This window comes from Arachis ipaensis, chromosome B4 (assembly GCF_059453495.1).
Source record: "Arachis ipaensis isolate K30076 ecotype BB chromosome B4, ASM5945349v1, whole genome shotgun sequence".
In the NCBI taxonomy this organism is placed as follows: domain Eukaryota; kingdom Viridiplantae; phylum Streptophyta; class Magnoliopsida; order Fabales; family Fabaceae; genus Arachis; species Arachis ipaensis.
In genome coordinates this window covers 3,491,553-3,635,731 of record NC_142439.1, presented here as the reverse complement: position 1 = coordinate 3,635,731, position 144,179 = coordinate 3,491,553, and the positions used below count along the sequence as shown (strand labels likewise).

Genomic DNA, 144,179 nt, shown 5'->3' with positions numbered 1-144,179 from the left:
TAACGCAAGCAAAATCAATACTACTACCCGAATCAGGATAACTAGCATCACAATTAATAGTACTAATGGATGAGAATTCCAAAAACCATTTAGAATAGAGGAAATGGACATACATTGTAATTCAAAAATATTCCTAAGCTTCGTTTCTGAAACTAATACCAGATAAATCACTTTTTTCGAAGGCCAAGTCTTGTGGGGATTAAAGATGTCATTGTTCCTTACACGCTATATCCACCAAAGTCCCAAAAAGAACCTGAACTGATGCTCTCTGCTATGATACAAGAACCAGTTCTTCAAATTTAGAGAATGACAATAAATATTCAACCTATGTCATACAAGTTGAGCTTTTGGATAAATCCGAATACAATGTAAAACCGATTCCTGGCTAAAAAGACATCTTGGGTACCTATCCAATGATGACATCCCTCTTCTGAAGTGAAAACTTGCAATAGGAAGAGCCTCCTTAAGATACAGCCAAGCAAAAAAATTGTGCTTTTTCGGAACAAGCTGACGCCAAAACTAAAGCTAATTCTTCCGCTCCTCCCAACCAAACAGCTGCTTACACAACCACAAGTAATCATTGCGTGAGTCATAGACTTTGGCAGCAGATCCACACCAATACCAACCCATTTCCGGACCTGCTTGCACATTTGGATTGTAAGAAAGAATATTACCTTTCAAATTTTGAGATAAAGGGGAATAAAGAGTATCCAAATACCACCTACCAACCGACTAGATATCCTGTATCCGAAGGTTCGAATCAGAAATGTGAAAATAATCCATCTCATTAGATAAATTCCCTTCTCTCCTCCAGCTAAAAAACCAAAATTTTTTGTTCAAATCCCCAATACACCAAACAAATCCATCTTTCGACACTTTTCAAACCTTGCAAAGACTCCTTCAAATGGGAGAGCCCTTATTCTTAAGACAACTAAAACAGTCATATAGAGATGATCGGTATTTGGCATCTAACAATTGGATCCATAACTTGTTTGACTGTTGGAAAAAAGTCCAAACTACCTTCTCAAGAAGAGCAATATTCACACAATAAAGATCTCTAATCCCCAAATTTCCATATTTTTTTGGAGTAACCAGTACTTTCCAACTAATAAGATTCAATCCTCTTCTATCAACTTGTCCTTTTTAAAGAAAATTTATCATCATAGACTCCAATATACTAATGATTCCTTTAGAAAAAATAGAGACTTGCATCTGGTACGTGGTAATAGCGGTCGCAACGAATTAACTAAGTAGATAGAGTCTACCAGCCCAATTAAATAAACCCCATTTCCACCTTGTTAGTCTACCCCAATTCTTATCCAGGACACCATTAAAAGTTGAATGGGTCACCGTAGAATGGCTAAAGGTAACCCCAAGATACTTGTCCAAACTCTGAACAAAACTGATATAAAACACCCCAATAAAAACCTCTTTCCTTGTTGCAGAGATATTCTTGGAGCAAAGCGTTTTAGACTTCTCCACATTAATCTTCATCCCAAATACTTTGCAAAAAGTTTCTAAAACCAACATCACATTTTGCACTTGTCTCTTTGTAGCTTTATAGAATAAAAGCAAGTCATCCGCAAACATTAAGTGAGATATTCTTGGTCCTCCTCTAAAAACAACTGACTCTCACAAGCCCAAATCAATCTAATGACTAATAAAGCATGCCAATCTCTCTATACACAATACAAAAAGATAGGGTGATATAGGATATTCTTGTCTAAGACCCCGGCTAGGAGTAAAGACATTCAGACGATTTTCATTCCAAAAAAATAGATAAGGGGAAAGCAGTGACATAATTCATAATCAAATTAATTGTAGGACTGGAAAAACCAAAGCTTTTAAGGGTATGGGTTAAAAACTTCCCGTCAACTCTATCATAAGCTTTCTCCAGGTCAATCTTAAAAACCAATGTGCCTTTTTTGATTTAGTCTTTTTCATAAAGTAGAGGACCTCTTGAGCAATGATGTTGTTAGGAGTTCTTCGTCTCGGAATAAATCCTCTTTGAAGCGGGCCAACAATCTCTGCAAGATGATGACGGATCCTATTAATAAGGAATTTCGTGATAATCTTGTAAACTACATTGCACAGACTAATCGGTTTGAAATTTTTCATAGATACTGGCGATTCAATCTTTGAAATAAGAACCAGTAAAGTCTCCATCATTCTCGGATCAAGAGCAATATTGAAAAAAGCCTGATTAACTATCTTCCAAACATCATAACCAATAATCTTTCAATATTTCTTGAAAAAGAAAGCTTTAAACTCATCAAGACCTGAAACTTTAAAAGAGTTCATATAAAAGACAGCTATCGTGACTTTTTTTTATAACCGTAAAATCATTACAAACTTCTTCATTTAAAGAAGGATAATCAAAATAAATTAATTAAAAATAATAAAAATTTACTTTATTTAACATTAATTAATTATTATTATTTCTTTAACATTATTGTTATTTAAATAAACATCAAAAATTCTAATACCGTTTTATATATATAATAATTAGTTGGCCAATAATAAATCATTAAATAAAATTTTAATTCGCAAATATATTATCGAATGAGTGCACAACCAAAAATAGGAGCACGTGAAAATAAATGCAAAGAGTTGTTTGTTTAGTTTTACCCAGAATGAAGCTTGTGAGACAACGTGGGGCAAGTCCTCAATTAATGCAACGGAAATATTAGTGTGTTCTTTTATTTTCTATTTTTAAGTTCAAGATCCAAATTCTTTTGGGTGCTCTAAATATAATTAACCATAGTTGCTTGTGCACTTCCGGGATTATTTATTTATTATTACTTGCATAAAAGCAATTTCATTCTTAATATGACCAGCTATAATACAACAAAACAGCGTGTCGGTGTTTTATTTTGTTTTTATAGTATTGATTAATTTGCCTTTGATTTCGTTGCAAGAAAGAATGTACGAAATTCCAAGGCAAATTGGGTCATGCATTGACAAATCACATTACTATAATAATCAATCAATATAATTGATTCCGCGGCATATGAATTTTAATCTAGATGTGCATCACTATCATTCTTAAGATATTCAATAAGAATAATATTTAAGAGATAATAATTTAAAATTTATTTAATTTAATATTATGTATTTATTCTAGTTTAATGACCACAAACAAAAGATATAAAAGATAAATTATAGTTATTTTTATTGTCAAAATTTGTTCTATAAGCTAGCGTTTGTTTTGAGATACTGAGACAGAAACTGAGAGACTGAGATTGTTGGTTTAGAAATTGGTACTAAAATTTTTATCTCTGTTTTAAAAATTTCAGTATTTCAGTACCTCTAAAAAGTAGGAACACATGAGATTAAAATTTTTAGAGATGAAAACTGAAACTTTAATAACATTTTATACCTAAAATATCCTCATTTGAATTAATTAATTCTAATTTTACCCTTTATACAAATTAAATTAGAGTTTCATTCTTGTTTCAATTTCTGTCTCCTACTTTGCACCAAATATAATACTAAAATTTATTTCTTAGTCTCTGTCTCTTAATCCCAGTCTTTCCATCTCTGTCTCTCCACCAAACGTTACCTAACATTTTCGTTAAATAAATGGTTCAATTATATAGTTATACATATAGATTTAAAAATAAGAATATCTTAATTTAAACAAATAAAAAATAATAACAGAATACTAAATAATTAAATATACAAAACATGAAAGTGAAGGAAATAGACCATCCTAATAATTAATAAATCAGCGTACCCAAATCTTGACTTAAGTGCATATTACAACTAAGCGGCTTTGTGAGCTTTTTTGCAGATAATAATAATAATAATAATAATTATTCTCTTTTTTATTCTTTTTTTTCATTTAATTTTATTTTTTTTTACGCGTTTACAAGTCTTCGACTTCAACCCTGTCTGCTGCCAGAAACTTCCAAGGGACCATGCCTTTTGCTTTTACATTAACGGGCTAAGCCTTCCATACTATATTATTATTTTACAATTTTTATTTTAAAAATTATTTTTTTCATAGATTGATTCATTTATTGCTTTCAATTATTTTTAATATTCTATTAGATAAATAAATCTTGAATAAAATTTATTATAAAATAATTAAATCTTAAAAAATATCACTTTAACACAAATTAATTTTCTTCAACACAAATATCACTTTAATTGGATTCTTATATTATTGAATTTTGTAAATTAGATTATTGTATTGTTGCATAAAAAATATTAGAGTTAACAAATTATTATTTCTTTCTAAATTAAGAAAAAAACTCATATTTAAGGGTTAAATTTCAAACCTTAAACATCTTCTAATTTTTTAAATATTCTGTTATTTTTAATATTTTTGACACAAAAAAAATTTAATTATAAAATTTAAAATGATATAAACATTCAATTAAAAAAATTTTAAATTATAAAAATTTAATTATAAATTTAATCAAGTTTAGAAATTAATAAAATAATTTAATCTAATAATAATAATAATAAAATTGTTTATCAACAAAGGAAAAATCACAGAAATGAGTAATGTATCTTAAATGCCTTAAATAGCGACAGGTAAAATCCAACCTCTGAAAAGGAATACGATACGAAAAGTAGATTTTTATAATGTAGTATTTGGAGTTATTTGGAGCACACTGCTGGTGAAACTACTTATCACCTCTCATTCATTTCTATTTCTAATTGGCATATAAGTTTAATGTTTACTCCACTAACCATCAATTTATGCCATTTCCTTGTAGCAATGTAATTAATTTTTGCCCTATTGAGCTTACAACAATAGTATATACATTAATAGTCATTATATGTTTGTATATATTTATATATTATATTATATATTTTTAATATATATTTTATATTCTCATAATTATTCTATATAAATAATTAATTTAATAATTTTTTATGTGTATGTAATATTGTTGAACTTTATAATTATATATATCAGTAATAATAATATAAAATATATATTTTAAATATTTTAACTTGTTACAAAATATTTAATTTAAAATTTTTATATATGTCATGATTAATGATAAAATATTAAAAATAAATAAAACTCATTACTTTAATGATAAATATATTATTATTAAAATTACATAATATAAAATATATTTCATGATTAATGATAAAAATTAAAAATAAATAAAGATATTATAATAATAAATACATTTTATATTATTATTTTTACTAATATGATAATATTAATGATAATATAAAACATATATTACTACTAATGTAATAAATTTTAATTATTTTCAATATTTTTTTTATTAATCATGAAATATATAAAAAATTTAATTAAATATTTTTATAACAAGTTAAAATATTTAAAATAAATAAAAACTATTGCAATAATAATAAGTATATATTTTTTGTTATTTTTTTATTAAAATAATAAAATAATTATCACTAATGTACATATAAAAATAATTATTAAAAAGTATTTTAATCAAATAAACTATAATATATGTTATTTAACTCTGGAAAAAAAAGGAGAATATACGTTTTAGAAATAAGAGGGAAGAGAGTGTTATGTAGATATTTCATAGAAGAAGAGTGTATTATTTTTTCTATAATATAAAAATTCAATTACAAATTTTTTAATTAAAATTTAATAAAACTATAAAAATTAACACAATACTTAAGCCAAAAAAAATTATTCTTCTGCATTTTTAATTTCATAATATTTACTATAATAAAATTAGACATCCAAATTTTTTTAAACTAAATACTCAACTAAGTTATAGTGCGTTTATATATATATATATATATATATATATATATATATATATATATATATCATTTCTTCTTCTTTTATTATTTTTTATTCTCTTTTTTTTTATCCTTCTTCAATATCATGATTCGTCGTTGTCTTTTTCATTTTCTTCTTCTCCAATATATTAAAGGACATATATTGATTCATAACATAAAAAATTTTGATGCACAACACAATTTTTAAATGGCCACATGATCAAAAACATTGACACTTAATCAACAAAATACAACATAAAAATTTTAATACATAATACATAAAATTTGATATACAATATATAAATTTTTAAAAGACTACATATTTAAAATATTGACATCCAACTAAAAATATATATATAACATAAAAATTCTAGTGCATAGCAAAAAAATTTTTTACATACAGCACAGAAGTTTTTTATGTAAATACAAAAATATTTAAAAGACCACATATTTAAAACATTAACTTACCCAATCAACAAATTATATTCGTGACAAAAATTTATGTAATATACTGAAAAAATGCAAAAAAAAAAAAAATAATAATAATAATAACGCATGCATACGGTTTTTTTTGTTAGACTTGTATCAATTCTTCACTACAAAAACACTTATAGATATAATATCATTCTATTTACTATTTCAACATTTGATATATTTAAACACTTTTTAATTCAAATATATTGAATTATAAATATATCAAATTTTCACATTAACAAATATTGGAGGCACAAATGAAGCTTAGTAGTAGTAGAGGTATGCTAGGGTGGCACAATTATCATTGAAGGCATCTCCAAAAGCTGAAAGCAATGAGTAGTAAGTAATCTAGAAACAGATAAAGTAAGTCCCAATCATGAGCAAAAGGTAAACTAATTAAATACAGAAAGTAAATAAAACAACAACAACAACAAACAAAATTTAAAAAATAATCACAATAATAAAGGCAGGAAAAGGGAAAAGAGACAGAGTAAAAAAAAAAAAAAAAAAGAGTTCTTGATGTCACAATATATATAATTTGTTCAATTCAACAACAGTTTCTTTTCCTTTTACACAATTTCTTTCCTTGGAAATACAATATAAAAAAAAAAGAAAAAAAGAAAAGGGGGTGAGAGGTCTACAACCTTTGTTGGCAGACCCCACCCACCATTATTGCAACCTCCTTCTCCCAGCTCACAGATCTACACTTCCCACTTACCCCTCTCCCATTTCTTGCTTTTTCTCTCTTCTTTTTTTTTTCCCTATGCCAGATTCATATATATCTATAAATTCTACATTCCACCATCCCCATATGTGGACGTGGACCACAGCAATACTAATAATATTATTGATATTAATTATAATTAACAAAAAATAAATAACAGTTCAACAAAAAAAGAAACTAAATAAGATTAGTAGTAGTAGACGAGCACCGAAGAGAAAGAGAGAGAGCATGTGATGATGGTAACAATCAAGCGGAATCCTCGGGTTGCTCACTGGAGTTGGGAATTTCCTTTTTTACCCTCGGCTGGATCCCATAATAGCCAACGTACCACTTTACGAACTTCCTCAAACCAGAGGCGAGATCCGTGGTTGGCTTATACCCGAAATCCCTAAACGCCAGGCTGACGTTAGCGTGCGTGTATGGAACGTCGCCGTTTCGTGGCATCTTAATCACGTGCTTCTTCGCCTTCACATTCAACAGACTCTCCAATATCCCAACTAACTTCCCCACCGGCACCGGCGACGTGTTCCCCAAATTATAGATCCTCAGCTGCGCCGGTCCCCTCTTCTTCCCCCCGCTTCCGGTGCTCTTCTCCGCCGTATCCAGCGCCCCCACGCACCCCTTCACCACGTCATCGATGTACGTGAAATCACGCGCCACCTCCTTCCCGTCCTGCGTCTGGTAAACATCGATCCCCTTCCCTTGAAGAATGTCCTTCGTGAAAAAGAAGTACGCCATGTCTGGTCTCCCCCAAGGTCCGTACACCGTGAAGAATCTCAGCCCGGTGAGGGAAAGACCGTAGATATGGTTATAAGTGTGCGCTATTTCCTCTCCGGCTTTCTTCGTGGCGGCGTAGAGGCTCGCCGGTTGGTCGGTGCGGTGAAGCTCCGAGAAAGGGTTCTGTGTGTTGAGTCCGTACACGGAACTGGAAGAGGCCCACACAATTGACGGTTGAGGGTTCGCGGCTTTCGCTACTTCTAGAAGGTTGACGAAGCCGGCGATGTTGGATGCCACGTAGGATTGGGGGTTCTGCATGGCGTAACGGACGCCAGCCTGTGCGGCAAGGTGGAGAATGTGTGTGAATGGAACGACATCGAAGAGTTTCTTGAGCAACGGCGTGTCGTTTAGATCACCTTCGACGATGAAGATTTGGTGCTTTGAGAGGAGGTCTTGGCGTGCTCGCTTCAACGACGGATCGTAGTATGAGTTGAAGTTGTCGAGGCCGAGGACGCCGTCGCCGCGTTTCTTGAGTGCCAGGGAGCAGTGGGAACCCACGAAGCCTGCGGCGCCGGTGACCAGCACCGACATGCCGTTGGGGCGGCGTGGGGTGGAGGAGTGGCGGACTTGCTTCTCCCAGGATGCGCCTCCCACGCCTCCTCCGCCGAAAGCGGAGGAGAGGAAGCGGTGACGGTGGTGGTTGTTGTTGTTGTTGTTGTTACTAGAAGGAGATGAGTTGAGTGGAGGGTAGTTGAAGGTGAAGAGGAATACAAGGATAAGAGCTACGAGAATTGTTGCTCGGAAAAGAAGCTTGGAAGAAGCGTTGAGGAGTTTGGTGCTGTTTACTCTTCGGATGTAGCTGTTGTATCTTTCCAGCTTTATTGTTTTGCTTTTATCTGGAGGAGAAGCCATTCTTTCTTTCTTTCTTTCTTGATTATTGATGCTGTCACTACTGTGATTCTATTGTTCCAGCTATATATGTATATATGATTGTGTGCTCTTTTTGATGAAGAAGGGCTGCAACTACTCAAATAAGTGTGTATTGAGTTGTTTTTCTCTTTTCTATATGTTTTTCTTTTTTGGTGAGAGCTTTCGTGTGTGTTTTTTTGAGGTTGAGCCCTGAAGCTTCGAGGGTGTGTGAAGGATCAATATAAAGGAGAGGGAGGGAAGGAGAGAGAGGAGAAGTGAGAGTTTTCTTGGGTTGGTGTTGGTTGGAGACCACTTTCTTAATTTTATTTTATTTTATTTTTTATTTTAACTTTTAATTTAATTTTTTTATATTAAAAACTCTTGTCACATTGATGGAAAGTGATGGTGTTCATGTATTTAAAAAATATCGTTATGAAATATAATTTTTTGTTTTTTTTTTTTAATATAATGTATGAAAATATGTATTAAACTATTCTTTCGTTTTAGTCCATAACAACAATAAAAAAATTTCGTGACCCACAAATTCAGCCCAACAGAATACATAAATTCAATTACAATCTTAGTCTTTATTATCTTATCTTATCTTTATTTTATCTTTAGTTGTTCTTATCGTATCTTTATTTGTTTTTATCTTTCTTAAACCAATGCTCTATATATATTTAGTTTTAAATCTATCACCAATCAATAAAATTTTTTTCATTTTTTTTTATTCTTTCACAATTTTATCAATATATTTTATTGTTTCTAAGATTAAAATAAAAAACCTTTTAGTTAGAATTTGTTTGTATTTTGATTAATTTTCCATGTATTATCATTATTATTATTATTTATTGTCACCTCCTATCAAGCCTTTACAAGAAATTGTAGGCGAAGAATAATATTGGAGTGAGAGGAAGAAGAAAAATACAATAACAAATAAGAATGACTAATTTAGAGATTTTATAAAAGGATAGGAACGAAATTGGATCATAATATCAAATTTGAGGTCATATAGCTATTGTCTAATTTAGCATAACAAAAGAGTGTCACATCATTATTGTATTTACCGAGTCATGTTGAAAAGAGGTTCAATGACCACAATAGTATCTAAAATTCAATCTAAAAGATCATTATAGTACTATTAAAATTTAAGAGATCAAATTAAAAAAAATTAATATAAAAAATCACTATAAAAATTTAGTCCTTCTCAATTTTTTTAATTAAAATCTATTATATATATGTAATGTATTGAAGTCATTTAAAATTTGGTTAAAATTTTAAAAATATCCCTATTCACTTTTTTATACTAATAATGTGTGTGGTTAGGGGAATTATAAATAATTTTTAAGAATTTTAAGATAGAAATATCATATTTTCATGTTTGGTTCAAAATTTGAAAAGTTATTCCTAAACAAGTTTAATTTCAGACAATCAAAATACTATCATTTTAATTTCCACCTTTTTCCTGGATATATTTGATTTCCATAAAAATAGAATTTGAGTAACAAAGTAATACTTCAACCACATACCCATTAAGTGCATTCCTAAGATAACTACTCCTTATTATGCATCTAGTTTTTTTCATAATTGCTTTTGGTTCATTCTTTCATATAATATTTGTTTCCTTTTCTTTTTTTTTAACAAAGATAACTACTCCTTATTATGCATCTAGTTTTTTTCATAATTGCTTTTGGTTCATTCTTTCATATAATATTTGTTTCCTTTTCTTTTTTTTTAACAATGCATATATTGTTTAGAAAAATTTCATTTTTATTCTATTTCTATATATGTCTAATTCTAATTTCCCGCCATATATATTTTATTAAAATACATTATAATAATATTTTAATATTTTATTAATATTAAAATAATAAGAGTCAGCATAAATTATATATAAAAATATCAATTAAGAGATTTGGATATTTATATATATAACAATCTGTCATATGTATTTTTTGTAAGAATAAATTAGGATAACAAATCAAGCTGTTATATTAGAAAAAGATTTGTTGTGATTCGGTTCAGTAGGATGTATATATATAAAAGTTTGTATCAAAGACAAGACAGGTTGATTACCATTTCTTGTTATGGTATCAGAGCCTAACCTGAAAAACACATAGAATAGAGGACGACCTGAGAAATTATGGCGGCAGAGCCAGAGAAGACCATCGGAGACAAACCACACTTCTCAGGAGGAGACAAGAAGAAGACTCACTCGCCGTACGACTTCAACGCGAGTGATAACCCAGGAAACATAATCATGCAGGTGCAATTGCGTGGGCAAAATTATGACGAATGGGTGAGGGCTGTAAAGATTTCTCTTCGAGCTCAAAAAAAGTGGGGATTCATTGACGGAACTCACACAGAACCAGGAAAGGATGCACCTGAGCTTGAAGATTGTTGGACGGTCCAATCCATGATTGTTTCGTAGATTTTGAATACGATCGAGCCAAGCTTGCGGACCATTGTGACTTCTCTGTGGGAGGACATCAAAGAACGCTTCTCTATTGTGAATGGCCCTCGAATACAACAGTTGAAAGTAGATTTGACAAGGTGTAAGTAAGAAGGTGCGCCCATGGCTGTGTACTATGAGAAGCTGAAAATACTTTGGGATGAACTTGCAAACTGTGACCAGATTCCCAGATACACTTGTGGTGGGTGCAAGTATTCAATTGGCTCTCAACTTGTGAAGCGGAGCGAAGAAGAAAGGGTTCACCAATTTCTCACGGGCCTTGATGATGTCATCTATGCTACTGTGAGGTCGAGTATCGTTGCAACCGATCCCTTACCTTCGCTTAATCGCGTGTAAGCGATGTTAATTCAAGAGGAAAGGGTGAAGACAATCACCAAGTCGGCAGAAGAAAGGGGACTGGTTGTGGGACTTGCGGCGCATGTCGGCAACAAGGCTAGAGGGAGAGGTGAACATGGAAAAAGGTCGTGATGTGTTCCAAGTTCGGCAAAATTGGGTATGATGTGAAAGCGTGTTTTCAAATAGTGGGTTACCCAGAGTGGTGGGGTGACCGGCCAAGGCACGAAGGAAGAGGTGCTGGCAGAGGATCAGGAAGACAAGGGATGCGCAACTGAGGGGATCAAATGCATGCTAATGTGGCGTCTACTGGATGAAGTGGAAGTCGTGTGAACAACCTAGAAGAAAAAAATCTTGACATGACAGGTTTAACTAGTCTGAATCTGAGAAAATGACTGGTAAGAGAATTTGGGATTTGTGGATCATCAATAGTGGTGCTTCTATCCACATGATAGGTACCTTAAAAAATTTGTGTGAAAAAAAGGACCATTCCAGGATGCCCAGTGGGGCTGCCTGACGGTGAGTAAGTGTTTGCTTGCAAACAAGGAACTGTAGTTCTTGACAGAGGACTTCAGTTGAAAAATATCCTTTATATACCAAAATTAAAATGCAACTTGCTTTCTGTTCCACAATTGACTGATGAAGAAAACTGTGTTGTGCAATTCACTGACAAGTTGTGTATTATGCAAGGTCGCACTTCGAGGAAGATGATTGGAGCGGGTGAACAGAAGGATGGGCTCTATTAGTATCGTGGTGTGCACAAGGCTCAAGCAAGTCATGTCAAAGCTGAAAATCAATTTACTCTTTGGCATAAGAGATTGGGACATCCATCGTTTAAAATTGAGCAAATGATCCCCAATGTGAGTGACACATGTACTAGCGAAGAGGTGAATAAATTTTGTGAAATTTGTGAAAAATCCAAACAACCAAGAGATAAGTTTCCATTAAGTTATAGTCATGCTTCGAGTATTTTTTATTTGATTCATTGTGACTTGTGGGGGCCGTATAAAACTCCGTCGTCATGTGGAGCCTCATATTTCTTAACCATTGTGGATGATTGCTCACGGGCTGTTTGGATATATTTGTTAAAAGAAAAGGCGGAAGTGTCTGTTACGTTGAAAAATTTATTTGCTTTGGTTGAAAAACAATACAATAAATGCGTCAAAATGGTGCGATCCAATAATGGAACAGAATTCATGTGTTTAAAGCAGTACTTTATGCAATAAGGAGTGGTTCATCAAATTTCGTGTGTCGGAACTCCACAACAAAATGGAAGAGTTGAGCGCAAGCACAAGCATATTCTAAATGTTGTCCGGTCCTTGCGATTTCAAGGTAATCTCTCTATTGATTTTTGGGGAGAATGTGTTTTAACTGCCCGGCACCTAGTCAATCTCACACCGTCCACAGTGTTGAAAGGAAAATCCCATATGAAATTATTCATGGAAGAATTCCCAATTATGAACACTTGCGAGTGTTTGGTTCTTTGTGTTATGCTCACAATCAAAGTAGGAAAAATAACAAATTTGACAGTCGAAGAAGAAAATGTGTGTTTGTTGGGTATCCGTTTGGGGAAAAAGAATGGAAGCTTTTTGACTTGGAAAAGAAAGTTTTATTTGTCTCTCGTGATGTCCATTTCATTGAAGGTGTGTTTCCCTTCCGTGAAGCTGAAAGAGCAAACTCGCGAGTTGACCAAATTGGGCCCCAATGCTGGAACATGTTTTTGAATAGGATACTCCAATTGGGTCAATTTTCACTTCCCCAACAGCTGAGCCCATTCCTCCAAATCAAAATGAGACTCTAGATCATTCACCCACTGCACCTGACATCGAAGACAAGGGGGGACATGTCCTCCGAGACGACCTAGATGAGGACGTCGTCATCCCCTTCAAAACCATCGTCGAGGAAATGGTGCCGATCTCCGGTCTGCCACCAGCCACAATCGAAGCCGCCCTTGGCAGTGGACACCGCGTGAAAATGTCCTCCATCAAGTTGAGCGACTTTGTCACCACCGCCACTGTCCAAAAGAGCCCCTCCGACCAGAATCCGACTTCATCAACTTCCTCAAGTGTGTCATATCCTATGCAAAATTTTGTGAATTGCAACAATTTCTCTGACCAACACTGCATTTTTCTTGCTTCATTACTAGCCAAGCAAGAACCTCGGTACCTCTCCCAAGATGTCACAGATTCGCGATAGCGAGATGCCATGTCCAAAGAAATTCAAGCACTGGAAGTTAATAACCCGTGGAAGCTCACACCTCTTCCCCCAAGAAAGAAAGCTTATGGTTGTAAGTGGATTTATCGAATTAAATACAATTATGATGGGTCAGTCGAGCGATTCAAAGCATAGTTGGTCATCCTAGGTAATCATTAAGTGGAAGGACTAGATTACAATAAAACGTTCTCTTCGGTGGCAAAGATGGTGACCATTCGAACAACTCTTGCCGTTGCAGCAGCACAGGATTGGAAACTTCACCAAATGGATATCCATAACGCCTTTCTGCAAGGCGACCTTGATGAAGATGTGTACATGAAGCTCCCACCTGGGTTCCAAGTGTCTCAGCCAAGCTTAGTGTGTAAACTTCAAAAATCCATCTATGGCTTGCGACAAGCTCTGCGCTGTTGGTCTGCAAAATTATCCTCTGTCCTTACTCGATTTGGTTTTCAACAGTCACAAAAAGACCATTCCTTGTTCAATCTCTGTAAAAACGATGTCCACCTGGTTGTTTTGGTGTATGTTGATGACCTTGTGATTGTAGGAAATAATGGTGATGCAATTAACAAATTCAAATAATACTTGCACAAGTGCTTTCACATGAAAGACTTAGGGGACCTGAAATATTTCTTGGGGCTTGAAGTTGACCGATCTTCCAGTGAAATTTTTCTGTGCTAGCAGAAATACGTCTTGGACATCATCACTGAAGCAGGTTTGCTGGCTGCTAAGCCCGCAGCTACTCCGTGTGAGGAAAATCACCGGTCGGCATCCGCTAGTCCGCTACTGGCCTTGTTCTCTCTGATCCTAGCATGTATCGCCGCCTTGTTGGAAGACTCATATATTTGTACTTCACAAGACCTGACCTCGCCTACAGTGTTCATGTTTTGTCCCAGTTTATGCAGAACCCACGTACTGAACAGTGGCACGCCACTTTATGGGTTGTTTGGTATCTGAAAGGACATCCGGGGCAGGGCATACTTCTACCTAGAGAAAATGATTTGCAACTCTATGGCTTGTGTGATTCTGATTGAGCTGGCTATCCCTAACGCGCCGGTCTCTTACAGGGTGGTTCATCCAATTCGGTACCGTCCCTATCTCGTGAAAAACTCAGAAACAACAAACGGTCTCCACCTCTTTTGCTGAAGATGAGTACCGCTCAATGGCCAAGAAAACCAGGGAATTAATTTGGATAAAAGATATACTGTCCTTGCTTCACGTGTCTCATCCTGCTCTCATTCGCTTACACTGTGACAGTCAAGCGGTGCTCCACATTGCTAAAAATCCAATCTTATACGAACGTACCAAGCACATCGAAGTACACTGTCATTTTGTTCGGGATGAAATCGTACACAATCAACTCTTACCTTCTTATGTTCCTACTCATCTCCAATTAGCTGATATTTTCACCAAAGCCCTCGAGACGAAACAGTTTTGGAAGCTCTTAGTCAAGTTGGGCATTCAAGATTTACACACGCCAACTTGAGGGGGTAACAATGGTCAACATAAGTTATATATGAAAATGTCAATTAGGAGGTTTGGTTATTTATGTATATAGCAATCTGTCATATGTATTTCTGGTAAGAATAAATTAGGATAACAAATCAAGTTGTTATATTAGGAAAAGATTTGCTGTGATTCGGTTCAGTAGGGTGTATATATATGAAACTTTGTATCAAAGACAAGACAGGCCGATTATCATTTTTTATTATAAAATATAAATTAATTTTTTAAATATTTTTAATATTTTTATTTAATTATATAAAATATTTAAAAAAAATTAACAGTTAATAATATATATCATTTTTAAATTTATTTTAAGAATATATGTTAAAAATAAAATTGAACACATTAACATGTGATAGCATTTAAGTATGTTTAAGTGTGTTCGAAGAAATTTTTTTATTTTTTATTAAAATATAATTAGACATAAAAGACACGCGTGTCGGATAAGTGTCGATAAATATTATGTTTAAAATTTATCTGACACACAAACACAATAACTCGGCAAAGTGTTTATGGTTTATAGACATCAATATATCTTGAGTTTTCTCACCAAGACCCAAATCAGAAGATTGTTCAGCAAATGTTTTTATCAAAATTTGATTATCACGTTATGAAAATAGTTTAATTATACTAATATAAAAAACTTAATTATGCTACTTTGAAGCATTTGATTATAGTAGTGATTGATCATTTTATTTAAAAATATATTAAATAACATATATATAATGACTAATTTAATTGATAATTTATAATATTTATTGAATATTTGTTATTCTTACAAATGAGAAAGGAACGGATAAACAATGTAGTTAAAAATTTGTATGTTTTACTTTGTTAAAAAGGCTAAATTATTTCATTAATCAAAGGTATATAATAATTAGGGTTAACTACAATTTTGATCCTTAAAGTATAGGTTAAAAATATCTTTTTTCTTCACTAAAATACTCAATTTCTATTCTTCTTTTTCTTTCTTCTCCATCAATGGCAACAACAATAATAAAATTACCAACAACAAAACAACAACAATAAAATCAAAAATACAAAGTTCAGAGAATTGATTTTGTTTTTTCAGATATACAAAGCTCAGATAAATGTGATACTTTGCATTACAGCACCAGAAGATCAAAGAAATCAGAACACGAAAAAAAAATCAGAAGAACAAAACATAAAGAAACAGAAGAACAATGAAATCAGAAGCGCAGCAACAATAAGATCAAAGAAACAGAATCCGAATCAGAAGTATAATGAAATCAGAATCAGAAGTACAAAAACAATAAAAATCAGAATCAGAAGCAGAAGTAGAACGAATAAAAAACAGAACCCTAGAAGCACCGGCGGCAAGGAGTAGGGCAAGGACCAGCGTCGAGGAGCAGGGCGAGGATGCAAAACGGCGGCTAGGACCAGAAGCACCGGTGGTAGTGGCGGCAAGGGCGGAGCGCACCAAGTCACTATCCTCCACTGAGCCGCAATTCGTCGAAACCTCTCCTTCACTCTCAAGTCAACGCACATTCAAAAATTCGAGAAAATTCGGTCATTGAATAATCCAATCACTAAGCTTTAGCTTCAGATTCCTATGTTTCTTCTTTCGAATCCAATCCAGCAAATCAAAGCGATTCAACCATTCGAAACCGAGTTGAGAAGTAGTGAGTTAGGTTAATGGCGGACTCAGACAACGAGTCAGGAAGTGCACAGAACGCCGGGAACAATAACAGCGAGTTGTCGCTGCGGGAGCAGGACCGGTTCCTACCGATTGCGAACGTGAGCAAGATCATAAAGAAGGCACTCTCTCCCTCTGACTCTGATTCTCGACGGCGGCCCCAAACCTTGCCAGCGTCGTCCCCCCTTTCCCCCTTCGGGCCCTTCCCCTCTTCTTTCCTTCCCCTTCTTCTTCTTTCTTCCTCCCTCCCCCTCGCGTGATCCCCCTTCTTCCTTCTTATTTGTTCTGTTTTTCTTTTTTTTTTTAATTTATAATTTTTTTGATTAGGAGTAGTTTGGTAATAAAAATTAAAATTTTGAAAAAAAGGATAATTTTAAAACTAAGTTAAATCTTAAAAACGATTTTGTATTTAAAAAAGGTTAAAAACGACAAAATTTTTCGATATTTTTCAGAGACCAAAATCGTACTTAATCCTAATAATTATAAAAAATAATAAATATTTATGTTTTTCTCACTCTAAGATTGTGTACGTATATCTCAAATCTTATATTTTTATGAAAGCATAAATAATGCTATAATATTATTTAATATTTAATTCAAATATAATATTTTAAATTATTTAAATAAAATATAAAAAATTATTTTGTGTGTTAGATATATAAATAATTAAATTCATTAAATAATAATATATAACAAAGAATAATTTATTCTCAAAATTCTTAAGGATATGAAAGGCAATTACTACCCTAATTTACGACTGCTCTATTTTATTGATAATTTTCTAAAAAAGATTCCATCTACGACGAGTATTTTGAGATAGCTTTTATTATTCACGCTCAAATGTACATTGTTACATACTTAAGGCTGCATCTACTTATAAAAACAAAATAAGATAAAATATTAAAAATAAAATATAAAAAATAAAAATATAAATTTTAATATTTTTATATTTTATTTAATAATAAAATAAAATAAAATAAAACATAAAAAATTAATTTATCTTTTTAAAAAAAATATAATAATAAAAAATATAATTATAAAATATTAATAAAAATAATAAAAAATTAAAATAAATGATATCTTTTGTTAATATTTTTTGTATTTTTTATTAAAATATATGTAAAATATATTAATTTAATATTTTTAAATATAATATTTCTATTTATATTTCATCTATCGAATATAATTTTATATTTATGTATTTTTATTTTAATATTTCGTTCCTATAAATAAATACAGTCTGATAGTCTGTTTGAAACTGAGGTATAACTTGCTTTTACTGTCGAATTTGGGATATAGTGAACACATTTATCAAAAAAAAAAAAAAGAGGAAATCAAATACTAAAATTAAATCCTATATATGATAACATTTAAGAACATGAGTGCACCTCAATTGTCCAGCAAGAAGAAAATATTAAGCCATACTGCAGAAGTCTTTATTATTATTATTATTATTATTATTATTTGGCAATGCCAGCTAGCTATGGATCATAAAATGGTGATGGCCACCATGTGCATTACACGTGCTCAGATGTCAACCCTTAGGTCTAAATTCACACAACCAAGTTCAAGATCTCCACATAGGTAGCTACTCTTTTTTCTTATTTTCAACTTTCTTTTTTCTTTTTATTTATTTTACATTTTTAATTGGCAATAGTGTTAAATTGTTTGTTAGAAAAGCATTATACAATGGAGAGGTTTGGCCAGTTACCAAACCACATAGAATTTAAAAGAGAATGTAAATGGATAATGGTTTTTTTTTTTTTTTTTTTTTTATGAAGTGCGATCCATAATGACTAATGAGATTAATTAGTACCAAGATTTCATGTTCCATGCTGTAATAAACTACAACTGTAGCTGCAATATTGCTGCTGCAATATTAATTACCACAATGTATCTTGCAATAGCTATTAATTTTTCATATATTGTATTTAATTTAAAAAAAGAAAGAAAGCAAAAGATACTATATGATTCAGTTAATTATGAAAGCATCAATTTAGTTGACTTTTAAGTGACGAAAAAGATTATAGAAAAAGAGCCTGATTTTCTTAGTAATGTGGATGATTTATTGCGTGTATATTATAGTTTATTTTATGATGATTTATTAGAATATTGTTAGTTTTTAATATAATGATATGATAACATGCGTATTTTATTAGATGATATTGATGCTGATTTATACGGCGGTGGTAGTAGTGGTCTTTATGCTGCATTTCTTGATTTTTCTGCTCAAGAGGGTGGAAATGAAGATGAAGATGGCTCCACCAAAGCAAGTATGCAACAAGTTCTTACGGATTTTGATGATTGATAAATCATTAAATCTTCATGATATTTAGATATTTCTTTTCACTATTTAACTTTTGAGACTGTATTTTGATAAGATCATATGGATTCGGTTGACATTTCATGTAATGTTTTAAATTTAAAAGATATTTAAGATTTATATTAAATTATAATTATATTTTATGATGTTTATTTATAATTTTATTTATTATTTTATTTTGAAACGATTCTTTCGATTGAACTATCGGTTGAACCAGTTAGACTAATAAACTAATAAACCAATAATTAGAACGGTTTAATGATCGATTCAATTTTTCAAACCTTGGTTATTCCATATAAATTTTAATAAAGTGATCAATTTTTTCACAACAAAATAATAATTACATTTTTTTGTAACAGAATAATTAAACATTTTCGTTGCAATATAATTGAACTTTAATTTTCATGTACTAAAACAATAAGCTACCACTATATTTTTATATTTCTATTTCTATTTTGATTATAAATATAAATGTAATTTAATTATAAATGTGAATAAAATTTGATTATATTATTTATAAGATTTGATTATATGGATATATAATCATGTTTTATTATTATTCTATAATTAGTTGATTAGTCATAAGTGACTTTTTATATTTATATGAAATAATTATAGTTTTGAATTCAAAGAGATTGCAATTTGTCAACGAATTATAATTCAAATGACATAATTTCTCTATACTCATCTAGAAGTCGCGAATTCAAATTTCACTTTTAATTTTGAAAAAAAAAATTGCAATTTAAAAACTTCAGTCAGCACTCAAAGTGATTAATAGGGTTTCAAAGTCTTAATGTGGCTGAAGCCCTGATTTGCATACTCACATTATATTATAAAATATGGATATGGACAATGGACCAATAAAATTAAGTTATTTTATGAAATTGTGTGAGACCGTTGGCCACCGACAATAATATTAAAGTATAGATCGTTTTCATATTTGTCGATTGTCATTATTAATTAAGAATTTACAAATATTATAATAACAGTTACTAGTTACCAACTTTTATGTATGTTATGACATTTTGCGGTCATCACGTTAAACGAAACAATCAAAACCACAAATTAGACTAAAAAATAAAAGAAAATTGATGGCTTACTTATGTAATCTTCGAAATTCAATTCGATTTGAGTGTTGTGGCAAGTTTAGGCATTAATTAAGTTATGTTTTCTGAAGTACTTAGCTTAATCTGACTAGGAATTTTGATTACCTAATTAAAAAATGAGAACTGGCCTTGGTCGGCTGTCTAAATCATCGTTCATGGATTTATTCAAAAATTTGCATAAAACTAGATTTAATGCCAAAACTTTATATCTATGTTCGTTGATATACGTAAACCTTTGCCTCAACTAAAGTGATAGTACTAGTAGTATACAATATCGACAACTTTTAAATGTGATGCACAATATCAACATGATGCAGTGCATGTAGCATGTAGGTGATAATTACGATTTTGGTACTTAAGATATAAGTTTAAAATTTTTTTTTTCATCAATCTTTTTTTTCTTATAAAGTTATTTTTAAGATGTAAAATTAAATTTTAAAATCGTTATTTTTACTTAAATAATTAAAATGTGTTACATGACACTCTCTTATTAAAATTAAGGAAGATTATTTTTTTTCCGAAATTAACAAAATTCATTCCTATATTCTGTCATTTACTTTTCTTCTTTTTTTCTATTTCTCTCTATCCTTCTCACTATATATAATTTATATTTTATATTAAAAATTTGACAAATCAAAATGTGTTACCAGATATTTTTTATTACAATTAAAATAAAAAATTTTCTCTTAAAATTAACAAATTTTCTCTCTCATTCTTCTTCTTTATCTTTCTCTCTATTTTCTCTCATTTTCTATTTTTCTCTACCTTTCTATTCTATAAAAAATTAATAAAATAATATAATTCAAATAAAAAATATCATTATTATTATATACATTTTTTTAATTTTTTATTTAATTTTAAATTTTCACCACTTTTTTTTCTAATCTATATTTTTATTTCTCTTCTTTTAAATATTTATTATATATAATTTGGAGAGAATATTAATGTTGTGATTAAAAGTTAGAATCAAGATTCAATTATTTAAATAAAATTAATTTTGAGTTAATTTTGTAACTATCAGTATAAATTTTTTTATGCTAATATCTAATTATATTTTTATATACATAGAGAGAAAAATATTATTTTTAATAGCAAGCATAAAAATTTATTATTTTTATTTATGCAACAGACTTAACACGTAATCAAATGTAAAAGTATATAGGTTAAATTGTTTCAAATTTTAGATAATAAATATTAAAATTAATTATTAGTAAAAAATTAAACTCTTTCACATGAAAATAATAACTAAAAATTTTATTGTTTATTTTTTTATCTAAAAAGACACTGGTCTTCTTAATCAACAGAAACTTTTGTCTCCTATAATCTTTTTGTAAAAGTTATTTGATTTTATAAATTTTTTGAACCATAATCTATAATATCAGAATAAAACCAATATAATTTTAAAAGATTTATGTTCTTGTAATGTTATTACAAGTAAAAATACTAGTATACTTAAATTTTAAAGCACATTTTCTGAAAAATAGAATGACTTTAGAAAATTTTTAGAAGTGTATTCTGAGATATCTTAAGTTAAAATGTATTTTTAGATACAATATAAATAATAGGCTTTAAAACAAAGAGTTAAAAGGTTAAAAAAATTAAAATAAGCGATGTATATTGGTTCGACCTAAAATACCTTCGTCAAATCTTCAAGCAACATGTATATTTAGATATCTAAAATTTAAAGCATATTAATCATATTTTTAATAATTTAATTAATACATAAATAGTATCTTGTTAGACATTCCGTATTCATTTATATCAATCAAATTAAAAAAAAAAATTATTAAATACTAGCTACTAGTCTTATTTATATTTTGAGAATCTAGGCTTTACTTTGAATAATTAACTAATTAATTATTATTATTGTTATTTGTTTTTATAATCTCAATGGATCCGTCCATGATTACAATTATCAGTATCAGAAGCTAAGAAGGTATGAATTGAGATTCATGGTATGCTACTACATGTATAGAGTGAGGAGAACTTTCTTAAGGTATTATTATAAAATGGGACAAAATTTTCATTCAATGTCAAAGCTTCAATCTGATAAGTGTCACGATGGAAATTATATGGGTGTTGACAATAAAAAATAGAGTTTAGTTAAAAGTAAATGAAGCAAAATATAATATCTTTGTTAAAAAGAGGTGTGACGATTTTTCGATTGATGAATGCATAATGTGAGAGTGAAAAATAGAAGAAGGGTGAATAGATATAAAAATAAAAGAATTTTGGATATCTACTGGGAGAAATCGAACAGTTAGGACAAAGTGTTGGAAAAGAAAGACAATGATGTGGAGAGGAAAAAGAGAAAGAACAAAATAAATAAGATAAGCACTGTTTATTATATTATATGTCTATGATGCATGAATACTAACACGGATACGGGATACGATACAATATGAAATACACTGATACGCGAATTTTAAAATCTTACAAGACACGGGGACATGCATATATATAAAATATATAGTATTTTTTAGATAAATCGTAATGATATTTTGATATTTTATTGATATTAAAATATAAATTAATTTTTTAATTATTTTTAATATCTTATTTTAATTATATCAAGTATTTAAAATATTTTTTGTTTTAATAAATAATAATATATACTATATCTAAATTTATTTCAAGAATATATATTAAGAATAAGACTGGACATGCTGACACGTGATGGTATTTAGGTGTGTCCAAGCGTGTTTGGAGAAAAAATTTTATTTTTTATTAAGACACGGTTGGACACAGTAGACACGCGTGTCGGATGAGTGTTGGTGAGTGTCGTGTTCGAAATACTGCAACTCAGCGAAGCATCCGTGCTTCATCGTTATATGTTGATAATTTTGCCTTGAAGCAGCTTTGGAACCTTAGTGTACGACTCTTCCCAATCCCCATATATCTGTGCAATTGCCTTCTGTTTGGTCATCTACACCTTTCTGTAGGATGGTTTGAAATGATAGCTTGCTTGGACCGCACCTTGCAAAACCGGAATGCTTACAGAGGAGTTGGACTGAATCAATGGCAAGATGACCCTGCAGATCAGACTGCTATCTAACTGACGATAGTCTTGAGACATGGTAGGTGCTAGACAACTGTGCACTCCACCCACCCTCCAAACCTCCCTGAACACAACAAAACAGTATTACTTTAGCCATGTCGTACACCTACTTAATATATCGTAGAGAAGGACTGAAAAGCGCAAGTAAATTTAAGCTTACCAGTATCCGAGGTTCTGCCGAAGGGCCACACGGAGACTCCATTGACACCCACACTCAGCTTGATGGCACTGCACATGGTACTTTAACCGGTCTGATTCGATCACCCGGTACTCCACACTCCTCCAAATACTGTAGTTCTTCACACCCTGAAGTACTGCCTCTCGACTTCTAAACTTGTGGCCGATCCGAAACTCTACACCACCGTTTAGGTTATAATCCTCTTCACCCGTGTCAAAAAACGAAGTCCTCTCATGCATGGCATCCAGATCCAGACTGTGATAGTAAGATGGAACTGCCGAAAGCGCCTGAATTGGGTGAGGTGGAGGGAGGATATGGCGCGCCACAGTCTGAATAGGTATCTCCGATACACACTCATCCTCATCCCCACTATCGGACAAGTCGTTGTCCGCATTGTCCGCCACGTAATCCTCATCCGACTCCTCCTCGCCCTCCTTTGCCTCATCCACTGAAATGACGACATGAATGGGCGGTGGTGCGAGGGGTCGGTCGTCCTGTACATAGGTCGAGTGTACAAAACTCCCACCACCACTGTGTCCCACCTCCGCTGAAAGCTCCATTACCTGCTCCACCATGATCCTCCCATGGATGTCGAACATCAGTCGCACATGCTCGTCCCCTAGAAGTCGGAATAGTCAAAATCGGAAAACTCCGTTACCCATGGGTGCCAGCAACCGATACGCCACCCTTCTGATTTCCCTCGCTTGTGTACCACCAAGCTTGCTCAATATCAAACTCTTTAAATCCGACAACGTCTCCACACGTTGAGTGCGAAACAATATCGGATCCTCACACTCAAATGTCACCCCGTTGTTGCCATTTCTCATCCGACAATTGGGATAAACAAGCACAACTACGTATGGACTATTATTGCCCATTAATGCCTTGTGTTTGTGAGAAATATGAGACACAAAAAGGATAGGAAAAGTTTGTGAAGAATACTAAGGGTTACACATCCTTTTATAGCTGCTGGGATTGTCTTCTATATATCTCGTTTACACTGTACACGAGATGAACATTTCATGTATCTCGTTTACAGTGTAAACGAGATAGACATGGTTTGGCTGATCTGTCATATATCGTTTACACTGTAAATGAGATATGACTAGGTAATGCAAAACGGTAAATATTTTTAAAATTATTTATTTCGGTAATTATTACTTTTTTTATTTATTTAAATAAAAAATCCATTCAAGAAGTGTATAATTGGAATATGCTTCTATCCTCTTTCTTCTCTGTAAACGCCGATGTTACATCTGATTTTGGGGAAGAAGTCAAACGAGGTGCTGAAGCAAGTTTTAAAATTAGGAAACTTCACACTTCTATTAAAGGGGTGAACGACAAAGGATTGGAGTAAGGAGTGAGAACACAAGGTTTGGGTTCCCATAACTTACTGAGTTGTTTATTCTTCTCCTTCATAGTTTTCATTGAGTATCTCATTTTCTCAATTTAGTCTTTCTGTGTTTCAATGGTAAAAGGAAAAATGGTAAAGTTTGTAAGTAAAATTCTTTGAGTGAAAAAAAGATAGAGAGTTAGACTTGAAAAAAAAGTCTAAGTTTATTTTAGAAATTCTTTGTAAGTGTTTCTGTTTTGTTGTCATGATCTTGAGGAGATTCCCTTACAAGTTGGGTTAGCACTTTACAGTTGAAAGTTATGGTGAGTTCCTAGTCAAGTCTAGTTTGGGTTAGAAACTGAACTTGTCCTAGATAGAATTGGGTAGAATTTTAGGGATAATTAGTGAATGTATTTCTGTTGAAAGATAGTAAAATTCCATCATAGTTGTGAATTGTGATGGAGACTGAATGTAGGTTACATTGCACTGAGTAGCTGAATCAGGATACATCTATGTATCATTTCTCTTTCTGTTTTCTATTTTTGGTTCTACACTTTAGGAGACAAAACAAAAGTATCTCCTGATTATACTATCTAGCTACACTTAATTGTAACACTCTTTACACGTAATTCCATTTTGACTCCTACTGTATCAAGAGATAAGTCTAGAGTTTCTCCTATTTTCTACTCAAAGTGTCTCAATAGAATTCAAGTTCAAAAAGCAAAATAAAAGAAGGTTAAGATTCAACCCTCCATTCTCTTTGCCACTAATATCCATTAGTTAATTTTATAAAAAAAAATTTAAAAATAAATTATTCATTAGTATAAGAAATAAATAAGCATGACTTATAAAAACATAAGTGCTTGTTTGGGCACTATTAAATTGATAAAAAAAATATTTTTCATTAATTTTTTTATTTTTTACCGTATTTAGTAAATTTTTAATAGTAAAAGTAAAAGTACTAAAAAAATAAAAAAAAAATATTTTTTTAAAAAACTATAATTTACATATTTTTTTAAAAGATATTTTTTTTAAAAATATTTTTTACACAATAAATAAACAAAAAATATTTTTATATTAGTATATTTAAATATAATTAATAAATAAAATTTTTTTTTACATAAATTATTTAAATATAAAATTATTTTTATTTTTTTATAAAATTTAAAAAAAATATTTTCTTTTTGTAAGTTTACCCAAACAAACAAGTGTTAAGAATATTGCGCTCTTCTAATAATGTATATACATATGATGATGAGGGAGAACACGGCGCCATATGAGTGAACATGTGAGTAGAATTGATGCATGTTCGTATTCGCACCGACGGCAACAGCATCAGAATCAGCATGTGTCCATTCACTGGTTTTTTTGTAATTTCCATCACTTCCCTTCTCTCAACTGTTTCTTCCAAACTCAATATATATAGACACACACAAACATAGCCGCAAATAATGTTACACTTTCGATCTATTTGAAAGAAGAAGGATTCAACTAGCTAGTGTATATTATTCATTCATGCATGTCATCTGTCAAATAATTCTTTTCACTAATGTAACGGTAGAAATTCATATACAGTCAACTTTACGTGAAGAAGTCAAAAAAAAAAAAAACTTCATGTGAAGTTGATAATTAAAAGCCGTTAAAAACACATAACTTTTAATTCAGAAAAACTGCGTTTGTTTGCTCTACAACGAAGATATACATTAACAGGTATAATATGTGTTTGATCTTATATAATATATAAATTGGAAAAGTATGAGGAGTCAATAGAATTTTTGTACAATGTATACAATGGAGGTTTAGGGAGTATTAGAGATATAATCATTAGTGTTACCTTTTTCCATCAGCTGAAGCTTTTGGAATGAATAGTATCATGGCATGGTATTAGAACTCTAAATCCAAAAGGTCAAGAGTTCGATCCTGTGTAACCGGTGCATGCAATACTAGTTAACTATTGCATGCATAATTTACTCTAAAATGTGCAGTTTACGATTTCAAAAACTCATCACAACATAGCATCCCTGTTTAATTATTAACATTCCAACGGTTCTATTTAGTGGCACTTAACTAGATTTTCTGTCTTTTTTCAAAACTCTCTATGGTGGATAGTTCTTTTTAGTTGGACAGCTCTTAATAAGAGCACAAACATAAAGAGTTACAAAATATTTGAAGAGTCATTACTGAAAAAATGATCTGTTATGGTTCAAAGCCTTATCATTTGATTCATTGATTTTTTGTTGCCAGACTCTTTTTCAGCTATTTATTAAAATATCAAAACGAAATGAATACACTAAACTGACATGTCAAACCCAACAAAAAAAAATAGGTGGGATTAAGATTTTGAGCTCGTCAAATCCGCATCGCTAAATTCAAGAGGTTTGACGAGGTGGGACAAGCTATCCGTGGGACTAAATTTTATATTTTTTTTACAAAAGAAAAATGAATACTACAAAAAAAATATAAAATTTACAAATTAGAATTTTCAAACATATTTTGTCCTATTTTTTGTTTTATTTATTTATTTTCTATTTTTTTATTTATTTTGTTTTAATCTGCACTCATAAATATATATATATATAACATAGTTTGTTTCTTAAAACAAAGATAGTTTTATTGTTTTATATCACAAACTATTTTTATTTTTGTGTTGTAAATATTATTGTTGTTTCATATTTCTTTGTTCAAAATCGTCGAATTTACTGGTGGAATCCTTAACAAAATCCAATGATAATAATATTATTACCGTTGGACGAACTCTGATGGTATAAATATCATCGGTAAATGATTATTGACGAATTTTTGGTTTCCGTCGCTAATTACCATCAAATTATTCCGATAATAATTACTTACAGAATGGTTAGTTTGATTTGTCTTTACCATTGAAAAAATTCAACGGTAACATTGGCGACATTTTCATTATTTTTGCACCCTAATTACCGCCAAAAAATTTCCTCCAAAATTCCAACGGTAATATTATTCAAAAAATTAAATATGTTGTCGGATTTTTCCTACGCAAAATCTAATCGTAATATTTTTTTAATAAAAGAATTATTTTTTATTTAATATTTTTTAACTATGATTATAACCTGATTAAAACTAAATAAAGATTCATGAAAACGAATTTGTTTCATTAAAATAAAAAAATAATATATAACCCGAAATAACAATCGCTAATAACAGAATAAAGTAATACTATCAATGAAATAACAGATAATAATGTGAAACTATACAAAAGAAAACACTAAACTCTATGGGTTCTCATAATCATTGTCATCTTCCTCTTCCTGATGGTTTCGCTGCTGGTCCTAATGCGGCGACGCTGTAGTGGATGATGCAGTGTCTGGGATGGTGCAAATGTAGATGAGGAGGAGCCGCCTCCAGCACCACTGTCTTCCGCGCATATCTGCTCTTAGTAGGTAGCCATCTGCTCACACAAATTTACGTCCTGCGAATCTAAAGGGTTGGTGGCCAAGGTGGAGGAAGTTCTGAAGGTGGACTTTGCGCAGGTTTCTGATGAAGAATGACCTTACTCCAAAGATGTAGTTCTTTTGCGGTTCAGATGCAGTCTGGCACCACACAACATCAGGATCCACCACGAATTTTCTCGAGGGGTTGCCATTGTCTACGTTTGCTGAGATTGTTATGTTGCAGCTACCAAGTTATGGGTGTATAAATCCTAAAATATTCAATGTGAATGTCAATATAAGAGGTGATATGATATTATGTTCTTAAATTCTATAAAAAGTCGATTACTCACAAAAGAGTCCGCAGATCACTGATCAGCGAACCGCTCTTTGTTCTCCTTGAGCGTGTGGGTGTGCTTGAAGACCTCCAGCATCGAACAGGATGATGCAATAACTTTCTCTGCACATATTAGATAAACATATTAAAACAAGTGACAATTAATTAAAGAAACAAAATAAAAGTAGCTAAGCATATTTAAAAAACTTATACCATTTTAGCCTTTGTCTTCATAATCATGGCCGTACCTCGACGCCCTGTGAACCTTATTCATGGTCTGACGATGTTTGAAACCCTCATCTATCTCCCATTATAAATACATGGCCGCCTTCTTAATGTCGGGTTGAAGCCACTGCATCAGGTGGTTCCTCCTCATCGCACGTCCTCTAACATCTACTAAAAATACTTTGCCCTGCGGTGGTGGATGGTCTTCTTTATCATCTGGTTGTAGGCCTCATCCTACGTGAGTTTTTCCTACACAATGAAATGATAGATGGTTAAAAAAGTGACGTCATAAAATCATAAGTGAAATATAATTAATGTTAAATAACTAACTTACAGCTCACTTGTCAAACCATCTCTCTTTGACCTTAGGAGAACCTTCTTGTAATTGGGTTAAGGATAGTCATAGAAAATAACATTTATACACGCTCCTGTATACGAGCGTTATTAATTAGTGCAAACCTAAGATGGGATAATTTATACTTAATAAAAAACATACATTAAAAGAGAACTAAATATAAATAATATATACAAATTAATGAATTTTATTTTTTACCTAATCATATCATCGGACCAAATCAACATCTTAGTAACCTGCGGTACTGCGGGATCTGGTTGGGATACGCAGGAAGAAGCTGATATTGCTATAGAGTAGGCCATAGGAGGTGGCGTGGATGTCGGGATCTACTGAGGAGGTGGAGGCAATGAAGAGTCCACTCCGACTCAAATCGAGGTGAAACAATAGCTACAAGACCCCAATAAGTAGAGTTTGAGACTGTAATAAAAGGTTGGTCTCCTAAAACTTGTGCCTGCGACGTTGTAAGCGTAACGAATATAATCATTCCAACAGTATTGAGCGCATTTCTGGTAATGTCATTCTCATATCATGCATGATACAATGTCATTATTTTTGTTGCATTCATATTTACAAGTCGTGCACATTGCTCTATCTTGTATTTATTTCTAAACAATATATAAATCTGATAGCAAAAGTGTGTGAATCAATGAGAGGGTATTTCGGCTCAAGTTCTATTGGTTAGGCTATGTGTTATAAATATTTGGTTTATATCCTGAGATATGTTATATGCTTTTCTAAGAACATATGATATTATGTGGCTCAAATTTATGGATATGGAAGGTTTGGATGTGATCTGCTCAGATATGGAGTTATGGCGTACAAGACAAAAATGTGGGACAGCTTTTTCTGAGCTAAAGGGAGAACAACTCAGACCATACGAATTCTTTGGTCATGAAATTTTGCTTCACAAATCGCAATTTGCAGCTGATGGAATTTGAAATTTGAAACGTGGAATTCGGACCCTCCGTTTTTTTTGTTCTGGGTAATTTTTTTTTACGTTTTGAGGGACACAACTCGCAGGGTCCGAGTTCTGCTTCCTCTGATCCCACAAGGTGAAGCACCCCTCCTCCCCGTACGCGAGTCCAACACTTCCTTTACTTCCATATTCAAATTAAAAAGCTATATTATGTTGTTGCCGTGAAATATTTTCAATGTTGTTACTCTTAATCTTATATATTGGATATTATTTTTGAGAATAAATAAAATTATTAGATTTATATTTTATTTGTCATCATAAAAAAGGAAGAGACTATTGTTTGTTCTATATTTCAGTTTGAGTTTTGAGAATCAACAAATAATAAATATAAAAATCTTAAAATTTCATAAATTCACTTCTAGAAATTTGCTAAGTTTTTAAAGTACTAATTAAATAATATTTTTTAAATAAGTAATTGTAAATCAAATTTGAATAATATTTGAGAAGAGTATTTTTAATTCTCAAAGATATATCAGAATGTAAGTCTGAATTATGTATCAATCTCAAAAGAACACTCATCATATTCAACGAGCTAGAACGTGTTGAACAATAATGCAAGTTAGAATGTTTAAAATTTTATATTTTTATTTCATCTTATACTAGATTTACAAACAAAATATGAGATAGTTCCTGTGTTTAATATATGTGAAAACTAACTAGGAACTTTAGAATATTAAAAGTTAGGGGTGAGTACGGATCGGTTTGGTTCGGATTCAAGGTAAAATTAGAATCGAACTGATCAAAATATAATTGGTTCGATTTGGTTCGGTTTTGTATTTTTTTTGTGCATGTATCCGAACCAATCCAAACCGATTAAGAACGGATTGGTTCGGTTCGGGTAATTGGGTACTCGATGACTTTGAAATTCATAAAAAAAAAAAAATTTATCTTAAAAATTCAACAAGTACAATAAACATGTAATATTAATATAAATAATCTAAACATGTTAAACACTAAATACATTAAAAATTAAACTCATTAAAATCCAAACATATTAATAGTGAATAATCTCACTAAAAGCCACTAAAAGCCCCACACACACACACACACACACATATATATATATATATAATCGGGTTCACAAGTTGGTTCAGATTCTGCACCCCCAGAACCGATACTCGAACCAATCACTAACAAAGGTCATTGATTTGGTTCGAATGGGACCCGATTACCCGTTGATTCTAGAACCAATTTAATTAGTTCGATTCGAATTCGGACAGGTAATCGAAAACCCGCTACCCGTACTCACCCCTATTAAAAGTGTATCAATACATAACACTTATTTATTGTAATCTAGTCTATTAGTAATAATGGAAACCATCTTTCAATTTGGACAAAGAGTTATCCCTATTATATCCCTTCATATTTAAGGTTACTTTCAAGATTAATCCTGAGGGGGTGCGTGATAGAGGGTGGAATACTGTAACTACATACAATTGTTTTTGTTAAATATAATTTGTCTCTAACAAAAAACAAATGCAACTTAAAAAAATAATACTTCGATCAATGTAAAAATTTGACCTCTTGATAAATATGAGAAGATTATGTCATTTGAGTTGTAATTCGTTAGCATCAATGACCGAATGTTAAAAAAGAGTAAGCTCATCAACTCATCTTTAATTTATTAATAGCTGGTCCACTATTCATGCCATGTACCAAACCTTCATATCTAGCTCATTTTAATTAGGGCAACATATATAGAAAGTGTGGCTTGTTTTGATGGTACAAAGCATATTGAGAGGATAATAATTCGAAATTATTTTATTTAATTTAATATTTATAATTTATGTATGTAATATTTATAATTATATATTTATTATATTTTATATTATTCAATTATTTTAGCAATAATTAAGAGATATAAAATACAATAACTTTGATTTAATTTGTGCTGATTTTCTATTATCTCCTGTATTTTTTTTATTTTATAAAAGTTCGTTTCAAGCTTTGAGAATTATCTTGAAAGATAAATAATATTTAAGTGAAGTATTTTTTTATTTCTTTCTTAGTGAGCCAAACTTTTTTTCTTGCTTTTTTTTGTGTATGTTTCTTTTAGGATGCATGTCTTTCTTTTGTATTACTAAAATTAATTAAACTTATATAATTAAGTAGATCTACCTCCCCTTATGATTTATCTTCTAAATTTAAATTCACACCCTACTTGTTTTTGAACTACTTAGCTTACAATTAAATTAAAATAATTCGAATATCTGAATTTGTACGTAATAATTCTTTTGAATAAAACTTTCTTAAAGAAATTAAAAACATTATTTATTACATCCACCAAAAAATTGTCTCTCTGAGGAATAATTATAAATCATCCTCTCTTAATTAAGTGTTGAGTATTCAATCTTTGTCTTTGACATGAAAAATTAATACTCTAGACCATTATCTCATTTATCAAGATACCTATTAGGAATAACTAAAAAAAATTAGTTACCATAGTCAACGGTAAATACATTAGGCTGCGTTTGTTTCTGAGAATAAAATAGGATAAGATACTGATGGACAGAGATACAAAATTTTATGTTCTTATATTCTGTTTGGTGATAAACTATAACAAATTATGAAAATTCAATTTATTCTTATTTTTTTTCATTAAAAAAATTTGAAATGAAAAATGTAATAATAAAAAATTAACAAGAATAATGAAAGTAAAAATAAAAAATAAGTTGTGTCTATTGTTAGTGTCTCCGTGTCCTTCCTATCAGGATAGACACAAAATACACTAATTCGGTGTCTCTGGACACATTGTCTCTGTCCATGTCTTTTCTGTCAAACACGATTTTGTGTCTCTGTATTCCTGTCTCAGTGTCCTGTCTCTATAAATAAACGCAACCTTAGTTATAGAAAAAAAATTAAATGATTTAAATGTATAAACTAACAAGAAAGGGGAAAATTGAATTAAGTGGGGCTTTAATTTAAAAATTGGACCTAACTACATGGTGTCATTTTCCAATAGTGGAAAGTTAGATGCCATAACTAGGTAGGGGAAACGCATAAGAAGGTTCATAAGCCAAAAGCCACAAGCATGAAAGCATAGGGTACCTTACAAATTGCTTGGAGCATTCTGGTGTTTTCATTTGTGGGTTCACAATTTTGTGTTATCTCTGTCCCTTCTTTATTCTCTCTCACACACATCAATTTATACGTCTTCTCTCTCACATGCCAATTAATACAAATACAATCAAGTAGCTAGGCCACACAAATTACATAGAAATGGGTTCCCATTATTTACTAAGAATCCTGCTAGGGAGCCACTAAGGATCGAACTCTTGACCTTTCAGATCTAGAGTTTTAATACCATGTCATGATACCACTCATTTCAAAAACTTACACTGATGGAAAAAGATAACACTAATGGTTACATCTCTAATACTCCCTAAACCTCCATTATACGCATTGTACAAATATTCTATTAGCTTCCCATACTTTCTCATTTACTAATTCAAGATCACAAATATATATTCTATATAAATGTAAAAGAGAAAAAATAAATAAATCTTTAACTTTTTAATTCAAAAATACATGACTATTTGACTATTTAAAAATATAAAAATATTTCTAATTTTTTAAAATACGAAATATTTAAGTCTTTTCATTCAAAATATATAAATACAAATTAATCTTTTAAAAGGACTTAGATATCTCACATTTTAAAAGTAAAAGACGTTTTTTGTATTTTTAATTATTAATAAAAAATTATTTATTTTCGAGATAAAAAATCAGGATGTATTCATCGTTTTCTTAATATAAATAAAAAAAAAATATTAACTATTGTGGATGTTCGATCTCTTCTACTAGTGGAGTGATAGGTACGGCATTAAAAATAATGGTACACTGCAAGTTGAAGTGTTTAGGACATGATATCACGGATAGGCAAATTAATTAATATGGGGACGACTGCATTTGATTCATTATTCTTTTCATTTCAATTATTTAGTTAAGATAATGTGCAAAATTTTATTTGTTAAAATGTACTCTCACCCTTTATCCACATTAGATCGTTGAGATTTAGAAATATTTAAAAATCATTAGTAATATTTATATTGACACCATATACAATTTGTTATATACATTTTTTATCAACTTATATTGACACCATATATACACCATATAAAAATCGTTGATATATATTTTTTATTGTATATAAAAGATAAATTTGTTACTTTTTAATTTCTTATCAATTACTTGTAATGCTAAAAATAGAAGGTATAAAAGAGAAGTGTATACAAATAATTAAGGTGGTGCATATAAAAGTAAAAGATGTAGAAGAGAAGTTGATACAAATTAAGATATTGTGCGTATAATATTTCTCAAAACAATTTTTAATTATATTCAAAAAATATTTTATAAACAAAAAATCAGTTATTATATATTATCTTATATTTTTCTAACAAAATTATCAGATATTATATAATAATTAATAAATATTTTTACAATATAAAATAACCAGACAGTTTTTTTTTAATGAACACCAAATATATATTTGATAGCTAATTAACGGTTAATTTTTGTTATATTCATATATTATAGTTGATAGTTATTATATATATACCATTATCTCTTAATTTATAAGTATTTTCTGAATTTTTATTGAACTCGTATAAAACTATATATATCCTATACCTAAAATTAAATCGCTACCTATGAATGTTTTACATAAGATGAAAATTCATGTGCAGTCTCGGGTGAAGTTGATAACTGAGAGCCGTTAGATGAAAATTTAGTCAAATCATTCAACAATTCTCAATTATCATCAACTTCACATGAAATTGACTGCACCTGAGTTTTCATCTTTACCTAATTTAAACGTACCAAACCAAAAGAATATATATATATATATATATATAAAACAGAATCAAGGTATTATTATACCAATTTATTTGCAAGAAAGAAGCGAGATTCTAGGATAGTTATTGGTTACATTGATGAATGCCTATTTTATGGTTTTGATTTCATTATGCATTGCTTTGTTTTTGGAATAACTTAATCTTCACTCCCATGGCGGTTCAGATTTATAAACTATCAAATAAATTCAAAATAATATCATATTCAAATGAATGTGAATGACAAATCAATGATGCAAATTGCAAAGCTATTACTTCCATCACAAGTTACAAATATATATAGCATCAAACGTAACATGCAATGAATGATTATGTTCTAATAAAATCGTTAGTCATAAAAGGGAGAAAACATATAGGAAGAAAATATAGGTAGTTATTCTTAAATAAATTGAAAAAAAAATAATAATTTTAAAAATAAATTAAAACAAAATTAGATATTAAAATCAAATTTCTTTTTGGGAGGAGGGAAATTTAGTTGATCTCTCCTGATTAATTATTACATGCAAAATTATTGAATGGCCCCACCTGATTATATAAATATATTTTTTGGTGATTTTAGGTTTTAATATGGATTTGTATTTGTTTTTAATAGTGAACATTTTTATGATTAGAAAATTATATTCAACAAAATTAGTTTAATCTGATCTGGTTAATTTTAAAGTTCCAAATTGTATTAATAATTATTATTTAATATTATTTAAAAATTATAATTTAAAATCAAATTAAACACTATTTATTTAAACTCAATATAAGTATTTAAACTAAATATAGAATCAAAATATTGATTAAAATAATATAAAATGTTATGATTTGAATTTGTCCATTTATTTGGTTTGGAATAAAATTATTAAAGTTGAAGAAACGAATATCTAAAAAAATTATTTTTTTTTATGAAAAATAAAAGTCTCTATTCTTATATTAAGAAGATATTTTCATATTAAATACAACTTAAAATTCTATTAGTTTCATTGAAATATATAGTATTTAATTTTAAATTATAATTTAGTATATCTTAAATAATATTAAATACTTAAATTTTAATTTAATTTCTTAATTTCAAAATTAATTTAATTTAACTAATTAAACTACCTTTGTTAAAATTATTTCTACTAACTATAAAAGTGTTTCTAATAAAAAATCTCTCTCTCTCTCTCTCTCTCTCTCTATATATATATATATATATATATATATCACAACGCAGCTATATTTTAAAAAAGAACGTACAGTCAGGTGGAGTCCATTAAATTTTGGCCATAATTTAGGGAGATTCATCCAATTTTTCCTCTTCCAAAAAGAAAAGTTTATTTTGGTATTTAATTTGTTTACAAAGTATTTATTTTCTTATTTATTTAAGAAGAATTTTCAAGAAATATTTACATAATTTTTTTTGTTTGTATTATGCTAAAATTCTTTTTCTTTTTTTTGGTTAATAAAAAAATATTTAAATTTTTTGTTCATAAAAATTCTTGTTTTATAAATTTAAATTGATAAAAAGAGACATATCAATATTTGTACATTATGTATGTAACATAAAAGGATATATGTGAGTGTTTTCATAAAAAATATATTTATGACATAATAAAAATCAATCCAAAGTAACTTAAATTTACTTTATTTTATATTTATTAATTACTATTAAAATAAATTATTAATATTAGATAATACTTGTACAATAATAAACTTTACATAAATAAAATAATTGCCACCTTAGCATTAGTGTTCAATAATTACGTTGAACTTGCAGATGTAAATTTCGGTCAATATGGTAAGGAAAGCTGATAATAAAGATATGAATTTACATCTACATTACATTAATCAATTCATTAATGTAGTGATTATGACCCTATAAACTAAGATATTCTTTGAATACGACGAATACGAGAAATATCTTACTCTAATCTCTATTTAGAATTTAATTACTTTCTTAACACCACGGTATTTAGGAAATGAGTCATCATCCTTGTCTTCTTAACGGTCTATTAAGCTGTATTTATTTACAGATATAAGACATTGAAATAAAAATATAAAAATATAAAATTATATTTAACAATATAAATAAAAATATTAAATTAGTATATTTTATATTTATCTTAATAAAAAGGATATAGAAATACTAATAAAAGATATAATTTATTTTTTATTTTTTTATTATTCTTATTATTTTATAATTATATTTTTTATTATTATATTTTTTTCTTTTCAAATTTTTTGAATAAAAAAATAAAAATAAATAAAATTTTTATAATTTATTCTAGTTTATTACTAAATAAAATATAAAAATATTAATTTTTATATTTTTATTTTTTATGTTTTATTTACGATGTCTTATTTTATCTTATTCTCAAAATCAAACATAGTCTTATAATTTAAAATCGCATTATTATTCTACTAATCGTTAACATAGTTGTTAGCTTGTTGCACAAGCATTTCTTTTCTTTTATTTCTTTTCGCTTTTTACATAATTGTCTGCAGTGAAGGGTTAAAAAATTACGATATAGTCTCCAAATAAATATAAAAATTCAGGCCGTAATAATCTTGTTACAATAAAGTAATTTGTTAGAACTTTAATTATAGATTACATCAAGGTCATAATAAGAAATAATAACAAATGACAATAGCAATTTTAATGTGCATCACAAAAGTCAGAATAATAACACTCGCAATTATATCATATATATTTGTCACAATAAACTCGGTTTAAGGTAAATTCCATTAACAACATTTAAAAAGGATAATGATACCATAACGATTACAATACACGTTACAAATTAAAAGCCACAATACTCGCATTTGCAACAAAACCTAACCGCGACTAAAATCCCAACCAAAAATTATAAAAAGAAGAATAAAATTCATGTTATTTTACAAAAATACAATTTACTTTGTACGATTAAAAAAATGATAATTTTAGCTATTTTTATTATTTGTTCTTAACCATCATTTTTGTCTGACAACTACTCTATCAACTTTGATGTGATCTCTTAAAGGCAGGGGGTAAGCACGGGTAGCGGATACCCGTTTATCCGTCCGAACACGAATCGAACCAATTAAATTGGTTCTGAAACCAACGGGTAATCGGGTCCAATCTAAACCAAACCGATGGCTTTTATTAGTGATTGGTTCGGGTATCGATTTTGGGGGTGCGGAACCCGAACCAATCCACAAATCCGATCATATATTAATTAAATAAAAAATAAAAAAATATATATGGCTTTTTCATTAGACAATGATTATTCATTATTAATATGTTTGAATTTTAATGAGTTTAGTTTTTAATGTATTTGGTGTTTAACATGTTTGGATTATTTCCATTGATGTTACATGTTGATTGTACTTGTTGAATTTTTAAGATAAAAATTTGGTTTTTCTTTTTTATGAATTTTAAAGTCATCGGGTACCCAATTACCCGAACCGAACCAATCCATTCTTAATCGGTTTGGTTTGGTTCGAGTACATGTACAAAAAAATATAAATTCGAACCAAACCGAACCAATTACATTTTGATCAATTCGGTTCTAATTTTAACATAAACTCGAACCAAATCGACTCATGCTCACCCCTACTTAAAAGTAAGATCCTATGTGGCAGGTTAGATTATGATTAGATAAATAGTCTCTTTACTAAAAATTTAATTAGGATAAATACTTTCTCACAAAAATTTTGTGAAAAGACTATTTATCCTAATGATTAAATAACACATAAAATATAACTTGTCAGGTAAAATTTTGCTGTTAAAAAATAAAAACAAAGTTAACATCAAAATTTAATTATCTGACAAAAATAATAATTGTGAATTAAATTGTCATTTTTTAGATGCAAAAAGGCGAATTTTCGGGTGCAGTCGACTTCATGTGAAGTTGATAGTTGAGAGCTACTATTAGATTATTTGACCGATTTGACTAAATTTTCATCTAACGACTCTCAACTATCAACTTCACGTGAAGTCGACTGTACCTGAATTTTACATCACTGCTAAACCAATGTGAGTGGAATAGTTAATAATTAGTTACTGTCTTTTCTTTAATTTTGTGTGTGTAAATAAATTAAGATTATTTACTTTGGCTTTGTGAAAATCATTAAAGGCAAGATTGAAGAAGAAGATGCGTATTGTTGGGTGGGACCAAGAGCTTTGACTTTATTTAAGAAGCTTTAGAAGAAAGAGAGAGATATGTCTCCCCACAAAAAGAACACTCAAATTTATATCCACAAAAATAGAAGTCGACACGACATTGCATTCTTTTTAGTTGTAATAATGAAAACATACACTATTTGATTTTGGCTCTTTTGGTTAATTGGCATCCAATGGAAATTCACCATAACAAGTTTCAATGTAGCTTTGCCCTATTCATATGATTACAACATTATGTTTGTTTAGTTTTCTGCCATCTACATATCTTCTTCTTCTTAAGTAGTGTCAGAGTTTATTGTACTCTCTTCTAAGGTACATTTAGACAAACTTTACAAATCATGAATTTATTATGTGACATTATTTATGGTATATTTATTTTGATCTTAGGTAATTAATTGAATCATGCTGCTGATTTGAGAACTTTTCTTTTTTTAATATTGGAGTTTAATTGGCGTAACCCACGAAAAATGGCCAAAAATTCGTATTTAATCTCGTTGTGGAAGTCGAAGAGCTTTAACTCAGATGGCGTTTCACCCCCTCCCCACCACTAAAGTCTAGAGTTCAAACTCTAGAAAATGCATTTGAGAGAAAAAATGTGATAAATGTGTGAGGAGTGTGTGAGTGTGTTATGTACTTAGGTTTGGGAGTTGTCTAATTCACTGACCCAAAAAACGTCATCGCCGTTTTCTTTTTTGTCAATTAAAAAAATAATAATTATAAAAAATGTCACTGCCGTTTTATATATAAAAAATTATAAAAATTCTTTTAATACAAAATATTGACGCCGTTTTTTTTTTATTTACATAAAAATTACATCCACAAAACATCATCCACATTTTGTGCCTTTCAAAAAAATTGAGTCAAAATCATAGGAGGTTAAAACACAATAACCCTAAAATATCAATGCATATCACCAAATTGTTTATAATATAGAAAAAATGATTCGCTATTTGATTCTAACCAATCATTATTTTCATTCTTTGATTTAAATTTTTTTTGACGTAAATAGTTTTGTTCCTAGAAAATTATTTCTTTTAAAAGTAATAATAGTAATATATGATTTAATTATAAATAAAATAATTTATAATAAAATGAAATTATTCATTAATAATATTGTAGTGGAGGGAATAAAAGACATCAATTGTTAAATATAAATTAGAATAACAAAAAGTAGAAGAAAATTTAAAAATAAAAAACGAAACAAAACAACATGTCATTGAGTGAAACCATATCCAAGTTAATATAAAAACAAAAGCAATTAATTAAGAACCAAACCAAAAAGAGTAAATGTTAGCGTATAGCTACCTTTTGATCTGTTTATCCCATTTTTTAATGTTCCATATGGTTAGTTCCATTGTTCTATCTTTTATCCTTTTGCATGATTGAGAAGGAGATTCGTTGCCATGATAATTGGTACTTTTTTAGTCAATAATTTTGAAAAAAAAAAAACATGTACTTATTCATATATGTGAGAGTGCCTTTTTTATTTCATTTTATTTATTATTATTTTTCATTTCATTTCCAATTGCTACCACCTTAAGAAATGAGTTGTCGTTTTCCATGTTGTTAAATTTTTCCTTCTGGCTCTTGATAGCAACTTTTGCCTCTTATCTTTTCTAGTGTCGGCAGGAGCAGAAACTTCCTTTATATTATGCTAATAACAATAATTAATTGAATAAAGCAAATTATTTAGACAAAGCTTCCAATGTAATAATTATCATCTGTCCAAATGCATTAATATATCTACTTGTGTTTAAAAGTTTAAAATTTAGGACAAATATATTAAGTATATACTAAAAATTAGTTATTAAATTAGTTAATCGTATAAAATATATATTAAAATATAAAATATATATTAAAAATAAATTTAACAACATATGTATTTATACATAAATATATGATGATTGATTTAATAATTAATTTTTTATGTATATAAATAACGTTTTTTTTAGATTAATATGTTTACCTTGATATACATTATTCAATAAATATGAAAACAACTATAAGTCTATAACTCTCTATGAGAGCTACTTATATATAAGATTTACCTTTATATATATATATATATATATTTCTATGCAATATAATATAACACATTTGTTGTTTGTTTTTTATGCTTGTTTTAGTTATGTTAGATATTAGTATGCAATATAGATTCAATCTTAGTTGACATCTTATTGAATGCATATATGATTAAAATTCATCACAATTATTTGGACATCATTTTAGTCCACAACTGGGATTATTCGGTGATAACCGACCTGAAGTTTTAAGAAAATTGTATATCTTAGGCAAGGATTGAATTAACTCTGAACACTTATTTAAAAAATATGATCTGAATCATTTTCTTAATTAAACCACAATTATTTAAGCAAATGGATACATAATATAAATAAATTAATTAAGAGTATACATCACAAAAATATCTCCAAAAATCTTTGCTGTGGCAAAATATATCATCCAAAAAATTAAAAGCACAACAAAAATGTTTTTACATAAAGTTAGCTCGATTCTATTAACGAATACAATCAAAGTGATACGGACTTATTTTATGTTGAGACATTTTTATCGTGTTTTTAAATTTTTGAGAATATTTTGTTAGGAAATATATTTTTGGAGGATATTTTTTGTGGTTAACTCATAAATTATAAAATTAATAAAGAAAATATCTACGCTTCTTTTTCCTGAAACTGTTTAAGATTAGTGATGCAAAGAAGTCATGCATGCAATAATTAACCAAACTTTTCCTTGGAGATCATATCAACCATTCAATTTCGAAAAGCAAATTTGAGATAATTAAATTAAATTAAATTAAATTCTTTTCCCCAATAAAATAAAAAGAAAAAGAAAAACTAAGCCTCAACATATGAAGTGTTGTTATAACAACTTGTTCTATGAAACAAAACTTGTGCAATTCAAACCCTAAATCTTTATAAATGAATAAAAACTATGTCCCTTCCCTTGCCTATGATCATAATATAGTAAAAACCCTTAAGAGAGTTTCATGGTTACCATGTCCTTCTCAAAGGTATAATTAATGGTGAGAGAGCTGTAAACATCACGTGTTACAGTGATGGGAAATCATTTAATTTGAATTGAATGAGAAGTTCATTATTCACCAACTAATAATGGAGCTCACCCATGCCATGACCTTCAATCATGCATGCCTTTTCATATACATATATCACATCCTTGGGGAAATGATAAAAGAGAGAGTAAATCAAAGATTTATTGTTGTTAAAAGTTAAAACTACCCAATTAACTAACACACACTACTTTCCTGTTGGATGTTACATTAAATTGCATGTTGCATTAGTTATTGGGAAGTAATTAAGATAAGGATTACCCTTGGTCTCTAGTTTTCGAATGAGTTTAATTAGGAAGTCAATTTTTTTTTAACTAATGTAAGTCAAAATTTTTTTATTTTAAACTCTAAATTTTAAATAATAAATTTACAATTAAAAAATGGCTGATATTAATTACTTAAAAGTTGCCAGGTGGTAATATGGAATTGTGGTTGATCCTTTTTTGCTTCAAATGGGTTCTTCCGACAATATAAAATGTACTTTAAAAATTACTATACTTAAATATGTATGAATCTCTTAAAAAAGTGGTACATACCTAATGTAGAGGAATGTACAAGGTCATTATAACGGTGATTATAGCGACTACGATATTTTAAAAAGTATTGTTAAAATTAAAATAATATTTTTTATTATTAAATAATGTTTTCTATAAAGTGTTATTTAAAAAGTATTATCAGAATATAAAAAAATGTGACTTTAATTTTAATAATATTTACATAATTATTGTAGTCATTATAATATAATCATACTAAAATCTATGTATGTATAATTATTTATAGAATAATGTTATATATTCAAGTCTTTTTATTAACTAAGTCTAACTAAGTTAGTCTAATATAATAAAAATAAATTATGACTAATATTATTCTAAATTTTATTGTTTAACTTAGTTAGATTTAATTTATAAAAAAATTTAAATGTGTAAGATTACTCTTAAGAATTCGAATGGTGGAACAATGATAGTGTTGAAACCCACTAGGCACAAATAGTCTAATACAGTATGAATCTTTTCACTTAATTCTGAAAACAAATGCATAAATTAATCTCCTAAGTTCTAACAATTAAAAAAAATAGTGTACATCAATACTTATATGCTAAATGGCTAACGCGTTTTAAAATATATAAGATTCAATAAATGGTATCAACATAAGACTTGTTAGCTTGGCCTTGAATAGCTTGGATGACATAGTATCTTTCAACTGAGCAAGTAAATCCTAATACTTATTTAAATAGACTAATGATTTAATTAATAAACTAATTTAAATTGATTGTAAATGGACTAATAATTTAAATCAATAGACTAATTTAAATTGATTACTTGTCAAAAACTAATTCATCGCGGATTTGAATTCTATTTAAAGGTCTATCGCTAACTAATAAGCTACATACATAAGGCAAAATTCAAATTCACAACACTTACTTAAACTTAAACGAATGAATGAACTAACTATTTGACTAACTCAAACTAGTTACTTGTTAACTTTATTTATTGTTTATTAGAGTCAGCCTTAGAATATTAACAAGTTTTTTTTTGGTACAAAAACAATGTACAAGAATTATGGAAAGCCCAAATGAGTGAATGACAAATATTTTATTTCATAGCAAAGATTTTGATATTCAATTGATGCTAAGTTGCGAACCATTATAGCGGGAATTACATAGTTACTTTTAGAAGTTCTGGAAGCTTTTAATCCCCTATCACAAATATCATGGGACCAGGGTGTGATATTTTCAAAGATGTTTGATGCTTCATGTATGACAAATTATTGAACATTAATTGAGGAGTAATTTTCAACCAAAGTGATCATTTTCTTTCCATTTACACACGCCAAACCTAAAAACGAAAAGAGAAGAAAAAAGACATAATGTTTTAACCAAATAAATAAATGAATAAAATTTCAATTTTATTTTATATAGAAGCAGATCAAATTTATAAATTGACAAATCAATATTTATGCAAATTTATAATTATATAAGAGATTAATTTTAATTCACTAATATTGTGAAAGTCAATCATTTCTTAATAAACACTTTTTCTGACATAATAAGTAATTAATGTCGTTATAAAACTTTTGTATACTAGACAGGATAATAAAACTAAACCTATTAAACAATTAAATAAAATATATTTTATTTTTGTATTTTAAAACTTAAAAAATTTCAGCAGAGAAAAGGAAATATGTGTGATAAAGCCACTGTAAGTGATCCAATAGTGAGAAATTAGAATATAGGTAAGTACGTTCAAAATCTTCATTGCTGCCAATGTAACCAAAAATAAAAATAAAAAGATTTGCTGAATCAATTAGCAGTTTTAAGTCAATTTTTCATAATCTGACTCAAATAAATTATGATTTTAGTTCTAACTTCTAAGGAGTTTGATTTCTTGGGGCATTCACAATAATAAACAGACATTTAGTACACAATTACACATACATAAATATAAATATAAATACTGAAAAAGAATAGAAGAGATTTATGATTAGAATAAACGAAAGGAAATTCATTACACAGTTGGAGATATAGTCATTGTTGCGGTACATCTTCCACTTTGCCACTTTTGTCAGTACTTTCCACTTGGGCCTCTGGAAGATCTTTAATAGCCTGCAGAAGAATAAGTGTTCTAAGTACAAAGATTGAGATGGCCAAAAAGAAAAACAGTACAAAGATTGAGGCCATTATTTATTATTTGTTTTATTCACAACAAACATAGTTTGGAATTAAAACACATTTGTCATTTAAAAATGGATATTGCCATTCTTATTTTAATATAATTTTTTTCTACAAATTTATACAAACATACAATACAAAAAATTCAAGTGTCGAGTAATATTATTAAAAATAGGAGTAACATCATTTTCCAGGTCATTTATAAATTATAAATCCAATACAACATTTATTAAGCATTTTTAATTTTTATCATTCACACAAGGTTAATCCACAATGAAACATTTACACTATAAACTAGTTATAGAATAAAGAATATTTTAGTAAACTACTTTGTAACCAATTCTTGATTTTAGATTCTTTAATTAGATTGAAAACATCTAGACTGACAGATACTGTGCACAGTGCACCAGAGGAAGTAGTTTCCTAAAAAGATGAGGTTAAGAATGTTGTTGAGCGGTGTACTATCCAATCTGTACTATTGTTGTTAGTTGTTACCTGAAAGAGATGCCAGGAAGCAAATGCATCTGTGGCTGCATACTGTAATTGCTCCTTTGACAAAACAGGAGTCTCCCAATTCCCCAGTCTTATTTTGTTTGGCTTTTTAAGCTGCAAAATTTAACAAGGTTGTTATATATTCCCCCAACATTTTTCATCATTATCCTTTTCCTGAAAGTAGTACAAAGTAGAAACAACTATCTACCCCCCACCCCCTTTCTCACATTTTGCTCTCTCCTCTGGAGCAATGATTTATTTTTTCATAAAGAAAAATAATATAATTATTTTAAAAAGAACAATGTCCGAACATTCAAATGCAAATTAAATACTTGTGGCCATAACTATTCGTCGTAAAAGCAGGAATACAAATAACCTGGTCCTGATGAAGAGAAAATGAAAAAAAAATTGTCATAAGTATTGTATTCATTTTTGTCATTTGAATGTTTCCAAATTCCAACTTTCTACATATTCTCTTGCCGTTAAACTGCATTATGAAAATCCAACCAGACCCTAAATATATATTTAAAAAAAAAAATAATGAAAGATAGGGATTGGTGTGTGTTAGAACTAAAGAAGAGAACGACTTGGGGCTAGTTTAGACTTTGGATAAACAACTTAATTAAGTTCTACTGAAAAAAGAGCTTAAAATATAAAAACTTATATTAAAAGTAGTTTATAAATAAGTGATTTTGTATTTGGTCTTTTAGTCACAATAGTGTCTATTTTAAAATGAAAGTGATAAAAAGCTTTTTTATTATAGAACAAGTTATTTTTTAACTTCTCCATAGACACTTTAAATAACTTCTTAAAAAGTCACAAGTTAATTTAAAAGTTGTATCAAACATTCATGTTGTAACTTTTCATAAGTTAAAAAAAAAATCACTTATGAACCTATTCAGGCCGACCCTTAATGCTCCTAAGACACAATAACGTCTCCAATCAATCATTGTGTTTTTTAAATGCATGAAATAAACGGATTGAAAAAATAACTTCTATTAACTTTGGGTGATTCCTATCCTTATTTCTTTGTTTAGATTATTGAACAGATTTGTTTAGATTATTGAACAGATAGAGGTAAAAAAATTACCATTAAACTGCTACTCTTTAGTTAACATTACTTATGCATAAATAATACTTAGGAATATAGCAAAAGAATCAATTGGCATACGTAACATGTAATTTTGCATGGGTTTAATAATTGAGAGGAATGATTGCTTCTCTATGTGTGGCTAATTCAACCCAATGAAGCCACCACTTTTAAAAGGATTCTACCATGTGAACTTGTATTAACCATCCAGATTGACAAAAAGCGCAAAGTGCAAACTGTTTCTTTGAGGCATCAGGCATTAAGAAACTAAAACAAGATGCAAGAAAATCGGACTAAGAACAAACCTGTTTGGATAAAAGCTTTTCAGCCAAAGATGCAAGACCCCACTGATTTGGACTTCCGCCTAGCTTTCTATTAGCATGAAAAGAAAGATCTTCCAAACCTTTAACAGATATTTTATAGTCTCTAAAAACCTTCGCAGCATCTCCACGAATCCCAGCTCCAACCTTGCACATGTCAAACATTGTATTAATACCTAGTACGTATTATAGTTGTTTGCTGCTCATAGACAGAAAGGAAAAATAAAAGAGGTGAATTCCGGCTTAACAGAAAAACCTTCAAAATTAAAGGATCTTCAAGCAGGATCTGTAGATTTTTAGGGATTCCAGAATGAATTAGATGTAGAACATGACAATGGCTAGTGCCATGACATATCTGCATAACTGCTACTTTCCCAGGTGGAACACCTACAGACAAAGGAAACAAAGCTTTGAAAAAGAGGGGAAAATGGATAATCCTAAAAATCAAGAAGAAGAAACCAATCATGTTATTGAGTAAAGACCCAAACATTTGTCCAGAATGTGGACTTTCAATCCTCAATTCATGAGGCTTAACCTTTATTAGAAATAACACATGTGATTAACAGGTGTGCTATTGTAATGCGCAACTATTTGTGATTAATATGGCATTGGAAACATATAGACTCTTATGTAATAGCATATGGTATAGTATTTAAATTATACATGTCTTTACTCGCCATTGCAGAGTGTTGACAGGTACCTAAATTCCTAGCCCCTAAAAATTTCTTTCACAAGTTATTTCAGTTACCCTTTCTCTTGATTTTCCTACAAATTCAACCACCTTCGAGGCGCAAAATTCCTAGTGATTACAAACCAATGCCAGGTGATAGACTAGTTAAAGCATCTTAGATGATAAAAATTCCTGAACCAATACTAGTCAAATACAGGCAGGCAAAATGGGGAGGCAAAATATATCCGTTCACTGCTGTTCACATACTAAACCAGGGATTAGAAAAATCTAAACATCAGATACACAATCTATAGTATTGTGTTAATGCTGCAACTCGACTAAATGGCACCAGGTATATTACTAATTGAAAAAGGAGAAACAGCTGAACTAACCGCTTCTGAAGCTAGGTTTCCACTCAATGTCAAATCCAAGTGGAATTTGCACCATCTGTCTTTTCTTTTCTTCAAGAATTTTCAATAGCTTTTCTGCAGATTTCTCTACATCAGCAAACGTCCTACTATACATAATTTGGCCAGCAAACTTTATTACAGGCAACCGCATCCTTGAGTAGCCTGAGTGATAGTAGAAAAAAGCATAATAAGTTCAATTACAAAGCATCCAAAATCAAAATAATATAAGGCAGAGCAGAAGTGTTCATGGGGTTCACTTCAAAGTGAACCATATACAGAGATTCAAGCTTCCTGGAACTTGCTTAAGACAATTTAATTATTACAATCCTGGTAATAAGCTGGTTGAAGGAACCCAGGACTTAATTAATCAACATTGGAGATTCCAAAAGAAGACTTAGACTCTGACAGTAGCAAAGCCTTATCGGTTGCTCGTTTCAAGGTTTGTAATTTAATTCCTATGAATTTTGCCTTGATCAAACCTTGAAACAAACACCTCCTTAGAGGAAAACAAGAGAAATTCCACAGAAAATTATTAGATAAATGGGAATACATAATAAAGAATTGAAGACATATCGGGAGCTAATATGAATCGGATTGGAATCACACATCAATACATCATTCAGTGTTCTTACCTACTGTCATGGACAAATTGTGTTCATCGCTGCATACTCATATTTATTTTGTTATCCATTTCTTTGAACAAAAATCTAAGTTTATCGAACTCTGATAAATTATCATGGCAAAGTATGAAATAAAAGTAATCTTATTTGTTATGCCTGTGTACTGAACTACCAGCATTGTTCAGCTAAGGGACACAAAACCATAACGTGTTTCAGAATCTGTTAAAAGCAGAGAATAATAGGAAACCTAACCAAACAAAACTATTAGAAAATCAATTGAAACTGAAGCAACAGTCACCAATAGAAACAAACAATAGCGGATTAGCAAAAAAATGAAATGACAAACCCCGAATGGAGCGAACATTGAAACCTTCAAGCTCTGAAAATGGCAGAAAGGAATAATGAGATTCTAAAAGAAACATAATAGGACCTTGGCAAGGTGACAAGGAATGGGCATTAGGGTGCTGAAGAGCGACAAGTGATCTCGGCAATCGGCGGCGGCGGTGGCTCCGACGAGCAGAGTTATCGGGAGATGCGTCGTCGGCGTCGTCTTTAGCGGCGGAGGAATCGGAGAAAGGGCGCTTGTTGTTGTAAAAGCGGGATTCGATGGCTTCGATGGCGCGAAGGTCTTCCTCTGAGAAAGGCTCGTCTTGTTCCCAGTCGCACACGAACGATGAAAGTGGAGGCAAAACGACGCCGTTTTGGGGTTGATGTTGGAGATTCATGTCGTTCACATTCTCTCTCAATTGCTAATCTTTGAGATGGAGGGAATCTAGGCTATTTTGACTATTTTCAAGGACTGTGGTTCTTTTGAACTTTGGTTTTGGGGGGAGAGAAGAAAAGTTCAATTTTCACCGAGAAATTGTAATTTGAGGTGTCTAGACGAATATTAGGAACCACTAACTTTTTGTGATTTGTAATCATTAAATAGTCATTAATAATGATTTTAATGGTATAAGATTGGTGTGAGATTTCATATAATGGCTCACTTTTCTTTGTTGGTTACATGCTGGCCAAAATTTAACAAAGTTACTGGTTCCTAGATTTTTCCTTTATCAAAAAGTTCTATTTAATATATATTATAGAAGACCATTTATAAACTCAACCAACTTAAAGCATCAATAATATTAATAATATATATTGTCATAAAGTTACACATCGATAGAGATTTATCAATATAACTATATAAGAATAATGTAGATTGATTAAAATTTTTATTAAAATTCAATTAAATTTACATATATTTTACTCAAAATCAAGTATTATGATCAAGATAATTTTCACAATAAAGTGAAAACTAATGAACACATTATTTGATATATAGTAAAATTTTTCTATGTAATAACAATTTAATTTTTTATCTTTTTAAACTAAATTAATAATTCTATTTGATATCTTTGCATTAAATTAATAACCCTAATATTATAGGGTTATTATTAATGTATTAACCGTATTTTAATGTTTATTATTTATATATTTAAAAATTATATTTGAGAATTATTTATTTAGTTTCATAATAAATGATATTTTTAAATTTGAATAATTTATTAATTATTTTGTATTTATTATACCATATATTCAATAATTTATTGAAAATGAATATTAATATAATGAATAAAAAATTATTTAAAAAATATGGACAAATAAGTCTCTGTCTATTTTTTAATCTGACAGCATTTTTTGTTTAGAGTTGAGGAAGAAACAATCACAGAAACCGCATTGTGTCAGGAAATAAAGAATAAGAACCGAAGTGAATTGTTTTTTTCTTGAGGATCGCATTGTCATTCTAAAAAATGAATAGAGATCGAATTAATAGTTAACTCTAATAAGTATGGAGCTTTTTCATTTTCTCTCTTTTTACCTCAATGTTTCTCATTTTTTCTCTTTCTTCCTTAATGTTTCTCATTATTATTATTATTATTATTATTATTATTATTATTATTATTATTATTATTATTATTATTATTATTATTAAATAGTTTTTCAATTTTCAAGTAATTATCACCTTATTTATATGCATACATGGTCAACATTGGTTGTCAGAAACTAAGAATAGAAAGAATTAAAAAAATCCAAAATTTAGTATTTTATGAACATATTATAAGTTATTATTAACTTTCGACCTTGATCCAACCCTATAAATATGCGTGAGAAGTCCTCAATAGAAACCATTAAAAGAGAAAATATTTTATTTGTGACTTCAACCTAGCCTGTAATTTTAAATCCAAAAATTAGAAGACATGATGAAAATTGCAACAAAGATAACATTTGTGATGATTCTTCTTGCTTTAGTAGTCACCAATGGTAAGTATTTTTCTTTTTATCTAGTATTTTTTTTCTTTCAATATCTAAATTATTGTATTACCAAAGATCAATTAATCTTGTTTACAACCTCCCTTAGCATAATTTTTAATCACAATCTATTACTTAATTACAACTGATGAACAAATTAATCACAATTTATTACTAACAAATTTGAGATCCTGTATTATATATTTATATTATTACCAAACCCTCTAATCCTCTTGACCCCTTTCTAAAAAAAAAAAGCATAATATTTAAATAAGGTAGGTAGATTGAAAAGTTTGATTATTTTATTCTTGTCAACATTACGTCATTGACTATTCTCTTGATTAATTAACATTTAATTCTAATATATCAAAAGATATTTTACCTCATATATTTTTTCAGAAAAAATTTATCTCAACCAACAATTAATTATAACTGCATAAATAAATCATAATTGATTACCAACAAATTTGAGATCTGCATTATATTTTTACCAAATCCCTTAGTCATTTTGGTTCCTTTCAAAAAAAAAGGAAAAACTATTTAAGTAATCAAATTGAAATTTTTATGATTTTATTCTAGTGAACATTATTAAGTCATTCACTTTTCTTTTAATTAATTAAGATTGTAGTCTATCAAAAGATATTTTACCTATTATATTTTTTTTTTACCTAAAGAATGTTATAAATAAATCAAATCTACAGTAGTTATTATTATTATTATTATCAAATAATTTTTCAATTTTTAAGTAATTTTCACTTTATTTATATGCACACGTATTAATGAGAGAATATGGTCAACTTTGGTTGTTACAAACTAAGAATAGAAAGAATTAATTATAAAAGATCCAAAATTAAGTATTTTATGAATATATTATAAGTTATTATTAACTTTTGACATTAATCCAACTTTATAAATATGCATGAGAAGGCCTTGATGGAAGCCATCAAAAGGAAAAAAATATTTTGTTTGTGATTTTAACCTAGACTGTATTTTTAAATTAAAAAAATTTGAAGATATGGTAAAGATTACAACAAATATAATATTTGTATGGATCCTTCTCACTTTAGTACACTGTAAGAAAATTGGCAGATAACGGCGGTTATTTAATAACGATTTTATTAAACCGTTGCTAAATACAATTTGCCAGCAGTTTTTGTGGCCATTTTAAGAGACGCTACCAAATAGTCATATTTTGTAGCGGTTCTCGTAGCGATTTGAGGGGACGCTGCTAAATAATATCATTTTGCAACAGTTTTTTTGTAACCCCTACTAAATGTCCAGTTATTAAATACATTGATACTCGTTTTGCAGCGATTTTTTTTCAACTGCTGCAATATTTTTTTTAAGTTGAATTTTTTTTGTATAAACATTATTGCCTTCTTATAACTGTTCTAAACAATGATGTTTTTAATTAGAACAAAAATATTATACTTTTAGTTAAACTAACAATGTGATTTTTTTTTTCAAAAAACTATATAACGGGTTTTAATAAAATATTTATTTGAAACATTATCTATTAAAAATAATATTAATTTCTAATAAAAACTTTTTAAAACCAATCCAGGCACATTTAATTTTTTCTTCTTCCTCTATGTATGTGTTCATTAAAATATTGTAAATTGTTTATGATAATCAAATTATATTAGTAATGATTCTTTTTTTTAATCTCTTTGTAGGGTTTGGTCTCCCAAAAATATCAAGAAAGGTGGTGCCTCAAAGAGATTGTCGTAGTGATTGTGAAGATTTTATATTTCTTTGTCATCCGAAAATTGCTATGTGTGTGAATGGATCTTGTGTGTGTATAGGGTTAGACAATAACAATTCAAGCACAAAACAAGAACGCCACGATGACGTAGATGGTGAAAAATCAAAACTATTAGCCTAGTATATGCTTACCGTTATGAATTCGTATGTGCGGCTTGTGACCTATATACAGGGACGGACGCAGTAACAACAATGAGAGGACACTTTTTTTCATTGTGTTTTTATTTTTTTTGTTAAGTATAGTTATATATAACTGCTCTTATTTTAAATTTTAAATAATTCTATTATAAATAAATTAAATTTAATTAGCTAAAGTTTTAAATTTATTTTTTATTATTTTGACTATTATTTAATCTAATCAAATTTAATTTTTGTATTGTCACTCTTTTATTTCCTTAAAATTTCTTTTTATTTTTATATTTTCAACTTTTCTTTTTTATTTCTTATCTTGTGGTCATCTTCTCTTCATCAAAAAGTAAATTTTAAATTTTTTATTTTTTTATATAGCTCTCCATGATTCTATGTATCTTCCAATTTCATTGTTTCTCTTTTTAATATTTTCAATTACAAATTTTAATTCAAACAATTATAATTTAGGTATTAATTTAATATTTTTATTTTCTTCATGACTTTATATATTTTATTTTATTCTCAATTTATTTATCTTTATTACTTTTTTTTTTATGTTTTGTTCTATTATATGTACCTATGTTGCATATAAATTTTAAAATGAATTGATTAATTTACTAATTTAGAGTATATTTTTTATTTTTAGAAATAATAATAAAAAAATATTTTAATTACAATACATAATTAAATAGATGCATAAAATCTTTCATCTAATATTGTATCAAAATTAAATTAAAAAAATATAAAAAACTTAATTATTTTAAAAAGAAAGAAAGAAAAAAATTGTAAATTATGTTCTATTATTTTATATAAACATACTTTTCATATACATATTTAATTTTTCTAGTATTTATATATAATTATAGTTTCAAATTATAAATACTAGTGTATCATTAAGCGTTAATATGCCAATTTATTCAATCTTTTATTATTAAATGTGTATAAAAAAATTAGTTAGGATAATAAGTTATTTATAATTTAATTAAAATATTTTAAATTCAAGTTTTAGAAATAAAAAAATATTTTCTAGTAAATTATATATAATGAATAGTATTTTAAGAAAGAAAGTGTTTATTAACTCTTTTTAATTTTTATATCTTCATATAGTTAATAATATTTAACAAAATTTATTTTAGTATATATATTTTTTTTTCTACTCCTAAAATTTTTTGGGTCCGTCATTGCCTTATATGATATAAAATAAATAAAAATACTATATGTTTATTAAAAATTAGTCACCAAATCATGCATCATTAATTTGTGTATAAATATATGTGTTATTTAATTTATTTGTAATGTGTATTTTATACTAATAACTGATTTTTGTAACAAATTTTGGTATATACCTAATATAATAATAAAATAAAATATTTAATAATAAAATTTCTGAAATTTAATATGTTATTACCCTTGGATGTAAAATTTGTGGTGTCTTATATAATCATATATTAGGATGGTGTAACACCCTACCACACAGAGCCTCATGCTTAAGTTATAAGACAGAGGTAGCGAGGTATTACGATCTCTAAAAATAAAATTTAGTACATATAGTATTGTGAAGAATGTTTATAACTAGGAGCCTTTGAAAGAAAATGGGTAAATCAAAATCGCAACTCGAAAAACGCAATACTCCGATTGATAACGTAATGAAACAGATAAAGGATAAGCTAACGCAAGAATATATCCAAGAAGTGCCAAAAACACGAATATCCAAAATTCAAAATCCGGTTGCGAAGAAAACCGATTCGAGTATAGAAGTATATACAATATATATAAAGCAAGAAACTCAAAGGGCGAATACAAAACCTATTCTCCAAAACATCCTCTAAGAGGAGTCAAAACAGTATATTTATATACATTATTTAGTGGAGATAAAAGTATCTAGGTGAAAACATGAAACCAAAGTAAAGTCCCAAGAAATAAGGATCTTCGCTTATCTAGAAGTCTCCAGCATGCCTCAGCGAGAAGCCTCACGTCCTGCATTTGAAAACCACAAAATCCGCATGGGTGAGAATCGGAGGTTCTCAGTATGGTAACAGTACCCACATATCTAACATGTAATGTCCTGGGAAAGCTGAAGGCAATCCTAGAACTTCCACCATATAATATTAAAGCTTATAAACAGGCTAAACCATAGATGGCAACTGACTAAGGATCTTCAGTCTAACTAATACTTCCCTTTCCAATTTCTGCAGACCTCCCAACCACTAACAGTAGTATAAAATGGCAAACACAATTATTCCAGACAAAAAAATATACATATAGGAAGCAGATATGACATTTAGACAATTAGCAGGTAATATATAGTCAATTAGGCAAATCCAAATAATTCACATAGTATGCATATGATGAATGCCTCTCCTAATGGCTGATGATATCATCCGTCAGTTATATAGCCAATCCGACAAGTCCTGGTAGCTAACCATTGGACCGTCCATCTGTCGTGCACCCCCAACTCGAGTTATACTTAATCATAAATCATAATTCATATCCAACACCCTCATTGGTGTATATTCACAGGAGCGAGCTCATCCGAGACTTTCACAATGTCCGACCATACTTACGACATAGGATCAGCAGAATATCGAGTCTCCACCTGGAGCACATGATGGCTAGCCATTACTTTCTCATTTTCTCTCTTTCTTCCTTAATGTTTCTCATTATTTCTCTTTCTTCCTTAATTTTTCTCATTATCATTATCATCATCATCATCATTATTATTATTATTATTATTAAATAGTTTTTCAATTTTCAAGTAATTATCATTTTATTTATATGCATACATGGTCACAAACTAAGAATAGAAAGAATTTAAAAAAAAAAAACCAAAATTTAATATTTTATGAACATATTATAAGTTATTATTAAATTTCGACATTAATCCAACCCTATAAATATGCGTGAAAAGTCCGCAATGGAAGCCATCAAAAGAGAAAATATTTTGTTTGTGACTTCAACCTAGGCTGTATTCTTAAATCCAAAAACTAGAAGACGTGATGAAGATTACAACAAAGATAAACATTTGTGATGATTCTTCTTACTTTGGTAGTCACCAATGGTAATTTTTTTTTATCTTATATTTTTTTTCTTTCAATAGCTAAATTATTGTATTACCAAAGACCAATTAATCTTGTTTACAACCTCCCTTAGCATAATTTTTAATTACGTTACTTCAATATCAAAAGTCAAAATGGAATCCATAAGAAAGGAGTCTAGTGTGGCACTACATCTTTAAACTTACTAATAAATTTTGGTTGATATAATATAACATGTGTTTATACTTTTTTTTTTTTTTTGTCTAGAAAGATACTTATATAAATTTTAGAAAATTTACATATGACTTTAAAAAAATGATGACTTTAATCAAAACAAAAATAAGATACTTTTAGTTAAGAGAAAGTCTAAAGAGACAGCATTTTTGTTGAAATCTGACCAGTACTTAATCATAAAAAATAAAATATTAATAATGACAAATTGATGACTAAATATTACAAATTTTGCTGGTCCTTAACACTCCTCTTTAGTTAAATTACAACTGATGAACAAATTAGTCACAATTTATTACTAACAAATTTGAGATCTTGTATTATATTATTACCAAACTCTCTAATCCTCTTGACACTTTTCTAAAAAAAACATAATATGTAAGGTAGGTAGATTGAAAAGTTTGATTATTTTATTCTCGTCAACATTACGCCATTGACTATTCTCTTGATTAATTAACATTTAATTCTAGTATATCAAGAGATATTTTACCTACTACATTTTTTTAGAAAAGATTGATCTAAACCAACAATTAATTATAACTGCATAAATAAATCATAATTGATTACCAACAAATTTGAGATCCTGCATTATATTATTACCAAATCCCCTAGCCATTTTGGGACCTTTCAAAAAAAAAAAAAAACTATTTAAGTAAAGTAATCAAATTAAAACTTTTATGATTTTATTCTAGTGAACATTACGTCATTGACTTTTTTCTTAATTAATTAAGGTTTTAGGCCATCAAAATATATTTTACCTATTATATTTATTTTTACCTAAAGAATGCTACAAATAAATCAAATCTACAGTAGTTATTATTATTATTATTATTATTATTATTATTATTATTATTATTATTATTATCAAATAGTTTTTCAATTTTCAAGTAATTATCACTTTATTTATATGCACACGTATTATTGTTAACTTTCGACATTAATCCAACCCTATAAAAAAAAAATTTGTTTGTCATTTTAACTTAAGATTGTATTCTTAAATCCAAAAAATTAAAAGACATGGTAAAAATTGCAATAAAAATAGCATTTGTAATGATCCTTTTCGCTTTAGTAGTCACCGATAGTATTTTCTATTTCATCTCATATTTTCTTTCAATATGTACTAAATTATTGTATTACCAAAGACCAATTAATCTTGTTTATAATTGTGATCGTCTCCCTTAGTATAAATGTTAATTATGTTACTTCAATATCAAAAGTCAAAATAGAGTCCACAAAAAAGGAGTCTACTCTGGCAGCACATGTTTAAACTAACTCAATTTTGGTTGATATAATATATTTGTACTTTTTTTTCTTTTTTTTTTTTCCCTCTAAAAAGATGCTTTTCTATAAATTTTAGGAAATTTACATGCGGCTTTTAAACAAGGATGCTTTTAATTATAACAAAAATATGATACTTTTAGTTAAACTAACAATGTGAATTTTTTTTTTTCAAAAAACTATATAACGGGTTTTAATAAAATATTTATTTGAAACATCATCTATTAAAAATAATATTAATTTCTAATAAAGAATTTTAAAAACCAATCCAGGCACATTTAATTTTTTCTTCTTCCTCTACGTATACTACTTGGTCTGATGATCATAATTGTTCGGATTGATTAGAAAAAAAATGTGTCTACTCTTTTGTCTTTTTAGTTTTTCTTTCAAATTTTAGTTTTTTGTATTAATTACTAAAATGGTTAAATTTGTTTTTTTTTTGTAGATAAAGATAACTAGCGAAAGAGTTAATAATTTAGGACAGACAAATATTGAAAGAGTTAATAATTCATTTATCTAAAAGTTTGAGTTTATAATAATATGTTACTTTTTTTTTAGTTTTTTCATGTAAGTAATTTTGTGTAAGTGATAATGTTGAACATACATTTATTTATCTATTTATATAAAAATTGAGTTTATAGCATTTTTTTTTTATTTATATAAGGCGAAATTCAAACTCTTGACATTTGTTTAAGTAAATTAGTGATCTAACTACTAAATTAATACAACTTAATTACAATATAAAAATAATAAAATTCACATAAAAAAAAACAAAAATTTTTATCATGTTAGTCAATTAAATTTAATATCTATTATTACTCAATTAAATTAAAAAATAACGGTTATATATAATTAACTTTTACATAAAATTATAATAATAACAATTTTTTAGTTACAAATACTCAAAATATATATTATTAGACCTACTTAATCATATTATTATTATTATTTTTTTTAGAAAAGGGGGTTAATATGAATACCCCAAACAGAACAAACAAAACAAGGCTAATAAGCTCTTCTTAGGTTTGGTTTGATAAAATTTTTTGAAGAGGTGGTTGTGTTTTTTAAAAATTTAAGTTTTTTATTTTATATTTGGTAAATAAAAAAGATCATATGCTTGTGTTTGCAGATTTTAAAAGATTAGGGTATTTTGAAAGCACCTAAGATAAAACTTTTTAAAATTGGCTTGTACTTTTCAAAATTTAAAAGTCTAATATAACCTCATATGTTAACTAATTTTTAAATTTAATGCTTGACTTTATGTTTATTATAATATTTTTAAATTCTAAAAACTATTTTACCAAATGCAATTATTATTACTTGTGTTTATTAAAAACTATTTTTAATTTGATTTATCAAATATAAATATTACGATTTTTAAAAAATTATTTTTTAAAAATTAACTTTACTCTTAGAAAATAAAAATTTTAGCGAGCCTTATTCTAAGAGTTCCATGAGAATCAGAAAGTATAGCATGTGTAACATCAGAAGGTGGCCTCTCAAACAAATGAAGACCTATGGGGAGCTCCTGACCTTTTTCAGCCAAGGTGTCGGCTACAACATTAGCTTCTCTAAGAATATGGATCCACTCCACCTTCTGAAGACGTCTCTCCAAGATTGCTATGTCTTCCACCCAGTGGTTTGCACAGATGAGAGGCTGGACACCCATCTTTAATAAACTTAATGGAAAGACCAAGAATCAGATTCAACAATAAGGTGTTGAAAATTATGTGTATTAGCAATTTGAAGGCCTTCAACAATCTCCCAAAGCTCGGCATGAGTGATGAAACAACTTTTCAAATTACACAAAAATCCAACAATATATCTGCCCAAGTGATTTCGGAACACCCCCACAGGCCGCACTATTATTGGAGGAGAGGAAAGAACCATCCACATTAAGCTTCACACAATCTTGGTGAAAAGACCTAACATATGAGCTGCACAGAGCTTCTTGTAGTAGAATTTCATTTCAAGTTATTCTTCAATGCAGTTTGAATGTCTTCAAACCGAGCTTGAATAGTACTAACAGTTGCAACGGGGAGAAAACTCTTTCCTTCAAAGATGAGGAGATTTCTATATATATAGTACCACAAAGAAGAAGCTGTAACACCAAGTCGGCAATTCCAATCACTCTTCACTGAGAGATTACTAATAAGTCAATCTCTAGCATTGAGGTTGTAAAAGTTTTGAACAAACTGATGCGGATGAAGTAGATTCCGTACTTGTTCATTACCGTGGGATCTCGAGTGCTCTGTGGATCGGATGGTGATGAGAAGGTTAGAGAGGGAAACCCCAGGTTGATCTGGAGCGGGCGTTTGAGGTGTGCTCAGTGAGTTGATGGTGCCAGAGGAGAGGAGGACGAGGGGGGTGGCCTCATGCAAGGACACTCCGACGGTCAAGTTAGTGTCCGTACGAGGGGATGGCCAAATTAGGTAAGATATGACGTACCTTGGGGGGAGAGCTGTCCTCTCCCCTTATATACTGTGTAAGGCGGGCCTATGGATGACCTAGCCCACTGGCCAAGGAGCTTCTATGAGCTGTCCTAGTCCACGTGGGAGGAACAGGTCGTTCCAGACTTCAGATCGGGGACTCGGGGGCGGCCCCAAGGATACCGACCCAACTGGTGACCTGGGTCGTACGGAGTGTAAACCGGGCATGCCTCTAGTCGGGTGTTGGAAACCGACCCGCCGGACTCTTCCTGTCGTGAGGGATGGCTTGGGCCTGGGTCAGGGGTGGCGCCCCGACCCGACGACTAGTTGGGCTGGACTCTGGTCCATAACAGTGCCCCCAACGCGCCAGCCTTGAGGTTTGCGGCTCGTGGCTGGGCGCATTTGTCCTACTCGCCGAGATGGGATGTGCTCTTCTTCTCGGGAGCTCGTTGATAGCGTTTCATGTTTCTCACGCGTGGTCATCTCGTCTCTGACGCTGCCTCCTTGGCTTCTGCGCTGGGCATTAAATGCCCATCATTTCGTGATTTGAAATTTGCGTGAAATGACAGGTATGCCCCTGCCTTTTTGCGCTTCTTCCTTGACGGTTACACTCTTCGCCCCCTTTTTATTTTCACAACCTCCTCATTTCCCCATTCTTCTTTTTTCCCTCTTCTGTTTCCTTGAACTGCTGCTGTTTCTACTCTCTTCTTTTGCTGCTGCTTCGATTCCGTTCGCGCTTCCAGATTTCTTTCTTTCTTTCGGATTCCTTCCTCAACTTCTGCATTTTCCTGGTACATTGTTTATGGTTTTCATTGCTTTTTGGTTTTCTTTTGGTATTCCTTTTGTGCTTTTTCCGTGCGTTTTTCCCTATGCATGCCTGGGCTTTTGTTTGCTTTTGCTGCTTCTTCTTTTAGAGGGGGCGCCATTGGGTTTTTCTTAGGTTTTGCTTGAGTTCTGGGTTAGTGTAGGGGTACCTAGGGGGTGGTTTAGGGAGTTGTAGTTTGTTTATACTGCTTTGAGGGTTCCTGACCTCCCGTTCTAACTAAGTGGTGTCCCCGCTGTAGGTATGGCTGACCGCCCTGTACTCCCGAACATGGCTCAGCGGCCGCTAGCCGATTTTGTCGATCACTACGCCTGGGTTACTTTCGATGTGAAGGACGCCCCTTATAAGGTCACCCGTGAGAGCCTCCAAGATCTTCGCCAGGCCGGAGGAGGAGGAGGACCCGAGGAGGCGTTGTACCAGGTTTACGTTCCTGCCAATCGGGAGCATGCTTGTCAAAAGAACATGGCCTCCCCTCGAGTTGTTGATTGGTTGTGGGTTTATAAACCCATGTTCACAACCTTGGGAGTTCGCCTTCCCTTCTCTTCCTTTGTCATGGGTTTGCTAAATCGGTGCGATATTGCTCCGTCACAGCTGCACCCGAATAGTTGGGCTGTTATTCGCTGTTTTGAAATGGTCTGCGAATATCTGGAGATCTCGGTATCTGCAACCTTGCGAGGTGGATCTATCGTAGTCTTCTAAGTTGGGGTGCCATCATCAAACTAAGTTCCTCAGGTGGAGCTTTGTGGAAGTTGGCATTTTCTTGACATTTCTTGCATTTCCTGACGAACCCCTGAGCGTCCGACATCATCGTGGGCCAGTAATACCCTACTCGGATGATCTTCTTTGCCGGCGACCTTCCTCCAATATGGTGACCACAACACCCCTCATGGACTTCGCTTAGGACGTAGTCCTTCTGGTCGGGGCATAGGCATTTGAGCAAGGGTTGGTGGAGCCCTCGCTTGTACAACTGCCCTTGTATGATCACATATTTGGGGGCTTCCCTCCTGGTGGCTTGTGCTTCCTTCTCGTCTTAGGGTATTTCGCCGTGTTCCAGGTATCGGAAGATAGGGTCTATCCATCAGGTGGGGCTTGGGGTCTGGGTTGCACATAAGATGATTGCTGGTTCAGTTGCCAGTCCTTGGATTAGAGACCTGTTCCCTGTCCCAGGCTTGGTGCTCGCTAGCTTGGAGAGGAGGTCTGCTCGGGCGTTCCTTTCCCTAGGAACATGCTGGATTATGACTTCCTCGAAGTTTTTGCACAACTTTTTTACCTTTTCTAGGTATTTTTGTAGTAGTGTGTCCCTGGCCTGGTAGCTGCCGTTTATCTGGGATGTGACGATCTGGGAGTCACTACTAACTTCTACCCTGGATGCTTCGATTTCTTTAGCTAGGATTAGCGCTCCTATCAGTGCTTCGTATTCTGCCTGGTTGTTGGAGACGGGGAAATCGAACTTGATCGACTGCTCGTAAGCTACCCCTACCGAGTTCTCGAGAATGATCCCGGTCCCTCCGGACATTTGGTTGGATGCTCCGTCAACGTGGAGCTTCCACCATGTGTTCGGTATGTCGTGTGCCTCTCCTGTGACCTCTACCAGGAAATCTGCCATTGCTTGGGCTTTGATTGCTTGTCTGGACTCGTATTGCAAATCATATTGGGACAGCTCTACTGCCGATGCCATCATCCTCCCTGCGAGGTCGGGTTTCTGGAGAACTTGCCAAATGGCCTGGTTGGTTCTTAGGATGATCACATGCCGTTGGAAGTACTGTTTGAGTCTTCTTGATGAGGTTAGCAGGGCATAAGCCAGCTTTTCCAGCTTGGTGTACTTCAACTCCACCCCTTGGAGTCCTTTGTTGATGAAGTATATTGGGCGCTGGGTCTTATCTTCTTCTCGGACAAGAACCACCGCCATGGCCTGTGTGGTCACTACTAGGTATAGGTACAGAGGTTCTCTTTCTCTTGGTTTGTTGAGCACGGGTGGTTCTGAAAGTATCTTTTTGAAATGGCTGAACGCTTCTTCGCATGCCGGAGTCCACTCGAAGGCGATTCATTTCTTCATTAGGTTGAAGAATGGGAGGGCCTTTTCCGCCGAAGCTCCGAGGAACTGGGATAGAGCCGTAAGCTTCCCGGTGAGTTGCTGTACATCTTTGACACACCCTGGGCTTGTCATTTTTAGGACGGCTTCGCACTTGTTTGGGTTAGCTTCAACCCCCCGTTGTGTTATCATGAAACCTAGGAACTTTCCGGCCTCTATAGCAAACGCGCACTTGAGTGGATTGAGCCTCATTTTGAATTTCCTTAGCGCTTCGAAGACAGCTTGGAGGTCGTCTATAAGGCTGCTTGGCTCTGCTATTTTTACCAAGATGTCGTCGACGTAAATCTCTACTATCTTGCCGATGAGGTCATGGAAGACTCTGCTCATTAGTCTTTGGTAGGTGGCCCCCACGTTCTTCAATCCAAATGGCATTACCTTGTAACAATAAGTGCCTCCTGGTGTTATGAACGCCGTCTTCTCCTCATCAGGCTGGTGCATCGGGATCTGATTATAGCCGGAGTACGCGTCCATGAAGCTGAGGAAACGATATCCTGCCGCCAAGTCTACCAAGGTGTCGATGTTGGGGAGGGGAAAAGAGTCTTTAGGACATGCTTTGTTTAGGTCGGAATAGTCGACACACATTCTCCATCTTCCACTAGCTTTTTTGACCAGGACGACGTTGAATAGCCATGTCGAGTATTTAAGCTCTTTGATGAACTCAGCTTCAAGTAGCCTGGCTATTTGTTTGGCGACCTCATTGGCCCTTTCTTGGGACATTTTCCTTCGTCGCTGTGCTACTGGCTTTGCGTCTGGTTTGACGGCTAGTCGGTGGGACATGACCTTGGGATCCAAGCCCGGTATGTCTGATGGCGTCCACGCGAAGAGGTCGCCGTTTGCCCTTACGACCTCCATGAGGGGGCCCTTGAGTTCATGGGGCAGATTTTTGTTTACGAAGGTAAACTGTTTTGCCGACTTCCGTATCTGGAACTTCTCCATGTCCCCCTCTGGTTTTGGTCTCGGCTTGTCTTCTATCCTTATATCCAGGTTTGCCAAAAACACGCCAGCTGCCTTTTTAGACTCTTTTCTTAGGGAGAGACTGGCGTTGTCGTAGGCAACCACCGCTTCCAAGTCTCCCCTAATGGAGCCAACAGCTCCTTTGTCCGTCACGAACTTCATTGCTAGGAATTTAGTACATATCATAGCTGAAAATTCGTTGATAGTCTTTCTTCCTTTCGCTCTACTCAGGCAGGCTCCTCCTCCTTCGCGAAGCTCTTCCGACGTGGGAGGTCGCTCCATGTCTACTCCAGGGTCCCAACAGATGGCGCCAATGTTCGTTACCGTGGGATCTCGAGTGCTCGGTGGATCGGGTGGTGATGAGAAGGTTAGAGAGGGAAACCCCGGGTTGATCTGGAATGGGCGTTTGAGGTGTGCTCAGTGAGTTGATGGTGCCGGAGGAGAGGAGGACGAGGGGGGTGGCCTCCTGCAAAGACACTCCGACGGTCAAGATAGTGTCCGTACGAGGGGATGACCAAATTAGGTAAGATGTGACGTACCTTGGGGGGAGAGCTGTCCTCTCCCCTTATATACTGTGCAGGGCGGGCCCATGGATGACCTATCCCACTGGTAGGGGTGGCAAGCGGGGAAGCCCGCCCTGCCCCGCCAGAAGCCCGCCCTTTGGCGGGTTGGCCCGCCCCGCCCCGCCTAGTGAGGCGGTCCCAAAATCCCAGCCCGCCAAATATCTTTTTTTTTTTACTTTTAATTATTAAATAATATATATAAAAGTATAAAAAAATCTCTTATATTTTTTATTTTTAACTATTATAATTTCTAAAAGTATAAACAAATTATAATTTTTATATTCACAAACATTAAAGTCTTTATAATTATAAATATCTAATAAACATAATTATAAACCAAGTTTTCATCCAAAACATAATTATAAATATTGTTCCCAAAGCAAAATAAATATAATCCAAAACATAATTATAAATAGTCTCTAAAACAAAATAAACATAATCCAAAGCACTCAATTTTCATCTTCATTCTCTTGTAAGTTGGGTTGGAGAAAGTTGGGTTTTGGCAAAAAAAATTGTAAAAATACCCCTTGATAAAAAAAATACTAAGCCCGGCGGGGAAGCCCGCCCCACCCCGCCAAAGCCCGCCAAAACCCGCGGTTTAAGCAGTGCGGGTTAGGCGGGCTTTTGCTATTTGGCGGTCCTAATTTTCCAGCCCAGCTCGCCTTTTTTGGCGGGTTACGCGGGCCGACCCGACGGGTTTAGGCTCGTTTGTCACCCCTACCCACTGGCCAAGGAGCTTCTATGAGCTGTCCTAGTCCACGTGGGAGGAACAGGTTGTTCTAGACTTTGGATCGGGGACTCGGGGGCGGCCCCAAGGATACCGACCCGACTAGTGACCTGGGTCGTACGGAGTGTAAGCCGGGCGTGCCCCCGGTCGGGTGTTGGAAACCGATCCGTCGGACTCTTCCTGTCGTGAGGGATGGCTTGGGCCTGGGTCAGGGATGGCGCCCCGACCCGGCGACTAGTGGGGTTGGACTCTGGTCCGTAACAATACTAATTTGGCATAAGGACAATCACGTAACACAAGAAGGACGTCCTCTATGAGGTAGTTGCAGCGCGGGCAGCTAGTAGAGGCAGATAAATGTCTTCTTCTACTGATTGATATTTGTTAAAATAGCATCATTGGCGACTAACCAAAGGAAGGAGCGAATTCGCTCCGAACCGCTCCACTTCCAAATCAATTTGAAGACTCGATCCGGCGTGCTTTGATCCTCCCGAGGCGAGTTGTTGGCTGATTTAAGGTTGAAGCCTTCTTTCTTTCTTTTTTTTCTCCTCCTCCCTCTACTGGAAAGTTTAGTTTTTTTTTTTTAAAGTATTATTGAAAGACTCTCCTTGTAAGGGTGTGATCAAATTTTTTTAAAGCCCTAAAGATTAAAGAAACAAAGGCCTTCTTTTATTTGTTTGTCCACATTCCTATCTCTATAAGTGTATGTGTTTGTCAATGACAATTACAATGAAATAATGATCAATTGCCCTAATACCAAAAAAAAAAATGATCAATTTCCTTCATTTTTCCTGATGTCATTTCTCTTATTTACTCCAACAATTAGTTACTAATCTTGTTCCTTGATTTTTTTTTTGGTGATAGTATGAAATGAAACCAAAGCCATGAAATTAAGATTCAATTAATTTGTTTGGCAGAATTTCAATTATTATTAATTAAGTTAAAGCTGAGTTGGGCAAATGCAAATGAACAATGAAGAAAAATAAAATGTTCATTAATTTAATTTGGGTTTGGGAAAAGAAGCACTAAAAAAAAAACGATGCGCATGTGAGTGGTTGACAGCACTTCCTCCTATTTTTTTTTTCCCTTTTTCCGTTCGTTTCTTCTTCCTATTCCTAATCTAAGTTGGAGATGGAGGTTATAAAGTTTATGTACTCACTAAGGCAAAGGATGTCATTGTACCTGATGGCTCTAACCTTCAAGGGAGTCGTCGCGGTGGAGCAATGCCAGCGGTGGTGGTCGGGTTATGTTTTATCCAAATTTTTATTTAATTTTTGAAAAATATATATGAGAATTAGGTTAGATTAAGTGATTAACTTTGTTGTCCAATCCTTAAATATCACATATCACATATCACAAAAATGTAAAAGTGATGATTTTTATCTTATACTACAGGTCAGTAAAAGTCAACAGAAAATTTAACTTTGTTAATATTTAAATATATCTTTAATTAGAGAAAAAATTAAACATTAAATCTTTAAAAAATTAAGTTAAATTATGTGTGTTTAAAGACCACTTTAAATATTAATCTCTAAAAATATTAAGAGATCACATATATAATATGTACATATTTTTCAAAAGATATATACGATTCATATAAAACTGAGTTAAAGGTGTAAAGTATAATATTTTTTCTTTAAATATAATTTTTATTCATTGCTATTCTTGTTAAACAAAACGGTTTTTTCAAATTATTTTTAATGCCTTTTATAATTATATAATGTATTTAAAATATTTTTTGTTTTAATAAATAATAATATGTACTATTTTAAAATTCATTATATATATATATATATATATATTAAAAATAAGACTGGACATACTGACATAGTATTAATATGTATTTTAAATTTTTTTATTTTTTATTAAGTCACAGTTGACAACAAAAAATAAAAAATATGAGTATCGATAAATAGTGTAGTATCCAAAATATATCCGACATATAAATACATAAATACGACATCTTAACAAAGTATCCATATTTCATACTTACAAACTTAAACTAAAAATATAACATATCATTAACATCAGTTTTTATTTAACATATCATGTCATAGCATTTCTTATTTCGTATTAAAAAAATATACAAAAAACAAATGATGAATAAAATTCAAGAGTTAATAAATTAAAATTAAAAATTTCAGTAATTCTAATAACAAAACTTCATTCATTAAAATATGATTATCCAATTATTGTAAAATGTATGCAGTGCATCTGATTTTATTTTTGAGGAATGCTAGGAGGCCAACAACTTTTGTAATTTGTAGCCATCAAATAGCCATCAATAATAGTTTTATTGGTGTGAGATTGGTGTGAGATTTCATCCAATGACTCACTTTTCTTTGCTGGTTACATGCTGGCCAGAATTTAACAAAGTTGCTGGTCCTTAAACTTTTCTTTTATTTTTACTATTTATATTTTCATAAGTGAGAGGAGAAGAGCTCACCATAGAAATTATTTTCTTTGAATTTTATTTTTTCTTTTAATCCCGTGACTCAAATTTAGATCCGGTGATTCAATGCTTGAATAATATCATGTCATGGTCACAAACAGATCCAATGATGTCAGGAATGAATTTTTAGTCCAAACAAAGTGAAAAAAAAGTCCAATTCAATTAATATATATACTTTTAGTACTATGAGGATGTCATGTTGAATTTGACAATATAAAAATTGCTAATAAATAATTTAAAAATTGTCTTATAATTTTAAAATTGACAATAATACATGACAATTATATTAAATTTGTTTATATTAAAAATTATTGTTCTGAGAATTGGACCAGACTGATCGGTTCAATCAGGTTAACCGAAAATCAGTCATTTGATCGGTCCAGTTAGACTATAAAATCGTTCTGTAAAAAACCGGTCAAAAAAAGTCAAATTGGTGGTTAATTAATAAACCGACTGAATCGGACCGATTTTTTATAAGATCGGTTCACTCCTCCAAATTAAAACGGCGCCGTTTACAAAAAAAAAAAAAAAAAAAACCAGCGCATAACACCTCCCACCCCACCCCTTTCTCTCTCTCACCCAGCGCATAACACCTCCCCCCACAATACCCTCACTCAGCAGAAGGTGAGAAAACCCTAATCTTCTCTTGGAATCGAAGAACAGCCACCATCCATAATCCTTTCTTCTCCTTGAAGAATAGCCACTTCCCACCATTCCACTTCAGAGCTAAAACTCATCGCCGAACCCTTCTCTCCCTCCTCTCTCTCTCTCGCCATCTCTGTCCGAGCTCTCTCTGTCGCTGCTCCTCGCCATGGGTCGTCGCCGCTTCTCTGCTCCTCGCCGTGGGTTGCCGCTTTTCTGCTCCTCGCCGTGGGTCGTTGCTGCTTCTCCCCTCATCTTCGTTTCTGCTTCTCTGCTCCGCACTGTGTCTCGCCGTCGTTGCTTCTCTTCGTGTGGAGTTTCTAGTCTCTGCTACAACCCTCTCAGGTCTCAAGTCTCTTCTTCTCTGCTTCAAGCCTTCAACCCTCTCAGGTCCCAAGTTTCAGTCTCTAACTCTCCCTGATTCTATCTCCCTGACTCTATAACTTTGAAATTTGAAATTTATTCTGAACATGCATATGATGTATTATTGATGATTCTGCTGGATTTTGAGATATTAATGTTTTGAATTTTTATTTGAATTCTGTCCGTTGATCTTGAATTAATTCTGCTGAGATTGAGTTATAAATTCAATTGTATAATTTATTTATTCTGCTGAGATTGATTTTTAAATCCAATATTTTATATTTGTTTTGGTGAATTGTTGTTTTGCTGTTATTGATTCAAAATCAAAACAGTGCCACAATTCTGCATTGAAATTACTATATGGCTTCCTATGATTTGGTTGAGTATGATTCTTAGGTTGGGTATCTGTTTTGGATGTTCTGAAGAGTGACTTGATTGATTTACAGAAGTTCACATATGGGAGAGTTAATTTTTTAAAAAAATTATTTTATATTTAATTAAATCAGTTGAATCCCGGTTGAACCAGTAAATCATTAAACCAATTACTTAACCGGTTCTCGCAACCTTGGTTTTTATTTGTTGTGCATCTGTTATACTGAGTTACATATTTTTTAAACACATCTATATTTGGATAATCCCTCAACTACCTTTAGTTATTTCATTGTTAGATCACACATAATATGCTCAACTAGCTGTATCTATGATAAAATAGTGTTGAAGTTTCTGGTGTTTTCATGATAGGTTGAATGGTTGATCTAAATAGAGCAGGGCACCTTTGCTTGAGATAGTTTCCGAGCCTTATATAAAAACCGGTATTGAAGCAGTAGAGCATGCAACAGAAATACGGAGATTGGTTCGGCATTTGGGAGTGATCAATGGCAATATGTAAGAAGGATCTCTTCGTTCTGATCTCTTTGTTACATTATTATACTCCTTGCAATTGAAATAAATTTTGTGATCTTAGCCATCGTGATTTTTTTTAAATAAATTGGTTTGGGGTGCAAAGTGGAGGAGCAACTTGGATCCGTTGATTTCAAAGTATAAACATGATGGTATTCTTCATTTACCATCTAATTAAGTTTTTTTTTTTATTTATTTTAAAAGATGACAGTCTATATTTACATAGACTTTTTATTCAAATTTTATGTTTTCTTAAAGTTTAAGGATAGACATGGGATGCACCATATACATGTAGTCAACTTATATGTTAACCAAGCATTGAACATCAATTTATATAGTATTAATGATAATAGAGTTGAAGACTTAAATTCAGCTGAGTATGTTTTCTTATTTTAGTTCACTCTTTCTTTTAGGAAAACTTTCTCTATACTAACAGTTCGTGGGTGTCTTAAGTATCTAAATCTACTACCAGCAAAAGTACATAATTCAAGGTGTAAATTTCAATTCACTTCTTAATTATTTTACTAATGTCAATCTTAGTACATGTACTATCTAAATATCTTACTAGATATAGCAAATTTCTCTTCTCTATATAAGGATCTAATTAAATAAGAAGCTAATTTATTTTTTTATTTCAATGCAGTCCCCCAAACATATATCACCAACGTAGAAAGTGCAAATGTATGGACCACTCGCAAATTAACTTTTTCATACTAAGCATAATATGTATTTGTGTGGACTTGGCATTTATACATATATTTTTTCCCTCTAATTTTGGTTAACTTAATTATGACTTGATGCCTAAAAGATTGAAAGTCTCAATATTTATTCTTAAGCTTTTGAATATCACAAATTGTATTGCAGGGTCAGCAGGCAGTACACTAAAATTTTGGGATTTAGAATCCTTTGAACTGATTGGATCTACTAAACAAGAGGTTTCTCATTTAGTGTCGTGTGAGTCATGGTGTTAGCAATAGCAATTATTGGTGGTTTGGATTGTGCAGTTTCTCTCTTTTAAATGTTCTTAGTGTGCATTATTTTCTTTTTTCTGGTTCACCCCATGATGTACAAGCACACATATAGTAGAGGTCATGGTTCTCTATGAATTTTGGTAGATGTTTTTGCTTAATGTTTCCTTTATGGTTCCTTTTTTATATGTTGATTTTACTAAAATTATTTGAGATCTGATTTCTAACAACCAGAACTTACCAACAATAGAAATGGGCACATTACCAGACAGCAAAGCTGCAAAGGCTTCTCGATAGTGCAATATGAAGACAAGATCCATGGGTGTGAAGAATTCCACTAAGAAAACTATTAGAAGGAATCACAAATAAGTGGTAATTCGTTTTTCCAATTAATCTACTGATAGTTGTCATTTACTTATGGGGTTTTTCTTAGGCTTTAGTATGAGATTGGGTTCTATTTTGATGTGAAGTATTTCGAGCACATTGCTTGATAGTAAGTTTGATGATGTTGATAAGTTCCTTTCTGCATTCGCAAGGATTGATGAGAACGAACATTAAACCTATATCTACATTAATTTGAATAAACAAGTAAGTTTCCATAAGATTCCTTAGTGGTGTCACTTTGTGTATGTTCTATTATGTTGTCATTAATTATTCATTTTAATTATCCGTTTAAATATTTTATATCTGATTTGGTTAGTAACCATGGTACCAAGACTATAAATGTCCTCACGAAGGAACCATAGATCATTCTAGATTATCAAGGGAAAAAAAAAAGAAGAAAAATTGCTTTCTTTAGTGTGCAGGCAGAAAATCTTTTGATATCTCATTCATACATAAGCAAGATTCTACTTTTTAAAGAGAAAAAGTAAACAGAACGAAGAACAAATAAAACACAAAATTTAACAGTTTAGTTTCTTTTTCCTCACTTAAGAGCAGATGCATGAAACAGGACATAGTTGAACTTATTAATAAAATTAACAGATCCTCCATTACTATTCAGTTTATTAATAAGATTTGAAGAATCACCAATGGGGCCACTATTTTATTTGTGGGTGAGTTCGTTCTGGTTTGTTTCCTTCTTAGATTAATGGTATGTATCAATTGCTTCGCAACATTAGTATTTGATATTCTTCTTTCAGTGGTTATGTTTTAGTTCGATGAGGTGGATTTAACTGGCGCAAAGTTTGAATATTTATGGTTTGGAGTAAATATTTATGGTTTGTTGAGATGGTGAATTTGTCTCTTTGTCTTGAAAAATTTATATGTTTGGCAAATATATGCATTTAAACCATTTTTACAATTTTTCTTTCGAAAGTCTCTGTTCCTATAGAATTAAGATAGTTCTTTCTTAGACTTTTTCATTTATGAGAATCTATTGTTCTACATAATAAGAGTTTAGAGATCAACTATTTTGCATTGCGTGCATTGTGCATCCTGTTTTCTAGAAAAATAACTATTTATATTTCTTAAATGATTTAGGGCCATGAACTTCTCAAAAAACTTGCTTATGTGACTGATAAATTTGATAGGAAATCCCTCGAACAATTACGTGAGTAAGAAGATTCAGTACTTTGTTGTACTTAATGTTCTGGCTCTTTTTTTTTCCTTTGTACTTAGTGTTCAATGCTTTTTTTTCTTTTTCATTTTCGTTGATGTGCCTTCTCCTGCTTATTTGCTTTTCAAAGAGTTGGGTACTGATTTGCCTATATATTATGACTTATTTTTTTCTATTTGAGGGATATAATTTTGCTTTTAAAATATTGGGTTGCCATTGTTTGATTGAGTTCTTTGTTTGTTACAGAGGATTCTGCACCACAATTCCTAATGATTTTAGATTCAGAAAAATTAAGCTCTCTTTCCCATACGTTTTTTTATCCACTTAGTCATTTATCAATTTATTCTATGGTTGAAATCATAATTGTGAATTTCTGACACCTGATAGTGGATTTTGTATACTTTATTCTCCAATTGGTTTCTTTTTATATTAATGGTATGTATCAATTGCTTCACAACATTAGTATTTGGTATTCTTCTTTCAGTTGTTATGTTTTAGTTGGATGAGGTGGATCTGGCTGATGCAAAGTTTGAATATTTATGGTTTGGAGTGCATATATATATATTTTTTTAAAATCATGAAGCTTTTTATTATTTGCTGCTTTAGCTTTCATTATTGTATATTCACGCTCAAACTACACAAACTATATCTTTTCCAGCTAATTTTTGTTGAGATAGTGAATTGTCTCTTATCTTGAAAATTTTATGTTTGGCAAATATATGCATTTAAACCATTTTTTCAATTTTTCTTTTGAAAGCCTCTATTCCTATAGAATTAAGATAGTTGTTTCTTAGACTCTTCCATTTATGTGAACCTATTATTCTACATATCATGTTTTTATTTTTCTCTATTACGTATCATGTTTTTATTTATTTTTTATTATAGAGTTTAATTAACATATATTTTTAAAATACTTGTTAAATTTATAAATTAAAATTTTTTATTAAAAATATACAAAATTTAAATTTTTAATATATTTATTTTATAATCATTAAATTAAAGTATTTTAAGCAGATTTTTAGTAGAGTAGAACCTAAGTTATACCTGGGTTCCAGTGTATTTATAATAGAGCTGTTAACCACTTTTGTTTGAGTCATTCTATTTTTTTTTATAGATAATTATTTCTTCCAGGTGGTGTAGTGAACCTTTTTTCTTGTTGGGAAATGGATCCTCTCCATTTTTTTTATTGGAGACAATAAAGTGTAATCTCTCACCTTTAATTCTTAAGTGGGACCAGAAATAAATAAGAGAGAACAATGAACGGTAAAATTAAAAACTGGATATCATCCAATTTTTTTTCCACTAGACGGATCCACTCCCATCTTGTTGAGTTTGATTTTTATTTATTGGACCAAAATATGAACAGTTAGTTAAAGTTAAAAACTTAAAATTCACGTATAATTGTCTTGTTTTGATGTGAAATTGATAATTAAAAATTATTAGATTATAATTTAATTAAATCTATCAATTTATTTAACGATTCTAAACTATCCATTTTATATAACGATAATGACATATAAGTCTTTGTCATTAGCTAAACCCATTATAAACAATAATCTTCATTTTTTACTAAAAAAATATTTTGCAATATGATTTTAGTATTTACATTAGGTCCATTTCATGGCACTTTCCTTTTTTTTTGTCAGGAACAATTACTTAACAGAAATAATATAATTATTATTATATAGGTTTTTTATAAAGTGGAAAGAGAAAACATTTTGAAAAAGTTCCCTTTTTTTTTTTCCTTGAAGAGCAAAAGAAAGCATTGTTTGCCCATTGGAATTTTTTCCTGCATTTTCCAATATTTTCTTTTAATAATCTCTCAAATCGTTTAACTAGTCACCTCCTCCTCTTTTTTTTTTGTTGTTGTTGTTGTATCACTTGTATGTAGTATTGTGTAATTTATTTATAAATGATCTTTTTGTGTTGACAATTTTCTATATTTGATTCATCATCTTTCTAATTAAGTATTTATTTGGCTCTGAGATCAAATAAATGTCAATTAAGTGCTTAGATTCACTCTTTTTTGTATGGGTATACGTTATATTTTTTGCTTATCTACTGGTCAATTTATTCCTTAGGAATTGTGATTCTAGCGAAAATTTTACATTTCACATTTTTTTGAAAAATAAATACACCAGATTAAATAGGGCTACGTAGCCTCTTTTCTCAAATGTCATCTATATCTAATCTAATGGCTCTATGAGTTTATGACTCCACTCACTAGCTTATCTCCCCCGCCTGGCTCGTTGTTTTAAACTCTTATTTTTATTCCATGATGGCCTCTTCTATGCCTTCAATCGAAATTGAATTAGAAATCGGATATGTAAATTTCACAATTTCACCGCTGTTTTAAACTCTTATTTTTATTCCATGATGGCCTCTTCTATGCCTTCAATCGAAATTGAATTAGAAATCGGATACGTAAATTTCACAATTTCACTTTATGGATACGCAATCCCATCCTCTTTGCATACAGGATATAAATTGAAAATGAGTTACGTTAACATATAATAATTCTAATTTGGTAGATGATTTTTATTGGATGCATAATTTTTTTTTCTCTAATTAAAAATATTAAAACAAACTACTAAAATTGTCCTTAATTTTTAAAGAGCTCAACAAAAATAATTAGATCATTATTTAAAAAATGCATTAAAAAATTAAACCAAAATTTGATCTCAATAATTTTTTATCTTTTTAAAGTATTTTTTTTATTAACAAAAAAATTGTAAAAAAAATTATTTGGTGTAATCACTGAATTTTAAGTATAAAATGTGATTTTTTGAATCATATTTGTAAAAAATATATTAAAATAAATTTTACTTGTATAATTCTTTTTATCGTGGTTAAAATAAATTTTCTTTAATTAATAAATTTTATTAAATTTAAATTTTTATTCTTTTGACCCAATGATATTTGTAGAAAAACCAACAAAAACCATTTACAAACATACGCATAAAATCATACAATTTTATTTGATGGTAATCAGTAGCTAAAAGAAGAGAAGGTTGAATCTTAGCCCTTTTTTCGTTGAATATTGATTTCTGATTTTTCAAAGAACTTCAGGCGATATTTCTGCTTTTTGGTCTCGTGTCGAGTTGAGAGACACTTTTGTTTTGTCTCGTACCGAATTGAGAGATATTTTTGTTTTTGTCTCTTGATAAACAGAAACAGAGAAAGGAGTAGGGATGAAGAATTAACACCAGATATATTCTGGTTTAGCCATTAGGTACAATGTAGCCTACATCCAGTCTTCATCACAACAATGATGGAATTTCATTATGTTATCACAACATTACAAACACCAATTTTTTTCTAGGAACTACCCATTTTTATCTGGGACAAATCCAAATTCTACACCCAATCTGGATTTGAATAGGACTCAAAACTGTAAAGTGCTAACTCAACTTGCAAGGGAATCCCCACAAGATCATGGCACACAACAGAAAGATGTACAAAGAAATTATGAGACATCTATAACTTTTTCTCTAATATTGATCACTGTCTTTTTTCTCTCACTGGTTTTTTCTTACAAACTTCACCATGCATGTATGCCTTTTACCATGAGACTCAGACAGATAATACTAAGAAAAAGAAAATAAAATGAACACCATTGAAGGAGAAGAACTCATAAAGCTTCAGGGTAGCTATGAGAACTCTGTGCTTACTCTCCTTGATCTCAACCCTTGGCCGTTCACCCTTATTATAGAAGGGGAAGCTTCCAAGGTTGAAACTGGTTCAATCAAGCAACTTCTTCTCTAACCAAAAACAGCAGCGGTTCGGACAAAGAGAAGAGAGAGAAAAAACCAAAAATCAACATGCATGTATCTCTCTCAACCCTTTTCATCAAGCTCCTTCCATCTGAACCCTTGATCTTGTCTTTGGCTCCAAGAAAGAATTTGGAATCCTTGATGATCTTCTGACCCAGGACAGCTTCTTGCCTTCCATTTTTGCTTCTTCTTACGTGTAGCTCAGCGGCTATCTTCTTTCTTTGATGAACAAAAATAGAACTAAACTTCTTTACCTTAGATTTGCTTCTTCACCGAGGCAGATTGTTTCTTTTATTGGCATCAAAATCTTGAGGCCATCTTCTAAAATCTTTCCTTCTGAAGTAAAGATATTCCTTTCTTCTTTATAGCTTTTTTTTCTGTAAGCTTTTTTTGATAACTTCTACAATCTTCTTCTCTGATGGATGTGACCGAAAGACAAGAGAGAGAAGAGAGAAGAGAGAAGCTTTCAATGCACAATAAACTCAATTTAATTTTGAGTTTCGGTTACCAAGGAGTGCATTTAACCAAATTGAATTTTGAATTCCAATCACAAGAGGAGTAAGTAACTGAGGCTTGCTTTGAGAACCTTTGGGTTCCTTTCCTTGATCCTTTAATATTGGTCTATGGGCTTGTGATATGGGCCACTTTCATTTCAACATAAAACCACTTATGTTTAAATTAATTTTTGCACAAAGCTTAAATTCAAATAACAAGTTGGGCTTATGTTACTTCTCGCCTAATAGGAAATCTGCACAATAACAAATATATCAACCAAACAATTGAAATAATTTAAGATTACATAAAATTAAAATTGCTGAGATTGAAAATTAATGTATTATGTATAAATATATGCTAACATGCTTCTTAATTCATTTTTTTGGTAATTATCAGTGTAAAAATAATTGAAATCAAATTAGTAAGACATAAATTGCCAATAATAATAATGCTTTATTTTTTCTATTTATCTTTTTTTTTAATCACAATTCTTTCACTTTATTAGTATACTTAAAAACTAATTTTCTTTTTTATTATGCAATTTCAATCTAAATATTGTGATTTCAATTCAATATATATATAACATGGAAAGAAACAAAGCAAACACTATCCTATATCCGAGCGGATGATTTGCTGGAGATCAGCACAAGGCTCAGATCAAATAACATGATTAGAGTTACTCTTGGCACCATATCTAGCCATCCAATCCGCAGCTCTATTTGCTTCTCGGGACACCCACTCAACGTGAACAAGCCAAAGACGAGATAAAAACTCATGAATCCTGTGAACCAAATCTGTTATTTCAGATGAATACCCACTTGTAAGCTCATGCATGATGGGCATAATGTCAAGGCAATCCGTTTCACATATAATATCCCTCAAACCGCAATCCCAGCTAAAACCAGCCCATCCAAGTAGCAAATAATTCACATCTGATAATAGACCAGGGAGAATGCTTCCAGAGCAGCCCGAGATCCAATCTCTGTTAGAATCTCTAATAATACACCCAAATTCTGCTAAATTTGAATCTAGATACAAGCTTGAATCACAATTAACTTTAAAACTATTGTCTACCGGTGGTTCCCAACACAGGCAATTTCGGAGAGACCTAAAGGCATTGTTTCAACTCCTGTAAACCTGTAAGTCTTTGGCGGTAATTCTGGCCAAGGCAACAACCTTGTGGTCTGTCCAAGGGTTGTCAGTAATGAATATGTCATTGCACCTATGTCTCTATACCCACCAAAGTCCTGCACCAAAAGACGCCTCATTGTTAGCCAAGGCCTTCCGAAACCACTCTTCAAGAGCAGTACCCGTCGTCGAGTCCAGGATACTAGGATCCAACATATGCCAAATTGCCTTTGATCGTTCACAGTCTCTAAGGCAATGCTCCATAGTCTCCTGTGCCTTGTTACATCTCTTACACATATCTGAAGAAGCTAAATGCCATTTGAATTGAAAGGTCTCAGTTGGTAGAGCATCATGTAAGCCAAGCCACATAGTAAATTTGAACTTCTCCGGAATGTTTGTACTCCACAACCAGTTCTAGTTACTATTGGCATTCCAATTTAATGTTTTCTCTAATAACCATCTATAACCCTCCTTTGCACTATACTTTTTTGTTGCTGCAGGCCACCACTCCCACGGTGGCTCCAACTCAGTCGAACTAGGATATCTCGGACCATAAATAAACTGCTTAATCTCATGCGGAATAGGCGTGGTAAGACTATCAACCTCCCAGGACACCCCTTTCCACAAGTTAGCCACTATGAAATCTGATTCAGAAATATGTACATAAGGAACAAAGTTGCAAAGCTTACCAAAAGACTATTATTGATATTTATACTTTTATAGGCACTAAAACACATAAAACTCTCGAACTTTAAATTCCGCACAAAAAATTCAACAAAATACTGAATAAAAATATTTCTACAAATATAATTGGATCAAAAGAATAAAAATTTTTAAATATTATAAAATTCAATAATTACAAAAAAATTTTTATTCAACAATAATAAAAAAACATCCAAGTGAAATTCAAATTTTAAAATACTATATGTATATAAAATTTTGATTTAATTTGATAATATTTGAAAATTTTATTAAATTATAATGATTATTTTTAATTATGTCAACGAGTAGATTTTGAAGCTAATGAGCTATAATATTCAAATGGCATAGTCTCTTTGTAACACCCTACCACACAAAGCTTTACGCTTAAGTCGTAAAACAGAGGTGATGTGGTATTACGACCTCTAAAATAAAATAAGTACATATAATAGCAGAAGAGTTATAATATGCTAGGAGCCTTGAAGAAAAGGGGGAAATAAAAATCGCACAATAAAGGCGCAACGCTCAAGGAACGAGTTAACTTACGTGCTAAGAAAACCATAACTATCAAACATAAGCTAACAGAAGTGGGAATAGAGTGCCAAAGATACAAAATATCAAGCTCCTAACTCAGCCTGCGAAGTCAAGACTGGCCGGAGAATATTTACACATATATATACATACATATCCAAAACCCAAAAGTACATATACACAATCCTGCCTCTCCATAAACCTCTAAGAGGGTCAAAAAGAATAAGTCATGCGGAGAGAAAACTAAGTACATATATATACATCATAGCATAACAAAATATCCCAGTAACCACTCCGCTTCAAGAGTCCAGACGCCTAACGAGATGCCTCTCGACCTGCATCTGAAAAATAACAACATAGTATGGAATGAGAACCGGAGGTTCTCAGTATGGTAAAGGTGCCACACACATAATATATAAGGTCCTGGGAATGCCAGAGGCAATCCTAAAACGCCGACACTCAGATTATAGAGCTTAAAGTATTAAACAGAAGCCATAAAAGGTGGTTTCCTAAAAATATTTAATCCTAACTTAACTTAACCTTAAATCTAAGTCCTATACTGCCATTCCTCCATACCTCCAACTCCATCATGCATTTTCACGGACAAATAGACAGATAAAGGCAAACACAAGAAGGTTACAACTACTGCAAGTAACAAATACACATTTAGCATGGAAAATACAGATAGGCACACCCAATTAGAGCACAAGCAAGTAATTCAAGTAATATGCATATGATGCATGCCTGTCCTATGGCTGATGAGGCTCATCTGTCGGTTATCCAGCCAACCCGACAAGTCTGAATTGTCCTTAGACTGTCCCCCGACGTGCATCCCCAAGAGTCTATGCATAGATTTTTCTCAAATAATCAATATTGCTCAATGGGGGTAACATTCCCGGGAATTTATATAGTGCCCGGTCACACTTACGTCGTAGGGTCAACAGAGTATCGAGTTTTCAACCTGGTACACGTGGTGGCAAGCCACAGCACTTAATCCAGGGAATCTCGTATCTCAGATTATTCAAATTCATAAGCCATATAAATAATTCAATTATAATTCCTCAACATCCACATCATTCTCAATTGCATCTCATTCATCATCATACATTAAACATATTCAATCCTTATCCTTCATTATCACACCTCCCATTCCGTCCATCAATAGTTTTAATTCAAAACATAATTCATTCTTTTTTAAGAATCAAACTTCAAACTTAAAACATACTCACTTTCTTAATAACTCAAAATCAAACCATATAACATTTAAATCTAAATCTCTTTTAAATAATCATCTAAACAAAATCTCTAATTTTTTATAAAATTTCGGCAGCATCTCCTCTAAAACTCGGACTTTGCCACCCTGTTCGGGTCCAAACCTGTATTCTTTTCAATTCAACATACCCTTTCTCATCATCATAACAACCACCACAATAAATCTACCTCAAATCAACAATTAAACTCATACAATATTCAAATCCAACAACCAAAATTCAACTAAGGATCATAGTTCACAAATCCTAGGCTTTTAACACAAAATACCTCATTATCACAACAACCTCCACAATAGTTATACCTCAAATCAATAATTCACCAAATCATTAGTTAATCAACAATAACATTCAACCATAATTCTCTCCAAATTAACATAACAACATTCACCATCCAAAATTAAAACTAATTATCCAATAAACTTCAACCAAATATATTCATCGATAAATTACTAAATATTAAATATACACCTGCATTCCAACTTATCCTATGGTCATCTAGCCTAAGTTTTCACAGAACATTATATATTAAATGCAAGAAACCTAAACCATACCTTAGCCGATTTCCACGTAACGACCAAAGCTATTTATTCAAAACCAAAACAGCCCCTCAAAACTCAACTAATCCGCTTCCTCCAAGTTCCAGTATTCACAATTTCAAGCTCCAATTATTTATTTTCAACCTAATACACATTCATAATACATATATACCCAATTTAATACTCAAAGCTCAAATTCAATGAAAATAAAATAGAATTATCGTATCCTCACCTTACCCAAGCTTCACATAAGCAAGAGTGAACGTTTCTCTCAAGCTAATTGGATCCTAAAACATCAGAAATCAAAGAAATTCAATATTCCCACTTAAAATTCGAAAATTGGGGGAAGATGAAGCTGAGGGTGATTAAAAAAGTTACCTATGAAATTGTTTCGGTAGAAATGTAGAGCTCGACGCGGTGAACGCGTGGCCGCAAACGGTGCGGCGATCGGAGCTCGAACGGAGGAGTTACGGGATTTGGAATGTAACGTGAGGGTTACGGGATTTTTTTCTCGTTCTTCCCTCCCCTGGAAGCTGAAAGCTTCGTTTCTGTTGGAATGAAGGGGATGAAGGGCTTGGGTTCATTTAATAGGGCTGGTCCGGTTGAACCGACAACCCGGTTTGGGTCCGGTTCAACCGGTTCGGTCCTTTCGGTCCATTTTTGGACCGTTTTCTTCAAAATTGGTGTCAAAATTCTCGTTTCGATGAGCTCTACCCTATTTTGATATAATATTCGCATTTCTAATCCTCCTTATTAAAAAATAATTTATTAACTAATTATCTACTAATTTAACCGGGGTTTACATCCTACCCACCTAATAAAGAATTTTGCCCTCAAAATTCAAATATAGTTACCTGAAAAGAGATGTGGATAGTCCTTTCGCATATCTGATTCGAGTTCCCAGGTATGTTCCTCGATACCATCTCGTCTCCAAGCTACTTTTACCAATGATACTTCCCTTCCTCGTAATCGTTTAACACTGGTGTCATCAATCCTCACCGGAATTACTGGGAGTGTTAGATCTTCTCTCACTTGGATTGGTTCTGGTTTTAGAACATGACTTGCGTCAGGATTATACTTCCGAAGCTGTGACACATGGAACACATCGTGCAAATTCGAAAGATACGGCGGTAAGGCAATTCTATAAGCCACTGGCCCAATTCTTTTCAGAATCTCAAACGGTCCAATATAACGGGGATTTAGTTTCTTGGTCTTAATAGCTCTTCCCACTCCAGTGGTTGGTGTTACTTTCAGAAAAACATGTTCTCCTTCCTCAAATTCCAAAGGCTTTCGCCTTTGATCAGCATAACTTTTCTGGCGGCTCTGGGCTATAAGCATTCGATTACGAATCTTCTTTATCTGCTCAGTCGTTTCGGCTATCATCTCAGGCCCTAATAAACTCCTTTCTCCAGTTTCATACCAACACAATGGAGATTGACATTTCCTGCCATACAGAGCCTCATATGGAGCCATTCCGATGCTCGCATGATAGCTATTATTATAAGCAAACTCTACTAATGGCATATACCGGTCCCAGCTCGCCGGTTGGTCCAAAACACAAGCTCTTAGCATATCTTCCAAGGTCTGAATAGTTCTTTCTGACTGACCATCTGTCTGAGGGTGATACGCAGTACTCAAGCTTAACTGAGTCCCAAATGCACGCTGAAAAGCTCCCCAGAACCTTGATGTGAAACGAGGATCTCTATCAGATATGATAGTAGAGGGCACACCATGTAATCTGACAATCTCTTTGATATACATTCGAGCCAATTCCTCCATTGTGAAACTTATTCGGATAGGAAGAAAGTGAGCTGATTTCGTCAATCGATCTACAACCACCCAAATAGCGTCATAACCTGATCGGGTTCTAGGCAACCCTATCACAAAATCCATTGCGATACTCTCCCATTTCCATTGTGGAATCTCCAAAGGCTGAAGGGTCCCTGATGGTCTCTGATGCTCAATCTTAACCTTCTGACACGTTAAACATTTAGATACATGCAATGCCACATCATTCTTCATACCTGGCCACCAGAACATCGCTTTCAGATCCTGATACATTTTAGTGCTCCCTGGGTGAATTGAAAACCCGCTCTTGTGAGCTTCCTTCAAGATACTTTGTCGTAGGTCTCCAACATCAGGCACAATAATCCGGTTCTTGAACCTCCATAAACCATCATGACCTTCTGACATTCTCCACTGTTTTCCCTGTTCAACTGCTGGTAATACCTTATGTAACGCTTCACTATCTCGATGAGCCTTCAGAAGTTCTGATTTAAAATCACTTGAAATCTGCAACTGACTCAAACACAGGATTCCAGATTCTTTTCTAATTCCCAAATTCAAACCTTGGAATGCCTTCAGTAACTCTTCCTCCCGTAGCATCATCCAAGCTGCATATAAAGACTTCCGACTCAAAGCGTCCGCTACAACATTCGCTTTTCCTGGATGATAATTCAATTCAAAATCATAATCTTTCAGAAGCTCCATCCACCTCCTCTGACGCATATTCAACTCTTTCTGCTCAAAAAGATACTTCAAACTCTTATGGTCTGAGAAAACAAGAAACTTAACACCATAGAGATAGTGCCTCCAAATCTTTAAAGCAAACACAACAGCAGCAAGTTCTAAATCATGTGTCGGGTAGTTCATCTCATGCGGCCTTAACTGCCGTGAGGCGTATGCTACAACATTCTGGTGCTGCATCAGAACACACCCCAACCCTTTCAGAGATGCATCACAATACACTTTAAACGGTTCACTTGGTTTAGGTAATACCAATACAGGTGCAGTAGTCAACTTGTGCTTCAATGCCTGGAAACTCTCTTCACATTCCGGAGTCCAGATAAAAGGCGTATCCTTCCTAGTCAACTTAGTTAAAGGTAAGGCGAGCTGTGAAAATCCCTTAATGAATCTACGATAATACCCCGCCAAACCTAGGAAACTCCTGATCTCTGTCACTGAAGTTGGTCGCTCCCAATTCATCACTGCTTCCACCTTAGCAGGATCCACAGCTATCCCCTGCTTACTCACCACGTGGCCGAGAAACTTCACTTCACTCTTCCAGAACTCACATTTAGATAGCTTAGCATATAACTTCCTGTCTCTCAGAATTTGAAGCACAATCCGCAAGTGATCAGCATGTTCCTCTTCAGTCTTAGAATAAACAAGAATGTCATCAATGAAGACAATAACAAACTTGTCCAGATACGGTCGAAAAATCCTGTTCATATAATCCATAAATACTGCCGGGGCATTAGTTAACCCGAAAGACATCACTGTATACTCATAATGACCATAACGGGTTCTGAAAGCAGTTTTCGGAATATCCTCGTCTCTAACCCTTATCTGATGATATCCGGATCGCAAATCAATCTTAGAAAATACACCGGCACCCTGTAACTGATCCATTAGATCATCGATTCTAGGCAACAGATATTTATTCTTCACAGTGATCTTATTCAATTGCCGATAATCGACACACAGCCGCATACTCCCATCCTTCTTCTTTACCAGTAACACTGGCGCTCCCCACGGAGAAACACTTGGTCGGATAAAATGCTTACCCAACAGATCTTCCAGCTGAGCTTTCAGTTCAGCCATTTCTAAAGGCGACATCCTATAAGGAGTAATTGAAATCGGACCGGATCCAGGTATCAACTCAATTGCAAATTCAACCTCTCGGTTAGGTGGGAATTCATTAATATCTTCCGGAAACACATCTGGAAATTCACATACAACGGGAATCTGCTCTAAACTCTGATCATCACCTGATACTCCCGCAGTTAATAACATAATACCCTGACATTCGGTTCCAGAACAGTTTACTATCATAAAATTCAAATAGTAACTATTCACCACAACCGGTGCTTCTGACCCTTCCGGCATAAACTGTACTGACTTTTCAGAACAATCAAGTAAAACATGATTCTTGGATAACCAATCCAATCCCAAAATGAGATCAAGACCAGTCATAGGCAAACAAATCAAATCATGCACAAATTCACGCTGTTGCACTCGAAAAGGAACTTGTGGACATTCTATCCTAGTCACCATAGCTTCATGAGTAGCATTATATACTTTCAAATCATAACCTAAGACCACCATTCTCAATCTTAATTCATGGGCCTTTTCAAATGCAATAAATGAATGACTTGCTCCTGAATCAAATAAAGCATTTAAGATTTTACCAGCCATTTCACAATTACCTCTAATCAGTGTCTCAGATCCCTCAGCACCAATGGTAGAAGTGGTGTATACTCTCCCCGGCTGCTGCACCCTACCAGTCTCATACTTCTTCTTCTCAGGGCAATTACTGGCTATATGCCCGGGCTGTCCACAGAAATAGCACACCCCAAGTCCTAGTCGGCACGGAACTCCAGGATGATACTTTCCACACTTCTGACAATTCAGATCCTGCTGTGGCTGCTTCCCAAACCTTTTTCCTTGACTAGCATTGGTATTCGGCCTTCTGTAATTACCTTGACCCTGAGTCTGCTGCGAAACAAAACCTCCACGTTTGAAATTCCTACCTCTCGGAGCAAAGTTCCTCCCTGAAGGCCTCTGAAAAGGCATCCTCAAACTCCCTTTCTCTGCTGCCGCCTTCCTCACACAATCCTCAGCCACCCTACTCTTATTCACCAATTCAGAAAATACCCTGATCTCCATTGGGGCAACGAAGCTCAGAATATCGCTCCGAAGACCTCCCTCATATTTAATACACTTCCATTCAGCAAAATCTTCAGGCACACCTTGACAGATACGAGAAAAGCGACATAACTCCTCAAATTTGCTAGTATACTCAGCAATAGTCATCTGTCCCTGCTTTAACTGCATTAATTCAAGTTCCTTGGCATTTCTGGCTGAATTAGGAAAATATTTCTTATAGAACTCTGTCCGGAAGACCTCCCAAGGAATCGCAGCACCATCAGGCTGCAGGATACGTCGTGTTCCCTGCCACCAATACTGAGCTTCACCTTGCAACTGATAAGTTCCAAATTCAACCCATTGCTCTTCAGGAACCTGTTGTGCCTGTAATGCCCTTTCCATAGCCTGAATCCAATTATCTGCATCAGTGGGATTTGAGGTTCCCCTAAAAGTCGGAGGGCGAACTTTCAGAAATGTAGCAAGTGTCATAGGACCGTCCTCATCATTATTGTTCCCATGATTACCCTGATTTATCTGATTACCCAGTGCCTCAGCTGTTGCCTGCATAGCTGCAGTCATATTTCCCAAGGCAGCCATAAAGTCTACTGGATCAGTCCCTGTGGGTACAGGAGTAACGGTGCCTGTCCTACCTCTACCTCGCCCGCGACCGCGTCCGCGAGTCGACATCTGGTCCCTATACACACCAAACAAGTGATATTAAGTTGATCAGTCTCAATATCGCAGGTCTAATGCTTTAAGTTCCAAATGCATGCTCACAAACGTTTATGCCATATATATCAATCAGATATCCTAATAGCACATACACACATATACAGAGAATGCACAGAAGCACAATCAGTCCGTCTTTCAGGCTCTATAGGAACGAACTGCTCTGATACTATAATGTAACACCCTACCACACAAAGCTTTACGCTTAAGTCGTAAAACAGAGGTGATGTGGTATTACGACCTCTAAAATAAAATAAGTACATATAATAGCAGAAGAGTTATAATATGCTAGGAGCCTTGAAGAAAAGGGGGAAATAAAAATCGCACAATAAAGGCGCAACGCTCAAGGAACGAGTTAACTTACGTGCTAAGAAAACCATAACTATCAAACATAAGCTAACAGAAGTGGGAATAGAGTGCCAAAGATACAAAATATCAAGCTCCTAACTCAGCCTGCGAAGTCAAGACTGGCCGGAGAATATTTACACATATATATACATACATATCCAAAACCCAAAAGTACATATACACAATCCTGCCTCTCCATAAACCTCTAAGAGGGTCAAAAAGAATAAGTCATGCGGAGAGAAAACTAAGTACATATATATACATCATAGCATAACAAAATATCCCAGTAACCACTCCGCTTCAAGAGTCCAGACGCCTAACGAGATGCCTCTCGACCTGCATCTGAAAAATAACAACATAGTATGGAATGAGAACCGGAGGTTCTCAGTATGGTAAAGGTGCCACACACATAATATATAAGGTCCTGGGAATGCCAGAGGCAATCCTAAAACGCCGACACTCAGATTATAGAGCTTAAAGTATTAAACAGAAGCCATAAAAGGTGGTTTCCTAAAAATATTTAATCCTAACTTAACTTAACCTTAAATCTAAGTCCTATACTGCCATTCCTCCATACCTCCAACTCCATCATGCATTTTCACGGACAAATAGACAGATAAAGGCAAACACAAGAAGGTTACAACTACTGCAAGTAACAAATACACATTTAGCATGGAAAATACAGATAGGCACACCCAATTAGAGCACAAGCAAGTAATTCAAGTAATATGCATATGATGCATGCCTGTCCTATGGCTGATGAGGCTCATCTGTCGGTTATCCAGCCAACCCGACAAGTCTGAATTGTCCTTAGACTGTCCCCCGACGTGCATCCCCAAGAGTCTATGCATAGATTTTTCTCAAATAATCAATATTGCTCAATGGGGGTAACATTCCCGGGAATTTATATAGTGCCCGGTCACACTTACGTCGTAGGGTCAACAGAGTATCGAGTTTTCAACCTGGTACACGTGGTGGCAAGCCACAGCACTTAATCCAGGGAATCTCGTATCTCAGATTATTCAAATTCATAAGCCATATAAATAATTCAATTATAATTCCTCAACATCCACATCATTCTCAATTGCATCTCATTCATCATCATACATTAAACATATTCAATCCTTATCCTTCATTATCACACCTCCCATTCCGTCCATCAATAGTTTTAATTCAAAACATAATTCATTCTTTTTTAAGAATCAAACTTCAAACTTAAAACATACTCACTTTCTTAATAACTCAAAATCAAACCATATAACATTTAAATCTAAATCTCTTTTAAATAATCATCTAAACAAAATCTCTAATTTTTTATAAAATTTCGGCAGCATCTCCTCTAAAACTCGGACTTTGCCACCCTGTTCGGGTCCAAACCTGTATTCTTTTCAATTCAACATACCCTTTCTCATCATCATAACAACCACCACAATAAATCTACCTCAAATCAACAATTAAACTCATACAATATTCAAATCCAACAACCAAAATTCAACTAAGGATCATAGTTCACAAATCCTAGGCTTTTAACACAAAATACCTCATTATCACAACAACCTCCACAATAGTTATACCTCAAATCAATAATTCACCAAATCATTAGTTAATCAACAATAACATTCAACCATAATTCTCTCCAAATTAACATAACAACATTCACCATCCAAAATTAAAACTAATTATCCAATAAACTTCAACCAAATATATTCATCGATAAATTACTAAATATTAAATATACACCTGCATTCCAACTTATCCTATGGTCATCTAGCCTAAGTTTTCACAGAACATTATATATTAAATGCAAGAAACCTAAACCATACCTTAGCCGATTTCCACGTAACGACCAAAGCTATTTATTCAAAACCAAAACAGCCCCTCAAAACTCAACTAATCCGCTTCCTCCAAGTTCCAGTATTCACAATTTCAAGCTCCAATTATTTATTTTCAACCTAATACACATTCATAATACATATATACCCAATTTAATACTCAAAGCTCAAATTCAATGAAAATAAAATAGAATTATCGTATCCTCACCTTACCCAAGCTTCACATAAGCAAGAGTGAACGTTTCTCTCAAGCTAATTGGATCCTAAAACATCAGAAATCAAAGAAATTCAATATTCCCACTTAAAATTCGAAAATTGGGGGAAGATGAAGCTGAGGGTGATTAAACAAGTTACCTATGAAATTGTTCCGGTAGAAATGTAGAGCTCGACGCGGTGAACGCGTGGCCGCAAACGGTGCGGCGATCGGAGCTCGAACGGAGGAGTTACGGGATTTGGAATGTAACGTGAGGGTTACGGGATTTTTTTCTCGTTCTTCCCTCCCCTGGAAGCTGAAAGCTTCGTTTCTGTTGGAATGAAGGGGATGAAGGGCTTGGGTTCATTTAATAGGGCTGGTCCGGTTGAACCGACAACCCGGTTTGGGTCCGGTTCAACCGGTTCAGTCCTTTAGGTCCATTTTTGGACCGTTTTCTTCAAAATTGGTGTCAAAATTCTCGTTTCGATGAGCTCTACCCTATTTTGATATAATATTCGCATTTCTAATCCTCCTTATTAAAAAATAATTTATTAACTAATTATCTACTAATTTAACCGGGGTTTACACTCTTCATGCTCATTTAGAGGGCAGTCTCAAATTCTCAATCCTATCTTTGGTATAAAAAAAATAGATTTTGAAAAAAAATTATTTCAAACAGGGGATTAACCTAATGTCATCCACTCATCCTTAGCCACCATTTGTTACAACTTATAGCACACTCTTCATAAGTTAAGATCACTGACTAAATAAGTAAAAAAGCAAATATGTCTGACAGAACCTTTAATTATTGTGAATATATAAAATTCAATAATTACAGAAAATTTTTTGTTTAAAAATAATAAAAAAAATCCAAATGAAATTCAAATTTTAAAACACCATATATATATATATATATATAATTTTAATTTAATTCGAGTCTCAATCCTATCTTTGATAAAACAAAAAGAGAGAGAGAGAGAGAGTAGATTTTGAAAAAAAAAATTTATTTTCAACAGGGGATTAATCTAATGTCATCCTTAGCCACCATTTTTTATGTCTCCATAAAACTCAACTAAATATAAACCTAATCTACAATGTTACAACTGTTAGGATTTGGTTGAATTAGTCCCAGATTGCTTAGGATAGCAAATGGAGTGGGTGACCTAGGCTATAAATTTGAGGCTAAGTTCTCCATATTTTTTGCACCAGTCGGAAACACTTAAAGCTTGTATCTGACTTTTCTTTTCCTCTATACTCTTTGATTAGCAAGTGTTGTGAGGTGTAGTTAAATATTTGCTTTGAGAGTGTGGGTGTACTGGGGTGCCGGTGTTAGAGAGAAAGAAGTCTATGTGTTGTAACAATTTTCACATAGTGATATTCTTTGGTTGTCATTTGACAACGGCCGTAGTTTTTTTTTCTCCAGTAATTGGGATTTTCCACGTTAAATTCTTGTGTTATGATTGTGTCTATTTTATTTCTCTGTGAAAGGTATTTTCTCAAGGGGGAATGGTGAATTATTTCCAACATGTGGTATCAGAGTTTCGGTTCAGTGGGATTTATTCTTAGTATGCTCTGTGGTTGCAGCCTAGTCTGACCTTCCACATCAGAAAAGAATTTTGTCCTGTGGCTTGAGGTTGATCTTTGGTTGCTGTTGTTGTTGCTAGAAGGCAGTGTGACACTGTAAGAGTGCAGTTTGGAAAGGTTCTGGCTAAGGAAAGACTTGGTATTTAAGTGTGTCCATTGTGACCCACCTCTCTTTCCTGGGGACCCTTCTTAGTACACGGTCTACAGTTGAGTTATACTATTCCAGTATACGGTTGCAACAATGTCAGGATATTCAAGTGCTGTGAAGCTTGAAATAGAGAAATTTGATGGAAGAATCAATTTTGGCTTGTGGCAAATACAAGTCAAGGATGTGTTGATACAATCAGGTTTGCACAAGGCGTTGAAGGAGAAGATCTCTGGTATGAAGGATGAAGAATGGGAGGAACTAGATTTGAGAGCTGCAAGTGCTATTCGCCTGTGTTTGGCTAAGAATGTTCTTGCAAATATGCAAGGAATGAAAACAGTCAAGGAACTTTGGGATAAACTCGAAGGGTTGTATCAGGCAAAGGGCATCTCAAATCGGTTGTTCTTGAAGGAGCAGTTCCATAATCTGCGCATGGATCACAATGTGAAAATCTCTGACCATCTTAGTGCTATCAATGGTATTGTCTCTGAATTAGAGGCAATTGGAGTGAAAATTGATGATGAAGATAAGGCACTGAGGCTCATATTGTCTCTTCCCTCTTCCTATGAGTATATCAAACCTGTTTTAATGTATGGGAAGGAAACTCTGAATTTTGAAGAAGTTGCCAGTAAGCTCATTGCTGAAGAAAGAAGAATGAAAAATGAGGGTAGCACTTCATCAGATTTGTCGCTTGTAGCTAGAAGTGACAATTATGGAAAAGAAAATCGTGGAAGGAGTGTAACATGCTAGAAATGTGGAAAGCCTGGGCATGTAAAGAGAAATTGTCCAGGTAATGCGGTTTCAGAAAAAGACTCTCAATCTGATACTTGCAATATTTCTCTCTCTATGAGAGAAGATGATGTTCTCTAGAAGATAAGAAGTATCCTCATGGTATTGCCGCACTGCCATGGATAAGGATGAGTTGTGGCAATCGGGTCCACAATTGCACACGGGCATTGGTTGGCGTTGAGATGCAAGGTGTGTGGCGGAGTTATGTCGATGGCTGAAGAACTTCCAGGAAAAGCCAATTTAAAAGTTGCACCATGAATTTTCAGCAAGGTTTCGATCTGTACCAAGGCAAAATGCTTGGAGTGGTCTAATTCCAAGTGAGTATACTTTCATGGTGGAGTATGATAGTTCTCTGAACTATGATTGTCGGTATAGACAATGGCAGCAAAGAATTGTCGGTGTTGACTATGGAAGCTGAAGATGTGTGACTATTTCAATCAAGGTGGAGATTGTTAGGATTTGGTTGAATTAGTCCCACATTACTTAGGATAGCAAATGGAATGGGTGGCCTAGGCTATAAATTTGAGGCTAAGTTCTCCATATTTTTTGCACCAGTCGGAAACACTTAAAGCTTGTATCTGACTTTTCTTTTCCTCTATACTCTTTGATTAGCTAGTGTTATGAGGTGTAGTTAAATATTTGCTTTGAGAGTGTGGGTGTACTGGGGTGCCGGTGTTAGAGAGAAAGAAGTCTATGGGTTGTAACAATTTTCACATAGTGATATTCTTTGGTTGTCATTTGACAACGGCCGTGGTTTTTTTTTCTCCAGTAATTGGGATTTTCCACGTTAAATTCTTGTGTTGTGATTGTATCTATTTTATTTCTCTATGAAAGGTATTTTCTCAAGGGGGAATGCTGAATTATTCCCAACAACAACACACTCTTCATAAGTTCTATCATCTGAGACAAACTTATTCTTTATTCAACAACTTATGTAAGAATATATAAATTAGCCATGGAGGGAGAATACAAGAATAATACCGGTGTCTCTATTGAGCCTAATGTATCAAAGCAAAATAAGTTAAGATCAGTGGTTAAAGAAGTGAGAAAGCAAATATGTCTGACAGGACCTTTAATTATGGTGAACCTTCTTAATTTTGCCATTGAGCTTATTTACGTAATGTTTGTGGGTCATGTCAGCGAGTTGGCTCTCTCTGGCGTTTTCATGGCCACCTTCTTTTCTTCTGTCACTGGCATTGGTTTAGTGGTCAGTTCCTTTTATATCTCTTAACATTCTTTTTACGGTTTCACTAATCGGATTTTTCTCCTCTTCTTTTCCTTTATAATTTGAATTTATTAAAAAATATCAAATAAATATAATCCGAACTGAACCATCCCAATATTTTGTTCAATGTTAGTTATGAAAATATTTCAACACCAAACCCGATTACTCCCCTCCATTGCATGGAAACTAGAAGCGATTACTAATTCATTGCCAACTGTTTTTATTGAATCGACTAACCTTGTGTTCAACTCTTTGTTGGTTTCATATAATGACAGATGGAAATGGCAAGTGGCTTGGATACCTTTTATGGCCAATCGTATGGAGCAGGACAGCATGGCATGTTAGGCGTATACGTTCAGAAAGCCATGCTTAATAAAATTTCTTAATGGTGAGGCTAAAATATTTTAATTTTAATCAAAAATTTATTAATTTTGCTATTGAAATTTTTTAAGATTCTGAATTTGATAACTGTTTTTATGCTTAATAGTTGAATTTTTAATTAATAAAATTTAATTAATGCTTTCTTAAAATAATTGAATTGTCATTTATTTCATTTTGGTTTGTTTATTTCTTTGAAAAAAAATTACATAAAATTAAAATTGATGAGACTGAAAATTAATGTATTTTGTTTAAATATATGCTAATGTGCTTCTTAATTCGTTTTTTTTTAATTATCATTGTAAAAACAATTGAAATCAAATTAGTAAGAGAAAATTTGCCAATAATAGTAATACTTTATTTTTTCTATTTATCTTTTTTTTTTATTTTATTTGTCACAACTCTTTCATTTTATTAGTATTCTTAAAAACTAATTTTCTTTTTTATTATGCAATTTCAATCTAAATAGTGTGATTTCATTTCAATATTATATTTAAAACAGACTATTATTGATATTTATACTTTTATAGGCACTAAAACACATAAAACTCTCGAACTTTAAATTTCATACAAAAAATTCAACAAAATACTAAATAAAAATATTTCTACAAATATAATTGGGTCAAAAGAATAAAATTTTTTAAATATTATAAAATTCAATAATTACAAAATTTTTTATTTAACAATAATAAAAATATATCCAAATGAAATTGAAATTTTAAAACACAATATGTATATATAATTTTAATTTAATTCGAGTCTCAATCCTATCTTTGATAAAAAAAAAGAGTAGATTTTGAAAAAAATTTATTTTAAATAGGGGATTAACCTAATGTCATCCTTAGCCACTATTTTTTATGCCTCCCTAAAACTCAACTAAATATAAACCTAATCTATTGTGTTACAACACACTCTTCATAAGTTCTATCATCTGAGACTAACTTGTTCTTCCTTATAAACTTCTTAATTCCACAACTTATGCAAAAATAAGTTAAGATCAGTGGTTAAAGAAGTGAGAAAGCAAATATGTCTGGCAGGACCTTTAATTATGGTGAACCTTCTTAATTTCGCCATTGAGCTTATTTTCGTAATGTTTATGGGTCATGTCAGCGAGTTGGCTCTTTCCGGCATTTCCATGGCCACCTCCTTTTCTTCTGTCACTGGCATCGATTTAGTGGTCAGTTCCTTTTATATATCTTAACACTCTTTTTATGGTTTCACTGATCGGATTTTTCTCCTTTTCTTTTCTTTTGTAATTTAAATTTATTAAAAAATATCAAATAAATATAATCCGAACTGAACCATCCCAATATTTTGTTCGGTGTTAGTTATAAAAATATTTCAACACCAAACTCGATTACTCCCTTCCATAGCATGAAAACTAGAAGCGATTACTAATTCATTGCCAACTGTTTCTATTGAATCGACTAACCTTGTTGACTGTTTCTACTGAATCGACGAACCTTGTGTTCAACTCCTTGTTGGTTTCATATGATGACAGATGGGAATGGCAAGTGCCTTGGATACCTTTTGTGGCCAATCATATGGACCAGGACAGTATGACATGTTAGGCGTACACGTTCAGAAAGCCATGCTTGTTCTTATCATCTTATGCGTACCATCTCTATCATTTGGGCAAACACAAAATCCATATTGATTTTATTTGGCCAAGATCACGAAATCTCCACAGAAGTAGGAAGATATGCTCAGTTAATCATTCCATACCTTTTTGCCTCTAGTGTTCTTCAGTGTCAGACTAGATTTCTACAGACACAGAACATTGGAGTTCCAATGATGCTCAGCTCTGGAATAGCTACTGCACTGCATGCTGCTTTGTGTTGGGCGTTAGTATTAAAATATGACTTAGGGAGTAGAGGAGCTGCCATATCAAATTGTATATCGTATTGGGTGAATGTGTTGAGACTTGCGTTCTATATTAAGTTTTCTCCAAAATGTTCACAAACTTGGACGGGTTTTCAGTGGAGGCATTCCATGACATTCCTTCTTTTTTGAAACTTGCTATTCCTTCTGCTATTATGGTTTGGTAAGTTTCTACTAACTGTTGCTTTTCTCACCATTATACTGTTCGAGATCCTCTACAAATGAGTTTTTGTTTGGTTCCCATTATGCTGAGCAGCTTGGAACTGTGGTCGTTTGAATTGATGGTTCTCCTATCTGGTCGTCTTCCAAATCCAAAGTTGCAAACATCAGTGCTTTCTATTTGGTTAGTTCCACATTTGATGTAGTTCTCACAATTCTTAGCTACCAGCACTTTACATGTTATTGTGGATATTATTATTTGCACCTATATTAATTAATGTTGAAAATTACAGTGTGAATACAGCATTAACTATTTGGATGATCCCGTTTGGATTAAGTGGAGCTATAAGGTAACTTAATTACTGCTACGTGCTTATGAATATTTAGAATTCTGTGACAACAAATGTCGAGATCAAAGTAACAATTGTAATTGCATAATTATTTGTTTGTGTTACAGTACTCGTGTATCTAACGAACTTGGAGTTGGTAATCCTTGGTCTGCACGTTTAGCAGTGCGTGTAGTGGTAGTAGCAGCCATTATTGAGGGTATTCTGGTTGCAACACTGATGATAATGATACGCAACGTTTGGGGCCATGTTTACAGTAACAACGTACAAGTGGTTCGACAGGTAGGATTTATGCTGCCAATTCTTGCAGCATCCAATTTCTTGGACGGGCTGCAGGGTGTTGTCTCAGGAATTGTCCGAGGATGCGGTTGGCAAAAAATGGGTGTTTTTATTAACTTAGGGTCATATTATGTAGTTGGAGTTCCGTCAGCTATTGTGTTAGCTTTTGCTTTGCATATTGAATAAATTAGATTTTCATAATTTGTTCTAGTTTATCACCAAACAGAATACAAAAACATAAAATTTTATGTCTCTGTCCATCAGTGTCTTGTCCTGTCCTGTTCTCAGAAACAAACGCAGCCTAGAGATTTTCAATGAAGCAGAGAGTATTGATCCCTGGTTGCGTTCGCCTCTTGCTCCATAGAGGTAATACACTACACTATTATATGTCTCTTTTAATTTTCTTTGAGATTAAGATTATAATGACAATCAGTATAGACTGCACAATGTATAGAGCATTCATTGAAGTCTTTTGTGCTGTGTTTTGATTCTTCAATATTCAATAACTTCTCTGATTTAAATTTGGTAATTGTGAAAAAGAATGACAATGATTTATCAGGCTTGATAGACATTGAAAAGGCAAGACTGATGGGTCAAAGAGAGCCTCCAAAAGAGAGAGGCAAAGGAGAAAAATTCTTTGGACCCTGAACTTGTCAATATTGTTACTGTTCTTGAACCATTCTTGTCTAAGTTGTGCTATTTTATTTGATACTTGGATAATTTGATAGACAGATCCTTGGTTTTCTTGTGTTTTTAAAGCAAAATTGTGTATTCTTCAGTTGTGTATGGTTAGGTTTTTAGCTGTAGATTTTAAGAGAACAGGTCATTAATTGGTGAAATTCAGGATTCTTGATTTATTTTTATTGTACAACTAGATGATTTCCAATAAAATAGTAATTGTTAATTAATGTTAATGTGATTATTGTCTTATATAATAATTGCTTCATGAGATCCTGATGTCTATGTAACTCTAATGAGTGGTCAATGGGTTGATAATGAGATACATCCCATGTTATGATTGAACCAGTCACAATACTGCAGGTCCAATGTCGCGACGAAGCTGGAAGCTGATCAATCTTGCTATCCTTTTCTTTATTAATCAGACTAGTATTTTGTGGATTATGTTAGTATATAACTTTTTAGGAATTCCGTTACTCGAGGTAGTGTTTGGTTGATGTCCATGTCTCATTGAAACATGGACACGGTGACACATGTCTGCTGTTTGGTTTGGTGAGACAGATTTGTGAAGGACACGGGAGGACACGGATGGACACGAAGACACTAAATTTGTGTACTTCCAATTTGGTGACACACTGAGACACAACTTGTGAGACACTAATTTTTTACTCTTTTACCTTTATTCAATTTTTAAAATTTATCCTTATCTCTCCAAACCTTTCTTTTTCCTCTTCCTCTTTTAGATTCTACAACCAAATTTATCCTTCTATTTTCTTCAAAAAAAAATTGTACATTTAATTTTTTTGTTTATTTAAATTTTGATTAATCTTTGATAAATTCTGAGCATTAGTTTTTTAATTTTTTCAAAAAATATTATATATTTAATATTTAAATGATAATTTAAGATGATTTTGGAAGAAATAAAATATATTAGAAGAAATAAAAATTCAATGGTGATGATATGCAATGTTTAGGATAATGGGTGTGCAGTGATGGTGGTTAAATTTGTAGTTGAATGAAGGATAATTCAATCCTTTTTAAATATGTGTATCTTATTTATTATTTTTACCAAACACAATACAATACATAGACACAAATATTTTACTTCTACGTCTTTAATGTCTGTGTCTTTGTATCTATGTCTCATCATATACATCAACCAAATGGAATGTACTCATTCTGTTCAAACAAGACACCATGGTTTTTGATACACTATTACTATTAAGGGTGTTGAAAAGGATAAAAGTGCGTTTAAGTTCTTTGAACGTTGTTCTTTGATGTTTAACAACTATTTTTTTCTCTGAACCTAGAGGTGATTTTGTATCTAAAAGTGCGTTCATTTGAAGCAAAATATTGTATTAACGTCCATAATTTTTTTTTTATCATTTTTAATACTTTCTTTTACATTTTGATTTTTCCATTTTTTAATTAAATTTTTTTATTGTAATTTTGTTATAATATGAATTATTTATTTTATTAAAAATGACAAAATAAATAAAAAACTGATCATTCATAACAATAGAGTCATAAGTAATAAAATGTTATCGTCCGAAATAATATTGAATAAAAAAATACTGAGAATATTAAAACAATTATAAAATATTTTTTTATTTGATATTGTAAAATTTATTGTTATAATTTTTATGCACTGTTTATTATTCTAATTTTTTATAATATGTATTATTGTTCTTATTAGAAATGATAAATTAAATAAAAAATTAATTATAAATAATAATAAAAATATAATTAGTAAAAAGTTAGAACGTAAAACAATAATAAAAATAAGATTATTGAGAGTATTTAAAAAGAGTACTAAAATATTTTATTTTATATGTTATTTTTAATTTAATAAATAAATATTAATTTTATTATAAAAAATATTTAAAAAGTTATCATTTTTTATGTTATTTTTAATTTTATAAATAAATATTAATGCTTATTATAATAGTAAAAAAATAACATTCTAAAATAGAGTACTATAAAAGATATTATATAAAAAAAATACTAAAAGAAGTATAAAAAATAGATTAAATATATTTAAAATAATAACATTATAATTTAATATTATATTTTTTTAGTAATTAACTAATTATCTTTCTAAAAGTGATTTAACTAATATTATCCAAACAATATTTGTGTTATCAAATTTTATACTAAAATTGCCAAACATAAATCATGTTGCTATAAACTCACTTCTATCCAAGAACAATTCTACAAAATCACTCTTATTCAAACTCTAAGTTTGACAAACGTCAATCCAAACAAACACTAAATCACCTATGTAGGTGCTTTGTTTACTAACAACATTAATGGCTTCTACCACAGCCTAAATCGCGTTCCAACTTTCCTACTCATACTCAATTCCATCTTAAACCTTCTTCTTTGATTACACTAACTAATATTTATTTATTTCAATAGTGTTATCCATTATTAATTTTCTGTAAAACCATCTCTATAAAATTTCGTGTTCTTTGATTACACTAACTAATATTTATTTATTTCAATAGTGTTATCCATTATTAATTTTCTGTAAAACCATCTCTTTAAAATTTCGTGTAAATTCAAATTACAATAACTTAAAAAAGACTTACAAATATTTTACATACACCAAGCTTCAAATTATTATAATTCTTGAAATCACTTAAAATTTATTATAAACTCTTTTTCATTTCCTTCAAGTTTTTTGAGAAAAAAAACATATGTCTATATAAAAGATGAAGTTGTACATAAGGATATGGGTTTCATTAAAATATGAAGTAGTGTTTGATCATTAAAATATGGAGTAGTTTTTCGGTGGACTGTGAGCAATAATTCGAGCTTTTTTTTGTAGTATGAGTTTGTATTAAAATATTTTTTTAGTGAAATGTGGGTGTAGTGTAGCCCATGTTACAAAGTCCCAAAAAAAATTTCATAAAAAAAAAATCGATCATTAAATAGTTGGTCCAACTAAATCAACTTGGACTAGTCTACAAATACATTAAATTTTGGGTTAAAACTTGCATTTCAACAATTGTTGTATGGATGTCATCTCAGTCCTTCATTTGGCATCTTATTTTATGGTCCTTTAAAGTCTTGAAAATACTTTTCTCACCAAAGACATTACCTTGTTTTGAAAAGAAAACCATTTATCATTTAAAAGTTTATGTGGCTGGTTAGAATTTTTTTTAGAGCCCCTCTATTTAATTTGCACTCATTTAAAAGATAGGCAAAGAAAGAAAGAAAGAGCCGCTCTATATAAGTTTCACTCACTTCTCTTCCGTTCTCACACCATCTCTTTTTTTTCCTTAGACTCTTCATCATTCACTTCATAATAAAAAAGAAAAAATATTAGGATCTTCAAAATGCACGTATTAATACTGAAGTGGTTTTTTCTAATCATCTTCTTAGGCACATTAACAATTTTCGTTTTAAGATCTAAATTTCATAGGCTAGGAATAGTTTTACAAAATACTAAAACACAATATCATGATCATGTTGTTAACATGTCTTGCACTCAAATATTAGACCATTTCAATTATAAACCCGAAAGTTACATCACTTTTCAACAAAGATATGTGATAGATTTTAAGAATTGGAATGGTTCTAAATGGGGGACATCCATTTTTTTTTATGGTTTGATGACAAAGCTTCTTTAGAAGATGGAATCGACGTGGCCGGATTTCTCAAAGGCAACACTCTTTGTTTCGGTGCTCTTCTTTTATACATTGAGGTAGAAAAGAAGAGCACCGAAACAAAAAACGTTGTCTTTGAGAAATCTAGCTGCGATTCGCCATTAAACCATATAAAAATGGGTGCCTTCGATTTAGAACCATCCCAATTCTTAAAATTTATCACATATTTTTATTGAGATGTGATATAACTTTTGGGTTTATAATTGAAATTGTCTAATCGTTGAATGTAAGACATGTTAACAACATGATCATGATAAAACCACTTAAATACTAATGCGTGCATTTTGAAGATCCTAATATCTTTTCTTTTTTCTGATCAAATGAAGGATGAAGAGCCTAAAGAAAATAGATGTATAGAAAAACTGAGAGATGGTGCGAGAAGTGAAGAGAAGTGGCTGAAACTTATATAGTTATATGATTATAATAGTTATATGATTATAAGTTCCATTCTTTCTTTTCTTTTTTTTTTTTTTTTTTTTTTGTCTATCTTTCAAATGCGTGCAAATTAGATAAAGAGCTCTTAAAAAGGAAATGATACTAAGCAGCCAGCAAGTTAAATGATAAATGGTCTTTTTAGGTAATCAGCCAATGCCATCTGCAATAACTTTATGGCAGAATTTTGGTTCACAGCCATCCGCAATAAAAAACTACGTGTTTCTCACACTGAAATTTTGTAAATATATATAAGAAAAACACAACAAAAGAAAGTGTTTCCCCGATCAACCTTAATGCTTGAGCAACTTCCTTCATCAGATCCTTATCAGCAGGGACCCTCCCTTTTACCACCATTTTTATTTTATCTTTTGGTCATCTACTCTGTAAAGAATACACAGAAGATTACCAACTTCATAATATACAGTTATGAAAACAGAAAGCCAATAATAAGGAAAATTAAATGATACAAAAAATTGATTTACATCTTTCTATGTTTCTCCTTGTGATTCTCCAACTCTGCTTTCTTAAAAGATAGCTTCACTCTGTCCTCTGAATCAGCAACCATGATACTATATATAGCTTTCTCCCGATTGACATCCTTAATCTTTTGTTCAATACTATATATAGCTCACTTTGCTTTTGACGTATATTTTCTTCAAATTCTTTCAGATAGTGGGTTTGTCTTCCTCTCCACATCTATTCACTGCAAGCATCACTTCATAAAACTTGCTGGTGTCTAAAATTAAGGTTATGAGCTACTGAACAACTTCAAACAACAGGCTAAACTCACCAAATTTCTTTCTCTTTCATCAATGTGAGAAATGTTTACATTGGAAATTTGAAGTTCGAGTGAATCACGCTCATTTTCTGTTTCCTCAATGCGTCTAACAATGCCATTCTGCATATATAACAAAATCTTAATATCATAAACGAGTTGGCATCTGACCATGCATTTAAATGTCAAAGATTGATCTCTGATTTAGCGCTTTTTTGAGCTGAGTATTTTTCCGGTTATTGCCATTCATGTAGCAGTCCCATGCCATCTTGAGTTTATTGTCATTTGTTTTCTGCACAAAAGAATCCAAAAATATAAAATAAGATACTCAATTCACCATAATTTAGAAGCTCCAGGAATATTTTAGAATATCTGATGTTACTGACATCTTCAACATTGATGATGTTTTATAAGTGTTGAAATATTGAAAATGATCTAGAAGCTTTGTCAATCAAGAGAAGCACATCAAATAAAAAAATTCAATTCATTAGTGAATAACTGAACAGACAGAATAAAGTACAAAAAAACTAGGATAACATATCCTGCTAACAAAAGCACCAAGGAAAAATACACGTCATGCACCTAAGCATGCCATTCTCTCTGTACATCCAGCAAAGAAATCCGTTATAATAGTCGCTAGCCAAGTATGACAATGAAGCCAACAAGATCAATTAACTAACCAGCATCAATTATTCTCTCAAATTCTGTCATTTCTATCAAAACATTATCATAAGTACCTAAAACCAAAGATGTAATTAGCGAAGGAGGACAGAAAACACACCTTTTTATCTTGGAGGTCCTTCTCAAGATCTAAAGCCCTTGATTTTTACATGATTGACGGTCAGGTTGGTAGCAACCTCATCAGTGAAGGGTGACTCTGGAAGAGGCCCTAAATTATGCTCCGCAAAAAGATTTTTAATACACAAATCACGTTCATTCTTCAACGACTTGTGAGCCTGTAGTTCAAAGTAGAGAAAATTACAATAATGTTCCACACAACCGGATAGCTGTATAAACACAACTTTTCATCAATTATTTACTCCAGCTTCAGTTTGAAGCTTGCTGATCTCCCAGATGGAATCATTGATAGTCTGCTTAAGGAAAGAACTTTTAGTGTCAATATCATTCAATTCTCTCTCCAATTTGCTTATTTTTGTTTGTAAAATTCCAATCCTTTCTTCAAACTTTGTCTTCCATTCCATCAACTCTTCATCAGTGTCTAATCAATGTAAGAACCAGAAGTATAAAAAAACTTACTGTGAAGTAAACTAGTGGGCAATAGATAAAAAAACACATGGAAATATAGAATGAAACTAAAACTAGATGAAAACTAAGAGGAAATGGTAACACATATACAACAACGGCCAGCACCTTCATTATCCTCGGTAAGAGCTGCATATTGTTTCTGTTGTTCCCTAAACAGAGTGCTTCGTTGAGCAGTTTTAGTTGAGATTTGGTCCTGCAGCTTTCGCAAAACTTTCAGTGTTTTCTCTGCATGATGTATTTTATCATCCACATCTTTAATGCTTCCTTCCAACTCCTGTAACTGACATTTTAGAGATTCTGTACTCTCCTGATCTTGGGCAATGCTTTCACGAAGCTGTAAGGAGATAAAAGAAAATAGTTATAATCAGATTTTTTTTTCTTTCTTTTACTTTTTTGGGAAACTGTGGTCTATTTTATATTTATAGTAGTCAAAATGGCAGAACTTCTCTACATTTCTGTTTGAAGACACATGGAAAAGAAGACAACAGCACTGCCTGGAGAGATGAATGCCCTCCAAACAATAATACATCGTTGCAGCAACTGAGCAGCACATGAATGCAAGAACTCAGAAGAATTCAAATTGTTTTTTGTGTCTTACATTTATGATCCAAAAAAATAGGGAGAATAACGCAGTTTATGTCCAAGATCATCAGAAAAAATTAAAAAAATAAAATAAAATAAAAAAAGAAAAAGGGAAGACAATTTGCAAATTTTCATCTGCAGAGATGTCAAATTTTAGAAAAGGAAAGTGACCTTATAAGCTGCATCTTTCAATGTTTGAAGATTCTCAAGTTTAAGCTTGAAAGTCTTTATCTCTTGAGCTTGTTCCTTGTGAAGTTTCTTTATAACCTCCAGTGCCTTTGTATATCTGCTCAGTAATATTAATATGTTATCAACTCTAAGTCACAAACACTAGCATTTCCTTGAATTGTTTTATGTAAAGTACCGCATCAGTTTCTGCAAACTCAACCTAACATGGCTCAATAAGGATTGTGTGTGTGTGTGTTTGTCCCTTTTTTTTTTGTGGTCAAGCAGAGTCCTCTGCACATGTAATGGAGTATTATCAGCTATGTGATTTAAACCATAGATGATTGAAAGTTGCTTCATACTTATGATAGTAAGATTCTTCTGAGGCAATTTTACAATGTAGCGACAGCTGATTTCATGTACTACCTACTTGAGCAACATGGAAGACAACTTGAATTTCATAATGATGAGAAATTTGGTAATTTGGGTGGGCAGAATGCATTGACCAAACACAATATGTAAAAGACAAGTTAAACGAATTATACAAAGCTCACAAAAGTTGAAAATCCAAAGTAGATCTGTGATGTGTAACCCTTTTCATACAAAAGATTAATAAAAGAGGAATTGTATAGTAACACAAATGATACCGAGTTGCAGAAAAGATGTCGTCAAACTTTTTCTTCAATGTGGAAGGATCCTGCAGTGGCCAATTCGCTTCATCTTGATGAACAAATATAACATTTTCTAAAATGGCCTTAGAAACACCCATGAGCGCAGGAATTTCCTTATCCATGTCTGCACATCTATAGCTAAGGCAAACTTTCTGACAAAGCAAACCAAGTAAGTCAAGTTAATACGACAAGCAAAAAAAGAGACAATTTGGCAATCACAAGCCAGAAGCAAACTCTAGATTCAAACTATATTACGTTAATAAAGTAAACCAAAACACTTAGTCTCTCATTCATTGGATTAATAAAACACTTTCATTAACCTACTTCCTATACTGGTTATAAACACAACATATTGCTTTTGTATTGTTTCCACATCTCAACATTTTCACAATACCGTTAAAACTAACGTTGAAATCAAGAAAATGGAACCTATCTTGTGGTTGAAGTTGAAGAATAAAGTTGACAATGTATCTCCCCATTATGAGGATTAATAGTTTGAAGTACACTCTCAATTGCCTTGTATTCCATCTTCGACGCCTTTTGTGTGAGCTGAAAGGACCTTATGCAAACCACGTCTTTTCCCGCTGCTGTCTTAAATCGGAGGTTAATCTGGTCCTTCGCTTCAGTTTCACCAGCAACCTTCCAAAACAAGTTCCAAAATACTAATCAATTAGTAGTAGCCATAGCAGTATCCTTATGTTTTGTAAAATATAACGAGTCAACTTAACATGATCCTTAACAAGTCTTAAGAGAGGAACCTTGGGGTCATGAATGAAACTGTGACCAGACCTTGCATTAGGAGGCAACTCGCCAGTGCAAGAAAGCTTCAAGCACTCGATGATTGTCTGCATAAAACGAATGAAAATGGCGTATTATAGTAAGAAGTTAGGGTTATGAAAAAGAAGAAGAGAAAAGGGAGGGAATGAAAATCGTACGGTTTTTCCAGCACCGTTGGGGCCAACGATTAGGGTTAAGGGTCTGAAGAAGGTGATGACGTTCTTTTTCTCTGGGTCGAAGCTCCGAATGCCTTTGATCAGCATCTTATCAACGATACTCATGGTTAACAGTTAGAGAGCGGGGAAATGGCGGGAGAGGAGTTCCCCCAACTGATGATGATGACTGAGAAGAAATGAATCGGTGTCTGCTGCTCCCGGCACTCAAAACAAAAGCAAAGTAATAACTAAGGTTCAGAGAGCGGTGGGGCTTCGAACCGCTCTCGCAACGGTTCAATCGGTTCAACCGTTAAAATGTGATTTAATTAGAATAGTTAAATTATAATAAAGAATAAATGACTATTTGTACCTACAAAAGATGAAAACGCTGATATATGTACCCACACTAAATCGAAACTAAATTATAACAACAAACTTACTCATGTTAAAAACTTTTAATGGGAATATTTTAAATAACTTTAGTGATTTTTTTTTATTTTTTTAATTTAAATATTTTATTTTTCGATAAACACATGTAATGAAATAAGAAATTCAAACCTACAAAATTGTTGTGCAAGCGATATTTATATCTTTAGTGATTATGTTATATTAATTATGAGCTTATTATTCTGTTTTTAATCATATTTGTTGAATTAGAAAATAGATTAAAGAAGAATAAAATTAGAATTTATGGAAAAATTCAAGTTTAAATGTGGATATCAACTTCTCGATATACAAGTATATATATTTTTTTTTTATAAATAAATGCATTATAATTTTTGACATAAAATTTATTAAGATTCAAACTTCACTTGATTCAGACTCACTAGTATGATTTTATCAGATTTAAAATTGGATAAAAATTTTAAAAATAAATATAGTCATTATTTAGAGTCGAATCAGATCAAGACGAATCCGATTTCATTCGGCCCTACGTGCACTACTAATTTTTCATAGGATGTATAATTTGGATATATTTTTCATTGGGTATATAATTGAGTAAAAATATGGGTGGATGAGAAGAGGAGTAATTGGGAGGTCATTTTGAACTAGTTTTAAAAAATGTTGACAAAAATTGGAGACCCGTTGGAGGCGTCTCCTTCACAAGGATGGTTATTATTGTTATGATTTTTTTTTTTTCGGTAATTTATTGTTATGATTGTTATTCTTTTTCTTCTTCTTCTGCTTCTTTAGGTCCATATTAGTTTTTGTTGGTATATAACATTGTTATCATATCTTATGGATCACAAAATATTCGGACCAAACCAAATAACAAAGCCCAAATAACATGTACCAAAAAAATAGTAGCTAATTAGTAATTACACATTTTTTCTCTACACTATCGACTAAAGACCAATCTTTGGACCTCATTGTAAGTACCAAAATGATTCCAATTCCTCTCAAATGAATTGTTGATAGTCCAACTATGCGATACTCCATCATTTTTGAGTAGAAACGGTGGCTCTTTTGGTCTTACCTTGTGCATATCGTGTTAGCATAACATAGTTATTAGCTAATTGCTTGTTATTTTCATGTACTAAAAGTTAAATGTCTCTTCATAATTCAGCTCAACAATATCATATTTATTACCTGTTAACTATTTTCACAAAATTTATGACTAATTTAATAATAATTTCTTTAAAATAATTTTTATTTTTTAATATAAATAAATTTAATATAATTATCATGTATTATTGTCAATTTTAAAATTATAAGACAATTTTTAAATTATTTATTAGCAATTTTTATATTGTCAAATTCAACATCACATCCTCATAATACTAAAAGTATATATATTAATTGAATTGGACCTTTTTTCATTTTGTTTGGACTGGAAATTCATTCCTGACATTATTGGATCTGTTTGTGACCATGACATGATATTATTCAAGCATTGAATCACCGGATCTAAATTTGAGTCACGGAATTAAAAGAAAAAATAAAATTCAAAGAAAATAATTTCTATGGTGAGCTCTTCTCCTCTCACTTATGAAAATATAAATAGTGAAAATAAAATCAGATGCACCGCATACATTTTATAATAATTGGATAATCATGTTTTAATGAATGAAGTTTTGTTATTAGAATTACTGAAATTTTAAATTTTAATTTATTAACTCTTGAATTTTATTCATCATTTGTTTTTTGTATTTTTTTTAATACGAAATAAGAAATGCTATGACATGATATGTTAAATAAAAACTGATGTTAGTCACCAAAAAAAAAATAAAAACTGATGTTAATGATACGTTATATTTTTTATTTAAGTTTGTAAGTATGAAATATGGATACTTTGTTAAGATGTCATATTTATATGTTGGATATATTTTGGATACTACACTACTTATCGATACTCATATTTTTTATTTTTTATGGCCAACTGTGACTTAATAAAAAATAAAAGAATTTTTTAAATACATATTAATACTATGTCAGTATGTCCAGTCTTATTTTTAATATATATATATATATATATATATATATATATATATGTGGAATGAATTTTAAAATAGTACATATTATTATTTATTAAAACAAAAAATATTTTAAATATATTATATAATTATAAAAGGCATTAAAAATAAATTGAAAAAACCGTTTTGTTTAACAAGAAGAGCAATGAATAAAAATTATATTTAAAGAAAAAAAAATATACTTTACACCTTTAACTCAGTTTTATATGAATCGTATATATCCTTTAAAAAATATGTACATATTATATATGTGATCTCTTAATATTTTTAGAGATTAATATTTAAAGTGGTCTTTAAATACACATAATTTAACTTAATTGTTTAAAGATTTAATGTTTAATTTTTTCTCTAATTAAAGATATATTTAAATATTAATAAAGTTAAACTTTCTGTTGACTTTTACTGACCTGTAGTATAAGATAAAAATCATCACTTTTATATTTTTGTGATATGTGATATTTAAGAATTGGACAACAAAGTTAATCACTTAATCTAATCTAATTCTCATGTATATTTTTCAAAAATAAAATAAAAATTTGGATAAAACACATATATAAACCAAACCAATACTAATATTATATAAATTATCTAAATAGAAAAATGTTACATAAATATCTCAAACTATACTTTTATATAAATCGATTTAAATTAATTCAAATTATATAATATAGTAGTAAATCAAAATACCTTGATTCCAATTACATGAGAATATTGTTTGAAGTATAAATTGAATTGGTTAAATTCGAATTATACACTATAGTACTAAATCGAATCAGTTTAATTCGAATTAGTATGAAATAGTGTAAATCAAATAAGCTTGATTCGATTATTACTTGTATCAGATTATTGACATTTACTACTTTAAAGTTAATTATTTATTTATTCTATATTAATTTTAAAATATAAATATCAATAAGGAAGTACCTCATTTAGATTTAAATAAAATATCAAAAAAATCAAAACGAATAAGAATAGAAATCCAACTTTTGTGTTTTAGTTCAAATTTCAGAAAATCTACATTTTTATAAACTTATGAATTTAAAACAGAATATTAAACGATTTCTAAAAATTCATTAAAATTATCTTTTGACTTATTAGTATAGAAAAAATCATTACCGGGATTTTTGATATTGAAAAAAATTTAATATAAAATATAGCCCTCCAAGATAGCATAGGAGTTAAAACTTGAAATTTTTTTTGAGAGTCAAAAGTAACAACTAGTTATACATTATAAAATGACCAACTATATTTATACAATATGTAATTTGACCAATTATATTTATACTGTATTTTATTTATTTCTCAAATTACATATTGTATAAATATAATTGGTCATTTTATAATTTATAACTATTTGTTACTTCTGACTCCGAAAAAAATTCAAGTTTTAACTCCTATGCTACCTTGAAGGGCTATACTTTATATTAACTTTTTCAATATCAAAAGTCCCGGTAATGATTTTTTAGATGTTAATAAGTCAAAGGATAATTTTTAATGAATTTTTAGAAATCGTTTAATGTTTCGTTTAAATTCACAAGTTTATAAAAATGTAAATTTTCTAAAATTTGAACTAAAACACAAAAGTTGGATTTCTATTATTTGTTTTAATTTTTTTGATATTTTATTTGAATCCAAATGGGGTACTTCTTTATTGACATTTATGTCAATAATACAAGTAGTAAATCGAATCAAGCTTTTGTTCGGTGTTAGTTATGAAAATATTTCAACATCAAACCCGATTACTCCCGTCCATGACATGGAAACTACAAGCTATTACTAATTCATTGCCAACTGTTACTATTGAATCGACTAACCTTGTGTTCAACTCCTTGTTGGACCGGCTGCAGGGTGTTGTTTCAGGAATTGTCAGAGGATGCAGTTGGCAAAAAATGAGTACTTTTATTAACTTAGGGTCATATTATGTAGTTAGAGTTTCGTTAGCTATTGTGTTAGCTTTCGCCTTATATCTTGAAGTAAAGGTATGTAAATACCAAATTGAAATCTATTGTTTTTATTTGTGAACAGTCTTAATTATTTTAGATTGAGATATGTCCGATACACAAAAAGGTAAATTAATTATATTATATAGTGTGTTTTAATAAGTATTATATTATTTAAAAATTAATTAAATAATATATTAATTAATGTTAAATTTAAATTATTTTATATTAAAAATATTTTATAGAATATTTATTTAATAATTTTTATATAATTTTTTATAATTATTCAATTAAAATATAATATAAATTAAAATATAATTTATTATTTAAAAAATTTGAATATCTATTTTTAAAAAAAGACATAGACTTTTTATATTAGAGTTATGCAAAATTATATCTTCATTTGTTACTTTTATTTTTATATTTATTTTAGTTGTCATACTTTGTCTTTTCATATGGTGTTTTTTGAGTTGTAAATAATTAAAAAATATTTTAAAAATAAATGAGAATAAAAATACCAAAAGTATAAATTAGTTTTATAATTATGATAGATTTGAATATATCTATTAAAAAGATGTGTCAAATTTAAACTTATTTGGGTTTAAAAAAATGAACGAGAATAAAAATATTTAAAATATAAATATAAAATTATAAATTAATTTTATAATCATAATATATTTAAATGTATTTAGTAAGAAAATACGACAAATTTAAATTTATTCGAAGAAATTTTTACTAATTAGTATGAGAGGTTAAGAAAGAAAGAGTAGCATAGTCTTATAGTATGCATAAAAAGATTAAATAATATAGTAGTAAGACTATTAATATGTTTAAGTTGTCAAATTTTAATATTTGTAACTAAAAGTTTTTATAATTATTATTATAATATTTTTAATATATATTTATTGTATTTTATCAATATTTTATGTTTTAATTAAATAATTGTAGTTAAGATTTTTTTTTATTTTTTCTTAAAAGATAATTAGTTAAATTTTAGGTAAGTAAAATTACTAATATAAAATTATTAAAAAATATAATTTAAATATAATATAAAAAAATTTAAATATCAATTTTTATATAATAAGAATAAATATTCTGCAGGGACTTTGGCTTGAATTATATGTGCCCTTGTCGTTCAAGTACTTGGTCTGATAATCATAACTGTACGGATTGATTGGAAGAAAGAGGTGTCTACTCTTTTGTCTTTTTAGTTTTTCTTTCAAATTTTAGTTTTGCGTATTAATTACTGAAATGGTTAAATTTGTTTCTTTTTGTAGGCAAGGATAACTAGCGAAAGAGTTAATAATTTAGGACAGACAAATATTGAAAGAGTTAATAATTCATTTATCTAAAAGTTTGAGTTTATAGTATGTTACTTTTTTTTTTTAGTTTTTTCATGTAAGTAATTTTGTGTAAGTGATAATTTTGAACATACATTTATTTATCTATTTATATAAAAATTGAGTTTATAGCATATTATTTTTTTTTTATTTATATAAGGCGAGATTCAAACTCTCGACATTTGTTTAAGTAAATTAGTGATCTAACTACTAGATTAATACAACTTGATTGCAATATAAAAATAATAAAATTCACATAAAAAAACAAAAATTTTTATCATGTTAGTCAATTAAATTTAATATCTATTATTACTCAATTAAATTAAAAAATAACGGTTATATATAATTAATTTTTACATAAAATTATAATAATAACAATTTTTTAGTTATAAATACTCAAAATATATATTATTAGACCTACTTAATCATATTATTAATTTTTTTTTAAAAAAGGGGGTTAATATGAATACCCAAACCAGAACAAACAAAACAAGGCTAATCAACTCTTCTTAGGTTTGGTTTGATAAAATTTTTTGAAGAGGTGGTTGTGTTTTTTAAAAACTCAAGTTTTTCATTTTATATTTGGTAAATAAAAAATACCATATGCTTGTGTTTGCAGATTTTAAAAGATTAGGGTATTTTGAAAGCATCTAAGATAAAACTTTTTAAAATTGGCTTGTACTTTACAAAATTTAAAAGTCTAATATAACCTCATATGTTAACTAATTTTTAAATTTAATGCTTGCATTTATGTTTATTATAATATTTTTAAATTCTAAAAACTATTTTACCAAATGCAATTATTATTACTCGTGTTTATTAAAAACTAGTTTTAATTTGATTTACCAAATATAAATATTACGATTTTTAAAAAAATATTTTTTAAAAATTAACTTTACTCTTAGAAAATAAAAATTTTAGCGAGCCTTATTCTAAGAGTTCCACGAGAATCAGAAAGTAGAGCATGTGTCAGAAGGTGGCCTCTTAAACAAATGAAGACCTATGGGGAGCTCCTGTCCTTTTTTAGCCAAGGTGTCGGCTACAACATTAGCTTCTCTAAGAATATGGATCCACTCCACCTTCTGAAAACGTCTCTCCAAGATTGCTATGTCTTCCAACAGTGGTTTGCATAGATGAGAGGTTGGACACCCATCTTTAATAAACCTAATGGAAAGACCAAGAATCAGATTCAACAATAAGGTGTTGGAAATTATGTGTATTAGCAATCTGAAGGCCTTCAACAATCTCCCAAAGCTCGGCATGAGTGATGGAACAACTTTTCAAATTACACAAAAATCCAACAATATATCTGCCCAAGTGATTTCGGAACACCCCCACAGGCCGCACTATTATTGGAGGAGAGGAAAGAACCATCCACATTAAGCTTCACACAATCTTGGTGGAAAGACCTAACATATGAGCTGCCCGGAGCTTCTTGTAGCAGAATTTTGTTTGAAGTTATTCTTCAATGCAATTTGAATGTCTTCAAACCGAGCTTGAATATTACTAACAGTTGCAACGGGAAGAAAACTCTTTCCTTCAAAGATGAGGAGATTTCTATATATATAGTACCACAAAGAAGAAGCTGCAACACCAAGTCAGCAATTCCAATCACTCTTCGTTGAGAGATTACTAATGAGTCAATCTCTAGCATTAAGGTTGTAAAAGTTTTGAACAAACTGATGCGGATGAAGTAGATTCCATACTTGTTTGTTACTGTGGGATCTCGAGTGCTCGGTGGATCGGATGGTGATGAGAAGGTTAGAGAGAAAAACCCCGGGTTGATCTGGAGCGGGCGTTTGAGGTGTGCTCAGTGAGTTGATGGTGCCGGAGGAGAGGAGGCCGATGGGGTGGCCTCCTGCAAGGACACTCCGACGGTCAAGTTAGTGTCCGTACGAGGGGATGGCCAAATTAGGTAAGATATGACGTACCTTGGGGGAAGAGCTGTCCTCTCCCCTTATATACTGTGCAGGGCGGGACTATGGATGACCTAGCCCACTGGCCAAGGAGCTTCTATGAGCTGTCCTAGTCCACGTGGGAGGAACAGGTCATTCCAGACTTCGGGTCGGGGACTCGGGGGCGGCCCCAAGGATACCGACCCGACTGGTGACCTGGGTCGGGTGTTGGAAACCGACCCGTCGGACTCTTCCTGTCGTGAGGGATGGCTTGGGCCTGGGTCAGGGGTGGCGCCCCGACCCGACGACTAGTTGGGCTGGACTCTGGTCCGTAAGAGTGCCCCCAACACGCCAGCCTTGAGGTTTGGGGCTCGTGGCTGGGCGCATTTGTCCTACTCGCCGAGATGGAATGTGCTCTTCTTCTCGGGAGCTCGTTGATAGCGTTTCATGTTTCTCACGCATGGTCATCTCGTCTCTGACGCTGCCTCCTTGGCGTCTGTGCTGGGCATTAAATGCCCATCATTTCGTGATTTGAAATTTGCATGAAATGACAGGTATGCCCCTGCCTTTTGGCGCTTCTTCCTTGACGGTTACACTATTCACCCCCTTTTTTTATTTTCACAACCTCCTCATTTCCCCATTCTTCTTTTTTCCCTCTTCTGTTTCCTTGAACTGCTGCTGTTTCTACTCTCTTCTTTTGCTGCTGATTCGATTCCGTTCGCGCTTCCAGATTTCTTTCTTTCTTTCGGATTCCTTCCTCAACTTCTGCATTTTTCTGGTATGTTGTTTATGGTTTTCATTGCTTTTTGGTTTTCTTTTGGTATTCCTTTTGTGCTTTTTTTGTGCGTTTTTTCCTATGCATGCCTGGGTTTTTGTTTGCTTTTGCTGCTTCTTCTTTTAGAGGGGGCGCCATTGGATTTTTCTTAGGTTTTGCTTGAGTTCTGGGTTAGTGTAGGGGTACCTAGGGGGTGGTTTAGGGAGTTGTAGTTTGTTTATACTGCTTTTAGGGTTCCCGACCTCCTGTTCTAACTAAGTGGTGCCCCCGCTGTAGGTATGGCTGACCGCCCTGTGCTCCCGAACATGGCTCAGCGGCCGCTAGCCGATTTTGTCGATCACTAAGCCTGGGTTACTTCCGATGTGAAGGACGCCCCTTCTAAGGTCACCCGTGAGAGCCTCCAGGATCTTCGCCAGGCCGGGCTCTTGTGCGGAGGAGGACCTGAGGAGGCATTGTACCAGGTTTACGGTCCTACTGATCGGGAGCGTGTTTGTCAAAAGAACTTGGCCTCCCCTCGAGTTGTTGATTGGTTGTGGGTTTATAAACCCATGTTCAAAACCTTGGGAGTTCGCCTTCCCTTCTCTTCCTTCGTCATGGGTTTGCTAAATCGGTGCGATGTTGCTCCGTCGCAGCTGCACCCGAATAGCTGGGCTACTATTCACTGTTTTGAAATGGTCTGTGAATATCTGAAGATCTCGGTATCTGCAACTTTGTGAGGTGGATCTATCGTAGTCTTCTCCGTGCTGCTGCTATCGCTAAGAAGGTGGAGCCTGTCTTGGGAAATATTCATTCTATGGAAGGGAAGCTTCGAAACTCCCAGAAGGATTTGACTGATTCGAGGTCCCGGGAGGAGTCTCTGAAGAAGAAGTTATCTGAGCAGGAGGAGAAAGCCAAGGAAGATGCCAAGAAAATCAATAGGTTCGTGGAGCGGGACATCACCTTGATGAAGGATTTGAACACTTCCCATGGTGAGACCGCTGCTGCCGAGAAGAAGATCAAAGACTTGGAGGAAAAGCTGAAACTGGTGGAGAGCTCGGCAACGGCTGCCCGTCAGGAAGAAGCCGCTCTGAAGAAGAAAAATAAGGAGATTGCTAAGGGGCCTGGGAGGCCATGAAGCTGACTGAGGAGGGGATTAAGCTTCAGGTTGCTGTGCTAGCTCCCGACCTCGACCTTTCTCAAGTGGGCGCTATCAAGACTGTTGAGGACGGGAAGATTGTTAACATCCTCAAGCCTTGAGATGGATTCTTCTTCTTTTCAGCTTTTATACTCCTTGCCTTTGTTCTTGTAATTTTGCTTTTTGCTTTTGGGCCTTTTAAGGCGCCTTTGGTTGTAATGAATATTTTGATACTTCGTTTTAATTAAGCCGTTTTATGATAATTGTTCACTTGCTCGGGGCTGTCGTGGCTTTTGCCTACTTTATTGATTTTGCTTATCCAGGCCATCGTGGCCTTTTAATTAAGCCGTTTTATGATAATTGTTCGCTTGCTCGGGCCGTCGTGGCTTTTGCCTACTTTATTGATTTTGCTTATCCGGGCCGTCATGGCCTTTTGGTTTATCGCTTTTATGGTATTTACCGTTTTAATCGTTTGTTACTTTTTTACCTTTGGGTCCCTTTGGTTCCCAGGGTGATCAGTCCCGGGTTTTCGTTAGATCGACCGCTCGTAGTTTTTGTTGTTTCGTCGTATTTGGCGAAAATCTTGCAAAAGACAGAGTTGTTATATATGTATATGTAGAACTTAAAATAAAGGGGTAATATGATACATAATTAAAGAAAATGGAAACGAAGGAAAATGGAAAAATTAAAGTGGATGTGAAGGGGTCTTCAGCCCGTCAGGTCGCTTTTTCCTATGAGTAAAATCTTTTTAGATTTGCTATGTTCCATGTCCTCGGCACCTCGCTTCCATCTAGCTTTTCTAGCTTATATGCATCCTTTCCGAGGACTTCTCTAACCCTGTAAGGTCTTTCCCAATTTGCGTCCAACTTGCCTTCTCCTAGGGTTGGCGGCCCTATGTCGTTACGTCGTAAGACCAGGTCGCCTTCCCCGAAGCTTCTCCTTAGCACTTTGCCGTTGTATCTTAGGGCTATCCTTTGCTTGATTGCTGTCTCTATCAGGTATGCCATTTGTCTTGTTTCGTCAACTAGGTCTTTCTCGATTGCCTCGTTTCCTTCGCCCAAGAAGTAATCTTGGACTCGGCTCCCCTATTTTGACTGGGATGACCGCGTCGACCCCGTATGTGAGTCGGAATAGGGTTTCACCGGTAGATGACTAGAGAGTGGTTCTGTAAGACCATAAGACTGAGGCTATCTCGTCTGCCCATGAGCCCTTCTTCCCTTCGAGTCGCTTCTTTAGCCCTTTTAGGATAACTTTGTTGGCTGCTTCTACCTGTCCGTTGCTTTGAGGGTGCTTAACTGAGGAGAACCTTTGCTTGATCCCTAGTCCTGAGAGGAATTCTTTAAATTTTTTGTCAGTGAATTGTGCCCCATTATCTGATATGACAAGACTCCGGGATTTCGAACCTGGTGACCACTTGCCTCCACATGAATTTTTGACAGTGGCTGAGGATATGCTGGCTAGTGATTATGCCTCTACCCATTTGGTGTAGTAGTCTATAGCTACTATCAAGTATTTCACTTGTCCTAGCCCGGGTGGGAATGGCCCCAAGATGTCGACTCCCCATTGGGCGAAAGGTCGGAGTGCCATCATCAAACTAAGTTCCTCAGGTGGAGCTTTGTGGAAGTTGGCATTTTCTTGGCATTTCTTGCATTTCCTGACGAACCCCTGAGCATCCGACATCATCGTGGGCCAGTAATACCCTGATCGGATGATCTTCCTTGCCGGCGACATTCCTCCAATATGGTGACCACAACACCCCTCATGGACTTTGCTTAGGACGTAGTCCGTCTGGTCGGGGCGTAGGTATTTGAGCAAGGGTTGGTGGAGCCCTCGCTTGTACAACTTCCCTTGTATGATCACATATTTGGGGGCTTCCCTCCTGGTGGCTTGTGCTTCCTTCTCGTCTTGGGGTATTTCGCCGTGTTCCAAGTATCGGAAGATAGGGTCTATCCATCAGGTGGGCTTGGGGTCTGGGTTGCACATAAGATGATTGCTGGTTCAGTTGCCAGTCCTTGGATTAGAGACCTGTTCCCTGTCCTAGGCTTGGTGCTCGCTAGCTTGGAGAGGAGGTCTGCTCGGGCGTTCCTTTCCCATGGAACATGCTGGATTATGACTTCCTCGAAGTTTTTGCACAACTCTTTTACCATTGCTTGGGCTTTGATTGCTTGCCTGGGCTCGTATTGCAAATCATATTGGGACAGCTCTACTGCCCATGCCATCATCCTCCCTGCGAGGTTGGGTTTCTGGAGAGCTTATCGAATGGCCTGGTTGGTTCTTAGGATGATCACATGCCCTTGGAAGTATTGTTTGAGTCTTCTTGATGAGGTTAGCAGGGCATAAGCCAGCTTTTCCAGCTTGGTGTACTTCAACTCCGCCCCTTGGAGTCCTTTGCTGATGAAGTATATTGGGCGCTGGGTCTTATCTTCTTCTCGGACTAGAACCGCCGCCATGGCCTGTGTGGTCACTGCTAGGTATAGGTACAGAGGTTCTCCTTCTCTTGGTTTGCTGAGCACGGGTGGTTCTGAAAGTATCTTTTTGAAATGGCTGAATGCTTCTTCGCATGCCGGGGTCCACTCGAAGGCGATTCCTTTCTTCATTAGGTTGAAGAATGGGAGGGCCTTTTCCGCCGAAGCTCCGAGGAACCGAGATAGAGCCGTAAGCTTCCCGGTGAGTCATTGCACATCTTTGACACACCCTGGGCTTGTCATTTTGAGGACGGCTTCACATTTGTTTGGGTTAGCTTCTACCCCCCCGGTTGTGTTATCATGAAACCTAGGAACTTTTCGGCCTCCATAGCAAACACGCACTTGAGTGGATTGAGCCTCATTTTGAATTTCCTTAGCGCTTCGAAGACAGCTTGGAGGTCGTCTATAAGGCTGCTTGGCTCTGCTGTTTTTACCAAGATGTCGTTGACGTAAACCTTTACTGTCTTGCCGATGAGGTCATGGAAGACTCTGCTCATTAGTCTTTGGTAGGTGGCCCCCGCATTCTTCTATCCAAATGGCATTACCTTGTAACAATAAGTGCCTCCTGGTGTTATGAACGCCGTCTTCTCCTCATCAGGCCGGTGCATCGGGATCTGATTATAACCGGAGTACGCGTCCATGAAGCTGAGAAAATGATATCCTGCCGCCGAGTCTACCAAGGTGTCGATGTTGGGGAGGGGGAAAGAGTCTTTAGGACATGTTTTGTTTAGGTCGGAATAGTCGACACACATTCTCCATCTTCCACTAGCTTTTTTGACCAGGACGACGTTGGATAGCCATGTCGAGTATTCGAGCTCTTTGATGAACTCGGCTTCAAGTAGCCCGACTGTTTGTTTGCGACCTCATGGGCCCTTTCTTGGGACATTTTCCTTCGTCGCTGTGCTCTAGCTTTGCGTCTGGTTTGACGGCTAGTCGGTGGGATATGACCTCAGGATCCAAGTCCGGCATGTCTGATGGCGTCCACGCAAAGAGGTTGCCATTTGCCCTTACGACCTCCATGAGGGGGCCTTTGAGTTCATGGGCCAGATTTTTGTTTACGAAGGTAAAATGTTCTGTCGACTTCCCTATCTGGAACTTCTCCATGTCCCCCTCTGGTTTTGGTCTCGGCTTGTCTTCTATCCTTACATCCAGGTCTGCCAAAAACACGCCGGCTACCTTTTTAGACTTTTTTCTTAGGGAGAGACTGGCGTTGTCACAGGCAATCGCCGCTTCCAAGTCTCCCCTAATGGAGCCAACAGCTCCTTTGTCCGTCACGAACTTCATTGTTAGGAATTTAGTACATATCACAGCTTAAAATTCGTTGATAGTCTTTCTTCCTAGAATGATGTTGTAGGCCGTGGAGTCTCTGAGGACTACGAAGTCTGCCATAACCGACCTCCTAGTGTCACTGGCTCCGAGGCAGATTGGGAGAGAGATCGTCCCGTCGGGTTTTATATAGTTGTCACCTAACCCCATGACCCCGTGTTGATGGCTCTTGAGGTCGGATTCCCTGAGTCCCATGGCGTCAAACACGTTCCTGAATAGGATGTTGGAGTCAACTCCAGTATCGACAAGGATTCGCCTGACTAACCCGGTCCCGACCGTTGCCGTGATCACCATGGGGGGTTTTCGGGGAGATTGTGAAACCACTGATCTTCTGGGCCGAAGGATATCACGGGAGGTCTTCCTCTTGAGGCGATGGGGTCTCCTGTCGAGATTGAAAGGATTCGGGTATCCTTTTTTACTGCCGACTTGGATCTTGGGGGGGAGGGTGGGGGTATCACATCCGATCACAACGTTAACCATAAAAGTTGGGGGTTGTCGGTGTTCTCTGTGGGCTCTTGTCTAGCCTTGACGGTTCGGCTACGGTCTTCTTCTGAGCACTCACGTTCCCGTCTCCTTGGTTCTCGAATAAGTCGGGAGAACTCACTCAATTTTCCTTCCCGGATGGCCTACTCTAGAGCATCTTTGAGGTCAAAACAGTCTTGTGTCTTGTGACCAAAGCCCTTGTGATAATCGTAGTAGAGGCTTTTGTTACCCCCCGTTCTCTCTTTCAGAGGTCTGGGTCTGGACAGGATTCCCTTGTCACAATTTGCTGGTAGACTTCCACTATGGGCGCCGTGAGTGGCATGTAGTTGGTGAATCTTCCTACCCATGGGGGTTGCTTGGGTTGCTTGGCTAGGATGCCATCCCTGGGAGTTTCTCTGTATTTGTCGACCTGGGGGGCTGCCGAGCTGGGGGGTTAGCGAGCTGCCATTTATTAGCTGCTACAACTTGACTAACTTTCTCATTATTGATGTATTCCTTGGCCACTCTTTGAATTTCCTGCATGGTCCATACAGGCTTAGTTGCGAGGTGCTTCCTAAGTCCTCGTTTAGCAGGCCGTTTGTTAGGCAAAGACTGGTGACCGAGTCCGTAAGGCCGTCGATCTTTAAGCATTCGTCGTTGAATCTGTCCAGGAACTTCTTGGTCGGCTCTCTAGGTTTCTGGGTAACCCCTAATAGGTTAATCGGGTGCTTTGCCTTAGCTATGCGTGTCATGAACCAAGCTAGAAAGCTTTGGGAGATGTCCATGAAGGCCGCGATGGACCCCTGTGGGAGTGCGTTGAACCATCGGATCGCTGAGCCGGCCAGCGTCATAGGGAATGCTCAGCATCTGACCACGTTGCCTACTCCTTCCAGATTCATTCTTGCTTTGAAAGCCGTGAGGTGCTCCTGGGGATCCTTGGTCCCGTCATACCTCATGTCCATTGGCTTGTCGAAATTCTTCGAAAACCGGACCTTGAGGATCGAGGGGTGGAAGGGGGTGGCTCCCATGATGACGGGTTCCTGCTGTCTCTTGGCCTTCCCTCTTTGGGACTTGGGACTCCCCGTGGCTCTCGGACCTGTCCTGGTGAGGTCAAGAGGTCGCCTGAGCACGTGTCTCATCGTGCTTTGTTGGGCTCCTTTCTCGGCTCTCATGTCTTCGGGACGTGGAGCGGGTGCGAGATCGGCTGGCGTCGCCGCGGGAGTGGCTGACGTCTCCGGGGGATCGGCTCCTCGGTGCTAGCTCCCATTCAAGGTTTTGTACTCTGTGTCTGAGTTCCTACATGATCTTGGCGCTATCGGCTCCCGTCCCCTCGAAGGGACACCTTTCGGGGGGTTTTGGTGTAGATCTATTGGTTAGGCTGAACGGAGGACCGCGGGTGTTCGGTCGCACGAGCCGTCAAACTCGCCCTACTCAGGCGGGTCCCTCCTCCTTCGCGAAGCTCTTCCGACGTGAGAAGTCGCTCCATGTCTACTCCAGGGTCCCCACAGATGGCGCCAATGTTCGTTACCGTGGGATCTCGAGTGGTCGGTGGATCGGGTGGTGATGAAAAGGTTAGAGAGGGAAACCCCGGGTTGATCTGGAATGGGCATTTGAGGTGTGCTCAGTGAGTTGATGGTGCCAGAGGAGAGGAGGACAAGGGGGTGGCTTCCTACAAGGGCACTCCGACAGTCAAGTTAGTGTCCGTATGAGGGGATGGCCAAATTAGATAAGATGTGACGTAACTTGGGGGGAGAGCTGTCCTCTCCCTTTATATACTGTGCAGGGCGGGCCCATGGATGACCTAGCCCACTGGCCAAGGAGCTTCTATGAGCTGTCCTAGTCCACGTGGGAGGAACAGGTCGTTCCAGACTTTGGATCGGGGACTCGGGGGCGGCCCCAAGGATACTGACCCGACTGGTGACCTGGGTTGTACGGAGTGTAAGCCGGGCGTGCCCCCGGTCGGGTGTTGGAAACCGACCCGTCGGTGGGGTTGGACTCTGGTCCGTAACAATACTAATTTGGCATAAGGACAATCACGTAACACAGGAAGGACGTCCTCTATGAGGTAGTTGCAGCGTGGGCAGCTAGTAGAGGCAGATAAATGTCTTCTTCTATTGATTGACATTTGTTAAAATAGCATCATTGACGACTAACCAAAGGAAGGAGCGAATTCGCTCCGAACCGCTCCACTTCCAAAACAGTTTGAAGACTCAATCCGGCGTGCTTTGATCCTCCCGAGGTGAGTTGTTGGCTGATTTAAGGTTGAAGCCTTCGTTCTTTCTTTTTTTTTCTCCTCCTCCCTCTACTGGAAAGTTTTGTTTAGTTTTTTTTTAAGTATTATTGAAAGACTCTCCTTGTAAGGGTGTGACCAAAGTTTCTTAAAGTCCTAAAGATTAAAGAAACAAAGGCCTTCTTTTATTTGTTTGCCCACACTCCTATCTCTATAAGTGTATGTGTTTGTCAATGACAATGATAATAAAATAATGATCAATTGCCCTAATACAAAAAAAAATGATCAATTTCCTTCATTTTTCCTGATGTCATTTCTCTGATTTACTCCAACAATTAGTTACTAATATTGTTCCTTGATTTTTTTTGTGATAATATGAAATGAAACCAAAGCCATGATATTAAGATTCAATTAATTTGTTTGGCAGAATTTCAATTATTATTAATTAAGTTAAACCTGAGTTGGGGCTGACCAAATGCAAATGAACAATGAAAAAAATAAAATGTTCATTAATTTAATTTGGGTTTGGGAAAAGAAGCACTAAAAAAAACGATGCGCATGTGAGTGGTTGACAGCACTTCCTCCTCTTTTTTCTTCCCTTTTTCTGTTCGTTTCTTCTTCCTATTCCTAATCTAAGTTGGAGATGGAGGTTATAAAGTTTATGTACTCACTACGGTAGAGGATGTCATTGTACCTGATGGCTCTAACCTTCAAGGGAGTCGTCGCGGTGGAGCAACGCCAGCGGTGGTGGTCGGGTTATGTTTTATCCAAATTTTTATTTAATTTTTGAAAAATATACATGAGAATTAGGTTAAATTAAGTGATTAACTTTGTTGTCCAATCCTTAAATATCACATATCACAAAAATGTAAAAGTGATGATTTTTATCTTATACTACAGGTCAGTAAAAGTCAACAGAAAGTTTAACTTTGTTAATATTTAAATATATCTTTAATTAGAGAAAAATTAAACATTAAATCTTTAAAAAATTAAGTTAAATTATGTGTGTTTAAAGACCACTTTAAATATTAATCTCTAAAAATATTAAGAGATCACATATATATATGTACATATTTTTCAAAGGATATATACAATTCATATAAAACTGAGTTAAAGGTGTAAAGTATAATTTTTTTTCTTTAAATATAATTTTTATTCATTGCTCTTCTTGTTAAACAAAACGGTTTTTTCAAATTATTTTTAATGCCTTTTATAATTATATAATGTATTTAAAATATTTTTTGTTTTAATAAATAATAATATGTACTATTTTAAAATTCATTCCATATATATATATATATATATATATATATATATATATATATATGGTGAACCTTTAATTATGGTGAACCTTCTTAATTTCGTCATTGAGCTTATTTCCGTAATGTTTGTGGGACATGTCAGCGAGTTGGCTCTCTCCGGCGTTTCCATGGCCACCTCCTTTTCTTCTGTCACTGGCATTGGTTTAGTGGTCAGTTCCTTTTATATCTCTTAACACTCTTTTTACGGTTTCACTAATCGGATTTTTCTCCTCTTCTTTTCTTTTATAATTTGAATTTATTAAAAATATCAAATAAATATAATCCGAACGAAACCATCCCAATATTTTGTTCGGTGTTAGTTATGAAAATATTTCAACACCAAACTCGATTACTCCCCTCCATGGCATGGAAACTATAAGCGATTACTAATTCATTGCCAACTGTTTCTATTGAATCGACTAACCTTGTGTTCAACGTCTTGTTGGTTTCATATGATGACAGATGGGAATGGCAAGTGCCTTGGATACCTTTTGTGGCCAATCATATGGACCAGGACAGCATGGCATGTTAGGCGTACACGTTCAGAAAGCCATGCTTGTTCTTATCATCTTATGCGTACCATCTCTATTATTTGGGCAAACACAAAATCCATATTGATTTTATTTAGCCAAGATCACGAAATCTCCACAGAAGTAGGAAGATATGCTCAGTTAATCATTCTATACCTTTTTGCCTCTAGTGTTCTTCAGTGTCAGACTAGATTTCTACAGACACAGAACATTGGAGTTTCAATGATGCTCAGCTCTGGAGTAGCTACTGCACTGCATGCTACTTTGTGTTGGGCGTTAGTGTTAAAATATGACTTAGGGAGTAGAGGAGCTGCCATATCAAATTGTATATCGTATTGGGTGAATGTGTTGATACTTGCATTATATATTATGTTTTCTCCAAAATGTTCACAAACTTGGACGGGTTTTTAGTGGAGGTATTCCATGACATTCCTTCTTTTTTGGAAGTTGCTATTCCTTCTGCTGTTATGGTTTGGTAAGTTTCTACTAACTGTTGCTTTTCTCACCGTTATACTGTTCGAGATCCTCTACTAATGAGTTTTTGTTTGGTTCCCATTGTGCTGAGCAGCTTGGAACTGTGGTCGTTTGAATTGATGGTACTCCTATCTGGTCGTCTTCCAAATCCAAAGTTGCAAACATCAGTATTTTCTATTTGGTTAGTTCCACATTTGATGTAGTTCTCACAATTCTTAGCTACCAGCACTTTACATGTTATTGTGGATATTATTATTTGCACCTATATTAATTAATGTTGGAAATTACAGTGTGAATACATCATTAACTATTTGGATGATCCCGTTTGGATTAAGTGGAGCTATAAGGTAACTTAATTACTGCTACATGCTTATGAATATTTAGAATTCTGTGACAACAAATGTCGAGATCAAAGTAACAATTGTAATAGCATAATTGTTTGTTTGTGTTACAGTACTCGTGTATCTAATGAACTTGGAGCTGGTAATCCTTGGTCTGCACGTTTAGCAGTGCATGTAGTGGTAGTAGCATCCATTATTGAGGGTATCCTGGTTGCAACACTGATGATAATGATACGCAATGTTTGGGGCCATGTTTACAGTAACAACGTACAAGTGGTTCGACGGGTTCACCTTTGGCATCAGCCACCAGAAGTGGTTTGTCCTCTCTTACTATTAAGAACCTGATTTCTTTTCTTTTTCTTTTCTGCTCTTTTATTTTTTCTCTTGGTTGTTCACCAAAAAAAAAATATAATACAATGTAAGATCAAATACAAAAGAAATTACTTTAGATTTTTTTTTTAGTTAGACATTTATTCATTTCAACTTCAGAAATAAATATAATGTTGAATTTGATTCATATTTGGACAACAAAAATAGAGAAAGGAATTTTTCACTGTGCCCTTATAGAGTTATAGCATTAATTGAAAAAACTTAAAGAAAAAAAGTGAACGAAAAGAAGAACGAGAAAGAAAGTGAACATTCATAAAAATTTGTCGGCTTGTGTTTGAGAATGGAGTTCCAATGGCTGAGAGAGCATTATATCAGGGGAGTTTTTTTTTGCCTTCGAAGACCTTTAAATTTCTTTCTCTCCAGATCACCCAAAAACTGTTAGCTGCTATGGCTAAGTCGTTCTTCCTCTAAACCCGTTTTCGGGCATATGTCTAATCACAAGCCACACATATGCATTCGTAATAGTTAAGCTGCCATCGTATTGTTATTCAACTCTTTAGTTTTGTATTGTTCTAAAAACTTAAAAATGATTATTGCCCTGTTTAATCTACAATAGAATCACTACTACTAACTACTATTAATGCTGGCATCCCATGCATGCTCATTCTAAAATTGTCATGCCCATGCATAACTTACATTAGGATCATCTTAACTAAGTACTATTGAATGCAGCTTCCCATGTAGAGACATTCCATAAAATTGAAACATTTTGCTACAAATCAAATTAGAATTTTTTTTAAAAAAGCACATAACTTTCATGTTAGTTATGCTTTGGTTAGCTAAAATAAAGTTCAACAAAGAAATAAAACAAACATATGAAGCAAATAAATAGAAAAAAATACAGAAAAATTAGGGATTGAATGGAAGTTGTAGTTAGATTTAGAGATATATTTATATTAACAGGGACTGAATGTGTCTATAGTTGAAATAGATACCATATTATGGGTCATTGGTGACAAACATAAATGGTGAAGATAAGTACATAGAGTTTATTTTAGAATTTTATGAAGTTATGTGATTTAAGGTTGCCAACAAAGGCTTTAAATAACATTAAAAAAGGAAAACAAATAGAACTTGGAGGCTGGATAATGTTGTAAAGATGAGGACAAATGGCAAAAACCATGTGTGGTCCTTGAGAACATAAACAAGTATACACAAATAGAATAGGTGGAGCAATAGAACAAAACTCAGCTTCATCAGCTAGTATGAACAGGAAAAATATCATGGATGATTAGGAAATTGTAGAGGGATTCGTAGTCCAAGGGTCTGAGTACGGCACTGATCAGAAGACCTCTACAAGACACGACATTAAAATAGGGATATAGAGACACAAAATTGTATTTGGCAGATGAGACATATACAAAGATATTGTGTATTCATTATGACACGAAAGACATAGAAATAATAACAAGAGATACAACCTATTTTTTATTTATTTTATTATTCTTATTAATTTTTTATAATTATATTTTTCGTTTTAAATTTTTTTAATAAAAAATAAAATAAATTGAACTTTTATAATTTGTTCTCTTTCACATCTCAAACAACAAATGAAGTTTCGCAGCAATTATTCATGTTATTGTATAAGACGGTAGTTTCAAGTGTTGAAAATGAAATTGTGGTACCTTGAATCTTAGTTATAAATAAAAGAGAATTAATATAAGCTTTTAACACTGAGGATAGTTATAGAATGTCAATGCATGAGGACTATATTCAAAAGTACTTATTAGTGGTGATTCTAATTTAAGTTATTCATTTGAATAATCTTTATTCTTCCTTTAAAACATTGTAAAACAAAATTTCAAACAACAAAAAGAAGAAGGAAGGTATCTAAGGTTTGTAGCAATATATGAGTTTCGAAGATGGTATATTTTTCAGCTATTGAGATAGGATTTGTTTGGGTGAGCTTAAAAAAAAAAGCATTATATCACTTGAAAACTCATTTCCATCCAATCAGGTATGTTATATGTCCGTTGAAAAATAATTAACGATCATCTCATCACATTCCAAGATTGATACACTTGCATTTGCCAATTATATATTACATACTCAATACACCTGAAATAAGCAACATATATTTTGACTCATAACTTGCTAAAATGCTTCTTTAAACTCAAGACTCTATCCCGACCACTCTCTACTGACAAAGAAAACTTCAACAACTACTTATTCATGCGAAATAGATTATGAAACTACTCATAAAGATCCTAATTCATGCTTAACAACACCAATTATATTTCTTAAAAATACTTGGCAGAAATAACAAAAAATAGATGTTAAGTAGAGGAGGGTAATTATGCGTTAATGATGATAAGTAAAAAGTTGGCCGTTTCAAAAATGATGGAGTAACCATTTTTTGTAACGGTAGGCTATTTGTTGAGTTATTCAAAGTGAAAGAAAATGCTGAATTATTTGTTTTTGAAGGCTGGAATGAGTTGTTCTAAAATTTTGTTAATCAACAAGATTTGACACTCAGCAAAAAATTAGAATTGAGAAAAAAACAGAATAAATATGTTTAGTGGTTTACCAAAAAAAAAGTATTGTGTGATATTAAAAAAAACAATGTATTTAGTGTTTTGGTTTACACCCAAATAGATATTTTAGTATAAAAGTAATGTAAGTTATATTTATTAGTACCGAATATAATATGACAATGTTAATCTTTTGATGATTTCTCACGGTATTTTCCACTCCAATAGGTCAAAAACTAATACGTCGCAGTACTGATCTATATTTAAGGGTTTGTTATTGGCCAATGGATTGCTACATACACAAAGTGGGATTCGAACTCCTGATACTTGTTTAAGTGGGCTCTAAAATAATAAAATTGTAGTATTGTATTTTAGAATGATGTAGTGCCTTCAATGTTGGAAATGAATAAGCTAGGAAGTTATAAAAAGGGATTTGTGAATGTTTTAGATTTATTTAAAATGCAAGAATGAAAGTATAATAACGTAAAAGTTTTTAATTAAATAAATGAGTAGTTTTTTGTAGTTTAGGGGGAAAAATTGATACACTAGGATTTACGTTTTAGGTTTTAGGCTTTAGGTTTTAGGATTTACGATTTATGATATACGATTTAGGCGGTGAATATTAGTTGTAGGGGGTTTAGTAATTAGTTGTGTTAGGGTTATTGATTAGGGTTTAAATTTGAGGGTTTATGATTTATTAGTTAGGTTTTATAATTTATGGTGAGGGTTTAGTGTTTAAGGTGTATGGTTTAGGATTTAGGGTAGAAGGTTGGTAATTATAAAAAGATTTAGTGTTTAGAGTTAAGGTTTGTGCGTAAAAATTTACGATTTACGATTTATAGTTTAAAATTTATGGTTTAGTGATTTAGATTTAAAGTTTAGAGTGAATGTAATTATTTTTGAAATAATCTAAAATGAATCAAATTATTGTAAATATAAAATTTTTTAATTTAAAATTTAAATAGATATAAGTCAAATGAATGATATATTTTAATTTGATAACAACAAACTTACTCATGTTAAAAAATTTTTAATGGGAATATTTTAAATAACTTTAGTGATTTTTTTTATTTTTTAATTTAAATATTTTATTTTTCGATAAACACATGCAATGAAATAAGAAATTCAAACCTAAAAAATTGTTGTGCGAGCGATATTTATATCTTGTCTATTTTTGAAATATGTAGAAGTTGAATGAAAATTTGGATCCAAATATTTTAGAATTAATTTGGTGTGATTTCACCCAGTTTCGGATCGGGTAAGAATTTAAAAAATAGAATAAGTTATTATTTAGGGTCGGATCCGGATCAAAGCGAATTCAGTTTCATCCGACCCATGTGCATCGTAGGAGAACTTTAAATTAATTCTAATATTATGTTATATTAATTATAAGCTTATTATTCTGTTTTTAATCATATTTGTTGAATTAGGAAATAAATCAAAGAAGAATAAAATTAGAATTTATGAAAAAATTCAAGTTCAAATGTGGATATCAATTTCTCGATATACACGTATGTTTTTTTTTTCTTTATAAATAAGTGCATTATAATTTTTGACATAAAATTTATTACGATTCAAATTTCACTTGATTCAGATTCGGTAGTGTGATTTCACCGGGTCTAAAATTGGATAAGAATTTCAAAAATAAATCTAGTCATTATTTAGAATCGAGTTGGATCAAGACGAATCTGATTTCATTCGACCCTATGCGCACTACTAATTTTTCATAGGATATATAATTTGGATATATTTTTCATTGGGTATATAATTGAGTAAAAATATGGGTGGATGAGAAGAGGAGTAATTGGGAGGTCATTTTGAACTAGTTTTAAAAAATTTTGACAAAAATTGGAGACCCGTTGGAGGTGTCTCCTTCACAAGGATGGTTATTATTGTTATGATTGTTTTTTTTTTTCGGTAATTTATTGTTATGATTGTTATTCTTTTTCTTCTTCTTCTGCTTCTTTAGGTCCATATTAGTTTTTGTTGGTATATAACATTGTTATCATATCTTATGGATCACAAAATATTCGGACCAAACCAAATAACAAAGCCCAAATAACATGTACCAAAAAAATAGTAGCTAATTAGTAATTACACATTTTTTCTCTACACTATCGACTAAAGACCAATCTTTGGACCTCATTGTAAGTACCAAAATGATTCCAATTCCTCTCAAATGAATTGTTGATAGTCCAACTATGCGATACTCCATCATTTTTGAGTAGAAACGGTGGCTCTTTTGGTCTTACCTTGTGCATATCGTGTTAGCATAACATAGTTATTAGCTAATTGCTTGTTATTTTCATGTACTAAAAGTTAAATGTCTCTTCATAATTTAGCTCAACAATATCATATTTAAAGAAAAAAAATTAGACTTTACACCTTTAACTCAGTTTTATATGAATCGTATATATCTTTTAAAAAATATGTACATATTATATATGTGATTTCTTAATATTTTTAGAGATTAATATTTAAAGTGGTCTTTAAACACACATAATTTAATTTAATTTTTTAAAGATTTAATGTTTAATTTTTCTCTAATTAAAGATATATTTAAATATTAACAAAGTTAAACTTTCTGTTAACTTTTACTGACCTGTAGTATAAGATAAAAATCATCACTTTTACATTTTTGTGATATATGATATTTAAGGATTAGACAATAAAATTAATCACTTAATCTAATCTAATTCTCATGTATATTTTTCAAAAATTAAATAAAAATTTGGATAAAACACATATATAAACCAAACCAATATCAATATTATATAAATTATCTAAATAGAAAAATGTTACATGAATATCTCAAACTATACTTTTATATAAATCGATTTAAATGAATTCAAATTATATAATATAGTAGTAAATCGAAATACGTTGATTTCAATTTCATGGTAATATTGTTTGAAGTGTAAATTGAATTGGTTAAATTCGAATTATACACTATAGTACTAAATCGAATCAGTTTTATTCGAATTAGTATGAAATAGTGTAAATCGAATCAGCTTGATTCGATTATTATTTCTATCAGATTATTGACATTTACTACTTTAAAGTTAATTATTTATTTATTCTATATTAATTTTAAAATATAAATGTCAATAAGGAAGTGCCTCATTTAGATTTAAATAAAATATCAAAAAAATCAAAACGAATAAGAATAGAAATCCAACTTTTGTGTTTTAGTTCAAATTTCAGAAAATCTACATTTTTATAAACTTATGAATTTAAAACCGAATATTAAACGATTTCTAAAAATTCATTAAAATTATCCTTTGACTTATTAGCATAGAAAAAACTATTACCGGGACTTTTGATATTAAAAAAAAATTTAATATAAAATATAGCCCTCCAAGATAGCATAGGAGTTAAAACTTGAAATTTTTTTTGAGAGCCAAAAGTAACAACTAGTTATACATTATAAAATGACCAACTATATTTATACAATATGTAATTTGACCAATTATATTTATACTGTATTTTATTTATTTCTCAAATTACATATTGTATAAATATAATTGGTCATTTTATAATTTATAACTATTTGTTACTTTTGACTCCGAAAAAAATTCAAGTTTTAACTTCTATGCTATCTTAGAGGGCTATACTTTATATTAACTTTTTCAATATCAAAAGTCCCGGTAATGATTTTTTATATGCTAATAAGTCAAAGGATAATTTTTAATGAATTTTTAGAAATCGTTTAATGTTTCGTTTAAATTCACAAGTTTATAAAAATGTAGATTTTCTAAAATTTGAACTAAAATACACAAGTTGGATTTCTATTATTTGTTTTAATTTTTTTGATATTTTATTTAAATCCAAATGGGGTACTTCTTTATTGACATTTATGTCAATAATCTGATACAAGTAGTAAATCGAATCAAGTTGATTCGATTTATACTATTCCATACTAATTCGAATTACACTAATTCGATTTAGTACTATAGTGTATAATTCAAATTTAACCAATTCGATTTATACTTCAAACATTGTTCCATGTAATTTAAATTAAAGTGTTTTGATTTACTATTATATTGTATAATTCGAATTAATTTAATTTGATTTATATAAAAATATGGTTTGAGATATTCATTTAACATTTTTTTATTTGAGTGATTTATGTAATATTAGTATTGATTTGGTTTATATAAGTGTTTTACTCTAAAAATATTAAATTTTTAAAAGAAAGAAAAAACAAATTAAAGTGTATATATTCTTTCAAGATCAAAATCAACATACATTATTCTTATTATAAACTATGCAAAAATTGACCCTTATTAAATAAGGGAGAATAATATCGTTACTAAAATTAATAGATAAAGTACATATACACTATAATTCAGGAGGAGTAATAAATTACAAAATTTTTTATGAATACCAATAATAATGCAAGTATTCTGGTCCTGCTCGAAAAATTATGTCATGGACAACATAGTTGACAACATGGACACATTATCACTCTCAATATATCTTTATTTAATTATGTTGATCTACAATTAGTATCTATTAAATGCTCATAATTTTGATAATTTGATCGGTTGCTTAAATTTTAAATATGATAGAAATTTTATTTAACACAATTTTATTTCAAACTCTAGAATCTATACACAGTTTTTCACAGTAATAAAACATTGATAGGGAGAATCCGCTAATTACCCATGTGAAAGTCTTATTAAATTTTTTGGTTAAAAAAATCTTTAATATCTGCAAATATAAGAAAAATATTATTAAAATTTTTTTTATACATATTATGAATTTCACTTAAAATACTTTATATACACCAAACTATATATTAATTAGGGACGGACCTACATTTAATAAAGAGGAAACATTTGTCTCTATGTCTCTGTTGAGCCTAATGTATCCAAGCAAAATAAGTTAAGATCAGTAGTTAAAGAAGTGAGAAAGCAAATATGTTTGGCAGGACCTTTAATTATGGTGAATCTTCTTAATTTTGTCATTGAGCTTATTTCCATAATGTTTGTGGGTCATGTCAGCGAGTTGGCTCTCTTCGGCGTTTGCATGGCCACCTCCTTTTCTTTTGTCACTGGCATTGGTTTAATGGTCAATTCTTTTTATATTTCTTAACACTCTTTTTACGGTTTCACTAATCAGATTTTTCTCTTTTTTTTCCTTTATAATTTGAATTTATTAAAAAATATCAAATAAATATAATCCGAACTGAGCTATCCCTATATTTTATTCGGTGTTAGTTATGAAAATATTTCAACACCAATTTGATTACTCCCCTCCATGGCATGAAAACTAGAAGCGATTACTAATTCATTGCTAACTGTTTCTATTGAATCGACTAACCTTGTGTTCAACTCCTTGTTGGTTTCATATAATGATGGGAATGGCAAGTGCTTTGAATACCTTTTGTGGTCAATCATATGGAGCAGACATCATGGCATGTTAGGTATACACATTCAGAAAGCCATGCTTAATAAAATTTCTTAATGGTCACGTTAAAATATTTTAATTTTAATACAAAAATTTTTTAATTTTGTTATTGAAATTTTTTAAGATTCTGAATTTGATGACTGTTTTTATACTTAATAGTTGAATTTTTAATTAATAAAATTTAATTAATTCTTTCTTAAAATAATTAAATTGTCATTTATTTCATTTTGGTTTGTTTATTTCTTTGAAAAAAATTACATAAAATTAAAATTGCTGAAACTGAAAATTAATGTATTATGTTTAAATATATGCTAACGCTCTTTTTAATTAGTGTTTTTTTTGTTGTAATTATCAGTATAAAAATAATTGAAATCAAATTAGTAAGAGAAAATTTGCCAATAATAATAATGCTTTATTTTTTTATTTATCTTTTTTTAATTTTATTTATCACAACTCTTTCACTTTATTAGTATTCTTAAAAACTAATTTTCTTTTTTATTATGCAATTTCAATTTAAATATTGTGATTTCATTTCAATATTATATTTAAAATAGACTATTATTGATATTTATACTTTTATAGGCACTAAAACAAATAAAACTCTCAAACTTTAAATTCCGCACAAAAAATACAACAAAATACTAAATAAAAATATTTCTACAAATATAATTGAGTCAAAAGAATAAAAATTTTTAAATATTATAAAATTCAATAATTATAGAAAATTTTTTTATTTAACAATAATAAAAAAATCCAAAAGAAATTCAAATTTTAAAACACAATATGTATATATAATTTTAATTTAATTCGAGTCTCAATCCTATCTTTGATAAAAAAAAAAGTAGATTTTGAAAAAAAAAATTTTTAAACAGGGAATTAACCTAATGTCATCCTTAGCCACCATTTTTTATGCTTCTATAAAACTCAACTAAATATAAACCTAATCTATTGTGTTACAACAGACTCTTCATAAGTTTTATCATCTGAGAGTAACTTGTTCTTCTTTATAAACTTCTTCATTCCACAACTTATGTAAGAATATATAAATTAGTCCATGGAGGGAGAATACAAGAATAATACCGGTGTCTCTGTTGAACCTAGTGTATCCAAGCAAAATAAGTTAAGATCAGTGGTTAAAGAAGTGAGAAAGCAAATATGTCTGGTAGGACCTTTAATTATGGTGAATCTTCTTAATTTCGCCATTGAGCTTATTTCCATAATGTTTGTGGGTTATGTCAGCGAGTTGGCTCTCTCTGCCGTTTCCATGGCCACCTCCTTTTCTTCTGTCACTGGCATTGGTTTAGTGGTCAGTTCCTTTTATATCTTTTAACACTCTTTTTACGGTTTCACTAATCAGATTTTTCTCCTCTTCTTTTTCTTTGTAATTTGAATTTATTAAAAAATATCAAATAAATATAATCCGAACCGAACCATCCCAATATTTTGTTCGGTGTTAGTTAAGAAAATATTTCAACACCAAACCCAATTACTCCCCTAGAACCGATTACTAATTATTGTCAACTGTTTCTATTGAATCGACTAACCTTGTGTTTAACTCCTTGTTGGTTTCATACAATGACAGATGGGAATGGTAAGTGCCTTGGATACCTTTTGTGGCCAATCATATGGAACAGGATAGCATGACATGTTAGGTGTACATATTTAAAAAGGCATGCTTAATAAAATTTCTTAATAGTGACGCTAAAATATTTTAATTTTAATACAAAAATTTCTTAATTTTGCTTTTGAAATTTTTTAAGATTCTGAATTTGATGACCGTTTTTATACTTAATAGTTAAATTTTTAATTAATAAAATTTAATTAATGCTTTCTTAAAATAATTGAATTGTCATTTATTTTATTTTGTTTTGTTTATTTTTTTGAAAGATATTACATAAAATTAAAATTGCTGGGACTAAAAATTAATGCATTATGTTTAAATATATGTTAACGTGCTTCTTAATTCGTTTTTTTTTTGGTAATTATTAGTGTAAAAATAATTGAAATCAAATTAGTAAGAGAAAATTTGTCAATAATAATAATAATGCTTTACTTTCTCTATTTATCTTTTTTTTTAATTTTATTTGTCACAACTCTTTCACTTTATTAGTATTCTTAAAAACTAATTTTCTTTTTTATTATGCAATTTCAATCTAAATATTGTGATTTCATTTCAATATTATATTTAAAATAGACTATTATTGATATTTATACTTTTTATACTTTCATAGGCACTAAAACACATAAAATTCTTGAACTTTAAATTCCACACAAAAAATTCAACAAAATACTAAATAAAAATATTTCTACAAATAGGGTCAAAGGAATAAAATTTTTTAAATATTATAAAATTCACTAATTACAGAAAATTTTTTATTTAACAATAATAAAAAAAATCAAATGAAATTCAAATTTTAAAACACCATATGTATATATAATTTTAATTTAATTCGAGTCTCAATCCTATCTTTGATAAAAAAAAAAGAGAGAGAGTAGATTTTGAAAAAAAATTATTTCAAACAGGGGATTAATCTAATGTTATCCTTAGCCACCATTTTTTATGCCTCCATAAAACTCAACTAAATATAAATCTAATCTACTGTGTTACAACACACTCTTCATAAGTTCTATCATCTGAGACTAACTTGTTCTTTCTTATAAACTTCTTCATTCAACAACTTATGTAAGAATATATAAATTAGTCCATGAAGAGAGAATACAAGAATAATATCGGTATCTTTGTTGAGCCTAATGTATCCAAGCAAAATAAGTTAAGATCAGTGGTTAAAGAAGTGAGAAAGCAAATATGTCTGGTAGGATTTATGGTGAATCTTCTTAATTTTGCCATTGAGCTTATTTCCATAATGTTTGTGGGTCATGTCAGCGAGTTGGCTCTCTCCGACGTTTTCATGGCCACCTTTTTTTCTTCTATCACTGGCATTGATTTAGTAGTCAGTTCCTTTTATATCTCTTAACATTCTTTTTATGGTTTCACTAATCGGATTTTTCTCCACTTCTTTTCCTTTATAATTTGAATTTATTAAAAAATATCAAATAAATATAATCCGAACTGAACCATCCCAATATTTTGTTCGGTGTTAGTTATGAAAATATTTCAACACCAAACCCGATTACTCCCCTCCATGGCAAGGAAACTAGAAGCGATTACTAATTCATTGCCAACTGTTTCTATTGAATTGACTAACATTGTGTTCAACTCTTTGTTGGTTTCATATAATGACAGATGGGAATGGCAAGTGGCTTGGATACTTTTTATGGCCAATCGTATGGAGCAGGACAGCATGGCATGTTAGGCGTACACGTTCAGAAAGTCATGCTTAATAAAATTTCTTAATTTTGCTATTGAAATTTTTTATGATTCTGAATTTAATAACCATTTTTATACTTAATAGTTAAATTTTTAATTAATAAAATTTAATTAATGCTTTCTTAAAATAATTGAATTGTCAATTATTTCATTTTGGGTTGTTTATTTCTTTGAAAAAAAATTACATAAAATAAAAATTGCTGAGACTGAAAATTAATGTATCATGTTTAAGTATATGCTAATGTACTTCTTAATTCGTTTTTTTGGTAATTATCAGTGTAAAAACAATTGAAATCTAATTAGTAAGAGAAAATTTGTCAATAATGGTAATACTTTATTCTTTTTATTTATTTTTTTTAAGTTTATTTGTCACAACTCTTTCACTTTATTTGTATTCTTAAAAACTAATTTTCTTTTTTATTATGCAATTTCAATCTAAAAATTGTGATTTCATTTCAATATTATATTTAAAACAGACTATTATTGATATTTATACTTTTATGGGCACTAAAACACATAAAACCCTCGAACTTTAAATTCCATACAAAAAATTCAACAAAATACTAAATAAAAATATTTCTACAAATATAATTGGGTCAAAAGAATAAATTTTTTAAATATTATAAAATTCAATAATTACAGAAACTTTTTTATTTAACAATAATAAAAAAACATCCAAATGAAATTGAAATTTTAAAACACAATATGTATATATAATTTTAATTTAATTTGAGTCTCAATCCTATCTTTGATAAAAAAAAAAAGAGTAGATTTTGAAAAAAATTATTTTAAATAGGGAATTAACCTAATGTCATCCTTAGCCACTATTTTTTATGCCTCCATAAAACTCAACTAAATATAAACCTAATTTATTGTGTTACAACACACTCTTCATAAGTTCTATCATCTGAGACTAACTTGTTCTTCCTTATAAATTTCTTAATTTCACAACTTATGCAAAAATATATAAATTATTCCATGGAGGGAGAATACAAGAATAATACCCATTTCTCTATTGAGCCTAATGTATCCAAGCAAAATAAATTAAGATCTGTCGTTAAAGAAGTGAGAAAGCAAATATGTCTGGCAGAACCTTTAATCATGGTGAATCTTCTTAATTTCGCCATTGAGCTTATTTCCATAATGTTTGTGGGTCATGTCAACGAGTTAGTTCTCTCTGAAGTTTTCATGGCCAACTCCTTTTCTTCTGTCACTGGCATTGGTTTAGTGGCCAGTTCCTTTTATATCTCTTAACACTCTTTTTACGGTTTCACTAATCGAATTTTTCTCCTCTTCTTTTCCTTTATAATTTGAATTTATTAAAAAATATCAAATAAATATAATTCAAACTGAACCATCCCAATAATTTGTTTGGTGATGGTCATGAAAATATTTCAACACCAAACCCGATTACTCCCCTCCATGACATGGAAACTACAAGCGATTACTAATTCATTGCCAACTGTTTCTATTGAATCGACTAATCTTGTGTTCAACTTCTTGTTGGTTTCATATAATGATAGATGAGAATGGCAGGTGTCTTGGATACCTTTTATGACCAATCATATGGAGTAGGACAGTATGACATGCTTAATAAAATTTCTTAATGGTGACGCTAAAATATTTTAATTTTAATACAAAAATTTTTTAATTTTGCTATTGAAATTTTTTAAGATTCTGAATTTGATGAGCATTTTTATACTTAATAGTTGAATTTTTAATTAATAAAATTTAATTAATACTTTCTTAAAATAATTGAATTGTCATTTATTTTATTTTGTTTTGTTTATTTCTTTTAAAAAAAATTACATAAAATTAAAATTACTGTGACTGGAAATTAATGTATTATGTTTAAATATATGCTAAGGTGCTTCTTAATTCGTTTTTTTTTGTAATTATCAGTGTAAAAATAATTGAAATCAAATTAGTAAGAAAAAATTTACCAATAATAGTAATACTTTATTTGTTTTCTATTTATCTTTTTTTTTTAATTTTATTTGTCACAACTCTTTCACTTTATTAGTATTCTTAAAAACTAATTTTCTTTTTTATTATGCAATTTCAATCTAAATATTGTGATTACATTTTAATATTATATTTAAAATAGACTATTATTGATATTTATACTTTTATAGACACTAAAACACATAAAACTCTCGAACTTTAAATTCTGCACAAAAAATTCAACAAAATACTAAATAAAAATATTTCTACAAATATAATTGGGTCAAAAGAATAAAATTTTTTAAATATTATAAAATTCAATAATTACAGAAACCTTTTTATTTAACAATAATAAAAAAAAATCCAAATGAAATTCAAATTTTAAAACACAATATGTATATATAATTTTAATTTAATTCGAGTCTCAATCCTATCTTTTGATAAAAAAAAAGAGAAGAAGAAGATAGTAGATTTTGAAAAAAATTTATTTCAAACAGGGGATTAACCTAATGTCATCCTTAGCTACTATTTTTTATGCCTCCATAAAACTCAACTAAATATAAACTTAATCTCTTGTGTTACAACACACTCTTCATAAGCTCTATCATCTGAGACTAACTTGTTCTTCTTTATAAATTTCTTAATTCCACAATCTATGTAAGAATATATAAATTAGTCCATGGTGGGAGAATACAAGACTAATACCCGTGTCTCTCTTGAGCCTAATGTATCCAAGAAAAATAAGTTAAGATCAGTGGTTAAAGAAGTGAGAAAGCAAATATGTCTGGCAGTACCTTTAATTATGGTGAATCTTCTTAATTTCGCCATTGAGCTGTTTGTGGATCATGTCAGTGAGTTGGCTCTCTCCGGCATTTCCATGGCCACCTCCTTTTCTTCTGTCACTGGCATTAGTTTAGTAGTCAGTTCCTTTTATATCTGTTAACACTCTTTTTACGGTTTCACTAATCAGATTTTTCTCCTCTTCTTTTTCTTTATATTTTGAATTTATTAAAAAATATCAAATAAATGTAATCCGAATTGAACCATCTTAATATTTTGTTCGGTGTTAGTTATGAAAATATTTCAACACCAAATCCGATTACTCTCTTCCATGGCATAGAAACTAGAAGCGATTACTAATTCATTGCCAACTGTTTCTATTGAATCGACTAACCTTGTGTTCAACTCTTTGTTGGACGGGCTGCAGGGTGTTGTTTCAGGAATTGTCAGACGATGCAGTTGGCAAAAAATGAGTATTTTTATTAACTTAGGGTCATATTATGTAGTTAGAGTTTCATTAGCTATTGTGTTAATTTTCGCCTTACATCTGTTAGCTATTGTGTTAGCTTTCGCCTTACATCTTGAAGTAAAGGTATGTAAATACCAAATTGAAATCTATTGTTTTTATTTGTGAACGGTCTTAATTATTTTAGATCGAGATATGTCCTATACACAAAAAGGTAAATTAATTATATTATATAGTGTATTTTAATAAGTATTATATTATTTAAAAATTAATTAAATAATATATAAATTAATGTTAAATTTAAATTATTTTATATTAAAAATATTTTATAGAATAATTATTTAATAATTTGTATATAATTTTTTATAATTATTCAATTAAAATATAATATAAATTAAAATATAATTTATTATTTAAAAAATTTGAATATCTATTTTTAAAAAAAAACAGACTTTTTATATTAGAATTATGCAAAATTATATCTTCATTTGTTGCTTCTATTTTTATATTTATTTTAGTTGTCATAGTTTGTCTTTTCATATGGTGTTTTTTGAGTTGTAAACAATTAAAAAATATTTTAAAAATAAATGAGAATAAAAATACCAAAAGTATAAATTAGTTTTATAATTATGATAGATTTGAATATATAACACCCTAACTATCAAAAGTCACACTTCCGGCTGCGCCACTCTGATAGCTTGGGTATTACAATGACTCTTGAAATATTTAGTACTATATGAGCCTGTTAAAATTTTCCCGAATATTCGAAACATACATCCATAGGTTACAATACTTACAAATAATTCATATACATACATATATATACACATCATATCAATATAAAAACTTCACACATCAAAACTCTTATCCCTCTTGCAAAATGCGCTAGAAATAAAGGCGAGGGAAAAAATAAATAAAAACTAAGATCATACAAAATAATGTCGAATAAACAGAAAACGAATATAACTCTTCTGAAGCTTCGTCGTCCATATCCTGAAAAGGGAAAAACCTGTAGGGGGTGAGAACCTAACCACACGGTCTCACCACGGAGTTTTAAAGTTGTCATAAAAAGATATTTAATAAGAAAACTGTTTTCAAATTCGGTGATTATCATGCCTTATGAATCTTTTAAAAACCAATAAGTAAACGTTCAAAACCTTTTCAAAGAAACAAAGTTTAATCTTTCAGAAATCTGAAACCTTTCCTTAAAAGAAAATCTCAATCAGAAACCAACCTCACAATCAACAACACAATCATTAATTCAGCACCAAAATTCATTCTCAAATGTAGCACATCAGGACAAACACAGGCAAGACAGACAAGGAAAGCACAAGTAGGTAGCAGTTACAACAAATAGTTCAAGTAGCAGTTAAGAACAGTTTAGCAATTAGACAAACCCAAACAAGTTCAAACCCAAACAGAGCATACAAATGCATATGATGCATGCCTGTCCTATGGCTGATGAGGCTCTTCTGTCGGTTATCCAGCCAACCCAACAAGTCTGAATTGTCCTTAGACTGTCCCCCGTCGCGCATCCCCATGAGTCTATGCATAGATTTTACATTCATACATCATTCAAATCACTCACTAGGGGCTATCCATACCCGGGAATTTATACGTGTCCGGTCACCCTTACGACGTAGGGTCAACAGAGTATCGAGATCCAACCTGGAACACGTGATGGCAAGCCACGGTTCTTTACCCAGAGAACTCGTATCTCAGATAAACGTGCGGAAGCCACATATGTTTATTCATAATCATTCGTCCATCATCATTTCCGCATTTCATTAACATTTCATACCAAACCAATCATCATTCAAGCCATAAGTCACTTTTTATTTCTCAAATCTCTTCAAACTCATAATTCAACTTTCCTCAAAATCAATTTCCTTTTCAAGTCTTAGTCGCTTAATATAACATTTTACAAAACTTCCAAGAGACTTTCAATCATAACCGTAAAACGGAACTTTCTTTGAGAAGACACAAGACTTTAGGGAAGAATAACCTGCCTCACTTCTCAAACTCTTTAGAAATCCTCGGAATCATAATTACTCAAACTAAAATCATTTAAAATGGAGACTCAAAACCAAAACCAATGCATATAGGCCAAAAGTTCCGAACCAGTTTCAAAACCAACATTATTTAAGTCCAAAAAACCCAATTTCTTTTCATTCTTAAATCAGAAACTTTCCCAAAGGCTCGGATTTGTTTAGTTAAAATTTAAAGAATACTTCAAAAGTAATACGAAATTAAGTAATCAGAGCTCAATTTCCTTTAAAATCTGCTAAAACTCCTCCAAAGGTATTTCTTTGACCAAACCTCAAAACATAAGTCCCCTCATGTTTAACTCAAACTTAAAACATAAGCATTCCTTAAAAGATTAAACTTGAATCTCCTGTTTCTTAATAAATCAAGAACCAAACAACAGAACCTCTCAAATCCAGTCCTTTTCTAAATCATATCTTAAAACAAAATCTTAAATTTCATAAAATTTCGACAACATCTCCCCTAAAACTTGGACTTTGCCACCCGTTTCGGGTCCCAACCAAACCAGTATACAACCCCTTCCACGGGTTCAAAACCAAATCAGTTTAAAATCAGACTAATTTCGAAAATTCATATCCTTCTCATAATTCAAGAAATCAAATCCAAACTCAATCCATTTTCAATGAACCAAACTCGTTTTCCAAAATTGTAATGGAATATTTCAGCAACCAACCATGTAACCAAATCAAACAACAATCCAATATAACCACAAATACGTTCATCACAAAACAGCTCAGCAATATATAAGGCTTATATAACAACAAAAGCACATTTATCACATTAATATCCATTTATAACAACTCCAAATCATAAAACTAAGTTCTTTGAAAAAGCCCCTACCTCGACACGTTCAAACCACAATCCAAATGCCTAAAGAAATTCCTTTCCTCTCGACCCGAAATCAATGCAACTGAAACCTCAGCTCTGCTCGCTTCCTCAAAAGCAGAACAGCCTCAAACGTGACATGCGGCCCGGTTTCTAATTCCTAAAACATCAATATCGTGGAAACCTCAAAACACATATCAAAAAACCAAAGGCGAGGATCCCGGGGTAGAGACACTTACTGGAATAAAAGAACGACACGCCAACCACCCCAAACTTAACCGGCAGCAGCTCCGACAGCGGCCAGGGGCTTCAGTGGCTCAGCAACAACCTTAATTTTTGACATGCAAACCCATAAAGTTAACCCTACAACATCTATACATCAGAATCCTTAACCACAGGTAGCTAGAATAATTACAGAAGGAGCTTCAAGGCGCGGCAACTCACCGGAAAAAGAAGAATGACAGAAGTGGAGCAGCGGCTCCGATGGCGACCTCCGGCAGCGGCGATGGAGACAGCCTCACGGACGGCGGCGTGGTTTGGCGGTGGGCGGACCGGCGGCGACAGATTCGACGCGCGTCTCCTCTCTCCGTGGCTGAGCACCCTCGCGATTCTGTTTCCTCCCTCGCACATCCTTCTCTTGTGACAGAACAGTGGCGGTGACGGCATGGAGCACGGCACGGCGGTGGTGACAGAACCGGCCTTTCCTCTTTCGCGCATCTCTTCTTCGCGACGGCGCAGCTGGCGGCGGCAAGGACGAACAGCGGCGACGGGTTGACGGCGGCGCGAGCTTCTCCTTCTCTTTGCGGTTCTAGAGGCGGCCCGTGGACGAACCGGCAACCCGCGGCCTCCTCCTTCGCCGGCGCTCTCCCTCTCTCTCTTGGATCCACCCTCTTCTCTCGCAACCCTCACTCCATTTTCTTTCTTTTTCCTTCTTTCTGTTCTTTACTGTGTGTGTGGGTGAGTTGTGTGTGTGCACCGTGGGTGTGGGGTGAGTGGGGTGAGGTTAGTGTATTGTTAGGGTTTGAGGTGGTGTGGGGTAGATTAGGAAATTTAAATAAAAATAGGGATAATAATGTAATTTTATAAAATAAATAAAAATAGAATAATAATTGAAAATCAAATTAAATATAGAGTATTTATCTCAAAAATACCTTTTAAATATAATTTTTAAATTATTTTCATTCAAATACTAAATTAACAAAAATTGGAGATAAGTAATTTAATTCTTCTTTATTTATAAAGTAAGGTTAGAAATCTAAATATTTAAAAGTAAGATATATAAAATATTTACTATTTATTTATTTTATTTTATAAGAATTCTAAATAATAAATAAGAATTTACTCAATTGATGTATAAAAATCTCTAAAAATATGATTTTAAATAAATATAATAGACCATAAATATTTAATTAATAATTTTTTAAAATTAGGAGTCTTACAGAATATACCTATTAAAAAGATGTGTCAAATTTAAATTTATTTGGGTTTAAAAAAATGAACGAGAATAAAAATATTTAAAATATAAATATAAAATTATAAATTAATTTTATAATCATAATATATTTAAATGTATTTAGTAAGAAAATACGACAAATTTAAATTTATTTGAAGAAATTTTTACTAATTAGTACGAGAGATTAAGAAAGAAAGAGTAGCATAGTCTTATAGTATGCATAAAAAAAATTAAATAATATAGTAGTAAAACTATTAATATGTTTAAGTTGTCAAATTTTAATATTTGTAACTAAAAATTTTTATAATTATTATTATAATACTTTTAATATATATTTATTGTATTTTATTAATATTTTATGCTTTAATTAAATAATTATAGTTAAGATTTTTTTAATTTTTTCTTAAAAGATAATTAGTTAATTTTTAGGTAAGTAAAATTACTAATATAAAATTATTAAAAAAATATAATTTAAATATAATATAAAAAAATTTAAATATTAATTTTTATATAATAAGAATAAATATTCTGCAGGAACTTTGGCTTGGAATTATATGTGTCCTTGTCGTTCAAGTACTTGGTCTGATAATCATAACTGTACGGATTGATTGGAAGAAAGAGGTGTCTACTCTTTTGTCTTTTTAGTTTTTCTTTCAAATTTTAGTTTTGCGTATTAATTACTGAAATGGTTAAATTTATTTCTTTTTGTAGGCAAGGATAACTAGCGAAAGAGTTAATAATTTAGGACAGACAAATATTGAAAGATTTAATAATTCATTTATCTAAAAGTTTGAGTTTATAGTATGTTACTTGTTTTTTTAGTTTTTTCATGTAATCAATTTTGTGTAAGTGATAATTTTGAACATACATTTATTTATTTATTTATATAAAAATTGAGTTTATAGCATATTATTTTTTTTATTTATATAAGGCGAGATTCAAATTCTCGACATTTGTTTAAGTAAATTAGTGATCTAACTAATAGATTAATACAACTTGATTGCAATATAAAAATAATAAAATTCACATAAAAATTTTTTTTATCATGTTAGTCAATTAAATTTAATATCTATTATTACTCAATTAAATTAAAAAATAACGGTTATATATAATTAACTTTTACATAAAATTATAATAATAACAATTTTTTAGTTACAAATACTCAAAATATATATTATTAGACCTACTTAATCATATTATTAATTTTTTTTAGAAAAGAGGGTTAATATGAATACCCCAAACAGAACAAACAAAACAAGACTAATCAGCTCTTCTTAGGTTTGGTTTGATAAAATTTTTTGAAAAGGTGGTTGTGTTTTTTAAAAACTCAAGTTTTTCATTTTATATTTGGTAAATAAAAAAGATCATATGCTTGTGTTTGCAGATTTTAAAAGATTAGGGTATTTTGAAAGTACCTAAGATAAAACTTTTTTAAAATTGGCTTGTACTTTTCAAAATTTAAAAGTCTAATATAACCTCATATGTTAACTAATTTTTAAATTTAATGCTTACATTTATGTTTATTATAATATTTTTAAATTCTAAAAACTATTTTACCAAATGCAATTATTATTACTTGTGTTTATTAAAACTAGTTTTAATTTGATTTACCAAATATAAATATTACGATTTTTAAAAAATTATTTTTTAAAAATTAACTTTACTCTTAGAAAATAAAAATTTTAGTGAGCCTTATTCTAAGAGTTCCACGAGAATAAGAAAGTAGAGCATGTGTCAGAAGGTGGCCTCTTAAACAAATGAAGACCTATGGGGAGCTCCTGACCATTTTTAGCCAAGGTGTCGGCTACAACATTAGCTTCTCTAAGAATATGGATCCACTCCACCTTCTGAAAACGTCTCTCCAAGATTGCTGTGTCTTCCAACAGTGGTTTGCACAGATGAGAGGCTGGACACCCATCTTTAATAAACTTAATGGAAAGACCAAGAATCAGATTCAACAATAAGGTGTTGGAAATTATGTGTATTAGCAATCTGAAGGCCTTCAACAATCTCCCAAAGCTCGGCATGAGTGATGGAACAACTTTTCAAATTACACAAAAATCTAACAATATATCTGCCCAAGTGATTTCGGAACACCCCCACAGGCCGTACTATTATTGGAGGAGAGGAAAGAACCATCCACATTAAGCTTCACACAATCTTGGTGGAAAGACCTAACATATGAGCTGTCCGGAGCTTCTTGTAGCAGAATTTCGTTTGAAGTTATTCTTCAATGCAGTTTAAATGTCTTCAAACCGAGCTTGAATAGTACTAACAGTTGCAACGGGGAGAAAACTCTTTCCTTCAAAGATGAGGAGATTTCTATATATATAGTACCACAAAGAAGAAGCTGCAACACCAAGTCGGCAATTCCAATCACTCTTCGCTGAGAGATTACTAATGAGTCAATCTCTAGCATTAAGGTTGTAAAAGTTTTGAACAAACTGATGCGAATGAAGTAGATTCCATACTTGTTCGTTACTGTGGGATCTCGAGTGCTCGGTGGATCGGATGGTGATGAGAAGGTTAGAGAGGGAAACCCCGGTTGATCTGGAGCGGGCGTTTGAGGTGTGCTTAGTGAGTTGATGGTGCCGGAGGAAAGAAGGACGAGGGGGGTGGCCTCCTGCAAGGACACTCCGATGGTCAAGTTAATGTCCGTATGAGGGGATGGCCAAATTAGGTAAGAT

The 144,179-nt window shown here is 32.1% G+C and overlaps 4 protein-coding genes, 3 long non-coding RNA genes and 3 pseudogenes across 11 annotated transcripts; 3 read left to right on the top strand and 7 right to left on the bottom strand.

Moving 5' to 3' along the window:
* Positions 1 to 6,726: 6,726 nt before the first annotated feature.
* Positions 6,727 to 8,953, bottom strand: GAE6 (UDP-D-glucuronate 4-epimerase 6). The gene has a single exon (XM_016341701.3). It carries the CDS (start codon positions 8,561 to 8,563, stop codon positions 7,181 to 7,183), a length of 1,383 nt encoding a protein of 460 aa, XP_016197187.1. The 5' UTR covers positions 8,564 to 8,953; the 3' UTR covers positions 6,727 to 7,180.
* An 18,946-nt stretch (positions 8,954 to 27,899) lies between these two features.
* On the bottom strand, positions 27,900 to 29,674 carry LOC148566502 (uncharacterized). Its single transcript, XR_015881378.1, has 5 exons — positions 29,258 to 29,674; positions 29,039 to 29,132; positions 28,693 to 28,953; positions 28,496 to 28,602; positions 27,900 to 28,414 (listed from the first exon to the last, which is right to left on the bottom strand). It is a non-coding gene; the product is annotated as an uncharacterized LOC148566502 (long non-coding RNA).
* Positions 29,675 to 44,451: 14,777 nt separating this feature from the next.
* Positions 44,452 to 49,169, bottom strand: WRNEXO (Werner syndrome-like exonuclease). The gene is made up of 6 exons (XM_016340918.3): positions 48,800 to 49,169; positions 47,732 to 47,911; positions 46,926 to 47,056; positions 46,655 to 46,816; positions 45,263 to 45,373; positions 44,452 to 44,701 (listed from the first exon to the last, which is right to left on the bottom strand). Exons 1-6 carry the CDS (start codon positions 49,092 to 49,094, stop codon positions 44,624 to 44,626), a joined length of 957 nt encoding a protein of 318 aa, XP_016196404.1. The 5' UTR covers positions 49,095 to 49,169; the 3' UTR covers positions 44,452 to 44,623.
* Positions 49,170 to 61,428: 12,259 nt separating this feature from the next.
* LOC148566501 (uncharacterized) lies at positions 61,429 to 62,259 on the bottom strand. The gene has a single exon (XM_088484279.1). The coding sequence runs from the start codon at positions 62,257 to 62,259 to the stop codon at positions 61,429 to 61,431; it is 831 nt and encodes a 276-aa protein (XP_088340405.1).
* A 5,424-nt stretch (positions 62,260 to 67,683) lies between these two features.
* Positions 67,684 to 70,610, top strand: LOC107638437 (uncharacterized). Of its 4 annotated transcripts, XR_001619800.3 has the most exons (4): positions 67,698 to 69,025; positions 69,454 to 69,531; positions 69,684 to 69,721; positions 69,905 to 70,610. It is a non-coding gene; the product is annotated as an uncharacterized LOC107638437 (long non-coding RNA). The 4 variants fall into 4 exon arrangements; XR_001619799.3 differs by having other exon boundaries at positions 69,684 to 70,610; XR_015881350.1 differs by having other exon boundaries at positions 67,699 to 68,167; positions 68,882 to 69,025; positions 69,454 to 70,610.
* Positions 70,611 to 78,507: 7,897 nt separating this feature from the next.
* LOC148566500 (uncharacterized) lies at positions 78,508 to 85,333 on the bottom strand. The gene is made up of 2 exons (XM_088485835.1): positions 84,208 to 85,333; positions 78,508 to 78,533 (listed from the first exon to the last, which is right to left on the bottom strand). Exons 1-2 carry the CDS (start codon positions 85,331 to 85,333, stop codon positions 78,508 to 78,510), a joined length of 1,152 nt encoding a protein of 383 aa, XP_088341961.1.
* A 5,888-nt stretch (positions 85,334 to 91,221) lies between these two features.
* LOC107635852 (protein DETOXIFICATION 16-like) lies at positions 91,222 to 113,248 on the top strand (annotated as a pseudogene).
* LOC107638436 (DNA repair protein RAD50-like) lies at positions 99,435 to 103,956 on the bottom strand (annotated as a pseudogene). Its single transcript, XR_015881111.1, has 11 exons — positions 103,714 to 103,956; positions 103,537 to 103,623; positions 103,252 to 103,417; positions 102,755 to 102,932; positions 102,114 to 102,228; positions 101,466 to 101,694; positions 101,135 to 101,313; positions 100,876 to 101,050; positions 100,110 to 100,386; positions 99,802 to 100,022; positions 99,435 to 99,700 (listed from the first exon to the last, which is right to left on the bottom strand). The product of XR_015881111.1 is annotated as a DNA repair protein RAD50-like (transcript).
* A 5,553-nt stretch (positions 113,249 to 118,801) lies between the features above and the next one.
* Positions 118,802 to 142,278, top strand: LOC107635851 (protein DETOXIFICATION 16-like; annotated as a pseudogene).
* Positions 137,920 to 140,621, bottom strand: LOC148566499 (uncharacterized). The gene is made up of 4 exons (XR_015881354.1): positions 140,484 to 140,621; positions 140,279 to 140,402; positions 140,055 to 140,199; positions 137,920 to 138,161 (listed from the first exon to the last, which is right to left on the bottom strand). It is a non-coding gene; the product is annotated as an uncharacterized LOC148566499 (long non-coding RNA).
* Positions 142,279 to 144,179: the final 1,901 nt, after the last annotated feature.

What these genes read in the sequence shown, in the direction of transcription:
- GAE6 (XM_016341701.3), bottom strand. Translation starts at nt 8,563, where the DNA reads ATGGCTTCTCCTCCAGATAAAAGCAAAACAATAAAGCTGGAAAGATAC.
- WRNEXO (XM_016340918.3), bottom strand. Translation starts at nt 49,094, where the DNA reads ATGAATCTCCAACATCAACCCCAAAACGGCGTCGTTTTGCCTCCACTT. An exon ending in TTCCTTGTCACCTTGCCAAG is followed by an intron (nt 47,912 to 48,799) that starts GTCCTATTATGT and finishes ACTATCACTCAG; the next exon opens with GCTACTCAAGGATGCGGTTG. An exon ending in AAAAGCTTTTATCCAAACAG is followed by an intron (nt 45,374 to 46,654) that starts GTTTGTTCTTAG and finishes TAAATTTTGCAG; the next exon opens with CTTAAAAAGCCAAACAAAAT.
- LOC148566501 (XM_088484279.1), bottom strand. Translation starts at nt 62,259, where the DNA reads ATGGCGGTGGTTCTTGTCCGAGAAGAAGATAAGACCCAGCGCCCAATA.
- LOC148566500 (XM_088485835.1), bottom strand. Translation starts at nt 85,333, where the DNA reads ATGTCGACTCGCGGACGCGGTCGCGGGCGAGGTAGAGGTAGGACAGGC. An exon ending in ATCTGAGACACTGATTAGAG is followed by an intron (nt 78,534 to 84,207) that starts GTAATTGTGAAA and finishes GTTATTTTTCAG; the next exon opens with ATGCAGGTCGAGAGGCATCT.